At 50.3% G+C, this 140929-nt stretch overlaps 5 protein-coding genes and 1 long non-coding RNA gene across 14 annotated transcripts; 4 read left to right on the top strand and 2 right to left on the bottom strand.

Moving 5' to 3' along the window:
* Positions 1-16479: 16479 nt before the first annotated feature.
* LOC148002766 (uncharacterized) lies at positions 16480-21417 on the top strand. Its single transcript, XR_015631442.1, has 4 exons — positions 16480-16788; positions 17110-17205; positions 17849-18010; positions 21168-21417. It is a non-coding gene; the product is annotated as an uncharacterized LOC148002766 (long non-coding RNA).
* Positions 21418-22446: 1029 nt separating this feature from the next.
* Glis2 (GLIS family zinc finger 2) lies at positions 22447-51681 on the top strand. 6 transcript variants are annotated; one of them, XM_087571383.1, is made up of 7 exons: positions 22447-22661; positions 35848-36066; positions 37408-37580; positions 38249-38425; positions 38501-38634; positions 38718-38836; positions 49524-51681. In XM_087571383.1, the coding sequence occupies exons 2-7, from the start codon at positions 35895-35897 to the stop codon at positions 49613-49615; spliced, it is 867 nt and encodes a 288-aa protein (XP_087427509.1). In that variant the 5' UTR covers positions 22447-22661; positions 35848-35894; the 3' UTR covers positions 49616-51681.
* Pam16 (presequence translocase associated motor 16) lies at positions 43437-51192 on the bottom strand. 3 transcript variants are annotated; one of them, XM_087574227.1, is made up of 5 exons: positions 50940-51192; positions 44850-45041; positions 44073-44209; positions 43756-43821; positions 43437-43594 (listed from the first exon to the last, which is right to left on the bottom strand). In XM_087574227.1, the coding sequence occupies exons 1-5, from the start codon at positions 51190-51192 to the stop codon at positions 43508-43510; spliced, it is 735 nt and encodes a 244-aa protein (XP_087430353.1). In that variant the 3' UTR covers positions 43437-43507. The 3 variants fall into 3 exon arrangements, with proteins under 3 accessions (XP_087430353.1, XP_087430354.1, NP_001093606.2); XM_087574228.1 differs by having other exon boundaries at positions 44850-45078; positions 50940-51028; NM_001100136.2 differs by having other exon boundaries at positions 43438-43594; positions 44850-44934; positions 50940-51016.
* Positions 51682-53088: 1407 nt separating the features above from the next.
* On the bottom strand, positions 53089-108807 carry Coro7 (coronin 7). Its single transcript, NM_001191639.2, is given in 28 exon segments — positions 53089-53700; positions 53817-53903; positions 54382-54473; positions 54872-55007; positions 55258-55374; positions 56363-56452; positions 56543-56684; positions 57638-57723; positions 57980-58084; positions 58158-58300; positions 58379-58465; positions 58571-58679; positions 59159-59334; positions 59635-59758; positions 60221-60352; positions 60512-60604; positions 60681-60826; positions 60908-60965; positions 61305-61359; positions 80553-80635; positions 81093-81179; positions 87791-87841; positions 96121-96197; positions 97415-97598; positions 98062-98132; positions 105131-105205; positions 106274-106370; positions 108626-108807. Coding segments are annotated over 28 exon segments (2769 nt in total). The 5' UTR covers positions 108686-108807; the 3' UTR covers positions 53089-53694.
* Positions 65821-76344, top strand: Vasn (vasorin). Its single transcript, NM_001109382.1, is given in 2 exon segments — positions 65821-65966; positions 73752-76344. A coding segment is annotated over 1 exon segment (2022 nt). The 5' UTR covers positions 65821-65966; positions 73752-73760; the 3' UTR covers positions 75783-76344.
* A 5010-nt stretch (positions 108808-113817) lies between the features above and the next one.
* On the top strand, positions 113818-139192 carry Dnaja3 (DnaJ heat shock protein family (Hsp40) member A3). 2 transcript variants are annotated; one of them, NM_001038595.3, is given in 12 exon segments: positions 113818-114060; positions 116920-117053; positions 118640-118723; positions 123236-123436; positions 125175-125327; positions 127061-127208; positions 127643-127707; positions 130745-130873; positions 131915-132030; positions 133282-133379; positions 137294-137410; positions 138037-139192. In NM_001038595.3, coding segments are annotated over 11 exon segments (1443 nt in total). In that variant the 5' UTR covers positions 113818-113849; the 3' UTR covers positions 137398-137410; positions 138037-139192.
* The last annotated feature ends 1737 nt before the right edge of the window (positions 139193-140929 follow it).

The raw sequence follows: 140929 nt of genomic DNA, 5'->3' as shown, positions 1-140929 counted from the left end.
GCAAGTGACAACCCTGGCCTGTCTGGTTAATTCCTTTGGTGACTACAATAGAATGACCAGGAACTGGACAGGATGGAAAAGGGACAGGGGCTACTGTCATAGGCCAGCCCTGGACTTCAAAGTGGGAGAGGGAGCCATAGAACAAGGATGCGCTGTCCTGGGGAGGGGTGGGCTCAACACCCCTAGGCATCCTGGGAGGCATATGTGGAGGCTGCAGCGTTTGGGTGACCACCTCTGACCCCAGTACTCTGACCCCAGTACTGCTCTGGCCACTTTTCTTATTTCACCTTTGAGACAGTTCCCAAGTCTTCATACCAGATCCAAGCAACTTGCTGTGCACTGTTAGAGCTGATCAGTACCTGAGCCTAGGGTGCCTCACTCTCCTCTAGGACCCTAGAGGTGCTCTGAAGAACACCTTCTGCTCTGGCTTCTCAGCTCAAGAGTTCACCTGGTGCTGGTGGCCCAGCCATGGTCTGAGGCAGTAAGGTGGCAGAGGAGTATCCAGCTGGGTACAGTGAGGGATGTGGAAGGATGGGTGAGATTATAGATAAATGCAAGCCGCCGGGTGATGGCACCTGCCGATAATCCCAGCTCTCAGGCAGGCAGATCTCTAAGCCTGGTCTATAGAGTGAGTTCTAGGACAGCCAGAACTACACAAAGAAGCCCTGTGTAAATAAATAAATAATAAATAGCACACAATGGCATGTAATTTATGCTCCGTAATGCAAACCTCAATGTCTTGGAGTTTTGGCCAATAGGAAAGAAAGAGGCAAGATGAACCAGTGGGTAGAACGGGTCAGAGTGCAAAGGGAGACTCACATTAGAGTGGCTCTGTCCTCACTCTAGCCCTCCAGCCTTCGGGTCCCTGCTGCTCAGTCCTGGAGGCCCTGGCATTGCCACCAGCACATCAAGAGTTAACGCCAGCCTGCTGCAGAGGCCCAGCAGCAGCAGTAGCTCTGGGCTGCCAGTAACTCAGAAGCTGAAATGTGAGAAGTTGGACGCCAGGGGCAGGACTGGGAAAGGCTGGAGGAAGAGGGTTTCCCTGGCAGGAGCCAGAACCTGCTGCTTGAGCCTTGGTTCCTTGGTCCAGGCCCTACCACACAGCTGCCCCTCCTGCCTCAAGATAGTGTCTATGGCACCCACTCAGGGCAGTTCATGGTTCTGGCCAGTATCCAACCATGTTATCCATGGGGCGGCATTTCCATACTGCACATCTATAACGAGACAACAGAGCTATTTCCTGCAAGACTTAAGAGGACAGGGACATCTCCAGGGTTCTGACTTCAGACCCAGCCTTGAGGTTCCTGCATATTGTACAGAACAGAGACACAGAGACATGGGAAATCTTCCAGGCAACCAAGTCTCTTGCTACTCACAAGAAACGATGGGGATCCCAGGGTGCTGGCATACCTTTTTTTTTCTTTTTTAAATATTATTTATTTTACGTATGTGAGCACACCAGAAGAGGGCATCAGATCCCATTACAGATGGTTGTGAGCCACCATGTGGTTGCTGGGAATTGAACTCAGGACCTCTGGAAGAGCAGTCAGTGCTCTTAACCGCTGAGCCATCTCTCCAGCCCTGCTGTCATACCTTTACACAAGGATGCGGGACACGAGGTAAGAACCAGTTAGCTCAGTGGTTTTCAACCTTCCTAATGCTGTGACCCCTCAACGCAGTTCCTCGTGGGTAGCAACCCCCAACCATAAAATTATTTTTGTTGCTACTTCATAACTGTATTTTGATGCTGTTATGAATTGTAAATATTTTAGGAGATAGAGGTTTGCCAACAGGGATGGGACCTACAGGTTGAGAACTGCTGAACTAGCAGCTCAAGGTGCAAGGCATAGTAGAGCACTGGCCTTCACTCTCCCCGCTAACCCTGAAGCCACCTGTGAGCAGAGACTGTTATTATGACACCCCCCCCCCCAGTTTACAGATAGAGGTTCAGAAACTGAACACCACACAACCAGACAGCTGGCAAGGCTGATGTGAAATTGGGCTTGTTTGACAGGTAGAATCATGCCCACCATGCCACAGTACAGGAAAGAACTGGATGGGGATGCTGCTTGCTGTCCACTAGTTGAGTGGACAAAAGTAGGGAGACAGTGGGATGCCAAGTCTTCACCCCCCTCCCCCAATGCTGACGAAGAACCCACAGTTTTGCTCATATTAGGAAAGTGATATATCACTGAGAGACCCCCCCGGCCTGTGTTCCCTTCCTTCATCCATACATACACACACACACACACACATGCACACACACACGCACACGCACGCACACTCACAATTTATATGCTCAGTCCAAGAAGAAGAAGGTAAGGAGTGGAAGGCAGCAGCCCTGAAGAAGTGGCCAATGACAAACAGAAGGGCCTAGCATCCATCTATCCAGAAGGGCTGAGAACAGCATCTAGACTAGATTCTAAAGGAAGCTGGGGAAAGCCTGGGCCAAGAGACCTGGGGAGACCACTGTGCAGCAGGAGGGGATCTTTCCCCCCATCCCACATCTCTTGGGGCAACGGGTACTTTCTTTTAATTTTTATTCTTTTAGACAGGTTCTCATTGATCCTAGGTTAGCCTGAAAGTCAGTATGTAGCCAAGGATGACCTTGAGTTTCTCAAGGTCTTCTGTCTCTACTTGGCAAGGGTTTAGAGGTACAGAGCCTCACCCCTAGTTTGTGCCGTGCTGAGGATCAAACCCGATGTCCTGTGCGTGAGAAGCAACAACCCTACCAGCTGGCCCGCATCCCCAGCCCCGGGCATCACTTCTGGGCAGGCCGCACGTAGCCCCTGTAGAGATCACAGCTCTTTCTGAAGTCTGAGGTTACATGGGCCTGTTTGAAAAACTAGTGGCACTGCTGTGGGGCAGCGCTCAGCCAAACGGCGTTGAAAAGGACCAGAGATGCCTTCACAGGCATCCCGGCCATGGTGAACCAGACACTCTCAGCTTCCGTGCCTGGCCTTGGCGCACTCCTTCAAAGCAGCATCCCTTTCTTCCCTACAAGGCCGCTGTGAGCAAACTAGCTGTCTTGTTTTGTTTTTGACACAGGGTTTCTCTGTGTGGCCTTGGCTGTCTTGAACTCATTCTGTAGACCAGGCTGGCCTCAAACCCTCAAAGATCCACCTGCCTGTGCCTCCAGAGTGCTGGGACGAAAGGCGTGTGCCACCACCACCTGGCCTAGCTACCTTCTTTCCTTCCTTCCTTCCTTCTTTCCTTCCTTCCTTCCTTCCTTCCTTCTTTCTTTCTTATTTTAAGACAAGGTCTCAGACACATAGCCAAATTGGCCTGGAACTCACTACATAGCTAAAGAAGACTTTGAATTTTTTTTTTTTTTTTTAAGAATAGACTGCAGGTGAAGTGAGACTCGTGAGACTCTTTTTTTTAAAACATTTTTTTTATTCATTTATTATATATAAGTACACTGTAGCTGTCTTAAGATACACCAGAAGAGGGTGTCGGATCTCTTTTACAGATGGTTGTGAGCCACCATGTGGTTGCTGGGAATTGAACTCAGGACCTCTGGAAGAGTAGTCGGGTGCTCTTAACCGCTGAGCCATCTCTCCAGCCCAAGACTTTGAATTTTTGATCCTTCTGTCTCTCACTTCTGAGTGCTAAGCCTACAGGGGCTGGAGATGTCTCATTCAGGAGCACAGGCTGCTCTTCTGGAGGATTTTGGCTCAGTTCCCTCAGATGCATGGCAGCTCACTATGGTCTATGCCTTCAGTCCCAGGGGATCCAATACCACCTCCTGGCCTCCTTTGGCATTACATCATGTGGTGAACATACCCATCGCGTAAAAATAAATTTAAAAATTACAAAAAAAAAAACAAAAACAAAAACTAACAACAAGCAAACAAAAACTATTGTACGTGCCAACACACCAATTGTTATTCTTTTAAGATTTATTTACTTTTGTGTGCATTGGTGCTTCGCCTGCATGTATGTCTGTGCAAGGGTGCCAGGTTCTCTTGAACTAGAGTTAAAGACAGTTGTGAGCTGCCATGTGGGTGTTCGGAATTGAACCCCGGTCCTCTGGAAGAGCAGCCAGGGCCCTTAATGGCTCAGGCCCAATTTGTTTTATTTTTAAAGATAGATTTATTTATTTATTTATTTATTTATTTATTTATTTATTTATTTATTTCGGAGCTGGGGACCGCACCCAGGGCCTTGCACTTGCTAGGCAAGTGCTCTACCACTGAGCTAAATCCCCAACCCTTATTTATTTATTTATTTATTTATTTATTTATTTATTTATTTATTTATTTATTTATTTATTTATTTATACATACAGCATCCTGCCTGCTAGGCAAGTGCTCTACCACTGAGCTAAATCCCCAACCCTTATTTATTTATTTATTTATTTATTTATACATACAGCATCCTGCCTGCATGTATGCCTGTGGGCCAGCAGAGGGCACCAGCTCACATTATAGATGGTTATTAGTCACCATGTGATTGCTGGAAATTGAACTCAGGACCTCTGGAAGAGCAGTCAGTGCTCTTAACCACTGAGCCATCTCTCCAGCCCTGCCAACCGCTTTTTTTTAGTCAGGATCTTGCTAATGTATTCAGGTTAACTTTAACTTGATCGTGGTTCAGGAAAGCCTTGACTTGGCTCCTCCTTCCTCAACTAAGATCTACTTTTTTTTTTTTTTTTTTTTTAAGGCAGGGTTTCTCTATGTAGCCCTGAATGTTCTGAATTTTCTTTGTAGACCAGGCTGGCCTTGAACTAACAGAGATCTGCCTGCCTCCCAAGTGCTGGGATCAAAGGTATGCACCACCACACCAAGCTAACATTCTTTTTTTTTTTTTAAATCTGTGTGTGCAGCTTGTGTGGTCTATGCTCATGAATGTGTGGGTGCATGTGCAGGCCAGAGAAGAATACTGGGTATCTTTTTTCATTAACTTTTACCTTGCTGCATTAGGGTTCCCGAAAGGAACAATGAACCCATGAAGTGAATGTTAGATTGGCAGCATTGACAGTACAGTCTGGGTAGCTCAGAAATGGCTGTCTTCATACAGGAGAGGCTGAGGATCCCATAGGTGCTCAGCCCATGAGGCTGAATGCTTTAGTAGGTCTGACTTGGCTCTACAAGCCTAGAGGATCCCTGGACAGCCACTGGCTTTCAGTCCACACTGGAAGCTGAATTCTGATGCATTAATGGAATTCCGTGGTGTAGACAATGGGCCAGATGAACTCAGCTTCACCCACAAGGGCAATGAAGCCAAAGGGCAAAGCTTTTCCCTTACATCCTCCTGTCATCTGAAGACCCTGACCACATTCGGGGTACATCTTCCCACTTCAGATGACCCTACTGAAGTAGTGTCTCACAGTGTGCCTGTCAGTTTATCTCTTAGTTGACTCCATTAACAATTACACAGAGGAAGTGCTCTCATCCACCCAGCCGTCTTCCAAGCCCCCTTTCCTCCTTGTTTAAATTGTTTGCTTTTTGCTTTGCTGGGAATGGAACTAAGTACCAGGGAAGCACTCTGCCGCTGAGCTAAAATGCCAGCTTCCAGAATTGAAGGTTTGTTTTCATTTTATGTTTATGTGATTTGCATGTATGTATGTATGCATTGATGCATGCCTGCATGTGCATCATACTATGCCTGGTGCCCTTGAAAGTCAGAAGAGAGTACTGGGACCCTCTCTTTGGAATTACAAATGGTTGTGAATGTTGGGAACTAGACCTGGGTCCTTTGCAAGAGCAGCAAGTGCTCTTAACCACTGAGCCACCTCTCCAGCCCCAAGATCAGTATTATAAAAAATACATTAAAAGTTTAGAAAAATTGGCTGTGTAAACCTTTAATCCCAGCACTTGGGAGGCAGAGGAAAGTGGATCTCCTAGTTTAAGAGCAGCCTGGTCTACAGAGCAAGTTCCGGGACAGTCAGGACTACACAGAGAAATCCTGCCCACCCCACCCACCCCCCAAAAATAAAGAAAAAATAAGAAAGAAAGGAAGAGGGGTTGGGGATTTAGCTCAGTGGTAGAGGATTTGCCTAGCAAGCGCAAGGCCCTGGGTTCGGTCCCCAGCTCCGGAAAAAAAGAAAAAGAAAAGAAAGGAAGAAAGAAACAGTTTGGTTAGTATAATAATATCCTTCAACACCTCCAAGTCAGTTGTGTAATAGAGGATACCAGGTGAATACATTAAAAAATATTTGAGGAGCTGGAGAGATGGCTCAGTGGTTAAGAGCACTGACTACTCGTCTAGAGGTCCTGAGTTCAATTCCCAGCAACCACATGGTGGCTCACAATCATCTGTAATGGGATTTAGTGCCCTCTTCTGGTCTGCAGGTGAACACGCAGATAGAGCATGCATAGGCATAAAATAAATAAATCTTAAAAAAAAAAAAAATGATACCCAGAAAAGGAACAAAGAACAAAGATCTGGTAACCCCCAAAAGACGAATGGCTCATGTTCCATGCACTAGGGATGTGGGTCAGTGACCAGACGGCTGTCAGTCAAACCACGAGCTGCTGTGTTGACTGCTCCAGTGTCTCCAGTAAGGTGCAAACTGACAAACTGAACCACAGCCAGTGACAGAGATGATGTTACGAGTGCGAATGGTCCTGAGGAAAAGGAAGTAAGCACTCAGACTGGGAGGATGGACTTGATTGGGATGTGGGACAGGCTAGCCCTCACACACCTGGACATGTGGGATAGGCTAGCCCTCACACACCTGGGCAGCTTAGAGATGTGACAGGGAAAGAGGCTAGCAAGAATGAAAATCACTGGGGCTGGAGAGATGGCTCAGTGGTTAAGAGCACTGACTGCTCTTCCAGAGGTCCTGAGTTCAATTCCCAGCAACCACATGGTGGCTCACAACCATCTGTAAGGAGATCTGATGCCCTCTTCTGGTGTGTCTGAAGACAGCTACAGTGTACTTATATATAATAAATTAATAAATCTTAAAAAAAAAGAATGAAAATCACTGAGCCCAGATGGATGGGCTGATGACCAAGGGGTGGAGAGTGAGTGCTACTCTTGCAGAGGATTCCAGTTCAATTCCTTTTTTAAAAAAAGATTTACTTATTTATTATATATGAGTACACTGTAGCTGTCTTCAGACACCAGAAGAGGGCATCGGATCTCATTACAGATGGTTGTGAGCCCCCATGTGGTTGCTGGGGATTGAACTCAGGACCCCTTGAAGAGCAGCCAATGTTCTTAACTGCTGAGCCATCTCTCTAGACCCGACCTTTCAATGCACTGCACATGCATCTGATGTAGAAGCTTCTTAGAAGATCCCTGACTCCTCCCCCAACCTCGAGCATCACCTGGGGGGGGGGGGCAGAAAGCGATGTCCCAGTGGCAGGCCAAGCCTTCGGGCTCTGCAGCTGCTGCACTTGCTGGGCCTGATCCATTTTTCTCCCACCCACTTCTTCCATCAGCTTTCCCTGTGCAGCCCTCGGCCCTCTGCTGGGGAGTCAGACCTTAGAAAACTCTTGGGATTGCAAAAGGGAAGGTGAGCTGGGTGGGCCTGGTGGTGCATGCCATCTGCCACCCCAGCTGAAGCCTGAGGACCTCAAGTTCAAGGCCAGCCTGGGCAACTGACTGACCGAGGTCTTGCTTCAGAATAAAAAGTACCCAGAGGGGCTGGAGAGATAGCTCAGTGGTTAAGAGCACCTGACTGCTCTTCCAGAGGTCCTGAGTTCAATTCCCAGCAACCACATGGTGGCTCACAACCATCTGTAAAGAGATCCGATGCCCTCTTCTGGTGTGTCTGAAGACAGCTACAGTGTACTTATATATAATAAATGAATAAATCTTAAAAAAAAAAAAAGTAACAAGAGTCCTGGGTGGGGTGGAGAGGTGCAGCTCAGCTGGTGGAATGGTTATATAACAAACATGAAGCTCTGGGTCTGATCCCCAACACAACATGAACTGGGATGATAGCTCACACCTGTCATCCCAGGCAATCTTGAACTTCTAATCCTCCTGGCTTGATTCTCATGGCTGAATAACGAGTTTGAGGCCAGCCTGGGCTACATGAAACCATGTCTTAATTTAAAGGGATGGGGCGTTGCTGGGGATACAGCTCAGTGTTAGAGGGCCTGTCTGTTAGGCACAAGACCCTATTGAAAAAATTGTAGGGGCTAGAAAGATGGTTCAGTGGTTAGGAGAGGTGGTTGCCCTTGCAGAGGATCCTAGTTCAATACCCAGCACCCACATCAGGCAACTTACAACTGTTTGTAACTCCAGCTCCAGGAGACCTGATACTCTCCTCTGGCCTCTTTGGGCACATGCATTTACATGTGCACACACTCACACAATCCACCCCCCATACACATAACTTAAAAAGAATAAATAAAATCTTAGAAAAAAAAAAAGCATCGGGTGTAGAAAGCTGGCTCTGAAGTTAAAAGCACTGGTTCTTTTAGAGCTCTTTCAGAGGACCCCAGTTAAAGTCTCAGCACTCACATGGCTGCTAAAAACCCTTTATAACTCCAGTTCCGGGGGGTCCAATACCTGTCTTCCTAGGACAACAAGCACACACGAGGTGCAAAAACATATATGCAGACAGAACACCGTTCATGTTAGAAAAATTAGTAAAACAAGGGAAGGAGGGCTGCCACTTGGGAGTCCGTCTTTGAAGACTGTACACCACCACAGACAGTGTAAATCAGAAAAAGAGACGTGGTAGTTTTCACTGTGTGTCCTCTGGGCCAGGCAAGTGCCAAGAGATGTAGATGCACGATCCCACTCAGTCCTGAAGAGACTCCCAGGAAATGCTCCAACAGATGAAGACAGTGAGCTGCTTATAAAAGCTTTCGTGTTGGGGTTGGAGATTTTGCTCAGTGGTAGAGCGCTTGCCTAGGAAGCACAAGGCCCTGGGTTCGGTCCCCAGCTCCGAAAAAAAGAACCAAAAAAAAAAAAAAAAAAGCTTTTGTGTTTGTGTGCGCTTCTGAGTCCCCCACAGAAGTCCAATCACCTGCTTGGAGTCCCCTTCAGGGATGATTTAGGAGCTGACTCAAGCTAAAGAGTCCAGCCTGGGATCTTGCTAGAACCCATTGAAAGCTGCAGACCTGAGACTTCCCCTTTGGAAGTACTGGTTTGAGATCAAAGCAAATGAGGAAGCTATTCCTTCTTTGGCTCTCACAGTTGCAAAACGCCTAGGTAATGGCTCTTTTAACTCAGACTTAATTTGTCCTGGCCCCAGGCTGTCCCAGTAGAGACTCTAATAGTAGCTTAGGGGCTGGGACAAGGAGAACTGGGTCTTATCTTTCTCCCAGACGCCCTTGCATCCCTTGTAGAAATGCTTTCTCCTCCTGGAATTCGGTTTCCAGATGTCAGATCCAAGGCAGTGGCCAGTAGCAGAGGCACAAGTCTCCCTCCAGACTGAATCAGTCACGTTCCAAAGGTGCAAAGGCAGGGATGACGCCCAAGGCAGCCTGGGGCTTCAGTCTTCTTCTGCTTCCTGCAGCTTCATCCCCTTCCTTTTGCCTCCTCTTCTTTGCCAGACTAGGCATTGCGACTCCTTTCCAGAGACATTCCACTGTCACTGAAACACACTGAAGGACACTGGTGCTAGAGACTCCGTGAGCTTCTTAAATGACCCACCTCCAATGTCATCAATATACGCGAGCTTGAAGATTTGGTTCTTTTTCTCGGAGCTGGGGACCGAACCCAGGGCCTTGCGCTTCCTAGGCAAGCGCTCTACCACTGAGCTAAATCCCCAACCCCGAGCTTGAAGATTTTTTTAAAAAGATTTATTACTGTAGCTGTCTTCACACACATCAGAAGAGGACTGCGAAGGTTGTGAACCACCCTGTGGTTGCTGGGAATGGAACTCAGGACCTCTGAAAGAGCAGGCAGTGCTCTTAACCACTGAGCCATCTCTCCAGACCACTTGAAGATTTTTTTCTTTCCCATTAATTTATTTATTCACTTTATATACCAATCCCTGTGCCCTCCTCCAGAGTCCCTCCCCACTCCCCTTCTCCTCTGAAAGGCTGGAGCCCCCCCACCCCCTTATACTACCACCCTGGCACATTAGATTTATTCAGCTCCTACCTAATAATTGAGCACCTATTCTGTGGCAAACAAGGTAAAGATAAGCCTTTGACTTTATGGAGCTCAGTCAGAAAAAAAAAAATCAAGACCATAAAACAGAAAAGAATTCCAACAGTGGTAAGAGCTACAGAAGGAAGAAACTGACAGAGACAGATGAAAAGGTGGTGAAGGGAGGGGTGGAATTCTTCAGGAGTCAGCTACTAGCAGAGGCCTATCTTCCTCAGTCTGCTCACGCCTTCTCCTGAGAACCACTAGTCCTGAAGTCTTCTTGTTACCTTCTGAGCAGGAAGTCTGCATGGGTCCTTTTATTTTTATACATTTATTTATTGTGCAGTTGGCAGGATGGCTCTGTGAATGCAGGTGCTTGCTGTTTGACATGCAGGCCTGCCAACCTGAGCCTGATCCTCTGACCCCCAAAACTATGTGACTCCACAAAGTGGTCTTCTGACCTCGGTATTTCCCACAATAATAATAATAATAATAATAATAATAATAATAATAATAATAATTTTTAAGATTTATTTTATTTTAAGTAATGGTGTGTGTGTGTGGGTCTGGGTTTGTGCCCATGAGTACAGGTACCCATGGAGACCAGAAGTGTATCAGATCTCCCTGGAGCAAAGTTACAGTACAAGCATAATGTGGGTGCTGGGATTTGAACTCAGGTCTTCTGCAAGAACAATATGTGCTCTTAACCACTGAGCCGTCTCATCAGCCCATATGGACTTAATTTTAAGGTTTACTTATGTATTTTATGCATGAGTGTTCTGTCTGCATAAACTCTGTTCTGACGGGGCTGGGGATTTAGCTCAGTGGTAGAGCGCTTACCTAGGAAGCGCAAGGTCCTGGGTTCGGTCCCCAGCTCCGAAAAAAAGAACAAAAAAAAAAAAAACCAAAAAACTCTGTTCTGACATCAGATGAGGGCACTGGATCCCATTTTAGGTGGTTATGAGCCAGCATGTCGGTGCTGGGAAATTGAAATCGGGTCCTTCAGAAAAGCGGCCAGGGCTCTTACCCACTGACATTTCACCAAATCCCTGGACCATTTTCACAAGAGTTTCAGTGAGACAATTTCTCAGCCATTTGATGTACGCTTTATAACACTACAGAATGCGGTGGTTTTCGGCATACTTACGGTATTGTGTGCCCACAATCTACTTTGGAACACTTTTGTTGTTGCTTTTTTGTTTTTTGTTTTTTCCGAGATAGGGTTTCTCTATGGAGCTCTGGCTGTCCTGGAACTGATTTGTAGACCAGGCTGGCCTCAAGCTCAGAGGGGTTTGCCTCTGCCCTCTAAGTGCTGGGATTAAAGGCACACACCGCCACAGCCAGGCTGGAACATTTCCCCCCAAAAAGATACCCTAGACTACACCAGTAATCCTAGTGCTCAGAAGGCTGAGGGGGAATGAGCATTTTATGTTTAATGCCAGCAGTCTACATATAAGTTTCAGGCCAGCCTGGACGTTGGAGCAGAACCTTGTCTTTAAAAACAGACAGACAGACAGACAAACAAACAAACAAAATGGTGAGGTCTGCTGATGTAGATCAGTTGGTAGAGGGCCTGCCTAGAATTTATCAAGCCTTGGGTTTGAACTTCAGCATCACACATACCAGGCAAGGTGGCACATACCTGTTGTCTTAGCATTTGGGAGGTGGAGGCAGTCAAATTGCTAAGTTCAACATCATCTTAGATTACATGGCCAGTACACGCCACCCAACCTATGAAACAGGGGCTGGAGAAATGGCTCAGCGGTGAAGAGCACTGCCTGCTGTGTCTGTTCTATCTCTCATATTAATCACTCCGCTGATAATAATTGTTCTATCTATCATACAAATGAAATTGAGGCCAGCCTGCTCTACCGAGTGAATTCTAAGAGAGTCAGGGCTACACAGAGAAACCCTTTCTCAAAACAAAACAAACAAAAAGGAGAGTAGGCTCTGCTCTTTAAGAGGACCTGGGGTTCAATTCTCAGCACCTACATAACATGGCAGCTGACAGCTCTCTGTAACTCCAGTTCCAGGGAATCCTACGTCTCCTCAGGCACTGCCCTCGTGTGGTGGACAGACACGTGCAGCAAAGCGTCCATTTATCTAAGCAAACAAAACACAACTGAACCAAGCTTGGCCTGAGGGCTCACACTTTTAGTCTCAGCACTCGGGAGGCAGAGGCACGTGGGTCTCTGTGAGTTTGGGGCCAGCTTAGCGTACGTGAGATCCTACTTTTGTGTGTGTGTTTAAGATTTATTATTTTTATGTGTACGGATGTTTTTCCCAGCAGGTGTAGGACCTCTTGAGTTCCTGGTGCCAGAGAAGGCTGGAAGACGACATCTGATGGACACAGGCCAGTCCTCAAAGACTTGGTGACATAGGACATTTGGAACCAGGTATGGTAGCTAATGCAGGCAATTCCAGTATCCACAAGGTTGGAGCAGGAAAGTTTCATATTCAAGGACCTCCTGAGCTTCAGGATAGCCTCAGTGACCCTGCTTTTTAAAAAGGGAGAGTGAAGGGGAGGAAGAGGAGGAGAAGGAAGAGAAGAGAGGAAGAGGGAGAGGAGGAGGAAGAAAAAGAAAAGCTGGAGGATGAGGAGGAAGGAAGGACGGAAGGAAGAAGCAGCAGAGGAACAGGATTTCTGGTACAAGGCTTGATGTTATGGACTCAAGGCTGGAGCTGTAACTCAGATATGGTGAAAGAGAGACTGATAAGCAGTAGTGGGAAGATTGTCATCTCCCGAACTGCAAAGGAAAACCACAGAGGCTAGTGAGATGGCTCAGTCAATAAGGGTGCTTGCTGCTTTCCGTGCGTGCGTGCGTGCGTGCGTGCGTGCGTGCATGTGTACTTGTGTAGAGGCCAGAGGTCGACCTCAGGTGATTTTATACACTTATTTATCATGTTTATGGGGTGTGTGTGGATGCATGCCACGGCATAGGTGTGGGAGAACAGAGTATGGGACTCAGCTCTCTCCTTCCACCACTTAGGTTCCAAGTATTGAACTCAGGTCTTCCGGCTCAGCAGGGAGCACCTTCACCTTGCCATCCTGCTGGCCCCACCCTGTTTTCTGGGTCGATTAATGACGGAGCTTGCCAAGAAGACTAGACTGCCTAGACAGCAAGCCCTCAGGACCTGTCTGTCTTTACCTCCCCAGTGTAGACATCCCAAGTGCTACTGATCCAGGTTCCAACCCTCTCATCCCATCTTTCTCTCCAGGGAGTTCATGACTCTTCTGTGTAGCCTTGAACCTCTTAGGGGCTCAAAGGAGATCCCCACTTCCTCCATTCCTAGTATTATATTCTTTTAAAATTTTAATTTATTTACCTTTACTTGCTGTGTATGAGTGTTTTCCCTACATGCATGTGTACTGCAGGCATTCCTGGTGCACCGAGACTAGGAGGCATTAGATCCCCTGAAAGTGAAACTGCAGATGTGTTCAGCTAAGAAGGGGCTCCAGACCTAAGCCCTGACTGCATGACACTCCTACACCTGTGCCACCCTAGGAGACATTGACTGGCTCAGGCACAATGGCCTGGGGACAAGTAGCAGGAACCGAGAATAGAAAGTGTGGCGACTTTCTTTCTTCCCCTTGGCCACTGTGCCCAATCTATCATCTGATCTACCCCCTAGTGTGTTTTAGAGGAAGTAAATACCCTATTTATGATCTAGTGTCAAATTTGGATTCAAGTCCCATCCCCATGTCTTTTTTTTTTTTTCCCTTTTCTTTTTTTCGGAGCTGGGGACTGAACCCAGGGCCTTGCACTTACTAGGCAAGCTCTCTACCACTGAGCTAAATCCCCAACCCCCCATCCCCATGTCTTTAATAGTTGTGTGTCTTTAATTTTAATTTTTATTTACACAAGTACACTGTCGCTGTCTTCAGAGACATCAGAAGAGGGCATTGGATACCATTACAGATGATTGTGAGCCACCATGTAGTTGCTGGGAATTGAACTCAGGACCTCTGGAAGAGCAGTGAGTGCTATTAACCACTGAGCCATCTCTTCAGCCCCCTAAAGCTACTTTTACCTGACTGTATACCCTGGAGAGGTGACAAGCCTTTCCAGACAATAAAAGCATCTCCCAGAAGACCCTTGTTCTATATAGAGGGCTCCTTACTGTGACAGGTTCACAGAAGCAAAGGCCTGCTCATCCTTCATCGCTGGAGGTCGGCCAGTCTCTGCCCTCAACCTTGGCACTGAGGGTGGAAAGGGAGGACCAGAGGGTCTCTCTCTGGTTGAGGTCATCTAAGCCTGGTCTGCACACACCGTTCAAGCAGTGATGTCAGCCGTCAGTCTCAATCCCGGATGACATCTGCCTGCAAAGCTATGTGACCTCAGGCAACTAACGTAACGTTCCTGAGCCTGATTTCTTCCCAGATAACAGGAGAGAGCACCAACTTTCAGCTGTCTTGAAACACCAAAACAAACCGAAATCCATAAAACATTTAACATGTCACCTGCTCAAAACAATAAGCCATTATCATCATAAATCCATTCTTTTTCTGCACTCCCGCCACACCAGGCAGCATTTCTTTTTTCCCCCCCGGAGCTAAGGACCCAACCCAGGGCCTTGCACTTGCTAGGCAAGCGCCCTATCACTGAGCTAAATCCCCAACCACCAGGCAGCATTTTTAACCGAATGTATTCAGGTGGTCTGTTCCCTGCTTCCTTCGGTCTTTCTGGGTCAGGATTTCGGGACAGGATTTCATGTGGTTCAAGTTGCCCTCAAAATCGCTACACAGCCGAGACTGACCTTGAATCCTGATGCTCCTGCATCCACTTTCTAATGTGCCGGGATTACAGGTTCTCGTGGCCAACCCTGATTTTATGTGATGCAGGGCAGTACTTTACCATTGAACTACGTCTCTTAGTTCCTTTCTTCAGGTCCTAAGTCACATTCTCAGCTACTCTTCTGTTTTTTGTCTTGTACTCAACTGACAGCCTACTGTTTTCATTTTTGTTGGGCGGTGGTCCACTGGAACTGGAACCAAAGCCCCCAGGGCTGTTCTACTTCTTAAACTGGTGGGAATGAAGGAATCCCTGTGGCCTCTCCTGCAAGCCAGACTGCGGATTTGGGCGAGAGGGGCGGACGGGCACGAAATGGGGTAGGGCCAAGGGACAAAGCTTCGCCACACCTACGGACGGCCGCGAGCTCCTCCCCGCGACAGGCACTGGAGAACACACACGAGGTCACCTCCGGGGCGCTCCCGGCCGGAAGGAGGCCCCCTCACCGGCCGGAGGAGCGGGACGCTTGAGGCTGGCCACGCCCCCAGCTGCACATCCATCTCGGTGTGGGCGGAGCCAGCAGGGCTGGAAGACGCTTGCACTTCCGCGGCGAGTGGCCTCATTCATATTTATGAACCGGTGGGGGCGGGGCCGGCTCACCCTCAGCGCCCCGCCCCCGGCCTGGGATCCCGCCCCGGCGGAGGCTGAAGCCCCAGCGGGGCGCCCCCGGCTTCCGCTTTGGGGAGGGAGTTTCCACTTGGTCACGACTCAAAAATGTGTCGCGGCCGCTCCTCCCTGCCCCAGGGTGTGTCTGTGGGGTCTCCTCCATGCGAGGGAAGGAGCACAGAGGCCAAGGAAAGGATTGCTCCTCTCCCCTGGGAAAGGACGGAGAAAACGCAGGGTAGACCGGCTGCTAGCCCTGTTGGTGCCTGTAATTAGACTTTTCTCTCTCCTTTCTTGTCAGGTTCTGTACCCTCTATACGAACTACCTTTTAAACCTCTCAGCAAGAAGTCAACAATTAAATTTAAAAGCTTCTCCACTCTTTCACTAATATACAGTGTTATCACACAATAAACTCAAGGACAGTTGAGATTTGACGAAGAAGCAACACAGTGGGCCTTCCAGGTAGCTAGTGCTTGGTCTTCTCTACCACACCTTCATAACTGAGGCTTTCCCCAAGACCCTCTTGTCTTGCTATGTGCATCCAAGGGGCAAGTTATCTCAGGGTTCAAGTCCCAGGGAAGCCAAAGCACCAAGGCTTCTTAGGCAAGAGGGACAGACTTCTTAGGCAAAATAAAAAGGCGGGCACTGGGGACAGCCAGACATTCCAACCCGCTCTGTCACTTTGGTGCGCCAGCTCAATGTAACTGCACGAGCTGCATGTCCACGAAGCCAGACTGCTGACAGTTCCAGCCAGGAGATTTTCTAGGGTGGAGTAGCCACAGTGGATATCTCCACTTGCTGTTATTCTCCCCTTGGAGCAACCAGGACCTATTCCCAACTTCTGAAACAAACCCTTGAGGCTCTTTAGGACCGATCTTTCTCTGAGAGTGTGTTCTACCAGACTTAGCCAGATGTAAGGGGTATGTGTCCTGGACATTTTCTCCTTGGCCCTAGAGTCAGGCCCAGGGTGGGCCTTAATTCTTACTCTAGGCCCTGCTTTTTCTCCCAGATAATGGTATGAGGAACAACCAGGGCCACTTCCAGAATAAACACCCCACCCATAGGCAGCCCCAGCCCTGCAGACTCAGCAGAGGCCAGCAGCAACCAACAAATTGCTGGAGCTTTGCTCGCTGCTCACAGTGCCCCTTGCTGGAGGTTAATACGTCACTGCTCTTCTCCTCCGAGCCACCTTGTTACCTAGGCCTTGGCTAACATGAGTTGTAGCGGCAAGAACAACAAGAGATACCGTTTCCTTTTCTCTTCCAAGACGCACTGGTGGAAACCTTTCTAAGAGCTCTCCACGAAGCCCCTTGCAGCCCCATAAGGAATCCTGTAGACAGCGGTTCCACAGGCAGGGAGTGAGGCTTAGAGAGACAGCACTTTGCGCAGGTAGGAGTCAGTTTGAAACCTGTTTATTCGTCCTGAGTCCCAGCGTGTCTCCAGTTTCTTTCCATCTATCTATCTATCTATCTATCTATCTATCTATCTATCTATCTAATCTATTCATCCATCCCATCCATCCATCCATCCGTCTATCCTATCTTTTTCTCCACCACTGCCGGCTGTCTCTTGTTTTTTCAACCTAAGGTCTCAAGCTCAGAGACCTCCCTGCTTGTAAGTGTTACTATAAAAGGTCCGTGCCACTACACCTGGCTTTGTAACTTAAGCCTAAATGCTCATTCTTGTTTATGTTTATTGTTACTTACGCAGCCCATGTGTATTTGGAGTTATCTGCTTGTATCTATGTGCACCATGTGCATGTGTGGTACCCTGGAACTGGAGCTATGGATGACTGTGCTACATCAGGTGGGTGCTGGGAACGGCCTCAGAACTTCTATAAGGGCAGCAAGTGATCTTAACCACTGAGCCATCCCTCTACTGCCTCTTTCTTTCTGAGACATGGTTTCTCTGTGTCACAAGCCTGTCCTGGACTTGCTTTGTAGACCAGGTAGGCCTCAAACTCACAGAGATCCTCCTGCCTCTGCCTCCTGAGCACTGGGACTAAAGGCATACACCACCATGTCTGGCCTATTTTTTTTTAAGATTTATTTATTTTATGTATATGAGTACATTGTAGCTGTCTTCAGACACACCAGAAGAGGGTATCGACTCTCATTAAAGATGGTTGTGAGCCACCATGTAGTTGCTGGGACTTGAACTCAGGACCTCTGGAAGAGCAGTCAGTGCTCTTAACCGCTGAGCCACCTCTCCAGCCCCACCCCTATTTAATTTTTAAGACAGGATTTTACACTTGCCAGGCTGGCTCAAAATGACTGTGTAGCCCAGGATGACCTTGAACCTCTGACCAGCCTGCCTCTACACCAACCTTTCAATTCTTTTTGGTGGTGCTGGGCCTGGAACTGGGCCTTGCCAATGCTAGGAAAATGCATCACCTCTGAGCTCCATCCCTAGTACATGGTTCATTTATGTTACTTTGTATCTCTTACAGTGGGCTTCAGGTTCTGAGAAGACAGACTCTGCCCTATGCCTCTGATTCCTTTATGGACCTGACCCTGTGTGTGTTAGGGGAAGAACCAGTCACTAAACTCCTATGTTGTGGGTGACACTCTCCTGAGGTGCTGTGAGCAGCTATCCTTTGGGGATATGACAGGTAAGAGGTTCCTCTAGACTCAGTGATCTCCTTAAAGGCCTGGGTGGGGCTGCCGAGCCTAGCACATGCACTCAACCGCCAATAAACAGCAAACGGACACATTAATCAGAGCTTAATCATCTGCCAGCAACGGTGTCCGGTGTCCCAAGCCTCTGACCTCAGCACTTAGGAGGCCAAGGCAGACCTGTGGGTTCTTTTTTCTTTCTTTTTTTTTTTTTTTTTTTTTAGAGATTTATTTATTTGCCAAAAACAAAGGAAACAAGCCAGATGGTGGCAGTGCATGCCCTTAATCCAAGCACTCAGAGTTTGGGCCAGCCTGGCTACAGAGTGAGTTACAGCACACACAGTGAAGGACACACACAGAGAAATCCTGTCTCAAAAAAAAAAAAAATTGGTTCATTTTTAAATGCATGAGTGCTTTGCCTGCATGAATTTATACTGCATGAATGCCTGGTGCCTGTGGAAGTCAGAAGAGGACATTGGAAGCAGTTGCAGATGCTTGTGAGCCACCACGTGGGTGCTGGGAACTGAACCCAGGTCCTCTTCAAGAGCAAGAAGTGTTCTTAACCACCGAGCCATCTCTCCAGACCTCTCTGAATTCAAGACCAGCCTAGTCTACAAAAGGGATAGGGCCGCACCGTGAGACCCTGCTTCAAAAACTAACAAGCAAGTAAAATACACCACCAAAAGATCTTAATAAGCACTTTTCAATGGATGTGAACTCCATATACGTTCAATACGAGCCCTTTGCTGGGCTTTGTCCTAGGTGACACTAACAACCACTGTCCCACTGCAACACACCCCCAGTTCAGTACTTGTTTATTAGTAAAAGATTAGGGGCTGGAGAGATGGCTCAGTGGTTAAGAGCACCGACTGCTCTTCCAGAGGTCCTGAGTTCAAATCCCAGCAACCACATGGTGGCTCACAACCATCTGTGATGGAATCCGATGCCCTCTTCTGGTGTGTCTGAAGACAGCTACAGTGTACTCATATACAAAATAAAAAAAAAAAAAGATTAGGACACCAAATTCAGCCTTCAGATACATCAACTAGTCATATTCAGGAGGCATTTACTCCCCCACAGGAGAAAACACACTGAATCTTACTTGGGGGCTTACCATCTATCTACTAGGGAAAACTACTCTCCTTCCACATCCTTGGCACAAGAGGAAGGATGCCTCTTCAGAGATGGGCTCTGAGAGAGGAGAGGACCACCACCGAGATCAGCCAGGCTCTTTACCCATTGTTTACCATGAAGAACTCCAGGAAGACCAGCCTGATCCCTTTGATTCCCTACCTTTCCCGATGCCTGAGGTCCTAGGGAGGCAGTGGGAGACTGTGGAATCAAACCACTGAGATTGCAACCTGAACTATGCCTCCTACTGGCTTATAAACACCAGAGGTTTGGGTGGAGTGGGGGGTTTCGGGGTGGGAGGGTAACACACCTTTAATCCCAGCACTAGTGAGGCAGAGGCAGGCTGATCTTTGTGAGTTCAAGGCCAGCTACACAAAGAAACCCTTTGTTGAAAGACAAAACAAGCCACCACAACAAAACCATCAGCTACATCCATGTCCCTTTGCCTCAGTTTCCTCTTCTGCAAAATGGGAATGATGGAGCTTGCTCTTGAAGTTTTTGGAAATACAGTGAAAACGCACAGAGAAAATGGTACAGAGAAAGAAGTGGTCTCATTGAGGATGGGTGTTTCCAACAGAGATAGAATCCTGTATCCTCAGCCAGCCTTAAAATCCAAATACTCCTGGCTTAGTCTACTGAGGACCAGCTGCCAGGATCAGGGCCTGAGCCACTATGACACCTAGTTTAGCAGTCTTTCTCACTCTTTTTTATTTACTTATTTATTTAGTTTTTTTTTTTTTTTTTTTTTTTTTTTTTGGTGATTGGCTCACTCTATGTGGCTCTGATTGTCCTGGGATGTGCTTTATTTTTTAAATGCTGAACGTAAGATCTCGATTTGTATGATTTGTAGCCCAGGCTGCCCTGGCATTCACCATGTAATGCAGGCCTCCCTCCAATCTGTGCTAATCCTCCCAAGTGCTGGGATTTCTGGCTTCTGTCTTTAATCTTGCTGGTTTTGCAGAAAACACCCAAATGTCGTTTACTTTTTTCTCTCTCGGTGGTTATGAGGATACCAGTTAGGTCCTGGAACCGGACTGGGCTTGATATCTAAGTGACCACTCATCTACTCTACATTAAGGGTCCCTCCATGTTCCCAGATTTCAGAGAGGAGGGGTCATTATTATTTACCAGCCGGCCTCCAGGATCCGGAGTCTGAATTCTCCCCCGGAACAAAACAAAGAAAAACATTCTGGTTCTTTTTTTTTTTTTTTTCCGGAGCTGGGGACCGAACCCAGGGCCGTGCGCTTCCTAGGTAAGCGCTCTACCACTGAGCTAAATCCCCAGCCCCCAAAGAAAAACATTCTGAAGTGAAGTTTCTTAGGACCAAGTGTTTCTCAACTGGGGATGTTGGCCTTTTGTTTTTAAAATTACACAGCACCTGGTGTCCCACAAGCACTTGATACTTTTTTTCTGGTATCAGGGACTGAACCTAGGAACATATGGTGTACTATTAGAGTATTAGAGATATACCCCTAGCCCCTCAATCAGCTTTTTTTTTTTTTCCTAAATAGACTTACACCAGTCAGCGAGTTTCACACTACCGACTGCTTTCGGTATTTGCAGTCAGCTTAGGTGAGATACTGCACTAGGGCTAGGTTTACAGAACAACTAAATTGCAGATTCAAGATGCCGGGAGAGGGCGCTTTGCAGTCCTTCGCCTCCGACTGTAGTGATGTTCCGCTAGTAGGATCCAGAGAGTCGGCCCTTAACAGCCCCCTCCTGGAAGTTTTAGGTCCCGGAGCTGGTCTTCCCCGGGCCCATCTGCCAGCTAATGTTTAACCCGACAGCACTGTGACATTATCTACCCAGGAGAAATGGGGCGGGCGCGGGCATTATCCCCACCTTACTCCTACTGAACCGTCCTCCCTAAATCCCTTTTCGTGTATTAAAAGATCATAAAAACCTAGTATGTGGCTTCGTTCAAACCGAAGCACCCCTCATGACTACAGTTAAGAGCACTGACTATGTATCCATTTGATCACCACGTCAGGAGCACCACTTATGTGCCTACCTTTGCACCAGAACAGGAGCGTGTGCCAAGAACCTGGTGACCGGGATGCCCCTGTGATCAAGACTCAGGTCTTGGATGTGGCTCTGGCGCAGACCGAGGCACCAAATGCCAGAATAAAGACAGAATTCCAACCCGGAGTCGGCACTTCATCTACTGGGGATGCTGACTTTGAAGTGCCTTTTCGTTTCCTGTGTTCAAGTCCAGCTTCGGATCAGGAGGGCTGTCTTTTTGAACTGAGATTTGTCACCAGACAGCAGACAGGTAAAAAGATACTAGGCGTGGACTCAGGAATCGCCCAAAGAAAACACTAAAGAACGCCAAGTCTGAGCTTCCCAGGAAAAGGTGGGAGAACAGCTTGGCTGCGGTGTGCACGCGTTACTGACTTACATCCACTTTTCAGTGACCAACTCATTGAACTTACTGACCCCAAGTGCGATGACCCCAGCGGCGCTCAGATTGGGGGACCCAGGTTGTCCGGGCGGCTGTCACCAAGATAACGGAATCCTGGACTGGTTGTGGCCAGGCCTTGTGCTTATTTCACCAGGAGGGCAATTGAGGCTGAAGACAAGGCAAAGCTGGAGGAGTGAAGCGTGGCCTCGAACCTGTCGGGATCGAAAAGGCCTCTGCCTGCGGGTTCCTGGAACTGGACTGGGCGGGGAAAGGAGGGCCTTCAGAGAGGCATTTCTACCACCTCCGCGGCTGCCAAGAGCCGTGGGGCTCTGGCCAAGGTGACCCCGCAGGAGGAGGCAAGGGTCCCCGCCCCTTGCCCGCTGTGGCCGCCTCCATCTTCCCGGTCCTTGGGGCTTTTCCTCCCGGCCCGCGCGCCCGCCCCTCTCCCAGGCTTCCCCAGGGGCGGGATATCTCGCCCTCCCCTCCGCCCCCCAGGCCTTGTCCTAGCGCTGCCCTCGGGCTGGGGGCGGGACCGCGGCAGGCGGGGGTGGGGGGAGTCTAGGAGGACGCGCGCCTCAGCTACGGCGGGGCTCGCTCCTTCGCTCCCCCCTCTCTCCCTCCCGGTGCCCGCTCCTGCGGCCGTCCGCCCTTCCCCCCCTCCCCCGGCCCACCCCCCCAACCCCCGCGCACGCTCCGCCTGGCAGCTGGCGCCCGGGGCCTGGGGCCGCAGTAGTGAGAGGGGTTTGTAGGGAGGGCGGGAGCGAGCGAGCCGCGAGGGAGGGAGGGAGAGAGAGAGAGGGAGGCCGCCCCCCGCGCCCCTCCTCCTCGCCCTCCTCCACGGCGGCCAGTCCCTCCTCCCGCCCCCTCCCTCCTCTTCTCTCCTCCCTCCCTTGCAAAGACATCCCCGCACGGCCGGGCCGCGGCGGCCACCTTCCCTGCCCGGTGCTGCAGATGTGGCGGAGCGGCCGGGCGCCGGGCGGCCGCGCCAGGGGAGCTCGTGCCCCGTGAGCCTCGCGCTCCGGCCCCCGCCCGCCCCGGCCCTCCCCCTCGCCCGCTCTCCGCTGCCCCACGACCGCCGGAACCCGCAGCCGGAGCCACTCAGCCCGGCAGCCGAGGTAGGAAGCCCCCGGGCGTCGCGCCGGGAGGACGGGGATCGGGCCAGGGACTTGCCTGCTGCGCCGGGCCGCGGAACCCGAGGGTCGCCTCCCCCTCCCGCGTCCGCGCCTCGCTCCGGGCCATTGTGAGCCCTCGCTGAGGCCCCTGCGCTCGCTGGTTTTGCGCGCTCCCTTCCTCGCCGGCTCCCTGGCTGGGTCCTTCTATCTCACCGTCTTTTCTCCTTCCTTCCCTCCTTCTGTTTGGGGGCCGATCTGAACTGTGGCCGGGCCCCGGGCGGTCGCAAACTTCAGTGGGGGAAGTTGGGCGTCCTCAGTAGGGGTGTTCGGCGAGGTGAGAGGGGGACACCCAAAGCCTGGGCATGAAGTTGTATGGGGCATCTGGCAGCCGCCTTTGCTCACCGGTGAAGCCAGGTTGTTTGGAAGGTGCCCTCTCTTTCTGGGGAAAGTCCCCCTCTTGCTTGCTACCCTTAACAAGCCCTGGGAAAGGCAAGGAGGGGGACGTCCCTTGGTTCAGCACTAGGAGTTGGGAATACTGTTTAGCATTTGGTCCACTCCTGAAGGGTAGATGGAAGCAGGTGAGGGACCTGGCAGGATGGAGAGGAGAGGTGAGTGATTGCATCCTAAGGGTGGGTCTGTAAGAGAGGACGAGGCAGGTGCATCCCCCTCCTACCAGGAAGATGCTCGCACCTCCCCGCAGCCCCCCTGGGATGGGGCTGGAATCCAGGCTGGCACCTGGACGCCTTGGCACACTGCCCTACCCAGTGGGGTATTCAGGCCACAGCAGGGCAGCATGCTGCCTGTCTGCCTATCCAGGAGGGCCCGCCCAACCCACCAGAGGGTGGCGGGGAAGCACTGGTTGCAGGGAGTTACCCAGCCCTGCCCTGGGGCCTGGGAAGCTGGAAGGGATGCTGGGAGGAGTCCTGGGCCCCCAGCCATCACAGCCCAAGATCTTGGCTCTAGAGGGAATGCTTGACACCAAGGGGGCAGTCAGGCCAGCCAATGGCCCTACCAAGACCTGAACTCCCATGGGTCTTCGTCTGGCCAGGGCTGGGCCCTGCGTCTTGGTCCTCTGTGGCAGGCACCCTGCACAGCTGCCTCCCTGCTGTCCTGGCACCCAGGGAGGAAGGTGGGGCTGAGCCATGGCTAGGGAGACAGCTGCTATCTTAGCTAGCTTTCTGAATCCCCTCAGGGAATGTAAAACTGGCCCCTTCAGTGTGCCCACCTCTCCCCAGGCCCCACTCCGGTGGCACAGTACCACAGCTGTCCCAGCCGAACCCACACATCCCTCTCTAGTGACCTCAGAGCCCTCTCTCTCCTTTTTTTCTTTCCCTCTGAGCTCGGGCCGGGCCTCTCAGCTGGCCCTGGCTTGCACTGGGGGAGGGGTCTCCGAAGACACCCTGTGCTGAGCTGCAGTGTAGCCCATTTCAGGACCAGTTCCTTAATATGCCCCTGTCTGCCATCAGTCAAGCAGGAGACAGTGCCAGGCTTTGGTTTCGTGGGGTGGGGAACCCTTGGAAGCAGCCCTGTGTCTTCAGCTTTTTCCCCTCCCCCTTCTTTCCGGAGCTACCATTAGTGCTGACCCTCTGACCCCCTATGCCTGCCTGCCCTTCCCTGTCTGTGACCCCTGACCTTTGGTGTTAAATCCCTCCAGCTGGGTCTCTCCGGCCCCAGAGTGACCCTAGCCCAGGCCCCCTGGGGCAACTGCCGGCTCTTGGCTCTCTATGCGGGGACACCTGCCAGCCCTCCCTCCTGGATTGGGGGTGGGTGGGAAGCCAGACAATGAGTCACCCCACTTCCAGGCACTACTGCTTTTGGGGTCAGTGGCCTTTAAGGGACTTGCTGGATCCAGGACACAGTCTGTGTGTAGGACGAATGGGGAAAAGCTCTTGGCCAAGATACCCTTTTTTGTGTCTTGGGTTCAAATCTTGGCACAGCCGTCAGCTTTTGAGTGTTCGTTCCGTGGCCTGGCTTTTCCCCTGTCCAGACCTCAGTTTCCTCATCTGTAAAACCTAGGGTCAGGCAAGGTGAGATTTCTGAGTCCTAAGACCAGGCGGCCTATCGTTGGGGGCAGGGAGAAAGGATATGTCCAACAAAAGCCAACTCTCAATTATCCGTGGGTGGAGCTAGCATGAATAACTGGATGCCACAGACATCCCAAAACCTCATTTTAAACAATCGTGGAAACCTCGTTCCACAAAGCTTTTGTTTCTGAAAAACTCAGCTGCAAAAGGGTAGTTGTAGCCATTTCTTCTTTAGCCCTCTTTGCTTAGTGGGAGCGCAAGTGAGGGGCTCGAGGGCAGATTGGACACAGGACAAACAAAGGTCTGCCAGGGCCCCTTCTCAGGGCCCGGAGGGAAGGGCAATCTGGACCTCACCTCTGCCTCTCGGCCTCTCCAAGGCTGGCTCAGCCTTGGCCCTGTGTAGTGGGAGGGTCCGCTGGCCACCTAAATTGTTCCAGGTCTGTGTTGGCTTCAGTGTGGAGGGAAGAATGTGTTTTTCCTCACGACATTTTCCCATGCACATTTCCGTCTCCCCAGCTGGACTCTCCTGGAATCTGAATTTCCCACTTATGGGAGAGGGCGGTGCCAGCACTGGGCAGGGTTTGGGGCAATCCCAGGATGAGGGAGGAGAAGGGTAACAGCTGTGGCTGGGGGACCAGATGTTGAGGCTGGGGCCTGCAGTTCTGCTCTTGGGGAGGCATTTGGGGTGTGCAAGTGTGTGCATGTGCATGTGCTCCTGACTTGATTCTCCATCCTCGTGTGTCTCTCCAAGATCCACTGAAGGTTCCACATCTCAGGGCAGGCTGAATGGGAAGGGGGAGTGTTTGGGCCTTTTACCCAAATGGGGAATTTGGATTCCAGAGGAGAGACTCTGAATCGGGGAAGAGTGAGGGGGCTAAGCCTTTCCCAAGGCTGCCCCTGAATCCCTTCGCTGTTCACTTAAGGTTGTTATTGGAGGCCATCCTTACATCCTTACTGAGTGGGAGGGCCGTTTCTCTTTTCGAGAATGGTGGGAACCCTATGGCTGCTATAGGTGTGTGCTAAGCAATGAGGTACCCTCTCTTAGCCGACACAGAGCATTGGGGTTCTCCAGCCTCTGCCTAGAAGCCTCTTCCCTGGGAGCTTTGGAGAAGCCTCACCTGAGTTAGAATCCAAGCACGCAGATGAAAATTCACCTCTCCCGATACCAGAGGCAGCTGATGGGCCAGTGTTTCTTTTAAGTGGCTGCACGGGGCCCCACGCTGGTGAATTCTGACACAAGTGTGGCCAGGTTGGGGACTGGGGTATTTTCAACCAGTACCTCTACGGCTGTTCTCCGGAACAGGACGGAGCCTGCTTGTGCTAGTGGTAAGAAGTGTTTGCAGGGTAGAGCCCGACAGTCTGCCTGCCTCCACCCTCATCTTCCACCCTGGCAGGGCCATCCCTCCTACTCACTCTGGCTAATAAAAATGGCAGAAGTTCCCACAGTGGTTCGAGTTGGGACAGCAATGGAACGGTGTTGAGGGTCAGCACTAGTACCTTCCTGAGGGTCCCTGGGAAAACCCCAACTAACATACATGCCTTCCATGCCTGGCTAACTTGACAAAGGGTGTGTGCATCCTCACCTGAAATTGCCAAACCTGGGACAGAGACTCATTTATCCCAATTTGATAAGTTAGGAAACCGAGGCTAAGAACTGAGAAGGGGCAGTGGGCATGTGGACCTGTGGGAAGGGGCACGTCAGCCCATCTCTCAGTCTTGACATAGCTAGGGCCTTGTCCTCTGGCAGCTGGGCGCCCTGAGCCCCTTGCTTGCTTTTCTCTTACAGCTGCCTCACCCTGCCTCTCTATGGGAGATGGGAGATGAGGAGTTAGACCTGGCCGTTTGTCCTCCCCATTCCTGCCCTGGGGCTTGGAAGCCCTCCTAAGACGGCCTCTAGAAGCCTCACTTACAGCTGGTTGGCCCCCTGGGAGCCCGGAGATTGAATCTGGGTGACCCTTCTGGCACTGCAGCTGGGTCACCTTCCTCTAGGCGTCTCCAGGCTGGGCAGACAGTCAGACTGTGGCTGCTCATTCCCCATCCCCCAGATTGGAGGGGGAGGTCCTAGTTAGCTGGTGGCTGGGCTGGGAGGGGTGTGAGGGTGGGAATGAGTCTGCTTCAGGAGCAGGGGCTTCCCATCTGCTCCAGATGCCCTTGGTGGGGGATGGGCTAACGGGCTGAGACTCTTCCAGTGCCAGGACTGTCGGGGGTGAGTAACAAGGACTCCTCAAGTCCTTTGTCTTGGATGCCTGAGAGCCCAGGTAGAGCCCACCACAGAGGAGTCTGGGGCCTTCCATGAGTGAAATGTAGGTGCCTTAGCAGCTGTCTAGGAGAGGGGACTCACACCTAGCATTGGGTGCCTTCTCCTGTCCTGGCCAAGAGTGGATGGAAACACAGCAAAGCCCCTCGGGAGGAGACTGGTGAGCCTCCTGTCTCAGCATCTCAGCCTCAGCTTGGAGCCTGAGGGCAAACAGGCTCTGTCCAAACAGGATCTGTCAGACAAGGTCTCTGTGGGTTCACCATGCTCACCATCCCCTGGAGAGCTCAGTAGTAAAAAGGTTTTTGAAGGCTGGTGGGGAAACTGAGGCTCTGAGAGGTTTGGTGACTTGTCCTGTAGTCTCTGGATGGGAAGAGATAGAAGGGAGCTGGCTGGCATTTAGAACTGTCTGGTCCTGACCCATGAAATGCCACTTTAGCCTGGAACCTGACCTATTCCACTCTTTATTCCCAGCTCTACTGCGTGTCCACGAAGCCTCTGCCCTTTGCCTCCACTGTTCTGGGTCTGACTGGCACACCCCAACCTGCTCGAGCAGGTTCTCTCTCGAACCACACGTCTCAGAGCCCACACTGCCCGCTTATAGAAGCCTCAACCCCCAGCTGTGATGCCCCAACTCTGAGAAGGCTATTGGACCTTTCCTCATCCTTCCTCCTGAGTGCAGCTGGGATGACTTACACCGCTCAGTTCCACAGACCCTGGGCCCTCAGATCTAGGATCAGGTCGGGTCTGGTAGGGCCCCATCCGATGGACATTTCTCTATCATGAGGCCTCTGGATTTGCTTTGTAGCCCAGAGTGTCCCCACTAAGCCGAAAGGGTGATTGAGGAAAGAGGTGGGGTACAGGCCAGGGTAGGTGGGAGTCCCAGGAGATGAATCTGAGGAGTGAGTCCTTTTGGTCATCCCCACGGAGCAGTAATGGGAATATCCTCTCTCCTCTCTCCAAACCTTGTTCAAGTCTCTACCTGGTCCCAGTGTGTAGGCTCCAAGTGTGTGTCCCAGACAGGAGGGAGAGACCTTGGATGTCACTTTCCAGCTGTAGGGCACCTGCTACCTCATGTGGGTAATAAACACAGTTGAATTCACATATTCACTCACTCAACAAACCAGAGACCAAGACTAAGCGTTCGGGAGAAGTGAAGGTCGGATACAACAGAGCCCTGTGAGGAAACAGGTCTGGGTGTTGTACGGGTCCCCGTTCCCATCCCACTCTAGGGCAGCTCCGTCTTTTTACAGCCCAAAGTCTTGCCTCGTATCAACTCAAGACACATCTGGTTTTCCAAACCCATAGCTCAGGGTATTCAAATCTCTGCTCAGTTCAGTATGGGAAGAAGAATGAGTATTCTTTGGTCAGCAGGAGCGAAGGGTCTGCTAGTGTGATCTTCCCCTCACCCCTACCCGTGTGTGTGTGTGTGTGTGTGTGTGTGTGTGTGTGTGTGTGTGTGTGTGTGTCTTCATGCTTGTGGGTACATGTGTATGTTGTGTATGTAGAGGCCAGAAGTTAATCTTTAGTGTCATTCCTCAGAAGCTGTCCACCTTTTTTTTTTTTTTTTGAGATAGATCTCTGCCAGATTAGCCTGGGACTCAGCAGGTAGGCCTGGCTGGAGCCCAGTGTTGGCAGTATAAGCACGGGTCGTTTGGTTCTGAGGGTTGAGCCCAGGTCCTTATGCTTGCACGGCAAGCATCTTACCACCTGAGCCATCACTCTAGCTTTGGTCATCTTTTTTCTTCCTTACTGGGCTTGGAGCTGCCCAGGAGCCCTAGTCTCTGCCCACCTCAGGCTTTTCTTCTTGGAAGGAGGGTTCTTACGCCTGGAGAAGGCTTGAGGCTGAAGGTCAGGCGGCAGGACACAGCAAGGGCTGGGCACAGTGAGTGCTTGAGAGTTGGTGACACTGTGGTATTAGTGATGCATTAACCAGGATTTAGACCCAGGGCTGGTATGACGGGCTTCGCACCACTGCGACTGGGCGAGGTGAGTCTCCTGGCCTTGGGATACTGTTCAGGTGGTTCTTGAGCTGTGGCTGAGATGGTATCTCACAGAAGACATGCGAGACAGAGGAGGGGTTTCGGGGAGATGATCGCTGCAGGAGAACATGGGTAGCTGTGTACTTATAAGTAAGCCTCAGACTTTTAGGGAGGCAAGGATCTTATGTAAGGAGAGGAGGCTCTGCCCTGGAGAGGCAGTGGCATTCCTCTGTGTACAACACTGTGGCTCCCCAGTCCCTCAGAGAGGCTCTTCCTTTGCTGCCTTGTCCTTTACTGAATGGCAGGACTTACTGTAGGCTGTTTCGGGGCCACATCTTTGGTCCTGTGCTGCAACCTTGGGCTCAGGAAGACTGCTTTGGAGAGAGGAGTTGAATCCCCCCACCCCAGACATTGACAGTTGACTGTAACTCAGAGATGGGGAGGCTAGCACCTCATTCCCAGGCGCCAGGGTAAGATGGTCCTTCCAAGGGAGGGATATCGTCAGTTTGAGACAGGACCTTACTACATCACCCACAGTGGCCTTGGGGACTCATTCTATAGTCCAGAATTTGTAATCCCCCTGTCTCAGCCTCCCAAGTAGCTGGAAATATCAGCAGGTGACACTAGCTCCAGCCCCCAGGTTTGCTTTGCGTCCCCCGTGGCCTTATCAGATGCCCCTCCCAAGCCTTAGCAGAGCTGTGTGCCCCACTGCTTCTTAGCCTGTGTGACTGAGCGAGCCAGCGAGCGAGCGAGCGAGCGACCTTCAGGCCTGTTCTATCTGATTTATCCCGGACCCCAGCAGAGAGCCCGGTGCCGGGATGCATAAATGAAGTGGGAGGGAAGGGCCAAAGTCCAGAGCCTGCCTTCCTCCCCTCCTGTGGAGTTGGCAGGTGTGGTTGTTCTCAGTGGCCTGGTAGGAGGGGGTCACAGGTATGGGGCCTCCTGATGTGTTAATGGACAATGCAGGGCTTGGCTTGGGAAGTGTAGTTTCCTTGCTCTCGGGGACTGGTTGCCCATACTTTGCTCTGCATTGAAGCCAAGGGCTGGCCTCTGCTGTTGTGCACAAGGGTGAAGCACACTCTGCTTGCCCACACAACTGAAGCACTGGCCAGTGCCTGTGCTGGCCTCAGAGCACAGCGCCCCTCCCATCCCCCTCACAGCAGTATAGCAGCTTGATGGGTTGTTTGCCTTCCCGGTGTTGGTGTAGCCCTGGCTATCCTAGAACTCTGTAGACCAGGCTGGCCTGGAATTCATAGACATCAGCCTGCCTCTGCCTCCCAGTGCTGGGATTAAAGGTGTATGCCATCACCTCCTGGCTGGGTTTTTGTCTTTTTTGTGACAGACTCTCACGATGTTGCCCACGCTGACCATGAATTTCTGATCCTCCTGCCTCCACTTACCGAGGGTTGGGATTACAGGCCTTTGCCACCATACCTGGTTTATGCAGTGCCGAGGCTAGAACCTGGAGCCCTGTTTGCTAGGCAAGCTATGGAAAGAGCTGCTTATCCAAAATGGCGGTCCTGCCCCTAACTTCCCACCCCTCCCAGGGATTTCAGTGGCCTTGCCCAGCCCCGTGTCCTTCCCTTCCAGCCCAGCAGGCTGTGTGGGGGCTGCTTGGCCCGTTCGCCTCTGGCTGAGGCCCAGGTGCAGGCTTGCTCATGGCCCCATACACACCAACCCCCAAGCTGGGCAGACAGGAAAATACCAGACATAGTTGTGCAAAGGTGGCTGCAGGCAGGCAGGCAGGCAGCAGGAGGTGGGGGCCGGAGAAGGGGGCCCAGAGCCACCAGAACACTTGGAGGCCTCTGGGCCAGACAGACCTTGCAGCCGGAGGGCCACATGTTTACATGAGTGTTTGTGGGTCAAGGCTCTCAGGGTTCTTGTTAACCCATCCTCCTGGTCTGGGGACGAGGACAGTCCTATGGTGGGGCTGGTGAGGGGTGCAGGAGGAGTAAGCCTACTGGCCTTTAAGCTTCAGCTCTGGAAGACCTTGGTAGACTCACTGTGTAGGTCACCCCAGCCTAGGACAGCAATGAGGACCCTCAGAGCTACCAGTTACTAACATCTCCCATGTGGCAGCCACTAGGCCAAGGCTTGTCCTATAGGATGTCCTGAATGTCTAGGATCATATTGTGGTGCTTGAGTTCCCAATGAGGAAGCTGTCCTGTGGAGGCTAGGAGGGTGACAGGGACCTGTCTGAGACCACACAGCCCGGGCAGGTTACAGATGCTGACTTTGCTCTATGAACTTGCATTAGCCAAGTTCTCAGCAGGTTGTGTCCTTGGGTGTTGCTCAGTCAGTCTCCGGTGCTCTCTGGCAAAGAAGAGTTCACACCAAGACCGGATGTCCAGCGACATCTGACTTTCTACTGAGGTGATGTGGGCAGGCCAGGTGCCCCGCTTGGGGGCTGGGAGGAGCTACACACACAATCCTGGCTTTACAGGGAAAGAGAGCCAGCTCAAAGCCTTTCCAATGTAGTGACTCTGGCCCCTTTCCTAGGCCTGGGAGGCTTCTGGCCTCTACGCCCTCTTTCCAGGGCCTCTTTGTGCTGTCAGGCTCCTTCCAGAGGGTGCCCTCCCAACTCTGTGGCCACTCCACAGGACAGTCGGGGTCCAAGGCTCTCCAGGCGATACAGGCTAGCCAAAGTTCTGGTCTGGAGTGAGATCTTAATGTTTGTGGGTACACAGGGAGGGCCAGACCTCAGGACTGTTCTTAAAGGCTAGGGACTGTAGGAAGGGTGGGAGGATGAATTTTACCAAGTGCTTACTGTGTGTCTGTTCCGTGTGTTGAAAATTACATCCCAACTTAGAGAAAGGGAGAAGGGGGTCAGGGGACATGGCAGGAAGTAGCAGAGTGGGGTTGAGGCTCCATGTGGTTTGATCCCTGTTAGAACCCTGCCTGCTGTCTAATTGAGAAGGGGCCCTGAGAGGACCGATCCCCACCATTGCCCTCCAGTCTCCCTCACTGGGCCGCCAAGGAGGGTGGGGCTCTTGGCCAGGGTAGGGAGCACAGCCAGTTCCCAGGAATGTGGGGTTATGGGCTGTCTTCTTTGGCAGTGTTGCCGCCCTCAGCTCTCCCAGTCTTCTGGTGACCCCCAGTCTCCTCCTCGTCCCCTTTAGTGCCTACCCACTGCCTGCCCGGCTCCCATTCTTGGGTTCTGCACCTAGTTCTCCCTCCATAAACCCTCTGGGTCAGGAGGGGGTAACCAACCTAAGCCAAGCCCAGGGATACAGGAGGGGCTGATAAGTCCCTTGTCTGTTACAGACAAACTGCAACGAAGGACAGGTCATTCTCCTGAGCCTCAGTTTCTGCATCTATAAAGTGGGATGACATGTCACCTGTTGTGACATGTGACAGATGCACCATGGCTTTGGTCTTGCCACCTATGATTGTAGCCTGGGGCAGATACTCCCCCTAGCCTTCTAGCCTTCAGTTTCCCAGTCTCTAAGACCAGAGAGAGAAAGTGATGGTCCAGTTGGAGACACTCAGAGATCAGGGCCTGGCTACTGACAGGTAAAAGGAGACCAGGGGTTTGATTTTAACGTGTGTGTGTGTGTGTGTGTGTGTGTGTGTGTGTGTGTGTGTTGTGTGTGTGTATGCGTGTGTGCCTAGGCTGGTTTTGCTTATAGCTCACCAAATGTGCAGTTTCGAGACCCCTGGTGAAATGGGGGTGTTCAACATGTTAGTAATACATAAGGCTGTGGGGTAGGTGGGTAGTGCATCTTTGCTGAGGTCCTTGTACATGTAGCCCTTCCTCTGTACCCCTTCAGTCTCAAAGCCATCCCTCCTGGCACGGAAGAAAGGATCTCATGCTGCGCAGGATTTTGGTCCCCTTCTCTTAGCTTGGTGTCTTTGAAGCTTAGTTTCCCCAAGAGGGAGGGATAGTGGTCCGTACAGGTCTGTAGGGGGTCTGGTGCCCTGAAGGAACTGCAGCTGGGGACCGTCTGCACAGGGTCTGCAGCCGGTGCACAATAGCAGTCATTGTCCTGGCATGGCTGGCTGGAGGCGCCCAGCCCACCCTCAGGGTGACCCCCCGCCCCGGGTTGTGGGAGGGCTGTCCCCACCCCTGCCGCCCCGGTGGTCTCTGTGCCGCCCCCTCTTGCGCTTCCTCCCTCACTGCCGCTTCCTCCAGCTCCCTCAGCTCTAATTAGTTCCTTTTGCAGCTGTAAGAGCCTCAAGGGCTGGCCAGGCACCGGTTGCAGGCTCCCTTCACTAGCCTTTGCAGGTGGGTGTGTCTCAGGACGCATCTAGCTTACCCGGAGTGAGTGCTCCAAGGCGTGGCCTTTGGTCATGGACAGCCCAGGGTGTGAGGTTCTCAGCCATCCAACCAGTAGGAAAACAGGCACTGGTGGTTTCTCCAGCAAGGTTGTCGGGCTGGTGCCCTGTCTACTCCTTGGTATTGCACCTGTGAACACCTCATTGGGAGAGGTGGTGACCTGCCCTTGTGGACCACCATGTTCCAGAGACCCGCTGACTGCAGATCTCCTGAACTCTAAGGACAAGCTGCTGGGTTTGGGCAAAGGGGGCGGTCAGGGCCCAACATCATCCTTGTTCAGGCATTTATGTCTGGCTGGTGCTGACCCACCAGCTCTGGAGGGCTGAGCTATAAGGGCAGTTAGCAGAGCGGGGGACCTGCCTGTCTCCTGCCCCTTTCACCTAGCTCTAGAACAAAGAGCAAAGCTGAGGCCAGACAAGGCTGCTGCTGGCCAGGGATAGGAGTGGGAGAGGACTTTGAGGTTGGCCAAGGTCAGAGCATGAGTGGGGTCATAGGCCCTCTGCTCCCTGGGGGCTGAGGGTAGGAAAACTAGCAGGGCTCTCTGGGGCGTCTCCTTCTTCCTTTCCCAGGAGGGGTGCAGAGCCTGGGCTGGATTCTGGCTTCCAGGAATGAACCCAGGGACAGGAAGTGAAGGGTGTCCCTGGAGACTGGATCTGCTGATGGTGGGGGTGGGCCAGTCATCGGCATGGCATCCCCGTTCCTGCTCCGGGTGTTCCACCCAGGGAGGTGGACTCCTGCACCAGCCCTAGGTGAACACTGTGCTGTTCCCTGGAGGTCCTCAGATGACAGACCAGTGGCTCCTCCTAGGCTCCCTCTGGTGGGAGGACACGAGACAGGAGCAGGTGCCAAAGGATACTGCTTGGTTGGCACTGTGACTGAGAGCCAGTGCTTGACTTTCTAGCCCAGGCACCCTGCCAGTGGGCTTCTTTTCTCCATGGTGGGTGTTGGGGGCAGAGAGGCCTGTGGCTTTGGGCCAGAAGAGGGACCAGGCCACCAGCCCTTCCTGGCTCCTGAATTCTTAATCAGCATAAATATTTACTTCCTTCCTCCCCTTCCAGGCTCCCAGCATAGAGGAGCTTCAGGGAGGTTGGACTGGGCCTGTGTCTAAAAATAAACAGAGACAGACAGATAGACAGATCTAACGGCTACAGGTCAGGAAGAGGGCAGCCCTTGCCTAGATAGGAGTAGATGAGCAGGCCTAAGGGCACACATGGGTGTCACCTACCCACCTCCCTGGGTCTGGAACTTTTTTTTTTTTGGTTCTTTTTTTCGGAGCTGGGGACCGAACCCAGGGCCTTGCGCTTCCTAGGTAAGCGCTCTACCACTGAGCTAAATCCCCAGCCCCGGGTCTGGAACTTTTAAGAGGGCTGTGTTCTCTGCTCACCAGGGTGTCAGTGAGCACCTCTGGTGCAAGCATGGTCTGAGCTGTAACAAGTGCATCTGACAGCTTCAGTGGGGACAAGTTACAGACCCGATCTCGGTCAGGCTTCCTATGCTGAGGGCACAGCCTGTCTTGTGTGCCCAGAGTCCATGTAGCCACATGTAGTGGGAGCTGGAGAGGTCCTCACAAGCAGGATTGCAGGCCAAAGGAGGGACCATCCTGTGTGCCTGGGGCATGCCACTGAAGCTTGGAGCTTGTGGGAGGTAAATGGGAAGCAAGTAAGGACCAGGTGGGTGAAGCTGCCCTTAAAAAGAGTCTTGGCCTGGAGATAGAGAGGCAAATGAAGGCTGCTCTCTGTGTCATGCTTCATCCCATATAAGAGCACTAAGTCTCCCAAGCCCCTGAGGACACACTCAATTGCTGCAGGTATTTTCCAGGTAGTAGTTCTTCCTGCCACACCCACTTCATATTAAAAACAGTAGTAGAGCCTCATAATGTAGGTGTTCAGTATGAAGATTTTCACGGTGTGACAGTCTACGTGAACAAAGGCCAGAGAAACAAGTGGAAGGTTCCTCAAGGGTGGAAGGGTAGGTGTTTGGTGTGGAAGGGCTGGCCCTGTACTGTGAAGATCCCTCAGTTGCACAAGAGGAGAGCCGCGGTATGAATATATAAGCATGTCATCACTGGCCAGTCCCCAGCTGCCCCCTGGTGGCAGTCAAAGCTCACTGGCCCCTGGTGTTCGTCACAGACTCTTCTGCCTTACCTGGGAGGTTCGCCCACTCTCACTCTCAGCCTGCCTGGGACTACCCCTCAGGCTGCTTTCCTTGGAGGTGACATAATTACCTGCCCTGAACAGGCATATCTGGCACAATGGGTGCTTGATTGGTCATCGCTGAGGAATACTGTGCGTCTTGGAGGATGCTTGTTGCTCCTGACCTCCTGTTAGGTCTCTAGACTGGCTTCCTAAGCATAATTTCTCATTCCTTCAGAAGTGACAGTGGGGCTTAGCCCGCTAGTCCCTGGGAGATAAAGTCTGGTGCTCTGCCAGACCGAGTTCTGTGACTGGGGTGGTCTCCAACACTCCTATGATTAAATGGAAACCGTACACTTGGCGTGTCCCATAGGGAGTGGCAGTGGGGTCTGTACTGACTCTCCAGGATGCCTGTGAGCCAGGCCATCCAGGCTGTCGTCTCTCCTCCTCTGCTACAGAAGTTTCAACGGGCATGGCTGAAGGAGAAACCTAAGGTCACTGCACCACCTCTCCTTCCCCAGGTTCCTGCCTAGACCAGCAGGGTGCCGTCTTCACGCTCCCTCCCACCATGCACTCCTTGGACGAGCCGCTCGACCTAAAGCTGAGCATCACCAAGCTGCGGGCGGCAAGAGAGAAGCGAGAAAGGACACTGGGTGTACCCCGGCACCATGCTTTGCATCGGGAGCTGGGCCTGGTGGACGACAGCCCCACTCCTGGCTCCCCAGGCTCCCCACCACCAGGTACTTCACCAGTCGGCTGGGGCCTCAGATGAGACTGTTCCAAGGCGTGTCCAAAGGATGGAGCTTAGAGGTTCCAGCCGAGAGCACCGTCTCCATGCCTGTCCATCCATCCTTTAAGTGGATGAGAGCTGCACAGTTTACACAGCAGGCACATAGAACTAGATCTGACCAAAGCCTGTGGAAGGATCTGGAAAGAAGTGGGAGGGGAGCGGGCAAAGCGACAGCGAAAGTTCCAAGACAGTATTCTGGGCTCTGACGTAGTTATATGTATGGGTGGTTCAGCTGGGTGGTGACTGAGGACAGAGCCAGGTAAATGTGTCTTACAGATGCTAGGGTGGAATTCACCTCTGTCTTCCCTTCAGATGAACCTGAGGAACAGTTTTACCGTGTGCTTGAGGTAGAAGAGTCAGCTCATGCAGTATGAATATTTCAATAAATCTCGTGCAGGGCCCATTCCCGCCTTATACTATTTATGTTCCCAGATGAAAGACACACACACAGCCTGTATATTTTAACGCGCACAGTAGCAGGGCCCACCCTCCACGCTGTTAGAATCCACCTCCCACCCAGAACTCCGAGTTACTACTTACTAATTTCTGTGCTCCATCTTGGCTGTTCTTGACCCAACGGAGCTACCCTCTGGGCTACGTTCTCTCGGCCCCTTTACATGGCGCCTCTGCTTCTCCCTCCTTCCGTGGCCTCTCTCTCCTCTCCTGCACACCTCCTAAGGTGTGGCAGCTTCCTACCTCTTCTCTCTCCCCCTCATGGTCCCAAGTCCAGGAAACCTAAATCCCACCTTTCTCTCCTCCCCAGCTACTGGCTGCTGGCATCTTTATTATTAAAAAGAATTAACCATGGTTAGGTTCCTAGAAGTTATGTGCAGAGCCTCGCATGCAAACAGTTTTGGGGGACCCAAATTACCATTTGAATATAAGCAGTTACAAGATCATCCCGGTTTTCCCATTTTATAGAAGGGAACATGGAGGCAGAATATTGTAGGGAGTAGGGTAGTCTTGTGTTTCAGTTCCAGTTCTACTGTTCATCCCGTGTGCCAGGTAAGTCTGATCTGTAAGATGGGTATTTACAACTTTCCTTTGTTGTTACTGTTGAGGTGATCTGTGTAGTGTAGGCTGCCTCAGCCTCGAGTCCTGTAATTACAGGCATAAACCACCGTGGCATAAAATCAGTTTCCTGTTTGTGGCAGCCATATCTGTGACTGTGCTTGCTGTTCCTTGGATGTCTGGGGTCCCAGAGTACTTGAAGATGGCGATAGGGATGGCAGTGGTGGGACGTGGTCCACTGAGATGCTGGCTAGCTTCTCTGAAACATGGTCTTCTTCAGGTTTCCTGCTGAACCCCAAATTCCCTGAGAAGCTGGATGGACGCTTTTCTGCAGCCCCCTTGGTGGACCTCAGCTTGTCACCACCATCTGGACTGGACTCCCCCAATGGCAGCAGCTCCCTGTCCCCTGAGCGCCAAGGCAACGGGGACCTGCCTCCACTGCCTACAGCTGTGGTGAGGAGGGGAAGGATCTAGAGAGGGCTACTTGACCAGTGCTACCAGACTAGGTGGTTTAAAACAAGAGAAGGGAATTCTCAACTCTACAAGCGATGAAGTAAAGATGGCGAGAGGGCCAGGCTCCCTAGAAGATTCCAGGGGAAGTTCGTCTCTTGCTGTTGTAGATTCTGGAAGCCTGATCCTTAGCGTTCATTCCCAGGCTGGTAGCTGCACCCTTGTCTCTGTCTGCATCTTAAGCTAGCCCTCCCCCTGTGTGTGTCTGTGTCCAGACCTCGCTCCTCTGTCATAGAGATGTGAGAGGATCACCTTACTCCAGAAGGACCTCACCGTACCTGATCACCCAGGACAAACTGTTTCCAAACAAGCTTATATGTGGACACCATGAGTCAGGACTTCTGTTCATGTTGTGGGCTGATACCTTTTTTTTTTTTTTTTAAAGGCAGGGTCTCTACATAGCCTTGGAACTCATTCTGTAGACTAGGCTAGCCTTTCAAGCACTAGGATTTAAAGGCGTGTGATGTATTGATATAATAATTTAATACTCTATTGATAATAACTTAAGGCCATATTGATATAATTTAACACTGTCCACAGGAGGGCAAAAATGAGGGCGATGCAGGGGGTCTCCAGTAGAGTACACTCACCAGCTCTTACCCTTACTCTAGGATTTCCAGCCACTTCGCTATTTGGATGGCGTTCCCAGCTCCTTCCAGTTCTTCTTGCCCCTGGGTTCTGGTGGGGCCCTGCACCTACCTGCCTCCTCCTTCCTTACTCCCCCCAAGGACAAGTGCCTCTCACCAGAGCTGCCCCTGGCCAAGCAGCTGGTGTGTCGATGGGCCAAGGTGAGTCAGGGCTGGGAAACGTGGTCGGGGCTGGGCCAGCCCCTGCTTGGGCTCAGAACCCTGCCTGGCCCACAGTGTAACCAGCTCTTCGAGCTCCTCCAAGACCTGGTTGATCACGTCAATGACCATCATGTCAAGCCGGAACAGGACGCTCGGTACTGCTGCCACTGGGAGGGCTGTGCCCGCCATGGTCGTGGCTTCAATGCCAGGTGAGGGAGCAGGGTGAGGGCAGGAAGGGAGGGGCTGGGTACCCACTGAGCTGAGTGTGCCCCCCGGGCCCTTCCTGGAGCAGGTACAAGATGCTCATCCACATCCGGACTCATACCAACGAGAAGCCACACCGATGCCCCACCTGTAACAAGAGCTTCTCCCGCCTGGAAAACCTGAAGATCCACAACCGCTCCCACACAGGTAAGCCTCCCACACAGGTAAGCCTCCTCTCACAGAGGGGCAGGGGACTGCAGGGAGAGACTGGAAAGAGAAACAAATCTCACTGTTCACACCCTGCTCCCCTTGTTTGAGACAGGGTCTCTTGTAGGTCAGACTGGCTTCTAACTCTTCCTGCCTTCATTCTCAAGTTTTGTGATTACAGGTGTGGCTTTCACATCACCTTGATGTCACTTGCTAGGGGCCACAGCTTACAAGGACAGGATCATCTGACACCGATACCACCGTAGGGCAGGCGGACTGGGTCTGCTCCTCCTCATTGTGCCCTGAGCCCCACAGAACCACACGCATCACCCTAAGTTACTAAGTACTACATTAAAAGGAGGAAAGCCAGGTGTAGTGGCAGGTAGCACACACCTTTAATCTCAGTATTTGGGAGTCGGAGGCAGGAGGATCTCTGTGAGTTCAAGGCCTGCCTGGTCTAGATAGCAAGTTCAAGGCCAGCCAGAATTATATAGTGAGACTGTCTCAAACAAACAAACAAACAAACAAACAAACAAACAAACAAAAAAGTAGTATGAAATAGGTGAAATTAATTATAACTATGTGTTCTATGAAACCCAGTACATAAATATGCATGTGTATGTGTACATGTACACACACACACACACACATTTTAAGAATGCCAACAAACCTGGGCATGCTGATGAATGTCGGTGATGAATGTCTGTACTCCCAAATAATTGGGAACTTGAGGCAGGAGGATCACTTGAGCTCAGGAGTTCAAGGCCATCTTGGAGCACACAGTGACACCCCATCTCAAAAACAGAAAAGCAAACAATGACCAAGACAACACATCACAGCAGTGGAATGCCTCCTTTCACCCACGTCTTTGAAATCTAGTATACTTCAGCCTCACAGACCGGCTCCGTTTCAAAGGCTGAGTGGCTACAGGTGGCCCCTGTCCTGCCCTGCATAAGTGACACTGTGATCTACGCCATGCATGGTGGTGCACACTTTAATCCCAGCACTCAAGAGGCAGGCAGGCAGATTTCGAGTTTAAGGCTATTATGTTCTACAGATCTGGTTCTAGGATAGCCAGGTCTACACAGAAAACTGAGCCATTCTGAGTAAGCCCACAAGAAAGAGCATAGCAGCAGTTAGAACCTACCAGGGGCCAGGCCTGCATGGGCACACACTTCATGGACAGGCTCTGCCCAGCAACGTTCACAGGCTCTATGCAAAGGACCTGAAGGTGCCCAACAAGGCGGCCCAAGCACAGCTACAGCTTCCTCAGGTTGAGTTCTGCCTGCTGCCCTTAATTGGGTCGGCCTCATGCCAGGTGCTGTGATCATCTCCCAACTCAGTCAGATTGCTTCTGGAGCTCTGGGCCTGGGAGAAGCAAGGGGATAGGTGGAAGATCTGGCATTTGCACACACTCAATGCCACCCACCCTTACAGGTGAGAAGCCCTACGTCTGCCCCTATGAGGGCTGCAACAAGCGTTACTCCAACTCGAGTGACCGCTTCAAGCATACCCGTACCCACTACGTCGACAAACCCTACTACTGCAAGATGCCGGGCTGTCACAAGCGCTACACGGACCCCAGTTCACTGCGCAAACACATCAAAGCTCACGGCCACTTTGTGTCCCATGAACAGCAGGAGCTCCTGCAGCTGCGCCCACCCCCTAAACCACCACTGCCCACCCCTGACAGTGGCTCCTATGTCAGTGGGGCTCAGATCATCATCCCAAACCCTGCTGCCCTTTTTGGAGGCCCCAGTCTGCCTGGCCTGCCCTTACCTCTGGCCCCTGGCCCCCTTGACCTCAGTGCCCTGGCCTGTGGCAATGGTGGAGGCGGGGGTGGGGGTATGGGCCCTGGGCTGCCAGGATCTGTTCTGCCCCTCAATCTGGCCAAGAACCCACTGTTGCCCTCACCCTTTGGGGCTGGTGGACTAGGCCTGCCTGTGGTCTCTCTCCTGGGTGGCTCTGCTGGTAGCAAGGCTGAGGGGGAGAAGGGTCGTGGGTCAGTGCCTGCCAGGGTCCTGGGCCTGGAAGACCACAAGACATCCCTGGAAAGGACGGAGCGCAGCCGCTCCCGGCCAAGCCCTGATGGACTCCCTTTGCTACCAGGCACTGTGCTGGACCTGTCCACAGGCAACTCAGCAGCCAGCAGTCCAGAGGCGTTAACTCCTGGCTGGGTGGTCATCCCACCAGGGTCTGTGCTGCTCAAACCAGCTGTGGTAAACTGAAACTGGGCTACCCGTCTACCAGCTGTGGCAGTCCAGCCACCTACTGTGGGCTCATCCCTGACGAACAGAAACTCTTCTGCGAAATAGCAATAATATCCTACTGCCCCAGGGCCACGCTGCAGCCCCAGGGCCACACTGCAGCCCCAGACAAGCTGGGTGGCAAGGTGGCAAGGATGGTGCTAGAAGGTCTTTGCTGACCTCCTGGCTCCAGAGTGAGGACCTGGCTTGGACTCGCTGTCCAAGAAGAGCCATTCCTCTTGGGTGCTAAGGCCTCGCTCACTCCCACTTCCCTAGTCCATAGTCTGGGTGAGGCCTTCCTCTGCCTGTCCTCCCAGGACCTCCCAGTCCTGCCTCTTGCTCTGGTGCATTCCTCTCCATGACCAGCCTGACTGGGCAGGTTTCCATTCCTCCCTGCCTTACCTACTTGTCAACTAGGGAGCCCCCAGTGATCATAGATAGGCTCATGCTTGGGAATTCCTTAGACCCCTTTCCCTCTGGTCCACCTTCTAGAGGGAGAGCAAGACAGACACAGGCTGCCTTTTCCCACCTGCTGCTATGACAAGGTGCTTCCCTGCTTGCTTAGCAGAGAAGCCTGCTCTGCCAGCGCTTCTCTTTCCTGCCAGAATTAGCACTGCCAAAGGGTTGGCAACACTTTCCAAAGAGGAGGGTAGCTAGCTGACCACTCAACCTTCTTGGGAATGTGCAAGCAGGTTCAAAGGATCTCTGTACTGACCTGATCCAGCTTGGCTTGGGCAGTGTTACTCTGCAGCAGCTTGTAAGGCATCAGTCTATACCGGGTGGGCTATCAGGCTTGGGAAGCAGCTACAGGTTCGGGGGCTACAAGGAAGGAAGCCTCATTGGAAAGCAGCTTTCTGGAAAGCACTGACTGAAGCCCCTGGGTGTAAGGGAGGCTAGGCAGCCAAGCACAGCATTAGGAGAACCAGCTCTTTGCTGGGGAAAAGCTGACTGGAGAGAGGCCTAGACATGGAGCAGGGTTCTTTCCTGACTTTCCAGCTGAGCCTTTTCTTGGTGCTGCCTCTCTTGCCCGTGAACTCTGCCCAAGCCAGCTACCCCAGGGTGTGTGCTGTGCAGAATAGGGTCCAGCACTTGCTTGGGGCTAGAACAAGCCAAGGACATTGGAGGACTATGTGCTCTACAGCTCCAAAAGGTTAGCTGCCCCAGCTTGGGCCTCTTGCTGTCCCCTGTACTATACTTGCAGTGGCTAAGCCCCTCATCTCTCATCTATAGAACAATAGAGCTGCTGGGGTCATAGTGGGTTCCTTGGCTCTGTGGCTCCTCTGAGCAGCTCTGCCTAGTCTTTTTCTCAGACTGCCCTTCTGTTTTAGAAGGGTCACCCTGACCTGCCTGACTGCTGGTCTTAGGACCCCAGCCCTGACGGGGCTCGGCTGTGATGGCTCTACCCCTTGAAGGGGCTGTGAGCATGTGAAGGAGCTGGTCTCCTACCTTTGGGTCTGCCTAGGATCCAAGCGACCTCCTGGCTCTGTTAGGGCCCTAGGCCTTACGTCCCTGGCTGGGGGATTGGGTTTGAGACTCAAGCCCAAGAGCAGAGGAACAGAGCACTGGAACATTAGCTCAGCATGTGATTCAGTGATAGACCAGGCCTGGAAGGGCCAGCTGGTCTACCTATCAGTTCGTTGCACATTCCAGGATTCAGTATTTTAACAGGTTCTAAGTGCCTTTCTATTGTAGCTTATGGTTTTCCTCCTTTTGGCTCCATTGCTGTTAGCATAGAGTTTAAAAAAAAAAAAGAGAGATAAGCTAATGACTATAACAATATATTCCTCCATGTGAGAGGAAGTTTATACAAACAATAAAGTGAGTTGCAAAGATGGTTTTTGAATAGTACATGTGCCAGGAGCTGGGACATCTGTTCATGCCTGGTTGCTGGTGTCTTCACTTGAGCGCCTGAATGCCTGGCCTGGGGCTTTCACCTCAGCCTGCCACAGCTACCTTCATTGCGAAGCTGTGACCAGAAGGCCTCCCATCTGGGACTAGAAGGGTAGGTAGTAAAGGACGAGTGGATACAGGTTATTCTGAAGTACGCATTACAAGGTTCAGGCTTTCGTCTGTCACTGCCTGCTGGTTGACACCTTGGTCCAAAGCAAGAGGCTGGCCAAAACTTCCCAGCTACGTACAAATATTCAGACCAATCTACTGAACAATATCCAATCCCAGCTGGAGACCCTTTGGTTTCTTCAGGACTGTGGCAGGTCATAGAGGTGGGAACAAGTATGTGGCTGTTCACCAACATTCCACCCACAAGGCTGTCAAAGGCTGCTTACTCTTGACTCTGTCACAGCCCAAAGCAGGCAGTGTATGAGCAAATCTCAAACAGGAGCATACACAGTGGAGAAACACGAAAAGACATTTATTACTAGGCTATAAATTATGAGGCAATGGGTGGGTGTGGAGAGCCCAGCAGTCACGTTTTGGGCGTCTGCCCTTTCTCTCTGTCTTCCTGGGCTTGTATTCGGAGTTCCTCATCTAGGCGTTCCTTTGCACGGACAACCTGAGGAGGAGGGAGATCAGGCTCTGACAGTCTGCTTTTTGCCTGAGTGGAGGACTCCCCACTGGAGGACAGTGGACTCACATGATCAAAGCAGCTTTGGCAGCACCCCCGGGTAGGAAGGGAAGCATGGGGCACCCTTCCACAGACAGTTAAACACTCACCTTTGACTGCAGGTAGAAAGAGCCACCCACGGACTTATCATTCACCTTAAACAGGTGTTCATAATTCTGCAGGGAGATGAGACAGTGCATATTAGTCTCTGGGTGAGACATTAGGCTGACGACAAGAAAAGTTCATGACAAAGGATACGAGAGGGACAGGTAAGCATGCAGGGATGGCGCAGCTGCTACAGCTAGCTGCCATGGCTCTAGTTGTTCTGCCTAGGGCTTTTCAAGCTCCCACTGGCTGTGGGCAGCACTCCCACACTTGCCTTCTGCCTGCCAGCGGACCACCACCCCATCACAGACAGGGGCCTCACCTTCTGCACCTCCTCAGGGCTCAGCTTAGAGATGTTGAGAATCTGCTGGGCTTCCTGGAGGCTGAGGCCAGAGAGATTGGATGCAGCTGCAGACTGGTGCCCAGCACGGCCTCGAGCATCAGCGGCTGCCTGGCTTGCTGTAGATACACGGGTGACTGCTTAGCCCTTTTGGTGGCCCAGAGCTCCCCCAAGCCTTCTAAGTGACATGAAAGGAACAATTTGCTTAGGAGTGGCAAACACTCCACACTGGATGACAGGATAAGGCCAAACTGTGCTTTAGGCCCCAGTCTGTAGACTATAAGATGACTGCCCTCCTTTCTTCCCCTGCTCCTTTCCCAGAGGCCTAGCAGATGTGGGGCTTTAGGTGGGGCTGGAGTGAAGCCACAGGCAGGGAAGGAGCCATAGCCGGTGTGAAAAGCCTCCACAATGGTCGACTGCCCCTGGTGACAGGATAAAGTTGTAACTTTGCAGCCAGTTAGTCTGTGTTGGGATTACTCAGCTCTCCTTGAAGGCAGCCAGATGTGACTCTTATTTTATTTACCAAAATGGACTGCCAAAGGGCTGTTCACCTTGGACACTCTAGCCAGACCTAATGGAACTTCTCCTGTACACAGGGATCTCTCAAAGTCTGGCACTGCCTCCTACCATGGGAAAGTGCTCCAGGCCACCCAAGCCAGAGAACTCTACCCAAAGAGATCCCTTCATTCACCACTGACACAACACACGGGAAATCTAAACTGGATAAGGGTTCCCAAACATACACGGATAAAGGCTTACCTGCAAACTCCTGCCTCAGGGCCCTGGCAAAGGCTCTGCCCACCACCTGCACACCCATCACAATGATCTGGGCCAGGTACTTGGCCTGTGGGCAAAAGAAGCACCATGTAGCTGGCTCCTGAGCAGGGTCTGTGGACTCTGCTAAACTTCCTTTCCTTGGCTCCTCATCCTCACACTGGAGCTCCCAGAGGCCTTCAGGAGAAGGATGTAGGGGATGAAGACACTAATTCTGGAAAGAAACTTTGGCTGGAGAACCAGCATACAGAACAGTCCAGACTGCCACCAGTTTAGTCCGAGGTCACTGGTGGCTCTTCTGTACTTTTAAAATGGTCTGGCCCAGCTTTTACATCATTACCAGAGAAAACATCCATCCTAACTCTCCCAAGACGATTCAGGTCCTGACTTGGAATCTGTCCACAAATACACCAACAACGTTCACTAGCGGTCTGGGCATGGTGCTGCATGCCTATGACCCTACTCTCAGGGAGGCTGAGGCAGACTGAGTGACCATGAGCCTGATTTCACAGTCAAACCTTGTCCAACAAGGGCCAAGAAGATGACGGTTCCACAGTTAAACATGCTTGCTCATGCAGCCATTAAGGACCAGAGTTTAGATCCAGTATCTGCAAGAAGCCAGGTATGGTCTTGCCCTGTGTTACCCACACATTGAGTAGGGTGAAGGCAAGAGGACCATTGGCGTTTCCAGGCTAATACCTAGGCAAAAATGTTCCAGTTCAGAGAGAAATCCTGCCTCAAAGGAAAAAGGTAGACAGTAGTAAAAAGGACACCTGACACCACTGTGCATGCATGTATGCATATACACACTATACAAAGGGGTGGGGAGAGCTAAGGGTCTACTTAGAACACTGCTCAAAACAGAATAGTTTACACGGGAATTCAGATAACAGTAAGGTAGAAACCCAGCAACTGGCAGAACAGAGTCATTTATTAAGCTACTGGATTCACAGGCCTATTCAGTTACTTCAGCTTTAGACAAAGACGAATTTTCATGGGACTCTATTCCTGCTCTCAGAGCTGTACATCCACTGTCCAAGAATGGCAACTCTTGCAAGGCAAGGCTACCCAGGCCCCAATACTATGTAAATCAAAGTCACCCGAAGGCCCTGGGAAGTCTGAGACTTGATGAGCAGCAGCTAAGGGAACAATCAGGAATGGGGTGGAGGCTCTGGAGGAAGATGGCATTTCTCCTAGGCTGGGTCGGAAGGCGCAGGGGGAGCCACCCCGGAGGGCCAAAAGTGAAGCAGGTAGGTCTAGGATCGGACACCCTGGGAGCATCCTGGGCTGGAAAACCACAGCAGGGAGGATGGGTTAATGGAAGACCATTAAGATTTTATTGTGAAACAAATGATTTGTAGACGGCATTCGTAAAACTGGATCCCAAGGGGGTGGGGGTGGAGCTGGAGATGGCTCAGTGGTTAAGCGCCCTGACTGCTCTTCCAGAGGTCCTGAGTTCAATTCCCAGCAATCACGTGGTGGCTCACAACCATCTGTAATGGGATCCAGTACCCTCTTCTGGTGTGTGAAGACAGCTACAGTGTACTCACATAAATTTTTTTTTTTTAAAGTTACACATGGATGAAAAAACAGGACTGTGAAGTGATCTAAGGGGCATGCAGAGGACTCTTAGAAAATGCTCACTGCAAGCTAGCAGTGCTCACACAGTGCAGCTCAGAGACGGCACCTTCTGCCTAGTGCTTTCCTGTGGCTCATTTTCTCAGTCAACAACTATTGATTAAGCCTGTGTATCAGGTACTTTGTCAGACACATTCTAGTGCCTCTGCCATCCAATCCCAACAGTTTAAGAGATTTACTGGAACTAGGGGGAGGGGTGGGATAGTTGAAGGCCTATTAACCCATAGCACCTTACTCCAAAAGGATAACATGGTGGCCTAGCATCAGGAACTCAGACCCCAGAATTCACCTTTGTGGCTTCAAGGCCCTGTCCTTTAGCAAGCAGATATAATTATGGGTCATTAGGGAACCCTCACAGCAGGTTGGAATTTCATAAGCCCTACCTTCCATACGAGAAAGCATGGCCCAGAGAAGACCCTTCTGTGATCAAAGGCAGGCACGGGGTTAACCAGCCGTAGCATGAAACAGGAGCAAAAAGGTGCTTGCTGATTGGAGAGCTCACCTGACTAGTGCCTTGCTCACTTAGAGCCACTGCCAAGTAGGACAGGAAGCTCTGAGATGGAATTCAGCTTCTGACTGGCCCTAGAGGGCTCCCTTGACCTACAAAACCTCAGGAGATCTCACATCACACAGCGAGCCTGCCTTTTTTGTTGCCACACATCCATAACATGGCCTTGGAAGCAATGGTGTGCTTTTTTGCTAAGGTCCATGACCATTGTTAATGACATTAAGAACTGAGGCTGGCCAGCATCATAGCGCACGACTTTAATCCCAGCACTGTGGAACCAAAGGCAGGTGGGTCTCTCAGTCCAAGAACAGCCCCTGGTCTACATAGCAAGCTCTAGGGTGGCCAGAGCTATATAATAATTCAGAAAGGTCTCTATGTAGAGAAACAAAAACATCAAAACAGACTATGACTGAAGAGTCCCCACCCCACCCCCATACACATCAAGCCAAAGGCCTAGAAGCTATAAGGGAGACAAAATGCCTGCCATGGTTCACCCCACCTGGAATTTGCAGAGCTACCTGTGTTTCTGCAGAGGTGTTCTCTGGGCGGTTGACAGCATTTATGCAGCCCATCCTTGGGATTATCTCCTGTACCATCCCAGCCTTCCTACCCTGGGCAAATACTCAAACCCTAAGTACCTCAGTTTTCTGACAGCACATTGATGTTTAGCACAGAGCCTAAACAACACAGCAGGTGAGGAGCAGGTATTGCTTTTCATGTATTACTCTGTTTTCATAAGTTTCTCAGTGGCCAGGCAGGGCTAGCCTGGTGGTCCATGCCTTAATCCCAGTACTCAGGAGGCAGAGGTGGGAGGATAGTCACAAGGTCAAAGTCATAAATTCCAGGTTAGCAAGGGTTATATAGGGAGACTCCGTTTGTTTAAAAAAAGCAAGTGGACTACCAGGTAAGTAGAATCCTAGAGTCAGAGCTCAACAGCTTTACTCCCAAACCAGACCCTGCTAATGGTCTGGCAGTCATGACACTTTACTCACAGCTGAAGGTTTCCCAGGGTGTGGAGTTCTACCAGCTACTGCCCACTCCAAGGGTATTCAAACAGCCATGACTAAGACCCTTCCCTCTCGGAAGGCCTCCAAACAACTCACCAACCAGCCTGCCAGCTCACCTAGTGGGCAACTTCAGGCCAAGCAGTAGCTGAGGGTAGGTGACGTAGCCACAGGACGCCAACCCCGAAACCTGCCTTTAGCAACACTACTGGGGGGCAGTGGACCGTGCCATCAGACAGCACAGCTGGTAAGGTAGGAGCAAAGTTCTAAACCCTGATAAACTCATAAGTGAGAACAACGGCAGGAGTTCAAACTAGCTGCCAATCGGATTCCTGTCCTGGAGCACCTGACCAGGACACCCCACTGAGAGGACCATGACAACCAGTCCTGTAGAATAGAGTTCTCCTGCTAATGAGGTATCTAGGGCCCCAAGTGTTAGCAAATGAGCTTCTCTCCCTGGGCTTCCCTTCTTACACAGGGTACTTAGACTCTGGCTCACCCTGAGTAAATCGTATGCATCTTCACCCGCCATGAATAAAGCAGTTTGGACGAGTAGAAATCGTCCCCTTCGTCAAGGACCACGCTGGGGAGGGAAGCCTTCGTCATAGACAGTCTAAGTCTCTTGCAGAAGCTCCCTCAGCACTCCTGGCACTACTCTGAGCTAAACTGGATTCCCCACGCCCCAGGTCTCATCACAGGCCCTGTTCTCAACTCTTGGAGGTTCCCAGTGGTGTCTGGGTCACAGGAGTTTGAGAACCACAGCCATCATCCCAGCCCCTGCTGTTTATCACCCAGAGAAACATGGGCTGGGACTCCCATCTTAGACTGCATTTCACCTCCCCTGAGCGGTGTGGTGGTGTCCCGAGAGCCTGTCACCCCAGCGTCAAGCAGTAAAGCGAGATAGCAGCCCTGAGTTTCGCCTCCCCAAGCATCACTCTGATGCCCCAGTGGCAAGGTGGAAATGCAGAACAACATACTACCTTTCCCAACTGAGAAGCAATAAGGCACAAAAGACCTCAACAAGGTTGGTGGTCAGGGCCCCAGACTGATGCTTAAGTCATGGAAGTGCATTAGGAGGGTCCCAGCTTTCGGGTTTGTGTACAGTGTACCTCCAGTGCACAGTGGCAGGCCCTACAAATAGTTACTGGTGTCACAGCTACACAGGAGGAAGGTCAGGACTACACTGGCGTTTATGACAGTGTTTCTGGGTCCCTAACAGCAGGTACAGAATCCACATTTCAAAGAGCATGACTGTCCATGAACCAACACTTTAATCAAGTCGCTCTTAGCTCTGTTATGCCAAAGTTACAGTCTCATACAGTCCACTCCACAGGCAGGGTTTCTGTGTGTCTCCAATGCTGAGGAAAGGCTCTGGCGGTTCTCTGGCAGTTGCTCGGTGCTCCAGAGTTGACTACAAATTCAGCTCAGCTTCAGCTTGGCACTGATCCCTCCCACCTCTGACTCACTGCCCTGACTTCCTTCATCATGAATGTCCTCCTTCCTATCTAGGTACCTTCAAAGACTCAACACTGCCAAGGACTGGTGGTAGTGGCACGCACCTATATCCAGCACTCGGGAGGCTGACGCAGGAGGATATCTAGAGTTTGAGGCCAGCCTGAGTCACGAAGCACGACAGTGCCCCAAACCAAAACCTGCAACATTGATTAAGATTTGGCAAAATATGCTATAATCTGACTCCCAGGTTAAATCTCCCAGGCTCCTCCGCCTCACACCTTCCGACTGTACTTTCTTTTCCTCTTTTGGAGATAGTACTAGGGATGGAATCTAAGGCCTGATCTGTGGTGGGCAAGCATTGTAACACTGAGCTATACCCTCAGCCTTCTGTACTGAAGCGCACAGGCTGCCCAAGAACTCGCAAATTCCTGATCTTCCTGCCCCAGCCTTTCAAGTGCTGGGTTTACAAGTGTAAGCCACCATGAGCAACTGAGGTTTAAGTTGAAGGTTGAAAGTGGAGAATGCATGGTAAGGACCCAGCTCCACGAGGAATCAACAAAGCTCCTCACTGAACGGCAGTGACCTAATTACAAGGCAGGAATAATATGGTGGCAAATGTGTAGTCTCAAGAGCATGAACAAAGCTGGGGCCAAAACTGACTCTTGGGGAAAGATGAGTTAAATTCTCTGAGCTTCAGATCCCTTAAGTGAAAACGGGGACGTTTGAGGAGTAAATGACAATGTACATAAAGCCTCAGCTCCTGACATCACAACTGTAAGCAGTTAACTACTACCTACCTTCCCATGATTAAAAAAGATGCTCTCCTGACGGGTGGAGTGGCGCGCACCTTTAATGCCAGCGCTTGGGAGCCAGAGGCAGAGGCAAATGGACCTGAGTAAGTTTAAAGCCAGCCTGAGCTATTACATAGGGTGTTCCGGGCCAGCCACACTACATACATAGTGATTCGCTGTCTCAAACAGATAAACAGCCCCCCACCCCCTACCCCCCGACCGCCTTCCAATCACTTAGGGGCAACCCTCAAGGGCCTGCAGGCAAGCTTCAGGTGTCAACGTGCCACAAACGCTCAGCATTCCTGGTTTCAATTCTAGCTCAGGTCTCAGGTTCTACCACTTCCTTGGACGAGCCAATTGTCAAACGCGGTTAAAAGCCAAGCGACACCACTCAGGAGCCGGCCCAGTCAACAATCGTCTCTTCCCACTGCCCACAGCGGATCGTGCATGCCGAGGCAGGGAACGCACAGGCCGGACTTGGCCGAGAGCTGTCTGCCAACCGAGCCTCAGTTCTCGGGTCCGCGGTCATCACAACCCAGGCGACAACGACCGAGCCGGCGCCACGCTACAGACCCTGCTTCCTATGAGGGACGCGGGGGGCTCATGGCGTCAGAACCGGAGCCCGCCGCCGGACTCCCGACTAGACCTCCCTTCCCAAACACCCCATTCCAGGCCTCACCATGGCGGCCGCTCCACTTTACGGGGACGGGTGCCGCTTCCCGACCCAGTGGGACCAGCTCAAGGGTGGCTGGTGGGTCAGAGGTCAAGGAAGATGGGAGAGCGCGTGCGCAAGGACGCGACGCATTTCCAGAGGCGTGGCTTTCGCGGCACCGCGCATGTGGGCGGAGCCTGTGGGCGGAGCCTGCCCCGGGATAAGAGGATACTGACTTTGTGCCTTGGGACTGGTGTACCAAGTTGTTTCTTCCCTTCATTTCCCCAAAACATTTAGGAAGAAGCCATCATATGAAATAAGCCAGAGTATAATAGAGTTGGATGTCAAAATCTCTAGAATATTTAAGAAAACTGGGTATTTCAAAATAGGATTTATTCCAGATTCCTCCCATTTGTGAAGCTCTTTCCTAGACACCTGAGTTCATTGCTACCCACGTCCAGTCAACTCTGTAGTGTACTGCCATTTTCTCAGTGAGGCCCACTAAGTTCCCCTACTACACTGATGTGCTCACCACACTCTCCTGATTTTGAGGGGCTGAGATATTTTTTAAACAACAGATGCTTATTTTATTTTTTTCTGATTTTTTTTTTTTTGTTGTTGTTGTTAGTTTCTTTTCCATGACAGGGTTTCTCTGTGTAACCCTGGCTGTCCTGGACCTCGATCTGTAGACCAGATTGGCCTTGAATTTACAGCGCTCTGCCTGCCTCTGCCTTTTGAGTGCTGGGATTAAAGCCGTGCACCACCATTACCCAGCTGGTTCCAGAATCTTTATGTCCAAGATGATCGCCTTGCCAGGATTGGTTTCTATGTAAGCTGCTCTGCTTGGTTTGAAAGGGCTTCTCTTCAAGTCCTCACGAGACCTTCTCTGGTCTGTGTGTCGGTGTGTTGGTGATGGTTCTATCAAGACACCCATAATTACACACCAAACAGTTCCACCTTTTGGAGTGTGCATTTCAGGTCTGCTGTGACCGCCATCTAGTTCAGACCATTTCTTGCCCCACTGTCTTGTCCCTACTTTGAATTCTACTCATTTGTATCTGGGTTTCTTCTGGACATTCCATAGAATCAGAACAGTCGGTGGGCCTTGTGACTCAATTATCATTTCATGCTTCATTTGTTTGTTTTCCCTGAAGTTCTCAACCTGTGGATCTTGATTCCCTTGGGGTTTCTATCTCCAGAAATTTTTGATTCATAACGACCAAAGATACAGTTATGAAGTAGCAATGAAAATAACTTTATGGTTGGGGTTCACCACAGCATGAGGAACAGTATTAAAGGGTTGCGGAAATAGGGAGGTTGAGAATCACTGCTCTATGACATAATCCCTCTTTTTTTTTTTTTTTTTTTTGGTTCTTTTTTTTTCCAGAGCTGGGGACCGAACCCAGGGCCTTGCGCTTCCTAGGCAAGCGCTCTACCAACTGAGCTAAATCCCCAACCCCCCCCTTTTTTTTTAACCTTTATTATTCATTGCTGTGCCTTCCCACTAGAGTAGGAGCTCACAGTAGGCAGGACATTTATGCTCTTACTCTTAGCTATGAAGCTCCTGGAAGGCTGCCTGGCATGCAGTGGATATCTGTGTATGTTTGGTGAATGTCTCCAGACCAGTGGCTCTCAACTCTGCCAATGCTGGGACCCTTTAATACAACCATAAAATTATTTTCGTGGCTACTCTTATGGACCATATTGCAAATATCTGTGCTTTCCGATGGTCTTAGGCAACCTGTGAAAAGGTCACTTGACCCCCAAGAGGGTTCGTGACCCAGAGACTGAAAACCTGGGCTTTAGACCATTATCCAACCTACCTTCCTTCCCTCTAACTCTCCAAACCCTTCCTTCCCCAGGTCACTGTGCTGACCTTCCTTTTGCTTGCTGTTGGCCCCTTCAGACCTTAGTGTTCATCTCCTCCTCAGCCCTGACACCCTGCTGCCAGCTCCTAGCTCCGTTTGTTTCCCCTCATTCTGCTTTCCCATGCACCGTCTGGTTCCCGAGTGTAGCAAAGCCACAGCCAATGGAAGCTCCACCTTTCCTGTCTGGTATATGGCACCTGTAGCCAAGTGAAACCAGTACCAACAGCAGCAGAACCAAAGTCCTCTCACTCACACTCCTGTGTCCTCCTTTCTAGGCTCCCAGCGAGCAGAGCAGCACAGGAGGCAGGTAGCTTAGAAAAGTTTAATTGCTGGACACATCCAGAGTGTATAGGCTGTTTGTTGTGGGGTCCACACCACTGTAATGAGGCTGTTAGCTCCACGAGACCCTTTCTCCTGGTCTCAAGCCCCAAGAAGCAGGGCAAATGGTCCTAGGCCCGAGGAGAGAGCTGTCCCCAACAGCCTGTGGGGGACCAGCTCCCAGTGTCCTTGACTGGGGCTGGTGCGGTAGGCAAGATAGCTTGGCTTGTAGTGACGGCAGATGATGTTAGAGAAAACCAGAGAAAGACTAGGAGAGCCAGGGCATCCAGGGTTGGCCCAGAGACATGCTACTGACACCTACCTCCCACCCAGTGGTGTCTCATGCTGACAGGCCGCTGAGAATAAACAGCTGGCCCCAGACAGCAAAGGAGCAGACAGTCTCTGGAGCTGCGGCGAGGCCCAGCAGCTGTGGAAGTGCCTGAGGCCTGCATGAAGCCCAGGGCTTCTGGGCTGGATGTGTGTGCCAGGGCCAGCGCAGCACTGTTCAGTTTGCAGAGATATAAGGTGTGGAGGGGCCGCAGGCGGTTCAGGGAGGTGGCAGTGGCAGCTGTGGGTAGGCGTGCCTCACATGCAGGCTAGTCCTGGGGTGAGAAACCAGGAAGCAGAGGTTAGAGGGCCTGGGAAGTGAAGGTATGCCGCGAAGCGCTCCTAGGAGGACAGTGCTGTTGGCTGGGGAAATGGGCCAGGCCACACTCACCCACTCATCTTCATCCACCCCTTCAAAGGAGTCCTGGGGCAGTGGGTCTTCTCGGTTCCCCAGCTTTGCCACCATGGCATTCAGCAGCTGTGACGGTGGATAGGAGAGGCCCCGAAAGAAATGACTCCCTGACCTTAAGAGCTTAAAACCCCAGTTTTAACCCCAATAATGCTAAAACTCGCCCCTTCAGTTAGAACCCTGGCTAAGTTGGTGGGTTTTTGTTGTAAAACACAGCAAAGAGGGGCCCGAGACAAGAGACCTCAGCACACAGTACCTACCTCCATGCACTGCCTCAAAGGCTCAAATGTACACCAGGCTCACCATGGGCTCAGGACCCCAATCTAACGCTGGCTGGAACATGTGCCTCTCACTGCCCTCCCTGGCTTCCTGTGCCCTGGGGGCAGCAAACACCCCTGGGTGTGACCCCTCCCCAGAGTCTGGTGTGCAGATGAGGGTGACACGTGGTTCTCATGCCATCTGGGTTGGGGCTCCTGAGCTGGCAGATCACTAAGCACAGGGAGGACACTGTCTGCACCGTATATAGCAGCCCTGTCCTGAGGCCCACCTCTTCTTTCTTTTGCTGGTCAGACTTCTCTTCCAAGTACTGTGCTGAGGATGGGGTTCTTCGGGCAGGGACCTCCCGGGGGGCTTGGCTCACTGGGGTGAAGCAAGGACAGGCATGTAAGAATCAACCCTCAGAGGATTCTCTGGCACAGATAACTGAGTGGCATTAACAAGTCATCAAAGCCCCTGCTCAGCAGGCCTGCTCGCAGCGCCACGATATGTAAGTATATGTAAGAGTACTGCAAGTGTTAAGTATGGAATACATGCATGTGTGTGCATACACACACATGCATGCTAGGATGAAACACAAGCCACAGAACTTGCTCTCCAGGCCTTCTGAGACTGGTTCTGGAGACATGTCCAGCACCCTCAGGAAAGCCAGAGGTCTCTGTGGCAGCAGGAATGAAGGACTGTACTTGGGCCTTCTGCTCCTCCTTCCACCCCTGTAGATCCCTGCCCCTGCTGACTCCTCGTTTTATTCCTTACTCTACCTGGGGTCATGCCAGGGGGCTGTAAACTCAGTAGCCGGGGTTGTCCATTAGCACCCTTGAACCAGGCTTTGGCGTCGAGTGCGGACGCCCAGGTCACAGCTGTATCTGGGAACACATCATCTTGGAAGAATTCTTTCTGCAGAGGAAGAGGACGAAGGGGCTATCCTGAGACACTGACCGGTGGGCCCGGGATGCACCAGGCCGAGACCTGGCCCCACCCACACTGGCATTCACATGCTTTGCAGAACCTCAGTGGAATACAAAGGCAAATGTCCCCAAAGAGTAGACAGCTTGGAGGTTTGGGTGTGAGAACAGGTAAGAACTTAAGTTCCTTGGTCTCTGGCCATCCACAAAAAGAGGCGCTTGAGTCCTTGACCCAAACTCACTCTGACCCGGGGCAGCCGGAAAGCAACAGGCTCCAAGGAGGTCTGGCGTAGCCGCAGGCATCGGGCAAACTCCACATCCTGAATGTCACACTCAGTCTTGGGCAGAAGGATAAAGCCCTAGAGGGAGTGAAGAAGTAGAAGCTGCAGTCAAGAGCTCCTGGCTGGACACAGAGCATCCTGGAAGAGCAGAGTTACTCAGGCCAGGACATGGCCTGCCCTTGGGTGGCTGTGGAGGTTTGAGTGAGAATGTTCCCCATAAGTTCATGCATTTGATGACTGGCTCTGAGATCGTGGAACTGTTTGGGAAGGATAAAGAGGCGCTACCCTGTTGGAAGAGGTGTGCCACTGTGAATGGGCTTGCCTTTCCACAGTCACTTCTCCCTCTCTGCCTCTGCCACTCCCCGACCAGGACGGTCAAAACCTCTCCCTCTGACCCAGTAAGCGAGCCCACAGTCAAATGTGTTCTTTCATAAGCTGCCTTGGTCATCATTTCTCTCCACTGAAACAGAAAAGTAACTAAGACAGTACTGCTGTGCTGTCAGTGGGAACAACCAGTGCTTTTAAGGGAAAAAGACCAGACATGTAGCACTGGCCAATTTCTACAGAGGACAAAGTCCCACCATGTCCTACTTCAAGCGGTTGAAGAGGTGTAGGGAAGTATGCCATATGCCACTGTGGGACAGCCCCCTGCACGAGGTTAACACACATGCATACCACATCAAGATAAGAGAGCAACTGAAGAGAATGTGTCTCCCTGGATTTCTGTTTGATTGACTGAGACAAATTTCACCATAGCACCCAGGTGGGTCTCAGCTCATGATCCTCCTACCTTGGCCTCCAGAGGGTTGGTATGACAGGTATGTGCCACCATGTCTGGTTCATTTAACTTAACATTATATGGTTTAATTTTTAGTAGTGGCTGAATATAAAGCCAGCTCTCAAAACTCCTAGAATATTACAGTCAGCTGTATCTGCTGCCGGGCACAGAACCTTGACTCTCTTGACCCCCATTGGCTCCTGCACTTCCACACATGGCCACAAGGGGGCATGGGAACCTTGCAGTCCAGCTTGGGGACAGAAGGTTCAGTGGTGAGGGTGACATCACCTTGTGAGGGTCAGGTGATGTGAAGCTGTTGCACTCCAAGAAGAAGGGGGCCTCTGGGATCACCTCGTACAGGAACACGCGGGTATCTCCCTGGGGGACAGAGGGTAGGTACGGTATGAAAGTGAGGCATTTAGCTACGTCAGACCCTGCCCCACACCCAGCCAGTCCATTCCAGCTAACCTTGCCAGTGAGAAGCACCAGGCCTGTGTCAGGGTCATAGCTAGGAAGCAGGGTAGAGGGAGCTACATCGAGGCCCAGCAGTGCTGAAGGGCCTTCTGCCAGGGCATCAGCCATGTACAGCTGCAGCTGGCGCTCACTTCGGCTGCCGGAGTCAGGGGCAGAGCAGATCATTAGAGCTGAAGAGGCCTGAGGTAGGGCAAAGACTCCCACAGAGACCCTGTTGTTTTCTGAGCTGGTTAGCCTAAGAGCCAGTAGTCGGAGGAGAGATGAGTCTCGCCCTTAGAAGTGGTCTGGCTGGAGAAACAGTGTCCACCTCCCTGCTTGGCCTCCAGCTCTCCAGCTCTCCAGCTGTCTTGTCCTCTATACAACCCTGGCCCCAGTGTCTAGCCTGGTCTACTGCAGCCTCCTGTCTGACCTTCTCCTTTCACCCTCAGCTCCACAGGGCTGGACATCCTCCCTGCAGTCCAGTCTTTCTCCCCAGGCTTGGATGACTCAGATCACACGATACCTTTTTCGAGATGCCCCTCTCCCCCCCCCATCCATCATCCAAAGTGCCCGAGGCCGGCCCCCCTCAGGCCTCTCCTTCGAGCTTGGTTCTCTTCCCTGTGCTCTACCTGGTCTCCATCAGGCATGGGCTCCTGGGCCAGGCATGGCCTCACCTTCTGAATCCCGTTATGACAGATTTCCTCTCCAACGCTTTCTCCCAACACCTGCCTATCTATTCATCTGTCTAATCATTCACCAATTTATCCATTTACCCATCATCTTACATGTCCACTGATCCGTTGACCTGTATACCTGCCTACCCCTCATTCATCTACTCTTCCATTTAACCACCCATCATGGGTGGGAACGGTTTTGTTTGTTCACTGTTTTATTTTGGGACAGGGTCTCTCTATTCTGTAGTCCTGGCTGTCCCTGACTCCTTATGTAGTCCTCAAACTCACAGAAATCCACCTGCGCTGGGAACGTAAGGCATGCGCCACCACACCTGCCTGTGGGAAGTTTTTGCAAGCTGGACAGATGCTGTGACCTTGGGAAAAGGGAAACCTTGTAGCTGATGCAGCCAGGGGATGGTGGTCCCTAAATCCTCACCTGTCAAAACCAGATACCAGCAGACAACCACCATTACACACCCAGACGATGCGGGCTCCGCGGCCACCTTCAGGTCCTGGACCGTCCTGTTGAATTACATCACATGAAACTCAGTCAAAGCCCCCTCCACATCAGTAAAAGGGACCTTCTACTCTTAGCCCAAAGGCACTCACCTAAAGGGATGAGCTTCCTAGAGGTGTCTTTCTCCTAGTTCTAGAAAGCTACTCAGGGGCCATAAGACCTTGAAGTTCCCCCAACCCCAGCCCATGCACATGCCCCTCAGGGATGTTCAAAGCATTGTAGACCCTAAGCCTGTCTCTGTCCCAGACAGAGCTTGCTTACCTGCAGGGGTAAAGGGCTGCTCCGGGGATCATAGACCCGAACACGCCCATCCTTGCAGACAGTGGCCAGCTGCTTTCCATCTGGACTCCAAGCCAGGCTGAAAATCTGAGGGCAGACGAGGGCATAAGAGGGAGCCCTCCCTTTCATCCCTGGGCCCCTGCCTCTGCAGCTGTTCTACCTGGTCCTGATGGCCTTGCAGCCTTAGCTGCTCAGTTCTAGCCTGAAGGTCCCAGATACGAATGGTTAGGTCATAAGAACTGGAAGCCAGTACATCGGCAGCCAGGGGGTGGAAGCGCAGAGAGTAAATCTTTTCTGTGTGGCCTGCAGAGGACCAGGAAGTGACACTGAGTCCTGGGAAGCCACTGCCCCAACTGGCTCTCTGTATCAGGGCCCTCTCACCTGTAAGCACAGTCTCAGGTGTGGTGAGAATGTTCTTGAGGCCACCAGGGGGCACCCGCCACAGCCGGATCCGGGCGTCCTCCCCAGCTGTGGAAAGATGAGTGTATCCTCACAGCAGGGCCAGACACGCCTGACTTCCCTGCTTGCTCAGGGACTGGGACCTTCTCAGCCCTGGGTACCCAGGCCCCTTACCCACAGCAAGCCGGTGCGGATCAAAGGGATCCCAGACCAGATCCATTACAGCCGCCCCATTCTGAAGCGTAGGCAGTGCTGTGTCAGGCAGGCGGCCTGGCTTCTGCAGCTGTGGGAGAAACCCCCATCGCAGGCATATCAGAACCAAGCAAGAGGGCTGGTCCCAGGAAAAGAGGTGCCTGGGCCCCACCTCCTCAGACAGACAGCCCCGCTGCTGGGGGGCCCAAGCTCTCTGCTTTGGCCAACTTGTGCTGAGTGCCAAGTGCCAACTGTGAGGCCCCAGAAAGTGAGGGCATAGCAGCGTGGACTGGTGGACAAGCTCAGGCTTGGGGTTCAGGTTGCTTGGGTTTGAACCCTGCTCCACTTACGAAGCTGCATGACAAGGTCGGGTCACTACACCTCTCTGATCTTCTTCACTCTCATCTGAAAGACGGGGTAAGAGGGCGCCTACCACATGAGGCTGCAGGGATGGCTACAGGTTATGCTGGGCAGGTTCCTGATGCATGTGTGGTCTGTGCTCAGTGAGTCCTGTTCTTGCCCACTACAGGGACCTGAGTCAGGGTAATCCTGATGGGGCAGGGCCCTTACCTCAAGCACAGCTACCTGCCCACCACTGCTGAGCAGGGGAACCGCCACACGCAGTCGGTTAGCGCAGAAGCCATCGCTTTCGCCCGGTGTTGTGAGGTTGAGTCCTTTAAGGTTGGTGATATGGCTGTCTCGGTGGAGGATGGTCCCTTCAGCATGGCGGAATTTAGAACTGGGGCCTGGTGGACAGGAGGTGGGGACACAAGCGAGTATGAGGATGCTGCGCCCGTGCATCTTTTACCTAGTCCTGGCCATCTGCCCCCTCATCATTGGAAGGAGTCTGGTGTGGGCCCAGGTAGGCTACTGTGGGTTTGCCATGCACAGCTTGTCTAAGAAGCTCGCCCGTGGTCCCTCTACAGCCTGCAAGCCTAGTGGCACAGGCCTGGGTTAGTCTGGGTAAGGTCTTTCCTCAGGATTGGTGGAAAGAGGAAGGGGCTAGGGTTGGGGGAAGACAGGGTCTCCTGCCCTGAGCAGCTTACCCAGTAGACTCTGAAGTGACCTCTGACTGGGGCTGGTACCAATACCGCTGGTGCTGGAGAGTGAAAGCCCCAGACTGGATGGCGTGGAAGGTGAGACCAGTGAGCTGGGGGAAGAAAAGCCCTCCTGGAGAGAAGGATGCGGTCAGCCTGGTATGGTCCCTGGGTATACTGACCAAGCAGAGAGGGGACAGACAGCCAATTCCTGGGCAATGTCTCTGGGCTGCTCTGGGTTTTGGGGTAGGGGGTCTGGGTGTAAGCCTGCTGAAGCATGAGTCAGGTGGCAATTAAAGGAAGGAAATGGGCTTTAGGTCATGGGGACAAGAGGTGGCTGCTCCTGTCTCCCCGGTTGTTTTATTTTGTTTTTTGGAGGGTCTGGGGGGGCATTAGAGCTGCTGGCATTTCAAGAACAGCCCTGCTTCTTTATTACCTGCTCAACTTAAAACACAATGCTAAGTTCTTTCCTAAGCTGCAGACACTTGTTATGGCTGACAGCTAATGATCATGAAGGCTACTTGGCAGGCAAGCAGAACAGCCTCTGACCACTTCACTACCTGCTGTGGCGTCTCATTAGCTGTAGGGTACTTACACTCAGCTCTGTGTCAGCTCTGGGCAGCTCTGCAGGATGCTCCATGTTGGGGGATGGTTCCAAAGTGGGCAACAGGGAGGAAGTGAAGCGAGGGTGGGGCCGGTGGGCTGGGTTGAGGCTGACCTTCTGGACCTGTGGGTAGGCAGGTCACTGAGAGGGGTGCATGCTGCCAGGGATGAAGGGGACCTTTGGAGGGGTGGACATGAGGTTGAGAGAACCAAATGGGACCTCTCAGGAGTTGCTGGGACCAGGGGATGAGAGAGGAGCAGCATGAGGCAGGGTTGGCCTTACCTGCTGGTTGTCCCCAGCCCACCAAGTGTGGGCATCAGAAGCAGGCACAGAGCCAGCTGTGTCTGGAAACAGGTCCTCGTGGAACTCCACAGCCTGGTGAGGGAAAGGCAGTCAGTCAATGAGGCCCAAATCCTCTAGGTCCCCAATCCCTTGCCAGGGCCCCCCTCACTTTTCGGGGCACGCGGTGGCTGATGGGTATGATGGCTGTGTCACTCAGCTGCAGGACCTGGAGCACCTCACAATTCATGACAGCCAGTGCTTGCCGGGGGACAAGGGCTGCTCCCCGTAGTGCATTCTCCAGAATGCACTGGGTCACTGTCAAGGACACCATAGGGGACAGTCAGCAAGGGAAGAAAGCTGGTGGCTGGGCGGCAAGGAGAGCAGGGACTCACTCACCTGGGCTCAGTGCAGGTTGCTGTGGGGTCACCTCATAGCAGTACAGCTGATTCTCACCCTGAAACACACATGGCCCAACTCCCACCTGACCACGGGCTTTCCCTCAATTCCGCTGGGTGCTGCACCTTCCACAGGCTTTCCCTCACTTGCTCGTTACTTTATGTGGTGAGCACCAAGGATATACATCAGCATTTATGGCATGCCAATGGCATACCAACACTGCAGTCTCCTCTTCCTAAGGACGGCCTAAAGGTCATGTCATCTCTGCTGCCCAGGTGAAGCAGCACAGGATTGGGATGCACAATTCTCACTTACAGGAAACAGCACAAGGGCCTAAATTCTGAGTAGTGCGCCATGTGGAGGGCTGAGGGTGGGGGCGATCCAACGCTTTGCTCACCTTTCCTGCCAGGACCAACAGCCCAGAGTCTGGATCCAGCAGGGGTATCAGAGACCTGGGGAGAGAGGGCCAGTGGGCTGGATGACAGGCAAAGGACTGCAGGAAGCCTGCAAGCCTGTGACTTCCGGTCAGGGACCCGGAAGAAGGTTCCTCTAGCTGGATCTAGCTGGCGGCTTCTGGATCCTCACTTTCTCCTTCTGGTACTGCCCTTGCACTAAACACCCCACACTCATCCAGATGCTTCCCTTCCCTGCAGCACTCGCACTGGCCCTGGGCATTGGGAACGCAGACCTGATCCTACCCAGGCACTCATGAAAAATAACACATGTGGAACATCCCGTCTCAACCAGCCTGTGAGACCAGAACGAGCAAGGACGGTAAGGGGATAGGTCCTCCCTCCAACCTCCAGTGCAGCCTAGGCAGAGTAGAGCCCACTCTGGGCTCTCTAGGGAGAGGGTGGTACTGTCTTCTCCACCACTCTACCTCCTAGAAGTTCAGGTGACTCCATGCCCATTCCAACTGCCTGTGCCCAGGTGAGCCCAGCAGTGGGAGCCCTGGTAACTGCCATGCTCTCCTGGAACTCCCAGCTACAGCCCAGGCCATTCCTGAGGTAAGGACATGGGTGGAGGGAGAAGGTTAGGGTAGGCTGGGAGCCCAATACTATGACAATATGACAATCTCAGCCCAATGCCAACTTTTTCATTGGCCAAGAACTCCCACCTCCCCTCTCTTGGCCCCGAGACCCGTTGCATAAAAGTCCCGGGCCCAAGGCACCATCTTACAATGACCTCTCGTTGAGGGAAGGACATCCAGGAGAACTTGAGAACCTTCTGGTTATTTTTTGAGTCAGGGTATCTTTGTGTGGCCCTGGATTTCCTGGAACTTTCTACATAGATCTGGGCTAGCCTCAAACTCAGAGTTCCTCCTGCCTCTACCTCCCATGTGCTGGGATTAAGGGCTTGTGCTCCCACATCTGGCTGAGAGAATTTACCTCTTGCTCCTGGCCCCAAACAGGGTCCCATCCCTGTTGTGGTCTCCCAGTGGTGTCTGCTATCCAGTCTCCTTCTCCCCTGCCTACTAATGTTCTGCCAGGAGCTCCAGAGTGGATGGAGAGCTGGGTGGGGCCCCTGAGTGTATCCATAATTTCTTGGAGGGCCTGAAGCTGGTAACTTGTAACACCTCATTACCTCAGGATGGCAGGGCGAGCTGGCTTCAAAGCTGCCCTTCTCCACTCAGCCTGACCCCTGCTTGCCACAGGAGAAGACAAGTAAGAGATGGAAAGGGTGGTCAGTGGCTTAGGGTCACCCTACAAGACTGGAGTGACATCAGCACCCCTGCAGCTTCCACTTGGCTTTCCTCATTCATTCATTCATTCATTCATTCATAATCCTTTCTTCGTTCCCTCAACGACCTAACCTGTGCTCAGCCCTCAGCTCAGCCTGGTGATGTGAGTAGAGAGGAGAGTTGCAGACCCAGCACAGTGCTCAAGGCACTCAGCTGCCTGGTGCACAGCAGACACAGTCTCATAACCAGACAAAGGGCAGAAGGCTTCCTTACGGCTATGCAGTAGCAGGCAGGATGGTTTGGTCTTGGCTGGGCCACTGGGGAGCGAGTGGGAGTTTCTTTGATTCCAGTGTTTGGGAGAAGCCAAACATGACACGTCCCAGACAAGGAGAACATTACATGCCAAGGGCTTACAGCAGGTGCTGGATTAAAGCCTTTCGAGGGACAGGAGATGTGATGTGTTTGCCGGCCCAGGCAGGGAAGAGATGGCTGGCACTCAGGTGGGCAGGGCCGGATGAAACAGAGCGTGATGAGTCAGAAGCCCTGATTCCAGCCGGTGATAAGCAATCAGAAGGTAGTTATTTTTTGTTTGTTTTGTGAAACTGGGGAGTTCTGACAGGGCCATGCCAGGCAAATCACTCTACCAAACCAGTACGATTTAAACCAAGTAGGGAGGGAACAAGGTGACACTGAGACGAAACGGGGCTCAGACTACTAATGAAGGAAAGGTTGGGAAACTGGGAGCTGAAGGAGCACAGAAGTGGAGCAGAGGCGGGGACAGGATCTGGGGACACCTCTGTGGCCTTCTGCTATACTGCCCAGGAGGGAGTATGAGAAGAACCCCAAGAATTCCCTTGGAGCACTGACAGCTTACCAGCTCTCTGAAATACCTCCTAAAGAAGCCTATCTAGGCCTTCCTTCATCCTACCTCCCTCAGAGCCTGGCCACTGACTCAGGTGTTAGGTGGCAGGAGCAGGAAGTCACAGAGGACAGGGCTGGCTCCTCTGACAGGTCAGGCCAGTCCTCCTTGCCTCAGGTAGAGCTGTCTGGACATCTCTGCTAGGCAGGAGCATCCTGCTGCCCACTGCCCAGGATGGGCGGGGAAACGGGGTCACGGCATCTGGCACTAACAGCTGACAGCTGGTACAGGCCTGCCTCTAGGCCTTGTGAGGAAAGCCAAGCTGTATCTGGGTCAGGATGCAGAACACACTTTGACTTGACTAGATGGGAAGGGATGCAGTACCCACGTCTGTGCTGCTGCTGTGGTCTCTGGGCTTACCACCTTGAGGGGTTTTCACTCTGATGTCAGTCCAGAGTCTATCCCAAATCCAAAGCTGGAGAAAGGCAAAGGCCTGGAGCTATCCCTAACTGGTAGACTGAGGATGGTTAAGAAGTGACTCTGGTCTGATAATGTCATGGGCCTGCCAAGTGCCCTGTGATGATACTGTGAAAGGACAGCGGTGGGCTTGCCTGGGAAACAGCAGCTCTTGAACTTCTCCGGAATACCCTCCATCTACGCTTCTATGGATCTGTCACTGTCACCCAGGGTGGGCCAAAAGTAGCCCACGCCCTCTTCCTTTGTGGGGACCTTTGAAGGGGTGGTACCTGGAGAGCAACGAGAGGCTAGACAAGATGGGAGGGAGATAATGGAAGCTTTGAGTTCTAGGATGGGGCCTCAGAGGACTCGTGGTTTATGGGAAGCAGCTTGGGACAGTCCCTCATTTTGCTGGTCCTGGGTACTGATTCTAGGGCCTTATTTACCTCAAGTGCTCCTCTACTGAGATGGACCCTCAGACTTCTGTTTTGAGAGAGGTCTTACGGAGTTATTTGACCTGACCTGGAATTTGTGATCTTCTTGCCTCCATCTTCAGAGTAGCTGGGATGACAGACCTGACTCACAACACCCAGGGATTGAGGAGCCTGCCCTCTAGAGGATTTGGGCGTGGGGTAACTAGTAAGCCCCTGGCCAGAGGGGATAGCTGCTACTCAGCCTTCGAAGACTTCCTGTTTAAGACAGGCTAGGAAAACACATTTTCATGTGAACCCACCCGATTTTTCAATTCTAGAAATGACTTCAAAGTTTCAAACCTGCCATACAGACCAAATGAAACACCTGGAGTCAGTTCTGCCCAGGAATGTGGGGTGTGGATGCTCTGTTTACAGCACACTACATTCTGGGGAGGGGTCCTGCTTGGCTCCTGGTAACTAGTCCCAGACCACCTTCATTTCTGGTGATGGAGTCCAGCCGAGACCAGACAAACCCCCAGATAGTGTGACCCAGATGAGGCCTTTGCTACAGACCAGGCAGAAAGGGGATATAATGGTGGAATCCTGGAGCTGAGCTAGGTCCCCAAAGGCCCAGGCATGACTCTAACCACAAACCATGATGGGGGAGGGTAGAGGATGATCATTTTCCTGGAATCCTACAAGGCAGGGGATTTTCTGAACCAGCCCCTGGCACAGCACAGCACCCTCCAGCTTAATCAAGGACCACTGTTGACAAACACCTAGGTCCTTCCTCCTGTTGACCAAGTCCCCAGTCCTGCCTCCTATCCCAGGCATATTCTAGTCTTGAGGTTTCCAGTAACTGTAGGACTTGAGCAGACACTGCTTCTAGGACCCAGTCTCTCATCTAAAGCTGGGGAAGGTGACCGGGGATGCTGTCATAGCTACAAAGATCTCAAATCCAGCATTAAGAGATTTTATATAAGAGGCTCTTGGAAGTACTTTGTGTGGCCTTTGTAGCTTTTGAAAATGGAATTAGTTACCAACAAAACCGCATTGTGAGATTACTCCTAAAAAAATCTAGATTTGTAAGAAAAAAAAACCTGTTTTGGCAGACTGGGCTGCTCACGGGGCCTCAGCCCTCATCCTTGCTGGCTCCTACAAGCTACTTCTGCTTCTCCAGATCCTCACTGACCCTAATATCCACTTCTTGAATTTGTGTCACGGGATATTTTTCGGCTAAAAAGCAGGAACCTGCCCAAATGTTGCACAGCATAAGACTGACTTAAGTCAGTCTAATAAAATCTCTCCTCACTGGGATCTGAAGATATCTAGGTGCAGACTGGGCCTGCTTAGTGCAAGGACCCACTCGGAGGAGTGGGTGTGTGTAGGCTTGGCCAAACCCCGCCTCAGCCAATTGAGGGAAGCCCCGCCTTCAGTAGAGATGGTCCCACCCACCCCTACATCTTAAGCAAAGACCAGCCTCCTACGAGCCAACTTCGGAGCCGGAGCCCGGGGTTGGGAGACCCGGACGCAGTAGCCTCCGGATCCCGGGACCCCGGACCTTTCAGGACCGGCCGGAGGCGAAGGACTGAGGCCCCATTGAGGCCTTGGGCCGCACCGCCCCGCTCCCTCAGCCACAGTCGTCTCCCGGTGAGTGTCTAGGGGCGGGGGCGGGGGCGGGGGCGACAGGCAGAGCTGATCACACTCGCACAGAACATTAACTAGCACAGCACATTCTCCAGTGGGGCTCTGACTGCCGCATTGAGGGGCTTATCCTCACCTCGGGCGGTTACCTGGGCGGGCACGTCCAGTTGCACCCCCTCCCCCTTCCTGAGTGGATTCAGGGGCCTCTGTTGACCCTCGGGAGAGCCAGGGTGTGCGTTTGTACATGGCTCACCTACCCGTGAGGCTCTGAGTAGACAAAATAAACACCCCCTCCCTTGCTTCCTCCTCCCACGACTGGGCCCTCTGGCGTGACCAGTTTTATGAATCAACCCTCTTTTAGGGGATGGCTCAGCCGTGGTCTGGTTACTTTTCCTTCATGGGGTCAGACAGTCTGGTGCCCTTGTGCAGAATGGTTGCTTAGGGTCCTCTGGGCCTTGTCACACATGGCAGAACTGAGGCCCACAAATTCGCAGGAAGGTCTGGAGGGGAATGGGGATGGGGAAATTGATAGGTGTGCCCCCAGGTGAGGGATGAACTTTGGCTAACCAGAATCTTTAGTGTTCCAGTATCAGAGATCTCATCTCTACCAGTAAATGGGCTTTGCTTGGGCTGCAAACCCGATGGCCTATAGCCAGTCTAGTCCTTTGTGTTCCCGAGCTTGCAGCCCCGGGGCCAGAGGACTGCTTCGGTTCCTTTTGGTCACTAGCAGGCCAGCTGATTGGTGCCAACCACACTACCTCACCCCCCCCATTCGTTAACGATTACCACACCAGGGTCACTGACTGCTTCCAACCATTGGATTCCAGAAGCAGCCTCTGCAGAGTAGAAGGAACCCAAGAGTCAGGACTTCCCTTGCTTACTTTTTGCATTAACAGTAGGGGATGCTCCAGGGAAAGGCACCAAGAGAGCCCTCTTCCCTATCTGGGTCAAGAGTTCCTAGGGGAGAGGGTCTGGCTAAAAGGTAAAAGGCCCCGTCCCCTCCCCCCCCCCCAGGCTGGATTTCTGGTGATGAGAAGCAGAGATGTGGGTGGGCTGGAGCCTTTCGAGGGGCTACATTGGTATGGGCAAGGAAGGCCAGTATGGACCCAGCTGTTAGCTTAGCCCACCCCCCCACCTCCAGAGCTGGGGCAGGAGGTGGGGGATGGGAGGGTAGTCCCTCGAGTTTACTGTCCTCTCCCAGGGGAATCAGCCCCCGGGGAACTTCTGTAAACAGAGTGTCAGAGGCAGGAAGAGGGCTCTGGTAATGAGCAGCCCAGCTGGATTCCCTCCAGACCATTATCTAGCATCTCCCATCAGAGAGGAAAGGACCTAGGAGCACACGTGCCAGCCCAGGGAGGGGGGGCCCAGCACTGCTTGTCCCCAACTTCCCAAGCCTCAGAGTTGCATACCAGAACAGCCACCTGTGGGTAAAGAGGACAGTAGGTGGAGGGCTACTGTGGCAGTGTTTGGAGACCATCCTCTGGAAGTGGTGGGAGAAGAGTTGAGCACAAGGTCTCAGACACTGCAAGACTTATACTTTCATGGGCAAGTTCCCTCTGGCAGATAGCCCCTGGGGCCAGCCAGCCAGGCGCACGCTTGGGCGCGCGCGCGCACACACACACACACACACACACACACACACACACACACACACGTCATTTCAGATATCCCCAGCCCTGGATAAGTTAGGATATATACTAAGAGCCAGGATTTTTGTAGCTTGGTTCAGCTGGAGTCCAGGAAAGTGGGGCTCCAGTTGTCACCAGGAAGTGGTTCCCACCTCGACACCCCCAGCATAGTTCTCCTGGGTAAGTACCTAAAGTCATTCTTGACCACTGACAGGTCCTAATCTTATGTGAAGGATCAGTCACCTTTGCCAGAGCTCCCTTAGAGCCCCTCCCAGAGCTGTGGAACCCAAAGACCTTGTGTTGCCAAGAAAACCAGCTCCCCTCACTGCTATGGAATTTGTGTGTGCTTTTGGAGGAGGGAGAGGTGTGTGCGTGCAGGCACACAGCAGCAGAGGCACACAAGAGCACACACATACACAAACACACACGAACACTCTCAGGAGAGCATGCACACTCGGACACACACACACACACACACACTCTCTCTCTCTCTCTCTCTCTCTCTCTCTCTCTCTCTCTCTCTCTCTCTCTCTCGAGCACGCAGGAGTGTGGCCCAGAGGGTGTGTGTGTACACGTGACTGCAGCAGGCCAGTAGGGGTGCTCTGGCATCTGTGGGGAGGACTGGCCCTCCTTCCTTTTATCAGTTTCCACATTCCAGAGTCAGCCGGGCTGCTTTCCCCAACCCCTCAGCCTGCTGTCCAGGCAGCAGGCCTCCCCCGCTTTTCCTCATTCCAGCCTCCCTGGGTGTGAGGAGGCTTCTTAAGGCCACCTCAGCTTGGGGGGTGGCTGGGGGGGGGAGGCAAAAGGCCAGTTCTTTAAGGTTGGGTTACTCCCCCCCAAACTCCTCCTGGGGAATGCAATGAGACTCTGACATTCCTGGAGGCTGCCTAAGAGATTTCATTAAGGAGAGAGCTGGCTTGCACTGAGGGAACTGGGGCCCGTTGAGAACCTTGTTGGCCCTCAGCCCCAGCCACTGGTCAACAGTGACAACTGTGGGGGCAGAGTTGTGGTTCAATGACCAGTTCATAGACCCCAGAAGGGGCCTCTGTGTTATACAATGGCTGAGGGTTCACCTAAGATTGCTGAGTGACTTGTGGGACAGTGGTGTGGTGAATGTGAACAGGAAAAGGACCCCTTCTGAGGACATTCCCTTCTTAGACTCCTGTGCCTGGGAAGCCTGGGGTGGACGGCCTTCTGTAGTGACTAAGGTGTTGTGGAAGGTTCAGGGTTAATTGCAGGGTTGCTGCTCATTCAGTGGGTGCCAGGCACTGGGCAGGGACAGGACAGTAGGAGGCTGAGCCCCAGGAGCGTCACACCTGCCACGCGCTGACAGTGTCATTCTCCTAGCCCACATCTAGTTGGGCCACAGCCACCATATAGCTCCTGGGGCCACAGGTGTTCTTGCCCAACAGGTGGCACCTCTTCTAAGATGGCACAACGTGCCACCCCAAGGGTTCACTTAAGCCAGAGACTGATCTTAGTCACTGATCTATCTGCCTTGGCTGACAGGTCTGACAGCAGCCAGGTCACCCACAGAGCCACTGAAAACACCCACCTGGGTGGGGACAGGCCACCTGGCCACACCTACTCTAAGACCAGAATCCTTTCCTGGATAAATACAGCAGTTGAGCTGATGTCCCCGTGGTCCTTTTGGCAGTCCCTCTAGCTTTGCAGAAGAGCCAACAGAGGACTTCACTCAAAATATAGCTGCTTGGCTCTCCCAACAGGAATGACTTTAAAAACAATAGATGAAGCCTAGGGGATTGAGACAGCTTCGTAGGTGACCCACCCCTGCAGCTCAGATATGAAAGCCTCTGAGTTAGTTATAGGCAGATGGGAGCCAGCACAGGGCAGGGAGTTGGGGTGAGGTCACAAAGTAGAATGAACAGAACTGGCTTGGGATTCCCTGACTTAATTACCAGTCTGGGCTGTGCCTCCTTTCCCTGAATTTTGTTTGAAAACCTATAATAGAGACCCTCAACTCATCTTCTCTGTTGGGCCAAGGACTGCTGTGTTCTAGAGAGGCGAGATGGGATGGACCAAACCAGAGCCCAGAACTGCCTCGGACACGTCAGCGAAACTGGAGCCAGCCATTCTGGCCGCCGGCACAGTCCCGCCTGCAGGAGGGGGTGGGGGGTGTGCTGGCAGCCTTTTGGGGCTGGGCTGCCGCCAGGCCTGGCAAACAGAGTAAAGCCCATTCAGTCCAGCACCAGGAGACAGCGGCTCGGGGCACAGAGCAGAGAGTCAGACCTTGCAGACCCTATCTATCTATGCCTAGCATGAAGAAGTGTGCAAAGACAGGATGGCTCCCAATTGTCCTCTCACCTCGATGGGCACAAGGCCTGCCCCAGCCTCAGGGACATACACCAGCTCCAGGGCTGATGTGTTCACCGAATGCCTTAGTCCTACCCCACCCACTCTCCCGTCCCTGCCTGACCTCAGGCATGTGTATGGGTGGGTGCCCACAAGTGTGTCACACACTTGGGTGTGGAGGGCATCCTCGAGAACTGGATGACCAATACCCTTGGTTGTCCTTACTCACAGAGCCCCTCCTGGAGGTCATGTGCTTCAGGAGGTTGGGCCAAAGGACAGCTTACCCCCACATTCCTTTACAAAACTAGGACCACACCCCCATTTCCTATTGCCTTAAGAGTAGAGGGATGCCTAATCACGCAGGCCCAGGGGTCTCTAGTGAGCATGGGGGTGGCACAGTCTCCTGCTCGTGGGGAAGGCAGAGCTCCTGGCTTATAGGCAATGCCTTCAGGAGTGAATAACGTCTACTGACATTTGGCAAGTGCTTTGGGAAGCGGGTGCTGTGACTAGCTCCAGTGGATGCTGAGGTGGGCTTTGTGGTCTGGCTCTAGTAGACAGACCTAAATACCTCATCCTGGCTTCTGGGTACTGAGAGCCAGACCTTCCTGCTGTGGTAGAGTCAGGCCAAAAGGTGAGGAATCCAAGAAGAGGCAGCCTGACTGTTCAGTAGACGTTGCCCTCCTGACCCCTAAAGCCCAGGGCTCCTCCAGAACTCTCCCCACAACTTTTACAAAGGGAACGGTCACACTGTAGCCCCACAAGGATCAGATATCAAAGCAAAGGTGGTGATTCTGCCAGATCCACTGTAATCAGCCGAAAGCACAGGCGGGTAGGAGGGAAGCTACCCACCCCCGCCCGTCCATACAGCAGGCACAAGGACCCAGATCCCAGACAAGCTAAATGCCCTTCAGAACTTATTCAAAGAACTCCTTGTTTGAAGCTGGAAAGATGGCTCGGTGGTTAAGAGCACAGGCTGTTCTTCCAGAGGACCCAGATTTGATTCCCAGTACCCATAGGAGACTCACAACCACTGGCACGCACCTTTACTCCCAGTACATCAGAGGTGGAGGCAGGAGGATTCCTGTGAGTTGAAGACCAGCCTGGTCTATAGAGAAAGTTCCAGCACACTCAACCTGAAGTCAGGCCTGTCTTGTTCTGCTCTGTAATTGTCTCAGTCTTTGCCACCACGGTCATCTTCTGCTCTAACCAAATTCCCTCAGAGGACTGCCCACACTGTTCTGAGAACCACAGCAGAGTGCCCCAGCCAACAGACTGTGGCTTACAAACTGGAGTTTTTCAAAGCTCTAGAACCACCTTTTTCCTCAGTCTCCCATTGCTGGAAAGGGTGAAGCCAGGGGTCAGGCAAAAAAACTTGACATGATTCTTGGAGGAATGGAACTGGATTAGCTATTGCGTGTATGGTCTTCCTGGTCTAGAACCCTAGTCACCCCTAATCTAACTCAGCTCTCTCCTACCAAGTTGTACAGATATTCCATAGCTGACAGCCTTCAGCCAGGCGGCCATCGCATGGTCAGACACTCCTCCATATCCCCCTCCCTTTGTGCAGAGTAAGGAACATCTCCCTGGTACATCCATTCAGCCCCACAGCTCTAAGGTGTCGAGGATATTCAGAAGAGAGTCAAGTGCTAAGTTGACTCTCCCAGTTGAGGCCTCACAGCTTGGACAACTGACCGTAGGGCCGCCTGCCTGAAATGAGCTCTTACAAATCAGCAGTATGGCCAGGCTAGCAACATGTAGGATCCCCTCCTGTCTGACCTTGGCCTGGCCTCATTGAGAAGACTTACTTGGGGGAGGTCTCACACCCCCTGTATAGATGGCAAATTATGGAGGAGGTCATTTGAAGCACGTATCTGGAAGCTGGGCCACACGGGCTACCCTCTGAGCTAAGGATGATAGCAATGGTCCTGGCAGTAAGGGGCTTGGGGGTTGCCTAACAGTTTAAGTTATTGGCTGTAGAGCCCCACGGTGCTGGTAGAGGAAGGATACTTGAGACCTCAAGGTTCTGGTACAGCTGATTCTCAGTATGGGTCCCTACCTAAGTGCTCCCTCAGCAGAGAAACCAAGGAGCAAAGGTGGGCAGGACTTCTGCCTAAGGGAGCTGTTCGTAGAGCAGGCCAGGGGTGGGGAAAGCTCCAAGGAGCTCATCACTGAGGGCCGCTCTTGCAGCTCAGAGTAACAGAAGAGGAGGGGCATTTGGAGGTACCAAAGGGGAAGACCCCTTCCATGGCAAAGGGATACTGCAGGTAGTAGATGGGTGGACAAGCTTGTGGGCTTAACCTAGGCAACAAAGCCTTTTCTTTCACTTAGAGCTGGCTAAGACCCTAGGCATCTAACTCACCTGTCCTGGGACCCAGTCTGTCTGTCTACTTCTCTTTCACACCAGGGGCTCTTGTGCTTTGGAAAAGGAGAACCCACAGATGGGATAGTGGTAAAGGCGGACTGGGTGGGGGTCTTGTTACCTGTTGTGGCCACATGTGGGGGAAGGGAGGCCCCAGATCTAGCACAAAAGGCCCTTGTGTGAACAGCAGGTACCTGGAATGGGAGGGGATTGTCAGCCATTGGGCAGGACTGCCTGCCTGGGGGCAGGCTTATACACCAGGCAAGGCCCAGGCCTCTGGGGCACCGAGAGTGAGGACTGTGCCTGGGTGCGGCCCTCAGGCTCTCTCCTAAGAGCCTGAGTGAAATGAGCAAGCTGTTGACCTCTCGTCCCACATTTGATGTGTTTTGATGGGTCATGGGGCCCTAGAGGGCGTGGACCCTGTCCCAGAGGCAGACCCTCTCACACTGGTTATACTAAGTGCACTGGTACCTTCAAAAGCCCCTTCTCTGTTACTCTGGAGTGACACAGAAGGTCCATCTGAATTGGCTGCTGAGGGAACTGAGGCAGCAGCATGTTGAGCAAGCACTGGCATGTGGGAAGGATGGGTCATCGTCACTTCTCGGGGACAGTGCTGTTTATCGTTCTAGGGTCTAGCCCCAGAGCAGAACCTCCAAAAGCTATCTGAAGAGTTAGCCTGGTGTACTTGTCTAGCCGGCACTGTTGCAGGCCACCATTCATTCTCAGGACAATTCCGACACCCTAACTACAGGGCTCCTCGTCGTTAGTTCATGCTTTGATGATAGGGGGCTGAAAAGGAGAGTTTCCGTTCACCTAGCCAGCCCTCTCCCGAGACGGGCACCTGCCAGGCGAGGACGGCCAGCCAGCCTTTACCCCTCCTCTAAGAACCCCATCGCTGGCCACATCCTGGCAGTCCACAGCCCCCATCCTGGGCAGGTCTGACAGCACAAGTGGAAAAACACAGATCCCATAGTTTCCATGGGAAGTTTTCCTGCTGCGGTCTCTCCTCCCTCAGAGGAGGGAGGGACACAAGAGTGTGTTGCAGGGGCCAGCAGCCTCAACAGCCAGCTTCTCTGCTTACGCACCCGGGCCAACTGCCCATCCTGTCTCTCCAGATTCTACAGGGAGGGGCTTCAGGACCCACAGTTCTCCTTCCCTGACCATGCAGCCAGCTACGGGACTGGTCTTGGGCCTGGGATCAGGACAGGGAAACTGTTGCCACTGAGCTGTTGCCAGTGGCTGTTGGTCCTTAGGCTAGCTAGCCTCTATACGTATCAGCCTGCTATGAGCTCATTCATGACAACCAACACCATAGTGGTAGGATCACATAGAGAAGAGATGACAGAGATGGCCCAGAAACTGGCCAGGGGCACTAGGGACCTGACTCACAAGTTCTGGGCTCTGTTGCATCTGAGGGTGGGGAGTGGAGAATTCTTTGGCTCTCCTGATGTGGCTGCCCTCAGCCCTGACTCATAAGCTCTGTACTCTTAGGGACAGAAGATGCACTCCAGGAGCTGCCTGCCACCTCTTCTGTTGTTGCTCCTGGTGCTCCTGGGGTCTGGAGTACAGAGCTGCCCATCAGGCTGCCAGTGCAACCAACCACAGACAGTCTTCTGCACTGCCCGTCAGGGAACCACGGTGCCCCGAGACGTGCCGCCTGACACAGTGGGCCTGTACATCTTTGAGAACGGCATCACTACACTTGATGTAGGCTGTTTTGCTGGCTTCCCAGGCCTGCAGCTTCTGGACTTGTCACAGAACCAGATCACTAGCCTGCCCGGTGGCATCTTTCAGCCACTTGTGAACCTCAGTAACCTGGACCTGACTGCTAACAAACTGCACGAGATCTCCAACGAGACCTTCCGTGGCCTGCGGCGCCTCGAACGCCTCTACCTGGGCAAGAACCGCATTCGCCACATCCAGCCTGGTGCCTTCGATGCACTTGACCACCTCCTGGAGCTCAAGCTGCCAGACAATGAGCTTCGGGTGCTGCCCCCACTGCACTTGCCTCGCCTGCTGCTGCTTGACCTCAGCCACAACAGTATCCCAGCCCTGGAAGCCGGAATACTGGATACTGCCAATGTGGAGGCACTGCGGCTGGCTGGCCTCGGGCTGCGGCAGCTGGATGAGGGGCTTTTTGGCCGCCTTCGCAACCTCCATGACCTGGATGTTTCTGACAACCAGTTGGGGCACATGCCCTCCGTGATTCAAGGCCTGCGTGGCCTGACACGCCTGCGGCTGGCTGGCAACACCCGGATTGCCCAGATCCGGCCCGAGGACCTCGCTGGCCTGACTGCCCTACAGGAACTGGATGTGAGCAACCTGAGCCTGCAGGCCCTGCCCAGTGACCTCTCCAGTCTCTTTCCCCGCCTGCGCCTCCTAGCAGCTGCCCGAAACCCCTTTAACTGCTTATGCCCCTTGAGCTGGTTTGGTCCTTGGGTTCGTGAGAGCCATGTTGTGCTGGCCAGCCCTGAGGAGACACGTTGTCACTTCCCACCCAAGAACGCCGGCCGACTGCTCCTGGAGCTGGATTATGCAGATTTTGGCTGCCCAGTCACCACTACCACAGCCACAGTTCCTACTATAAGGCCTACTGTCAGGGAGCCCACACCTTCAACTTCCAGCCAAGCTCCCACCTGGCCCAGCCCCACAGAGCCAACTACCCAGGCCCCCATCGTACTGTCCACTGCCCCACCAACCATGAGGCCGGCTCCTCAGCCCCAGGACTGTCCAGCATCCATCTGCCTGAATGGTGGTAGCTGCCGTGTAGGGGCAAAACACCACCTGGAGTGCCTGTGCCCCGAGGGCTTCATTGGCCTGTACTGTGAGAGTCCCGTGGAACAAAGGACAAAGCCCAGCTCCATACCGGACACCCCACGGCCCCCACGGCTGCTGCCTCTGCGCATTGAGCCGGTGAGCCCCACCTCCCTGCGTGTGGAGCTGCAGCGCTACCTGCAGGGCAACACCGTGCAGCTGCGGAGCCTCCGGCTCACCTACCGCAACCTGTCTGGCCCTGACAAGCGGCTGGTGACGCTGCGGCTGCCTGCTTCACTTGCAGAGTACACAGTCACCCAGCTGCGGCCCAATGCCACCTATTCTATCTGTGTCACAGCCCTGGGAGCTGGGCGGACACCTGAAGGTGAGGAGGCCTGTGGGGAGGCCAACACTCCCCAGGCCGTCCGCTCCAACCATGCCCCAGTCACCCAGGCCCGGGAGGGCAACCTGCCACTCCTCATTGCACCCGCCCTGGCTGCTGTGCTTCTGGCTGTGTTGGCTGCCTCGGGGGCAGTCTACTGTGTGCGACGGGCGCGGGCAAGTTCCACAGCTCAGGACAAAGGGCAGGTGGGACCAGGGACCGGGCCCCTGGAACTAGAGGGGGTGAAAGTCCCCTTGGAGCCAGGCTCCAAGGCATCAGAGGGAGGCGGGGAGGCCCTATCAGGTGGTCCTGAATGTGAGGTGCCCCTCATGGGCTACCCAGGGCCCAGTCTTCAGGGGGTCCTCCCTGCTCAGCCCTACATTTAAGCACGTGAGAAGGAGCAGCCAGGAGGCTGGGCTTTCAGTCTCCACCCTCCTGCTGCTACAGAAGGAAGTTCTCAATGCGCACCACAGTGCACATGTGTGACCGGTGCTGTGGGACAGCAGCCAGTCCCCGACCCTCTCTGGGCTGGGTCATCTGAAAGCTGCTACAGCCCAAATGAACTCCCAGCACCAGCATCCAGTACAGAGCCTGCTGCCTTGCGCAGTCTGCAGTCCTGGGACGGGAACCCTGCCATGTGCTGGTAGCATGGCTAGGATGTTGGGCTTCCCGGGCCCTGGGGTCTGGTAACCAGTGAAGGAAGCCCCCAAAAATAGTGGGTAGGGAAGGCACTAGGGCCGTGGCCGTGGCCCCGAAAGTGCAGGAACACTTGAAACTGGAAAGGAAGGTGCTCTGGGCACACGTGGATTTGCTTCTATTGTTTTGTTTTTCTCCTAATGTATTTATAAAAGATCTTTTCCCGTTTATGCTGGGAAAAAGTGTTTTTCAAACTCAGTGACAAGGACTTTTGGTTTTTGTAAGACTATTGATGATATGAAGGCCTTTTGTAAGAAAATAAAAAATTAAATAAATTGCCTGTCTCCCTGGTTGGGCTTCGGGTGCCTGAGACTTAAGTTCTGTGGACAACTGCCCCGCCATTAGGATCTCCAGTCACGGGTCCCGAGCCATGGTAAGGCCTCTGCCTGGGTGGGACAGGAGAACGGGCTTGTCAGGGCAGCTTACCCTAGCTAGGCCTCGTCTTCTGCCAACAGGAGCCACAGGGCTTAATGTATAAGGTTGGAAGGGGCTCTTAGAAAACACAGGACACAGAGGGAGGTCACATCCTCCTTGGGTGTTCTGAAAGCAGTCTACTCCTGTCTTCAACTGGAGAAGAGAGCGTGCAGCTTCCTCATTCTAGAGCCCAATAACGGCTGATCCCAGGGCCGAGAGGCTTCCAGACTGAACCACAGAGCCTTAGACTGGCCAGGTATGTGTGGCCCTGGCTCCTTCCTGCTGTCTGTCAGCACTGCTCTGGCACAAGCCTCACAGTAAGGAAGGGCAGTGGTGGGGGAAATGTGGATGACCAAGGCGAGAACGCTGGTGGGCAGAAAGCGGGACAACATGAGCAGTAAGGACAGGGGTAAAGGACTGCCTGGCTTACAGACGGTGTCAAGCTTGGTGGCCCTGAGTACTCCTTTACGTCATGCTCTGGGGATGTGTCCAGCAATTCTAGAGCCCCAAAGGACGGTTTCGTAGGGAGGCTACAGGCTGTAGGGGCAGCAAGACTAGGTCCAAGGACAGCTGCAGCCTGGACTGGGTGCGGGCAGCTCTGAAAACCGATGGATACACATCCTCTTTGTCTGCTACCCTTAAGGCTGAGAGAGGAGTCGGGACCTGGCAGAGTGGAAGAGCCCAGCAAAAGCAGAAGCCAGTTGCTCACAGGCTGCCATGCCAATCAGCGTCTTCCTGCGGGTCATGGCCCTGGCACCAAGTCTCACCCCTGAAGGGAGGGAAGAGGCCCAGCCAGGCCTGGGGAACAGGCCCTGTGGTTTGGGGTGTTGATGTCAGCATCAAGTGAGGCTCAGCCACATGAGGCTCTGGATTCAATTAGTGGCTGCTGAGGGCTCTGGAGGAGGGAGGAGGTGGATGGTGGGTCATGTGTGGCGGTAGGTGGTAGCACTGGGCCAGGGTGGGGCCCCTTTCTACCGAGGCTGCGGTGGTGGCGGCAGCAGCCCAGGTGGATTTCCTGTAGGCCTGGGTTCTATTAGGACAGTAGGCGTGGCGAGGCCGCCCCTCTCGGCAGCCCCATCAAAGGGGCCTTTGTGGGCCTGTGGGGCACGGCTGAGGAGCGATGACTGCCGAGTAAATGTTTTTGCTGCAAAGCAAACCTGGCCCAGAGGGACGGCTGGGTGGGGTGGTGAGACTTAGTAAGGGGGGAGGAGCCCTCCAAGAAAGATAACCAGATCATGCCATCCCTAGTGGGAAGCAGGCTGGGGTACCAGCCTCCAGGGAAGGTCATTCTAGTGCAAGGCCGGAGGGACCTGGGGAGGAGTGTGGGCTCTTCTCACCAGGAGCACTGTTCCTTAGAGCTTTGGAAACTCACGTTCCAAGACTCTCAATCTCCTTTAGAGAAGAGGAGAAGCACATCCCATGCGAGTTAACAACAGCAGTTCATAGCGAGCGGCAAGATGGATGGGACCCTAGTCCCTGCTTCCTGGTCTAGAGCGAGGTGAGTGGCCTCAGGGGAGAGCTTTGACCCTGTTACTTCAAAGAGCTGGGCCTGCAGTTTACACACACTTCCATACCTTCTCCACAGTCACAGCACCTCAGCATACTCAGGAGCAGGGAACACAAGACAGGCATTTCTCCTCACCTCCTGGGCCAAAGCTGCTCTCGAGTGGGGACTCTGCAGAACCTCCTGCTATCCTCCCCTCTATGTTGAACCTGGGATGTGGTACCCGGGAATGCTGGGACGGCCTCTGAATGGCAGCCTGAGCCCTACACTGGGCATGAGGAAGCCTGGCAATGCTCTGCCGCTCTTTACATGGTACAGGCATCCTTATAGACTCCAGACATGACAAGGGAAGTGCAGAGATGGGAACCATGCAAAGGCCCTGGCCAAGGTTGGTGGGGAGAGCCACGTGCCTGACCCTTGGTCCTGTAGCTATTATGAGTACACACTGTTCTGCCTAAAGTAAGATGGAAACTCTGTAGCAGAGATCAAGGGTGGGAGGAGACACAGCTGCCAACCTCCCCCATGGCTGTGTCCAGAGCTGGCACTCTGTAAACTTTCCATCTTCACGCATGGGGGAGGGAGTCTGCTTTATGGCATGTCTGGGATAACCTGGGGACCTACCACCTCTCTGAACAGTCTGGATACTGGTGTGTGCCAATGTCCACCAGCTCCCAGTTCCCTTGCCAAGGGTGTCAGCTTGCCAGGGCATAGGCCAGCAAGGGGGACTGAGGGAAGGAATGCTGGCCTGGCGGCCCATCTGGGAGTAATTTGACAAATTCCAGTCCTTGTTGGTCCTTCGAGGCTATTCTTAACTGCTGTAATTACAGGGTCAGCCCTGGCCAGTGGCACCATGGGGTCTGGGCATGGTTAACTTTTCCAGGGGCCATCCTAGATGCCCTGCGGGGGAGGGGATACTCAGCATCGCTACCACTGAGAGTGGAGCCTGATTGGCTGGAAGTGGTAGGCCAGGCACCCTGGACTGAGGCCCCACAGCACCTCTGCTGGAGGCCTGTAGGACACAGGTCGTCTGGCAGAGAAGATGCTAGGGAGGACAGTGCCAGGCCTGGGGTGGACAGACAAGACGCACTCTGGATGTGCAGCACCAAGGCCTAGCGCTTCTGTCGCCTCCACAGTAGGGCCACCCTGATGATACCTTTCCTGAGACCCAGCCCCTGATCCTGAATATGCCTCAGCTTTGCCTTCACCATAGATAAGATATTGCCAAGCCAAACATGGTGGCACGCTCCTTTAATCCCAGCATTCGGAAGGCAGAGGCAGGCAGATATCTGAGTTTGAGGCCAGCCTGGTCTACAGAGCAAGCTCCAGGACAGCCAGGGCTACACAACAAACAAAACAAACATCCTGGCCTCTCCCTGTCCATTAGAGGGCAGGATGTAGAGTGTCTCATCTCCCTGGCCATACCTTGTTCTCTGAAGACATAAATAATCCTGCTTCCCCAGCGTTCCCTGACCCCTGATACGATGCTCTTGTTTCTGGGCCATTGAGAAGCCCCTCCCCTCTGCGACTCGGGTCCTTCAGTTCTGAAACATTCTAGAAAGGACAGGCTGGACGAGACAGCTAAGGGCCCGGAGCCTTTCCTGGATCTAGCGTTCCCTCCTCAATCTACCCAGCAGGGTTTCCGGACAGCTCTTCATTAGTCACAGCTACAGCTTCAGAGCTGGGACCCAGTCCCACCCTCTTTCCCCTGCAGCCTTGCCTGGCAAAGTCTCTGGTCCTCTTGGAGCCTCCATCTCCTCAGCTATTCTCAATGGCCACGCTGACTGAATAGAGTGTGCGTCCTAAGTGCCAGCTTGCTAGCAACTGGTTTATAAGCCATTACAGACCAAGACCACTTTCACAAAGCTGCCCGGCCTGGCCAGGGACCCCCCAGGCAGAATCATGAACTTTCTTCTCTGCTGTTCTGGGAGGCAGGGAGGGAGGGATGGAAGGATGAAGCACAGGTTACCCCCCCCCCCCCCCCGTGCTGTCTGGAAACGTTGGTGAGGCAGGTCTCAAGCAAGCTTCTTACAGAGATGTCAGTGGGCTCCAGGCCCACATGTAGCTGCCACACACATGGGCAAACAACCATCCACCCCAGCACCTCATATCTCATACCATTCGTGCTCAAGTATCCTTGGGCCCTCAGCTCCATGCAAACATCCACAGCAAAAGTCAAGCCCATTCCTGCCACCTATACCCCAGTGACACATTTCAAGGTCATAACCCCTACCTTAAATTTAAAAACACACTTAAACGAACCCCTAGACAGTGAGGTGTACCCCATGGTCAGGAGACTACTTTCCTGACAGGGGCCTAGGAGGACAGGACTGGCATTTACTGGCCCATCTAGGACTGCCTCAGCACCACCTGCTGGCAAAGCCGGGGATTCCGGAGGGCTGGGCCCAGGACCAGCCAAGGCTCAGCATCTGCCACACTCTCATTAAAGATCAGCCAGCCTCAATGGCAGGGGCCACCGCTAGTGGCCACTTGGGACACCTTCTAGACACTTGGCTCCCGGCTCCCAGACTGTCAAAATTCCTACCCAGGTGAGGTGTCCAGGGTGATGGAGGCCAGAGCACTGCTGAAGACACGGGTATCCCAGAGCTTCGCTTCTCGCTCACGCATCTGTGGGGGAAGCCAGAGAAAGGCTCAGGGGGGGTCTCCCTGCATCTGGAACACAATGCCCGAGGGTGCAGCCTGGCATGGCCAATGCCCCAGAGCAGAAGGAAGTCATGGCAAGGAGGGGGAGTTTGGGTTTCATATCCTGCCCTGCCCCTTTAAGAACTTTTAGGTGACAAGGGACAAGGGGCGTTTCCCTCCATGGACTCTGGTCCCTGTGGGGCCTGCCATGGCTCCCAGGGTCAAGCTTAGCTACTGCAAATGGAATCTGCCAGTTTTCTAAAGCCCTCAGTTCCCTGGGGCCCTGAGACCCAGCTACACAGTCAGGCCGTATATGGACAGCCTATAACTGGCTGTCTGCTTCCCACCTCCCAATGGCCTCACCCAACCTTCTTGAAGCAAGGGCCTAAGGAACTGACAAGTCCCTGGCTGGCAGTACCATGAGTGCCAGAGGAACCACTACCTGGTTGAATCCAGTGGACACAAGGTACTCTTGAATGCCTGTCCATGCCAGCCGGATGTCTCTGTTGTTCTCATGGGCCTGCGTGCTCTGCAAAAGACAAGAGACAGCACTGAACCACCAGGGCCCCCTGCTGGGGACAAGGATGGAATGTTCTGTGCCTTCTGGTCTGAGCACCCACAGAGAACAGGAAAGATCCCGCAGGCCATGAGAATCATAGGAAGAGCCTTGCCTCTGCCTTTGAGGGCATCTTGCGTGCAGGGGATGGCAGGCTCAGGTTCGTACTGCCTGGAGAGAGCTGCTGTGGTGGGGCCTTCTGGCCTCTGGCTGAGGTTCCCCATTCTGGAGCTGTATAAATTTGGGGACTGTGCACCCTCTGCAGAGCTCATTCTCACTTGTAAACGAGGCTTACAGTGCCTGTCCACCCACTGCCTCGAGGATCAACTGAGAGCGCACACAGGAGGACTGGGCCTTGAGGAAAGCCCCGTGCAAATCACAGGATTAGAAGGATTATTTCTGCCTCCTGTTACTGCCAGTAGGCCAGAGGGAGGGCCTGGGGCCAAGCTCTGGGAAACATCCTGGAAAGGGTAAAGCAGTGCCCCTGGTGGCCCTTCAGGGGTGTTGGAGCTTCTGACAGACAGGAAGGCTGGAGGCCCCAAGGAAGGAAGGAAAAGTTCATACAGCAGGCAGAGCAAGTGGCCCTGTCCCCCTTGGGTCCTGGCAGGAGGGAGTCCAGGGCCATAGGAAATGCAAACAGCTCTCTCCCAGTCACCCTGGCCCCTAGAGCCTGAGACAAGGACCCTGTTACCAAAAATAGCACACCCAAATGTGGCCACCTCCTCCAAACTTCCCACGATCTTGTCCTTGGGAATGAGTGAGGGAGGGAAGCATCTTGGAGAAGCTGGCCCTGGGCCCCCTCCCCAGCACGCGGAGGCTGACCCCAGCGTGGGAGACCACTGGAAAGGCTCCGCCTGTCTTTCAAGGGGCTTTTCCCACTGTTCCCACCCACCCGGTCACAGTGACACAGGAAGTTGGAGTTGGAGCCTGAGAACTAAGGCCCCACACTTCTCTCTCCATGTAAGAGGGGCTGTGGGGTCAGGACAAGGGTCGAGCCATTGGCCAGCCCCACCACTGACACACTATTATGGGTCAGAAGTGTTGTTTGAGCTCTTGTTCCTTCACTAGTGTGCAGAATCCCTTGTGAAGGCAGAAAACTGGATGGTTTGTATTTCACTCACTCACTCACTCACTCACTCACTCACTCACTCACTCACTCACTCACTCACTCACCCTAACAAACACGTGAAGCTTCCCATGGGTCAAGAGCTGTGCTAAGAGTTAACACTGGGGTGGGACAGGTTTCAAAGGCCAGCAGTGTGTATGTGCTGTGCTAGGAGCTGGAGACACAGGAGAACAAAGCAGGTCCGGTTCCTAAGTCCACAGAACATTGACACACCAAGAGGCCAAACAGTGAACGGGGTAACTCCACTGCCATGTCTCTTAAATGCCACAGAGGAGCAAAATGAAGGTTATAAGAGAAAGCTGACTCACTTTCTTCTCTGTGAAAGGCACAAAGACTTCTTCCCCGGACACCTACTGCAAGGGACTGAGTGTTAAAAAATCTGCTAAATGCTCAGCACTGTACCTGTATTTTGCTGTTTGAATTGGGGGTGGGGAGCACAGGTGTTTTTGAGACAGGGTCTTGCCATGTAGTCTGGGTTGGTCTTGAACACTTGATTTTCTGCTGCAGCCTCCTAAGTGCTGGATGTACATGTTTACAGCCGTGCCCCATCACACTCAGCTGCAAGTGTGTGTTTTACAAGGTGGTGGGGCACAGGATGTATCTGAGATATCTATAAATGATGTTTTATTTATGCTAGAATGAAGATTACATAGAGCCAGCACTGCAGAGGCTGGAAGGGAACTCCTCCGGGGTATGCGATTTCCTCAGCAACTACAACCACCAGCAGATACCTACGCGGTTCTCGGCTCCCTGTCCTCCCCCTCTGCAGCTCTATTTTTGAAATCGGGAATCACTACCACCAACACCCTCCTCTTCAGCCAGCCACCCTGACTTTAGGAGGGAGTTAGAAAGCACCTGTCCAAAAGACAAGTAAGAGGCCTTGCCCCGACCTCTCCTGCCCCTAATTAAGGTCTTGAGTCCCCACTACTGACACCCTTCATTGTTCAAACCTCAGGAGCCTGACGTCACTCAGAGGTTAAGAATACTGACTGCTTTTCCAGAGGACCCAAGTTTGGTTCCCAGAACCCACATGGCAGCTCACAGCCATCTTTAATCTAGTCCCACTTACATACAGGTATATGTATATATATATAGATAAATACTTTGCTGCTTCTCTGAATTAGCAATGACTTCAGGACCTTGCTTGCCCTTACCTAGGCTTTGGCCTAAGGGGCAGTAGAAAGAGTCTAGGGGGCACTCAGAGAGACTGCTGGGTCCTAGGCCACTGACAGCTGTTTAAGAGGCTAACACAGAAGTTCACTTGAGTCTGGGCAACTCAGTGAAACTCCTCATCTCAAAAATAAAAAAAAAAATAATAAATTAAAGGTAGGAAGATTACAAGTTCAAGGCTAGACCCAGCTATATAGAAAGCTCAAGACAAGCCTAGGCTACATGAGGCCCTGTCTCAAACAGCCTGGTGGTAGTGGTGGTGCATGCCTTTCTTTAATTCTAGTTCTTGGGAGGCAGAGGTAGGTGGAGCTCTGAGCTGAAGGCCAGCCTGGACACAGAGCCAGTTCCAGGACAGACAGAGCTAGACAGACAGTTATACAGAGCTGGCTTGAAAAAATTAAAACTAAGTAAGGGTATAAATACAGTGGGGAGCTACCCAAGGGTCACTCGCTCCAAGACAAGTTGAAGTTGACAGTGGAGAGAGTACAACTCTAGTGGTGTGTGCAGCCTCCAGTCTCCGGGGACAGTGGGGTTCAGATGAGGAGGCCCAGAAAAGGCACAGGTAGGATGCAGGGTAGTACACTGTACCCCACCCCCACCTTGACTCCTGTTAGACAGGAAGAGGGAACTTAGAGAGAAAGCACTTTCAGAAGGAGTCTCGCTGAGCTGGCCCCTCAGCTCACACCACCGTGGTTTTCCTAATAGAAGCCAGGTGTGGGCCAGATGCCCTGGGCGGAAGTTGGGGGGAGGCAGGGACGTTGGAGGGCAGCATTCCAGGCCTGCTGCTGCCCCCGCATTGCATAGAGCCTCAGAGCCAGGCACAGGCACCATTCTGGCGGCCAATGGAGCTGCCCACGCTCTTCCCAGATCTCCTGGCTAAAGCCCCTCCAGGGGGCTCCTCCAGCACCCCCCCATCCTTAATGCCTGCCTATATTCTTCAACAACTCGAGTCCCTTGGCTAGCAGCCACACCAGCTCCACCTCGGACTCACTCGCAGACCACCTCTGTGGGGTGTTAGGGAGGCGTAGGAGGGGAGGAAAAAAGGAGGGGAATGGGGAGAAGGAAGGCTGGAAAGAGGCCACTGCAGAGGGGAATGGAGAAAGAAAATACTAAAGGATTTGTCCCTGTGTGATGCCAGTAGGCATGAGTGCAGGTGCTTTGTGTTCCTGGGCAAGTCACCCTGAGAAGGGGTTTCTATCTCACCTTAAAACAGACTTGGGGACCTCTTTCTAGGTAAAAGCTTGGAGTTCAGACAAAGCCTACCAGGCAAGGCCTACATCAACCTGAGATTCAAATAACCCTGTGGGATTGAGTCAGCAGCCTCTCCAGGGACATGAGGCTAAGGTGTGGATAACTGCTCTCCGAATTCTATCAGATGGGGCCTCTTTTGGCAAAACGTACCATGTGAATAGATTTTTGAGTGTGAAGGGATGCCCCAGAATACCCTTAACTTCCTCTGGGGAACCAGAGCTCAGGACAGGAGGAAGACTATTGCGATAGGCCTAGGTCTTTACTAGGAAACAAGATTTATACCACACCTCCCTGTGGGGAAAAGCCTCATCACATTCTGGTTCTCTTTTTTTTTTTAAGATTTATTTATTATATATGAATACACTGTAGCTGTCTTCAGACACCAGAAGAGGGCATCAGATCTTATTACAGATGGTTGTGGTTGTGAGCCACCATGTGGTTGCTGGGATTTGAACTCAGGACCTTTGGAAGAGCAGTCAGTGCTCTTAACCACTGAGCCATCTCTCTAGCCCACATTCTGGTTCTTTTTTTTTTTTTTTTTTTTTTTTTTTGGTTCTTTTTTTTCGGAGCTGAGGACTGAACCCAGGGCCTTGCGCTTCCTAGGCAAGCGCTCTACCACTGAGCTAAATTCCCAACCCCCATTCTGGTTCTTTTAAGAAATACATATCCAGGGGTTTTATTTTAGCTCAGTGGTAGAGCGCTTGCCTAGCAAGTGCAAGGCCCTGGGTTCGGTCCTCAGCTCCGAAAAAAAAAAAAAGTGCTTCCTGCTTGGAAGAGATGGAGGAGCACACTTTAAAAGAAATACATATTCCTGGGGCTGGAGAGACGCTCAGTGGTTAAGAGCACTGGCTGCTCGTCTAGAGGACCCCACGGGAGTTTGATTCCCAGCACCTACATGGTGGCTCACAACTCTCTGTATTCAAATTCCAGAGCATCTTTCCAAAACCCTCTTTTGGCCTACAAGGGCACCAGGCATGCACATGGTGCCAGAGACATATATGCAAAATGCTCAGACCCATAAAATAAACCAAAAAACCCAAAACTATCCTTTTACAAAAAAGAAATCGAGATCCTACAGTTAGAGACGGTTCAGGAGTTAAACGTGCATAGTTCTCCTGCAGAGGACCCAAGTTTGGTTTGCAGTACCCATGTTAGACAGGTCACAACTGTCTGCAACTCCATCTTCAGGGGATCCAATGCCTGTGGCGTCTGCAGGCAACACTCACATAACAAATTCTTACCCAGACGCACATGCAGACACATAATTTAGAATAAAAGTTGGGGCTGGAGACATGACTCCGTGGTTAAGAGCAGCACTGCCTGCTCTTGTAGAGGACCAGGGTTTGATTCCTAGCACCCCACAATCATTTGTAACTTTAGTTCCAAGGGACTACAATGCCTACTGGTGGCCAATATGAGCACTGCATGCATGAGGTGCACACATACATGCAAGCAAAATAACTACACATATAAATGTAATATTGTACATACATATATTAAAAGGACAATAAAAATATTTTTTTAAAAAGAAAAGAAATATAGGGGTTGAGGATTTAGCTGAGTGGTAGAGCACTTGCCTAGGAAGCGCAAGGCTGGGTTTGGTCCCCAGCTCCGAAAAAAAAAAAAAAAAGAACAAAAAAAAAAAAAAAAAAGAAATATAAAACTACCAAGCATAGTAGTGCACACCTTTAATCCCAGCACTCAGAAGGCAGAAGCAGGTGGATTGCCTAAGTTCAAGGTGTACAGAGTGCCAGTTAGGACAACATAGTGAAGCTGTGTCTCAAGAGAGAAAGAGAGATGAGAGATGGGGAGACAGAAAAAAGAAGAGAAAGAAAAAGGGAGTCCAGAAAAGATGGCTCAGCAGTTAATAGTACTTATTGTTCTTCCAGAGGATCTGGACCGAGTTCCCAGTGTCTTCAGCAGGCACCAGCATTCCACCACTCCCCCCTGAACCCACCCCACAGTCACACACACACACACACACAGTCACACACACACACACAGTCACACACACACACACTCACACACACACACACTCACACACACACACTCACACACACACACTCACACACACACTCACACACACACACTCACACACACACACACACTCACACACACACACACACACACACACACACACACACACAAATAATAAATCTTAAAAGAGAGAGGAAATAGGAACAGAAATTCACTGGTCTCACTCTCTGTCTAGAACTCTCCAGTGGTTTCCCACAGCCCGGGACAGGCCTTTTGTATAGACAGCCTGCCTCTCCTCTGAACCTTTCAGATGATTTCTAGAACAAGCTCTTGTCATCCCTCAATATTCCTCAGATGACTTCTAGAGCACTCTTCCCACCTCAGTCCCTTTACTTATGGCCTCATGGAAAATTGAGTCCTAATCTGTAAGCCAGTTTCTCAGGACAAACACTAAGCCCTCCGGAACAGAAAAACCTTCAACATTCATCAGGCACAAGGCCATATGTGTGGCCTAACGGCTGCCTCAGGGTCCCAGTTAGAGAAATAAATGACCCTTCACAGGTCCTATGCCTGCTCCCTCATTTGGAAATCATGACATTGTGGACTCTAGGCACCCAGTACACAGAGAATAACAAAATACCTATGGTTCCCAGGCCTTGCAGGAATGGGACATCAGTCCATCCCATGGCTCCCTAAAAGACCTGGATATAGAAAGTGATGAATTGAGGATTCTTTCTGACTCCAAAATAGCTGGCCTCTGCTGGCCATCCTGAGAAAGGAAAGTTGGGTATCTAAGGAGGGGAGGAAGCTGAAATCTCAAATTACATTCCTGCAGTCAGGAAATGCTTCCTGTGGCACAGGAATGACCGTCTGTGGGCAGCCTGGCTGGGCCCCACCGTGTGATCAAAGCCGGGCTCTGCCAAGGACCCAGGCATCAGGCCTCTGCACCCACAACTTCCAGCAGCTGTTGCACCACCAGGTCCCTCCTCCGTGTGCTGGACTGTGTGGTCCTCATCCTGGGTAGGGGTGTTTACCCAGCAGCACTGTTCACATAACTCACCTGAGAAGCCTGGGCTCTTGCTCTGGGGTCAAAGATCCGAAGTTGCTTGTCCTAAATGAAGAAGAGAAAAGAAACAAATGATGCAGCTGGGGGGATGTTGGGGGCAGCCTGCCCTCACCACAGGCTCTCATCGGCTGGGCCTACATTGCACAGACAGCCTCCACAGACCAGAGGTTACTTCCTTCTTACCTGGAGGGCAGGTCCCTTCCTGCCCAGACTCCCAGAAGATTATACTGGGTGACAACACTCCACCTTCTTTTTTTTTTTTTTTCTTTTTTTCGGAGCTGGGGACTGAACCCAGGGCCTTGCGCTTCCTAGGCAAGTGCTCTACCACCGAGCTAAATCCCCAACCCCAACACTCCACCTTCTTAATCACTATTATCCGCTAGGCATGTCTGTCTGTCTTCCTCCATCCCTCCCTCTCCTTTTTTGAGACAGGTCTTATGTGATGGTGTTACTTCTGCACTTAACGAACTTCATATTGGGGTTGGAAAGATGATTCGATTGATACTGTCTGCCGAGCAAGCATGAGAACCTGAGTTTAGACCCCAGTGCCTACATAAAACCAGGTGTGCATCTGTAAGCCTAGCCATGGGGCATGCAGACGGGACAAGAGGACACTCAAATCTCACTGCTGGTCAGCCTACCCCAAACAAAGAGACCAAAGAGACCCACAGTACCTCACAAAATATAGGAGGTTGGGGGTAGAGACACGGCTCTATGGTTAAAAGCACTGGCTTCTTTACCAGAGGACCTGTGTTTAATTCCTAGCACCCACATAGTGGCTTACAACCATTTATAACCATGCAACTGGACCCCGAAGGCACTGCACTCGTAAGATATAGATATATACACACCCACGCTCATAGAAACTTAAAACGTAAGAAATCATACAGTGAGATCAAGTAGGATGGTGCAGTGAGGTAAAGGTGCTTGCCACCATGCCCACCAACCTATAGGGCGCAAAGGGACTCCCATACCTTGTCTTCTGGGTTCTACATGTGGCATGCATCCCCCACCCCATAAATAAATGAAATGGAGTGACTAAAGAGGACACTTAACACCAATCTTAGTATTCCCCACACACACGGACCACAGGAACAGGATAGCACACATACGTTCAGTAAGGTGGAGGTTGACCATGGAGGGCACCAGTATCAACCTCTGGCCGCCATGTGCACAGTCCCATACACACACACAGAACAAACACACATACAAAGAGCTTTCTGCTCAGTTTCAGTGGTCGCTGTCTCAGCCTGCTGAGTGATGTTCACTGTTGGTGAGGCGAGGTCTTGGTGTGTATTACCCATGCGGGCTTTGAATCTGCAGAGAGCCCATTGCCACCTCAGGTGACATGCTGGGATTACAGATGTGTATCGCCAAACCCAGATTAAAGATTAAAAAAAACATTTATTGATTTTATGTGAGCGCACTGTCACTGTCCTCAGACACACCAGAAGAGGGCATCAGATCCCATGACAGATGGTTGTGAGCCACCATGTGGTTGCTGGGAATTGAACTCAGGACCTCTGGAAGAGCAGTCAGTGCTCTTAACCACTGAGCCATCTCTCCAGTCCAGATTAAAGAAAATTTTAAACATAAAAAAGCTAGTCTTTCTTAATCGTCCTTCCAATGTACTAACTGATCAAGATTATCTGAGAGCTCAGACGGAAAAAGACAAAAATCTATAACAAATAAAACGCTCGTGCCCTATATACAGGTCCTATTTCTGCTAGATGATCTGGGTGTCTGCATGCTGTCTACATGCCCAAGCACAAAGGCATACAAATCTGAGATTTATGCCTGGCAGTGAAGCTCAGTGGTAAAGCTCAGACCTAGCATGCAGACATACAAAGGTCTCTGGGTGCAACCACTTAAAGAAAAAACAATTCAGTAGAGTTTGTACACACTGTTTATAAGTTTGGCCATAGTGAACTGTTAGGTGCAAAGAGGGAACTGAGGATAACACGCCTCAGTGTGAGTCTACTATGCTTACACTAATACCAATCTCCATCTGAGTGATCATGCCGTTATATACTTTTGGAGTTAAGCAAAGAGAAAAGACTGAGCTCAGACCGGTGTCAACCGATGCCAGGTGTGAGGGGTGAGGAAGTGGGGGCTGGCCAGCATTTCCATTTTATATTTTAATATAGCTCAACTTTGTTTCCATCAACACAGATGCCTGATTTCATATTTTGGAAATGATCCTCAGGCTTATAGATTTAAAATATTACCACTTGCACCAGCACCAAGGAAATGAAATGCTTAGTTATAAATCTTACAAGGTGAGTGTCTACAAAACACGAGGCAAGCTATGAAACACCAATGAAAGAAACCCAAGACATAAACTAACGGTCGGCATCCTGTGTTTATGCATATAAAATCAGTGTGGGTGGGTAAAGCTATTGCCGTCCAAGCTTGAGGACCCGAGTTTTGGTCATTGGTACCCCAGGGGAAACCAGGCACAGCAGTGCACATCTGTGATCCAAGCACCAGAAGGCAGAGGCACAAAGATCCAGGAGGCTGGTTGGCTAAGCAGGGTTCCCTGAGACAGGGATGGATGGGCTGGGCACACCCAGGAAAGAGAGGCAGGTGACCTTTGAGTGAAAGGCTAGTCTGGTCTACATAGAGAGCTCCAGACCAGCCAAGGTTAAACAGTGAGACCCCATCTAATTAAATACAATAGGGTAGAGGGGCTGGTGAGATGGTTCAGCAGATAGTGAATTCAAGTTGGGTTTTTAGTTAACCTAACACAAGCAAGAGTTATATGGGAAGAACTACCTCGTTTGAGAAGAGTCTCCCAGCAGATTTCCTGTAGGTAATACTCTCGACTAACGATTCTTGTGGAAGGGCCTAACTCACTGGGGGTGGTTCCACCTCTGGGTTGTGGTCCTGGAGGGTGTAGGAAGGCAAGCTGAACAAGTCAGGAAGCAGGCAGCACCCTCTAGGGCCTCTGATAATCCCTGCCCAGAGTCATGCTCCTGACTTCCCTCAGCAATGGGTGTGGCCTACAAGTGAGATGTAGTGAACCTCGACCTCCCAGATTGCTTCTGAAGGTCGTGTTTTACCATGACAATAATAGCCCTAACTGCATTACTGTGTAAGCCTGAAGGTCTGGGTTCAAATCCTGGAACCTACACAAAGGTAGAAAGAGAAAACTGACAGACTCCATGAAGTCATCCTCTGACCTACCCAAAGTGTATACTACGACACAGCACAAAATAACTTCTTTCTTTTCAGTTTTTTGAGACAGGGTCTTTCTACATTAGCTCTGGTTGTCCTGGAATTCACTATGTAGACCAGGCTAGCTTTCAACTTGGAGACATCTCCCTGCCTCTGCATCAGGATTGCTGGGATTAAAAGCACGCACCATGTCTGGGCTTTTTTTTTTTTTTTTTTTTTTTTTTAAAGTTTAACAAAAAAAGGGTTGGGGGAGTGAAATGCTGACTCAGTGGTTAAGACCTTACTGCTGTCAAAGAGAACTGAGTTCAAATCCCAACATTATTGACTCTGACTGCAGGGGTCTGTCACCCTCTTCTGACCTCCATGAGCACCAAGCATGCACTTGGTGCACATACAAATATGCAGGGAAAACATTTACACATAAAAGAAAATGAATACATATTGGGGGCGGGGAAAGGTAGAAAGTAATAGAAAAAGCCACCAACATCTGGACTGGATGAACTGCACATCCCTCTCCAACACGGGGACACACCAGCAAACAACTTTATGAAGACTGGACTTCAGTTTCTAATAACCTGTCAACGTTTACATCATTGTAACAATGCATCCTACTAATACAAAAGGTAACAAGGAGGAGAAGCATAAGCTATACTGGCAATGTCAGCGTTTGTGAGGCTGAGGCCGTAGAAGGTTTCCAAATTCAAGGTCAACCTGGGTTATACAGAAAGACTCTGAAAAATATAGTAGCAGGTCTGAGCATGGTGGCGCATGCCTTTAATCCCAGCACTAAGGAGGCAGAGGCAGGCAGCTCTCCGTGAGGTCAGCTGGTCTGGGCAGCCAGTTCCAGGTCACCCAGAGATACATGGTAAGACCCTGACTCAAAACAAATCATTTTAAACACAACAACAAGGTAATAAATAAAGGGAATGGATGTGGAGAGGAAATATATGAAGTTTCAGTATTATCTGCTATATTTTTTCCTATAAACAGTCTGTTAATAAAAATAAGGGGCTGGGGATTTAGCTCGGTGGTAGAGCGCTTGCCTAGAAAGCGCAAGGCCCTGGGTTCGGTCCCCAGCTCCGAAAAAAAGAAAGAAAAAAAATAAAATAAAATAAAACTATAACAAGAAGCATGACTCATGCCTGTAACCCCAGTGGTTAGAAATTGGAAGCAGAGGACAATTTTGAACTTGATGCCAACCTGAATTGTTTAAGTGAAGTTACAGGTCGGCTTAAGCTATAGACTGAGATCCTGTGTCAAAAGATATTTTGAGGGCGCTGGAGAGATGGCTCAGCAGTTAAGAGCACTGAATATTATTCCAGAGGACTCAAATTCAATTCCCAGCACCCGCACGTCAGATTACAACCATTTGTAACTCCAGTTCCAGGATCCAAGAGCACCAGGCACCTATAAGGTACGCAGACACACATATATAAAAACAAACAAAAACATCTTAAAACATATCAATGAACGAATAAACATATCAATGAATGAATAAAAAGTTAGACCGAATGTAAGGGAAGCAGAGTTAATGCTCGCTCTGTGCATAGCTGGGATAGCACTTGAGACAGAACAAGGAACAGCAAGTTCCAATGAGGACAAGGTTCACAGCTAAGGGCTGCAGTCTCCAGCTGGAGTACTCCCAGAAAAGCCTGGAGGCAGCTGGGTTGAAGCTCAAAAGACAAGCCCGAGACAAGGTGGAAATCCCATCAGGATGCTGAGATGGGCTTGCTGGGGCGTGATGTGAGGAGAAGACACACAATGAAGCTGACGGAGGAGACAGGAGCAACGGGCAAACCAGAGCTACAGGAGGCACACAGTGGCTAGACAGGGCTGGGAACCTGTCCGCCAGGGTGGTCAGGGAGGCCCAAGGTTCTTCTGGAGAAGCTGTTCCCACCCACACTCTGCTCTGCAGCAAACACAGTTCAGGGTGTGGGTCCTGGGCAGCAATGCCCACAACAGTCAGGGTTCCTGGGGCCATGTGACATGAGATCAGACACAGAGTAAGAGGAAGCACAACCAGACACAGAAACAGGACAGAAGGACAATGACAGCAAAGGGCAGAGAACACTGTAAGAGAACAGGGGAAACAGATGCAGGAGACATACAGGACCGGAGAGATGGACAGTTCCTAAATTGGAGAGCTAGAGAGAACACTTCTCACTCAGCAGGGCTGGAGATGCCGAGGAGACCTGGGTGTGTACATTCAAATGCTAACCCACCATGGACAAGCTTTGTGACCTGTGCAAACCGGAGACACTGAGCATGATTAGGTCCCAGCAGCTGTGAGGGCACTGGGGTTGAGCGTGCAACATTGTTTTTGGCATGCAACAAGCTCCACTGAGAACCACTAAGTGTAGCAGTTTAAGACTGGGTGCAAACCGGGTTCAGAGTAGGCCGGCCTTCAGCCAAGCCTGCCATCTGTGATGGTTGTGCGCCCTCTAGTGGCTTGTTTCTTCTCTCAGTCAGTGGTTAGGATCAGCTTCAGTGCTCTGAGGGGAAGCCAGCTGCCCTGCTCTAGCAGTGGTAAGACAGGACTAAGAAACCTGGCACTTCTGATGGTAAATGTCATGCCATTTTGGCCCAATCAGGTAGCACAAGCAGCAACAGCAAAAAGCTGTTGGACCAGAGAGACTGGTCTACAACTGCTGGCCAAGAGGGGCTCTGACTGTCTTTTTTTTTTTTTTTTTTATTCTTTTTTTCAGAGCTGGGGACCGAACCCAGGGCCTTGCGCTTGCTAGGCAAGTGCTCTACCACTGAGCTAAATCCCCAGCCCCGGCTCTGACTGTCTTATGGGGTGAGCTTACCTACCACTTCAGTACCACTCTGGGCAGCCTAGATAGGCCCATGGGCATCTTCACCTAGCCTGTGATCCTAAGGGGTAGCCTCCTGCTCCCAGTACTATATTAGTAAAGCCAGTAGTGCCTCCCAGGATCTCAAGACACCTTTCCAGGAAAGGAAAGCAGAAGTGGCGCATAATCGAGGTACCTTCTAGTCCTAGCATGTGCTGACAGGGGCCAGCTGGCAGAGACGGCACATCTCCACAGGCAGCTCAGCTAGGTCTGGGAAGGAGGGGGAGGAGCAGGGGAGACTTTATAAGCTCATAACTTTGTTAAGCCATTTGCTTGGGAAACAGATTGCTTGTCCTGGCAGCTTTGGGCTCTGGGTATAGAGACAAGTGTCTCTGTGTAGGGACCAAGTGTGAGTCCCCTGGGCTTGACTATCTCCATCTAACTTTGCTTTGCAAGATACAGCAGTCCAGACAGCGTCCACACTGTGAGAGTCAGCAACATTGCCATCACTAACCAGGCCATTCTTAGTCTTTCCTGTTCAGTTCTGGTGGCAAATGGGGCTCGGAGGAGAAGGAGCTGGACCATCATATCAGTGAGGTAGGGGCATAGAGGTTTCTCGAAGGAAGGAGAAGCCGGTCACTCCTGTGATGATGACACGTCACTTGGGTGATATATCATCAGGACCGGTTATGTGACTGGGATATTCACTTTGTCTGTAGCGGGGCCTCATCTTCTAGGATGAAGGTCAAGCTCATTTTCTGGGAACTGTCTCCCATCCTTCAGTATTGAGCCTGGATAAACTAACCAGTGTCTTGGTATTACTCTTCAACCTCCAGAGCTCAGGCCAGCACCTGGAACTGACTGAGTAATGAACAATACCAGAAAGGACACTCGATCAAAGACTGAGAAATATGCCTTCCAAAAAATGGCAGCGTGAAGCAAATAAAGGAAGAGAGGACCCTTCAGCTTATGGCCCCATGGGCCTGGAAGTACTCAGGGCTTAAGGCCTTCATTCCTGCACTCCCTACTCCCCGCTCTGGCTCCGTTCCTTTCATTATTCTCTGAGACAGGATCTTATATAGTCCAGACTGGACTCAGACTCACAAAATGCTCCAGGCTGGCCTTGAATTCCTGACCTCATGGCCTCTAGTGTTAGGACTACAACAAGTATACACTACCATTCCTGGCTGCCATTTTTCATGTCCCTTCGGGCCCTCATACTATTGAAAATGCAAAAAAGGGGGCTGGAGAGATGGCTCAACGGTCGAGAGCAATGGTCAAGAGCACTGGCTGTTCTTCCTGAGGTCCTGAGTCCAATTCCCAGCACCCAGATGGTAGCTCACAACCATTTGTAATGAGATCTGATGCCCTCTTCTGGTGCGTCTGATGACAGTGACAGTGTATTCATATACATAAAATAAATTTAAAAATTACTATCAAAAATGTCCCATGCCCCCCAAGGCCCTCAACTCCAGATTTCCTAAACTCTGGTATACCAGTACCTCGGCGAGCCCTCCAGCCTGGATCCCAAGCCCCACGGCTTTTGCCTCCTTGCGGGTTTATGATTCTTCCCTTCGGATAGCTCTGACCTGGGCACAAACTGTACCTCCCTTCCCAGCCTCTATTCAGATGTGGCTCAGGATTCTATCAGGTCCACAGACAAACTGGGATCTCTCCAGGCTCAATCCACCTACAGCCACCAGGGTAGCAGCACTGTCAAGAACATTCACAGTGTTCTCTCTCGAGACCTGCTTGCATGTCCAAACTCACAATCCCCACTCCTCACAGCCAATCCACCATCAAATTCTCCATTAGCTGCCATCTCTATCTCTCCTGAACAAGGGCACCCGACTGATGGCCGTGCCTCAACTGTGCTTTGTCCACAGCAGCCACAGTAGTATGTCAAATGCAAACTGTCAAATGGGCCACCGCCCACCCCTCGGGCTCTAACCTTCCTGCTGCCCACTGCCACCGCACCACCTCTGGCCAAGGCTATGTCCAATCTGATCAGCTCAAAGCACCCTGAACCTTTCAGAGGTAAAGTTACAGGTCACAACTGCCCACTTATCGGTACTATCCTTGAAGCAAGTTGGATGTTGTGGAAAGCATTTTGGAGAAGCTATTCAGGCAGCTGGTGTGGCTTTACTTATATACCAGACAAAGCCAAAACAAACAACAAAGGCCAGCCCGAGGCAGCATGGACTTTCCTCAAGCTCCCTCTAATAGGGCTTTAGATGGCACAGGGAGCTCAAAAATGCTAGTCCTGACTTGCCTCTTCAGCCCATATTGTTGTGCATACAAGATAGGAGCATTCAACCCCATGCTAAGTTTTAAAGTTGCTTGCCGCCTGCTTACCTTACATGCTGTCCCCACAGTGGCTCCATCCCGGCTCCAAACAGCACTCTGCACCAAGTCCTTGTGAGCCTCCAGCTCTGTAGGGAAACAGCCAAGGTTAAGCACCAGGTGATGAGAGCACCAGGGGAGTAGATGAGGGGAGGCTTGCCTTGGGGTAACCATTGCTGCAAAGTCAGCAGCAGCAGGTCTTTCAGCCTCCAAGGGTTAGGAACAGCAGCTCCATCTAGACATGCTGCAGATGCATCTACAGGCTTCCTTCTTTAAGCCTGCCCTCACCAGGATAAGCCTCTATTTGATAACCTTCTGAGGCTGCTGCACACCTTTAATCCCAGTACTGGGGGGTGGGGGGCAGAGGCAGCCAGATTTCTATGAGTTTGAGCCAGCCTGGTCTACAGAAAGAGTTCCAGGACAGCCAAGGCTACACAGAGAACCCTCTGTCTCAAAAAGACAAATAATCGGGGCCGGAGAGATGGCTCAGCCCTGCTCTGACTGCTCTTCCAAAGGTCCTGAGTTCAATTCCCAGCAACCACATGGTGGCTTGTAACCATCTGTAATAGGATCTGATGCCCTCTTCTGGTGTGTCTGAACAGCTACAGTGTACTTATATATAATAAATAAATAAATCTTTGAAAAAACATAAACCAAAAACCAAAGCAACCAAACACCCCACCCACCCGCAGAAAGCTTCCGAGCCTCCCTGTTCCTCAGCTTGTCTCTCACTTCCCAGGCCCACATTTGCCAGCTCTAACACATCCCCCACCATGCTCCTGCCTCCACCACTGCTTTTCCAGCTCCCTCCTGCTTCTGTAGTTTGGGGGTTTGGAGTACAGCAGATGCCTGCTAGAAGTGGATAGTGATACACTATTTATTACAAAGCTTTAGAACGTAGACTCCGTGCCTGCCATCCTTTTTTTTTTTTTTAAAGATATATTTATTTATTATATATAAGTCTTCAGACACACCAGAAGAGAGCATCAGATCCCATTACAGATGGCTGTGAGCCACCATGTGGTTGCTGGGATTTGAACTCAGGACCTCTGGAAAAGCAGTCCGTGCTTTTAACCACTGAGCCATCTCCCCAGCCCACCTGCCATCCTTTGATGCGTTCTCTTTTGTAGGTTGCTAGGGATGGAACCCAGGGCCTCAGAAATGCAAGGCAAGCGCTCACCACTGAGTCATACCCTGTCCTTGATAATTTTTTTTTTCCCACACTATCAAAAACACCAATAGAGAACAGAAGGGTTGTTTGCACAGGGGCTGCCAGAGAAGGGGAGCCCTTCCATTGTGGCCGTACCTGTCAGGTGCTGCTGCTTGGCTACATCCCAGACCTTCACAGTCCTGCCAGCTGTGCTCACCAAAACGCCATCTGCAGTGGGGTGGAACTGCAGTACGTCCACTGGCAGTTCCTCAGGACCCAGCACCACTCCAGGTACAGAGGGAAGAGCTTCTCCAGTGCTGGACAGACGCCAGAGCTTTATCTGAAAGAAAGATCACGTTTATGGTCCAGGTGCTAAGAGAGTCACTGCTACTGCCTGGCCTGTCCAAAGCTATCCTGGTCCTAGCAAGCAAGGTCCCATGCCGAAACAAGGCCCATTCACAGGGGACAAGGCGTCTCACCTGCCTTAGCTGTTGGAGGAAGGTAACCACATATCTTCCCATAGAGAAGAGAGAGGAAGCCCAACTCAGGGAGCAGGGGACATGATCAGAGAGACCAGCAAGGATGGCCTGTGAGTCGGTGCATGGCCTCTAAACTCTTCAGCCTCACACACCACCCTAGCCTGCCCCGCCCCACAGGGCAGTCCTGCACAGTAAGGGCTGATCACAACAGCAGCTCTGAGCAGGCACTTAGGGCCAGCAAGGGGATAAATAGAAGCCAGGGCTCCGAGACCCCAGGATGTAGTGGGTGGGTCACAGGCAGCTCTTCCAACCAGCCCTACTCACCGTCCTGTCAGCTGAACCTGAGGCCAGGAGGAAGTCATCAAAAGGCGAGAAGTCCAAGTCAGTGACCAGGTCTGTATGGGAGGAGCAATTGGATGTGCTGAATGTCCCTTCCGACCCGATGAGATCCTTACAGAGCTTCAGTAGTCACACTTTGGCCCACATTAAGAAGCCACATTCTACATACTAGGGGGACACACCCAGGTCTCTTCCTACAACACACATCCTGGTGAGTCCTCTGGCTGCTCTTTCTGTGATTGTATTAGAGCACAGCTCCACCACACACTGGCATGTGTGTGGTCTGTGTTGCTTCTAGCAACAAAGTACAGAGTTATGTAACTGGGGTGGGGGTGGGGCGTTGTTGTTGTTTGAGATAGGGTTTCACTGCATATCCCTGGCTGCCCTGGAAATTGCTCTGTAGACCAGGCTGGCCCCAAACTCAGAGAGGTCCATCTGCTCTGCCTCCTGGGTCCTGAGATAAGAGGTCAGCTTGTTCTCCTTGTTGTTTTTAAGTGCTGAGCATCAGACCCAGAAGGGCATTGTGGGTGCTAAGCACACCCTCCTGTACTTCCATCCGCCTGCTACCCAGGGTTGAGTACTTGGGGCAGCAGTCGTGGCATATGAACACACAAACTGCTTTGAACTTTATAGAGAACGTTTGATGGCCCTCTCTGTGCCTTAATGGAGACTCACACAGTACAGCATGGTACTTTCAGACTGGTTTGTTTGTTTCTTTCTTTCTTTCTTTTTAAATTAATTTTACTGGGACATTTTGCCTACATGTACGTCTGTACGTCACTCGCATGCCTGATGGCCACAGAGGACAAAAGATGTTAGGTTCCCTGGAACTAGAGTTCCAGACAGTTGTGAGCAGTCGTGTGGATGCTGGGAGCCGATCCTGGATCCTCTGCAAGAGCAGTAAATGCTCTCAACTGTTGAGCCATCTCTCCAGCCTTTCTTTCTTTCTTTCTTTCTTTCTTTCTTTCTTTCTTTTTCTTTTTTCTCTTTTTCTTCGTTTTTCATTTTTTCCGGAGCTGGGGACCGAACCCAGGGCCTTGCGCTTGCTAGGCAAGCGCTCTACCACTGAGCTAAAGCCCCAACCCCCCAGCCTTTCTTTCTTATGTTTTTGAGATCCATTGTGTTATTAACATGTAAAAAGAAGCTTTTTTTTTTCCTCTCTCTCTCATTATTTTTGATAGTCTCACACAGTCCAGGCTCACCTTGGACCTGATATATATATTGTTGGGAGTGACCTTGAACTCCTGATTCTTCTGTGTCTTTTTCTCAAATGCTGGGATTAAACTTATATGCCACCAGTCTGGCTTGTTTTCTCATATAATTTTAAACATTGTTGTGGTTATGTATATACATTTGTATTTTAATGCATTTATTTTAGTCAGTGCATGTGTATGTATATATGTGCAGGCATGTGCATGTCACGGCAGCATGTGAAGGTCAGAGGTCAACTCAATTGAGTAAGTTCACTACAGTCCCTTGGTGACACCCAAGGGTTAAACTCACACTATCAAGCCTGCACACAACTGCCTCTGCCTGGTCAGTCATCTCCCCCGATCAGCAGTAGGTTTAAAATAACCCACATTGGGCCTGTGAGATGCCTTTGCAGGTAAAAGCACTTACCATGCAAAGCCTGTTGACCTAACTTTGATCCCTAGAACCCATGATGGAGGAGATCCAATTCCTGAAAGTTGTTATCTGTACTCACATACTGTATTCTCCATACAAGCTGTGGCACATGTGCACCTCAACACTCTGTCTCTTGTATCTCTCTTTACACACACACACACCCATACACACACACACCACCACCACCACTACTACCACCATGACCGGCACTGGCACTTGGGAGGCAGAGGCAGGAAGATCTCTGTTGCAGTAAAAATAAAAAGGGGCAAATGGTTCCCGCACAAACTCTGGCAGTCACGCTGTCCCTGGTTCTGTCTCCAGTGGGCCATTGGAACTAGCACAAATTTATCTCATCAGCTCCACACTGCCCCCATCACTTTCTGACTGCTGTCCTGTCTGTGAGCCATCCAACGAGGCACCCTGTCGGGCTGCCCCGCCCTCAGTCACAGCTCTCTTGGCTGGTTTCCACCATAGCAGGCATACACATCCCAATTCAGTGGCAGGCCCAGTGCATCCTGCCGCCATACACTCTCTTGAACTCAATTAAGTCGCCACATGAAAGAACACATCACACGATATCCTCCGATCCAATTGATAAGATATAGTTTGCCCATCTAGACAACACAAAATCCTGTACACACCCATCCCTTAAGAATAGTCATAACAGGGGGGCTGGAGAGATGGCTCAGCGATTAAGAGCACCCGACTGCTCTTCCAGAGGTCGTGAGTTCAATTCCCAGCAACCACATGGTGGCTCACAGCCATCTGTAATGGTGTCTGATGCCCTCTTCTGGTGTATCTGAAGACAGCTACAGTGTACTTACATATAATAAATAAAATAAATCTTCAAATGGCATGGATGAAAATTTATTTAAAAAAAAAAGAATAGTCATAACAGGGTTGGGGATTTAGCTCAGTGGTAAAGCACTTGCCTAGCAAGCCCAAGGCCCTGGGTTCGGTCCCCAGCTCCGGAAAAAAAAAAAAGAAAAGAAAAAAGAATAGGCAAAACAACTTGTAACTACGCGCAGAGAAGAATCTTAACATCTGCCGCCATGTTCTCTCAGCTGCTTCCCCCTTTCCCAGTTGGGTCTGGCCTCCTCTGCCTCTCTAAAACTTTTCTCCCACCCATCCTTCCTTCTCAAACAATGACAGGCCTCGTTCTATTCTGTACCTGCCTTCACCTGCATAATGTCATCAACCTACACTTCACCCTTTCTGTCTAGTTAAAAAAAAAACTTTTCTCTCAAATATAAGCTGAGAACAACTATTATCATTTTGTAATTTAAAAGTATAAAATACACCTAATACCCAGTCCAACATTTTATCAGTTAAACAAAACATTTAGTTATCTATTCCAGCTTAAGAAAGGCTTAAAATCCATGTCATATCCTGGCTAGCTTGTGTACTGTCTAATAACTATCCAATTAAATCTGTATTCTCAGAGTTAAACAGCCTGGGTAGGCTGTGAGACTATAATCAGTCTCCAACCCCATCAGATATCTGAGAATGATCAATGTATCTGTAAATATAAGAAGCCTAACATGGCTTCTAGAACTAAGACAGGTTATAGAGAAGATTTCTACTTGCACAGTCCCTGTCTCAACACGTGAGAGCAAGTCTTCAGCCTTCTGGCCTAGGATCATCTGACAGACTTTTGAAATACAGAATTTTGAAGGGTTGATCACTCTGGCTTGGCAGAAATTATCAGTCAACTATTCTGTAACGTGCCCTTTTCTGGACAGTATTTAGTCTGTAGATGAATTGAGGCAGTTCTTGCCCAGTGGCTGTCTCGCCACCATACATCACCCCACCTGGAGGTGGAGATGTTCGATTTCTTCTGTGAATCCACCAGAGGGGAGCTGGTAGGAGCAGACATGTCTCAACAAAGATAAATAACATTAAATGTCAGGTTTTGCAGATTTCTGATGTTTTTGAAAACCATCTAACTCTAAGTAATCTGGACTGTTGTCTGTTAATTATCCTAATAAATTATCTTGAAAGCACTCCTAACAATAAACTTAGAGCCATGAATTTGCTATCTGGCCCTTAACTCATGTGTTTAATCATCTCAGATTAGTCTTTTAATAGCAGTAAAGGACTGGGGATAAGCCTTGTATACTTAAATGTGTGGTATAGGCAAAATGCCTATATATGAGAATAACGATATTACTTTTAAGTAGATAAGAAATTTATATCAAAGAAAACCTAAACATGTATCAAATAAATTCTGTACCAATGTAAAAGATCCTAACTTTAGCTTAGTAACAAATATAAGGATCTCTACCAAATGAGATTATGGCTGTACAATCAATTCTAGTTAAATTCCTCCCTGTTAAATTATGACCATTTCTAAATTCTCTAGAAAGACAACCTTAGAATACCCACTTTTCGCCACTACCACCACCACCACCACCACTAACAATAATAACAACCCATCCCAGCACTTGGGAGGCAGAGGCAGGTGGATCTCTGAATTTGAGATCAGCCTGGTCTACAGAGAGAGAATTCCAGGACAACCAGGGCTACACATAGAAAACCCAAAATACTAGCTAGCTAGATACAAAGATAGATAGATGATAGATAGATAGATAGATAGATAGATAGATAGATAGATAGATAGATAGATAGATAGGAAAACAACCCACATTTTGGGTTAAAAAACCTGAAGCTCAGAACTAGAATCAGTATCTACATGTGCCTGATCTCATGTTTGCTTCTTGATGCTTTTTACTTATGAGAGAACCACCCCAAGTTGTTAATGACTGGGGAGTAGTAGCCCCCTATTAGTAGAGAATTGGGGTGGTTGTGTGTGGACAAGTTGATACCTTTGGTGCAGTGGTGACTTCAGAGTTTTTCTTTGCAGGAGCCCTGTTAGCAGGCTGCTCTTTCACGTAACCACGCTCTAGCTCCTCTGACCCCTCCCTGAGCTGAGGCTGGTAGCATAGACCTTTTAAGTCTGTAATTCTAGCTATTTGGGAGATTGGAACAGAAAGAATAAAAGTTCAAAGCCTGTGTGGGCAACCTAGTGAGAGGCTGTCTCAAAAATAAGCAGTGGGGAAACTAAAAAAAGGTTAAGGCTGTAACTCAGTGAGATACAGGGGGCAATGTCTGCCCTAGAGATACTAAGTGGCATCTGGCCCACATAGGCAACAGTGATGGGAGACCCTGGGCACATTAGACCTGGCTACTCCCCTGCCTTTGGAAGTTCCCTGCCCTCAAGCCTTTTCACCTTGGGACACCACCTGCTTGGACCACCCAGCAGCCAGAGGAACGGAGCAATAGGGGCACCAACAGTTCCAACTGTAAGAAAGGCAGCACGATACCACACTGGCAAGCTCGGGTTCTGAAGCAAGGCTGGCTGCAAACAACCGTCAACCCACTCCTTTTCAGCTGTGAGCTTCTGAGAATGCGTCTTACCCTTTGGGTTTTGGTACCCTCATTTTTCTAGTTGGGATGTCACCGCAGCACTAACTGCTAGGTTGTCATGGGGATCCAGGGAGGTCTGTGTGTGCAAGGACTCGGGAAAGGTGTATCCGTGTGACTCAGTTTCATTTCTTTCTAGATGCCAGCTGCCTGTTCTACATACAGCCTCATCGCACTGACTAGAAATCCAGATGAGTTGCCCTAAGGGTCCCGGTCCACATCCATCCCACTTTCTTTGCCTCCTCTGACGGCCCAGGGACAGCAGTGGCCTCTCCTGCTGTGGTGATGCTGGCTTGTTGCTCTGTCCACAGCCCCATCTTCAACCCGATACCCTCCATGTTTCCTCCCCACTGCATTCCTCCAGCCCTGATATCCCTTTAGCTATGGTTCATCCTGTACCACCACAGTCTCCTCCCCAGTTTAAAAACAAAAAAAGAGTTCAACTCCAGCTGTGTAAGCCAAAAAGGGATTTGTGGGGTGAATCCCAGCAGCCTTCCACAATCGGAGGTACAGCAGGATGTGCTACCTTAGGAGGAACTGGGTTGGGTGGCTGTGGTCCAACTGTTTCCTGCCTGCTTTCCTGCCAACCCCAGATGGCTATGCCCATGAAAACCATGTGCAGATCTTTGCTTTGGAAGCAAAGAATTAAATGATTGCTGAGGTTCCTACTAAACATACGGGGCTCCAGTTAAACAGAAATGCTCAGAAATGGGGTGCTGGAACCCACAACTCTAACTTTAAACAACTGGCAGCTAACCGTCCTCTGTACCTCCAGTTCCAGAAGATCCAACACCATTTTCTGGCCTCTAAGGGCACTGCATGAATGTGGAACAAACATGCTGGCAAAACAACCATACACATAAACAAACCAACCTAAAACAATCAACTATCCGCTTAAACCAAGGTCTACCTATGCTATCCAAATGGTGGCTCAAAACTCCTTTTCAAAGTTTGGATTAGTGGGCTAGAGAGATGGTTCAGCAGTTGAGAGCACAGGCTGCTCTCTCAGAGGACCCAGTTTCAGTTCCCAATCCACATGGTGCTCACAGCCATCTGTAACACCAACCTCAACCCTCTGGCCTCCTTAGGCACCAGGCATGCATGTTACACGCAGACACACATGCACAAAAAGAAATTATACAAAATTTAGACTGGGCTAGGCATGTTGGTGCACACCTTTAATCCTAGCACTTGTGGGGGCGGGCAGAGGCAAGGGTACTTCTGAGTTGAAGGCCAGCCTGGTCTACAAAGCAAGTTCCAGGACAGCCAGGGCTTCACAGAGGAAACCCTATCTTGGAAAACAAGAAAAACAAACAAACAAATTTAGATTGGAAAACACTCAGAGTATTCTGCATGAATCTTGGCTTTTGTTATCAACCTAATCATCATCACTGTCAGAATCTGACAATGAGCAGAACCTACTTCCAGATCTCCTTCAACCCACCCTACCGAAGGAGTAAGGATGTACCCTCTTCCTTCACCCCAGATCCTCAGTAAGAGATCTAGCGCATAGCAACTGAAGCTATGGAGACTAAGCCAACTAGGCTAATGCCTAGGGGATAATGATAAATGTTCCCCAAAGTGGGCATTCTGCCATGCAGGCTGCGGGGACCCCCAGAAGCAGCTGCAGCAGTCAAAAGTTCTTTGTCAGGGTCCATCTCCACCCTGCAGTTCAGCATAGCCACTCAAGGAAGTGGCTGGGAAGGGGGCTTAGAAATGAGAGGTGCCACTGGACTCCAGAGAAAATGCAGGGCTAGGAGCCATATGGGGTGTGTGTCTGGTCCCCAGGACAGATATCCAGGAGCCCAGGACTGATACTGCACATCCTTCTGCCCCCGATGAACTGGAACATCCACCTTCCCTCCTCCAGGCCAGAATCCCAAACCAGGTGCAGCCTTCTGACCCCAAGGACTTTGCAGAACACACAGTGAGCACAAGAAGCCACAGGCAACAGGGCCAAGTATGAATCCCTGGCCATAGGCTTCCTGGATCAGGCATCACTTACCTGAATGGCAGCCAAGGTAGGTCACATGCCTCTTGTTCTCTTCACGGCCTTCCAGAGATATGATACCCAATACACCTGTTAAACAAACACAGAGGTTCTCACTTTGAACTTAGTGGTGGTCACTTATCTCCCTTCAAAGGACTCCAAGAGGAGACCAGACCCCAAACCATGTGATCTCTTGAAAGCCTCTACTAGTTGTCACTTTTTTTCCTGACACTGAAGGGACTTACGTCCTTCCCCAGCTTGAACCATCTGCACTGAATGTAGAGACCCCTGAAAAAGGAGGTGTTCTTTTCCACAGATCGTGGAAGAGGTCTGCTTGGGGCTGTCAGCTGGTACTCCTGCTATCCTCACCAGAGAAGAAAGCCAGCACCTCAAGACAGCAGGGTTGAGAGACTATAGGTTCACACCTATAGTCACAGCACCCATGAGATGGGGCTAGAGGAATCCTGCAAGTTGGAGGCCATCTTGGGCTATAAAGTGAGATGCTATCAAGAAGCAATAGGGTGGGGGTTGGGGGGTAGAGAGCGCAAATGGATAGAAGCTTGAGAAGCTTTGGGTTCAGCGCTGCCCAAAGTCCCTAAGTCAGCCGAAGAGGCATTTATCCTGTGCTAAAGTTGGTTTGTCTCCATTGTCACAAGCAGCCAAGGGCGCTCAACTAACACAGGGTTCATTTTAGGGCTTTTGTTTTATTTTGCTGTTTTTTTAAGTTTTTTGGTTTCTTCGAGACGGGGTCTAGGTAGCTCAGGCTGGCTTGCATCTCACGGTCTTCCAGATTCAACCCCCTGGAGTACAGAGATAACAGATGTGCTGCGTCACCCCTGGCACAAGGACTTTTCAAACCTTCCCTGTGATCAATCCCAGCCCCTCAAGGTCCAAGTACAAGGAGGGGGATGGTCTGTGGGGATGGCTAAAAACAGAAACACCATTTTCTTTACCACCTGGCTAGAACCACCACCATGGTTTACATACAAGCAAGCAAAATCTGACTGCTGTCTTGACCAGAGTGTAGGGGTCTAAGGCCTGTCCCTCCCCACAGCCCAGGCCACTCCAACTCTCCAGGGTGAATGGAGTTTTCTCCTCTTCCTCACCCTATCTATGTCAATAAGGTCTGAACCTTTTCTTCCATGTTGACCTCCCTACCTGGGCGGTCAGAGTTGAAAGCGATCAGGCTGCAGCTTGATTTGATGTGGTTCCCACATGTGGCGGTAGTCCCTGCACGAATATCACTGATCCATGCCTGCAGATGAGGAATAAGAAACATGGTTAGTGTCAGGTCTCTGCTCATGCCTATGGAGCCATAATTCAGAAAACTGTGTGTGTGTGTGTGTGTGTGTGTGTGTGTGTGTGTGTGTGTGTGTGTGAGAGAGAGAGAGAGAGAGAGAGAGAGAGAGAGACAGACAGACAGACAGACAGACAGACTGACACCAGGTCTTTCCTTGAATCTAGAACTCACAAATTCTGCGTGGGGTGATTATAAGCACATACCATCACTTAGGTTCTGGATATCAAACTTATGTCTTCACGTGCGCACAGCAAACATGGTTACTAATAAAGTCATTTCCTCAGCCCTTAAAGCTGCACCATTAGAAAAGTATTTTTTTTGATAGATATTTGGATTTTTTGGGGGTCTGTCCCACTCAGTCCCTTAAAAAAAATACCAAATGTTCTTGAAATAATCTAAGTAGCTCAGAGGGTGACTCTATTTAGCAAATCAGTTCCCTAATAAGGAGGAGGAGGCAGCTGTCAGAGGAACTGCCTGTGTCTCTGGGGGCAGTATTTCAGTTCAAAGAGTGGGAAGGTAACAAAGAAGTGACAATCTAACAGAAGCTGGGCGTGACTTCTGCGGCTACCCTGCTGAGGTCTCTCCCAGGGCCCAAGGACCCCTTGTGAACATTCACACTCAGCAGGGAGAAGAGAAAGATGTGGCTTCCTCAGAACATGCTCTTCCCCTGGATGAGTGAGTAAAAGGCAGAAATGCTAACAGCTCACGTGTGGGGAAGGAGAAGAGTGCTCACCCTGCATCTGAGATCACCAAGGTCCCCATTTCCTCTGTCGGTGTCAAAGCAGGGATCTGCAATCCTTCCTGCCTCCGTGACCAAGCGCTCCTGAGGCCCCTTATTCTGTGGGCCTGTCTGGTTAGTTTACTAGAAGGAGGTCCACACAGGATGAAGGCACAGAGCCCTGAAGGTCTCTCCAGACCCGGACGCTAGTCATTACTGCACTCTTAGTAATAGCCTTAATGCAAATCTAAGCACTGTACACTTCCTCTCAAGCTTTCAATGGCTCTATATTGTACTCATAACAAAACTCAACTTCTTCCCTGGAAGGACTGCCCCCTACTCCTAACCACGCTAATGGCCTCTGTCCACCCTGGGTTCATTTTCTTTTTCTTTCTTTCTTTCTTCTTCTTCTTCTTTTTTTTTTTTTACAGCCCGCCCACTCCCACTTTCTTTTTCTTTACTGGCTTTTTTCTTACTTCTCACCCTTCTGGCCTCAGCTGAACTCCACCTCCCCAGGTTCTGTCCTACACAGTGCTATTAAGTTAAACTCCACTTCTTTACATTATGGCCCACCACATACCCCTGTGTGTTCTTGTCCTTCAATACATCTATATTTACATTGTGCTTGCTGACCATCTTCCTTCAGAGGCTGTTAAGTGCCACAGGAAAGGGGAAATGCCACAACGTTCACTGTTCTAGAGAGGCTGGGCAGCACACAATAGGTACAGAAAGGGTAACCCTCCAGACAATGAAAACAGCATGGTTGTCATAACTTGCTTTGGGACACTAGAGGTCAGTTCCTAAATACAATTATTGGAATAACACAGGGGGAGAAAGACCAGTGCCTGATCAAGTGTACTGTCCTTCTGACGCTTCATCTGGGATCCACCTGCTCTAAGCTTCTCTAGGCCCCAACCACCAATAGTAGCATCACCCCAGTAAAGGAAGAAGAGCTTGCGCCAGCAGAGGAAGAAGAGTGGCGGAAACCCGAGGGAGGAAGCCTGCCTGGCCCTAGGGGCTCCCTCTCCAGATGACACCTTCCCTCTCACGGAGACCATAAGGAAGAGATGCATCTCTCCCACTGCCCGGTCGGGGCAGGGGTGATCTTAGACTGCAGGAAGGAGGAGACCGGCGTGTGCAGTTTTCCAGCCTGGCTCCCAGCAAGGCCGACCGGAAACAGAGGCCTGGTCGCGTCTGGGAGGGCTGCGAGGCCTCCTGGGGTAACAGGGGGCGACGAACCAGCCAGGCCAACCTCCGGGATCACCCAACGACCAGGGCGCGTCACTAGAGCTCCGGACTCTGTCCTCTGAGCAATGAAGGGGCGGCCTGGACTGTGGGGTTCATCTGAAGGGAGAAGTTCCGGGTAGACACATCGGGGCAGGGCAGAGTGAGGGTCTTTGCAACCCAGGGTGTGTTACTGCACAGGCAGGCACCGGGGAATGGCAGTCATCCGGGACCAGGAGCCAGGGAGTTAGGTCCGGGCCGGGCTCACCTCTCGGCGGGACGGCCGGGCCTCCATATGCCGAAACTTGGACGCCTTGAAGCGGTTCATGGCGGCTGGGACAGAGCTAGCGCAGGCTTGAGGACGAGGGGCGTCGGGTCTCAGGTAAATGTTGAGAAGCCGCCCTGGACTCTTGCAGCCTGCCGCCTCAGCAGCTTGCAGCTTGATGACACTCCCCTATGTGATGACAACCAATCAGAAGCGCCTGCGGCCCACTGAACACGCCCCGCGTCGCCCTTCTTCGGCGCGACCGGCTGAAGCCCCGCCTCCCAGCCAATAGCTGCCAAGACACTCTGAGAAATCACGCCCTGATGCCTGAGGAACTACAGCACTGGCCGGAGGTCATGTGAGTCTCAGCTGTCCTACTGAAGGAATCGCACTTCAATTGCTTCAGGATTAGACTTGCAATACTGGTCCCTGAGTTTTTCAATGACCTGGGTGCGCTCTATCCCACTATGTACTTCCTCAGGTAGCAGAAGAGAATTAACTAGACTAAAACTGAGGACAAGCCCCGGGACCCATAAGAGATAAGGACCACTAAGAAACTCCCTCTCTCTCTCTCTCCTTTTCCCCTCCCTCTCTCTCCCTCCCTCTGTTTTGAGTTTTGTTTTGTTTTTCTAGTCAGGGTTTCTCTTAGCTCTGGCTGTCCTGGAACTCACTCCGTAAACCAGGCTGCCAGGCTGGCCTCGAACTGGCAGATCCGCCGCCTTTGCCTCCTAGGCTCTGGGATTAAAGGTTTGTGCTACTGCTGCCCTGCTAGAAATGCACATTTTATAATGCAGTATTTTCCACACTAGAGTGTATGATGATGGTCAAGTGACATATAGCTTTGTTCCCATTATCTATGAGCATCATTTTTCCCCTTAAAAGTGATTTTAGCTGTGATTATAACTGAGTTGGTAGAGTGTTTGCCAGGCATGTACCAAGCCCTGGGTGCCTCCTCAGCACCACTCATGAGGAAGATCGGAAGTTCAAGGTCAGCTTGGTCTACATAGTTCTGGACTGCATAGTGAGACCCTATGTCCAAAAAAAAAAAAAAAAAAAAAAGAAAGAAAGAAAGAAAGAAAGAAAGAAAAAAGAAAAGAAAAAGAAAAAAGAGAAAAGAGGGAATAAGAGGTTGCTGGTGCTGCAAATAACATGGGAGGAAGGGCAGGGGGCTAGGAGAGATGGTTCAGCGGTTAAGAGTACTGGCTCTACTTCCAGAGGACTCTTGTTCCATTTCCAACACTCACATGGTGGCTCACAATTGCTGGTAACTCCAGTCCCAGGGGATCCAATAGTCTCTCTGATCTCCAAGGACACTGTACATATGCGTTGCAGATAGACACATAGACAAACACACATCCGTATAAAATAAAAACATTTTTAAAACTTTACAGTTATCCTAGCCATCTGTAAATCTAGCACCGGGGAGATACATGCAGAGGGTCAGGAGTTCAATGCTAGACTCTGATACTTAACAAGTTTGAGGCCAGGTGGGCTTAGTAGTGACTTGTAAGCCAGCCTCAGATACTAAGTGAGCCTCATCCCAAAAGAGCCAGTAAAAGAAAGAAAGAAGGCAGGGCTGGGAAGATGGCTAGTGGGTAATTGTGCTTGCTCTGAGTTAGAATTGTTGGATCCTCTGGCGTTGTGAAGAGTCTTGAGTTGCCACATGGGTCTGCCACATGGGTGCTGGATCAGACTTGGGTCTTCTTCCAGAACAAGGAGGAACAAGTGCTCTTGACTGCTGAGACATTCACTTTTGTTCACGTGTGTATTCCTGCCTTCTCATCTGTATGTGCACAATGTTGGGGTCCAGGAGTAGCCTCACAAACCACACAGACACCCATCTCAGTCAGACAGGATAGTTTATTGAGCATAGACCCCAGGACTGGTCCACTAGGACCATGGTTCAGATTCAGGAACTGAACCATGACCCCAAGTTAAGATCCTACAGGGTTTAAAAATCTATAAACATTTGTGCCAAGTTATTTCGCCAATCAGGATTCAGGGATAGGAGACTTCCTTAGGAACATGTCTTTGTTGTACATTTATCCTGTTTCCATGGGTTGGGGTGTTCAACTGTGGCAGGGACTTGCCTTGTCTAACATTCATGTCTTAATTTGTCAACCAGGATATCAGTTACCCACATACATGTCTCTTTCTGCTAAGTAGGCTGTCAGTTCCCAGGAAGGTCTTGGGACTTCTTATTCTCAAGAAATGGAATGGAAATCTTATTCCAAATAGTTTCTTATATTGGTGTGGGTGTCTCTCTTATGTTGGGGTCCATCCCAGGGGCAGCGTGGACCATAAAAGCTTATACACAGGTGCAGTAAGTGCTGCTGGGTAGCTGGTTCGGGGCCAAACTTACAAAACAGTTCTACCGACTTCTGTCATGATTGGTTTCCAGGGGCACAGAACAGAACAGAATATGTAGTCAATCTTGGCATCAGAAAGTTTCCTAGTAGCAGCAGAAACTTACGAGACAGTTTCGTTAGAACAGCAGACTATCAAAGGCAGGTTCTCCGGAAGCGCAGCAAGAACTCTTACCTGCAGATCCATCTCTCTAGCTCCAATAAAAATGATTCTTGCGGGGCTTGGGGATTTAGCTCAGTGGTAGAGCGCTTGCCTAGGAAGCGCAAGGCCCTGGGTTCTGTCCCCAGCTCCGAAAAAAAGAACCAAAAAAAAAAAAAAATGATTCTTGCAAGGCTCCGTGGTGCCCATCTGTAGTCTTAGCAGTTTTCGAGAGTGAGTGCGAGGCTGGCTTGAGCTCACAAGTTGGAGACTAGCTTGGGCCCTCTAAGGAAGGATGGAGTTTCTATAGTGCATACAGCAGAGACTAAGACTTGAGAGGAGGAGCTCCCACATTTTTTCCTGAGTTCTTGCTCTTAGTCACTGTGCTGGGGATATTTAGATGCATTTGCTGCCGAGTGCATGCTAGGAACTCTTGTTCCCTCTCAGCCCCTGCGCCTTCTTCCCTGTTTGACCGAGATGCTCCTCGTTCACATCAATGACTCAAGGCTATCACAGGAGCTCTCCATGCACTTTACAATAGCTCTGTAACTGCTTTCCGCTTGATTGGTAGTTCTTAAAGATTAATTCATTTTATTTATATCAGTACATTGTAGCTGTCTTCAGACACACCAGAAGAGGGCATCAGATCCCATTACAGATGGTTGTGAGCCACCATGTGGTTGCTGGGAATTGAACTCAGGACCTCTGGAAGAGCAGTTGGAGCTCTTAACCGCTGAGCCATCTCTCCAGCACCTGATTGGTAGTTTTTGACTCGAGTCTCAGAATCCACTGAGAATTTGGCTGGTGAAGGTTATGGATATCTACCTGGGATAACATACACACAAATTCTGGGTACAAAACTGGGAGTAGAAAGTGGCAGTGTGCTCTCTCTCATGCTCATGCACATTTGTGTGTGTGTGCACGCACGTGCATTGTGTGGTGTCTCCATTGATCATTCTAAACCCATTCATGAGCCCTCAGATTCCCTTCCTTTTATTTGGGACGGTGGTGAAAAATTTAACTTTCACAACTAACCAGGCCCAATTTAGCTTTCTAGCTTCGTTTTCAGTTACATACTAAAGGTAAGGTTTTAGCATACACTCCTACACCTTCAGACACCAGCTTTGATATATATATACACAAACTGATGGCATGACTGCTCCATAGTATGCTAGACCTGGTCATTAGAGGAGAGAGAGAGAGAGAGAGAGAGAGAGAGAGAGAGAGAGAGAGAGAGAGAGAGAGAGAAACACTGAAAACAGCAGGGTTATAAGGTGAATGAGTAGCTTGAGGAAGGGGAACCCGTGAGCTGGGGAGTTTGGAGTAGGGAGATGAGAAGAGCTGGGAATGTGTAACTGGTATTTATGGTACTAAGGGAACCTGAAGGCCTGATGTGCTTTGGTATGCTAATAGTCACCAGAAATAGTCACATGTCCCTTCTGCCAGGAATAAGGAGAATGACTCTTTTTGATACAGGGAACCAACTTTACAAGTTTGTTTGTTTGTTTGTTTGTTTGTTTTTTGTTTTTTTTTTCAGAGACAGGGTTTCTCCGTGTAGCCCTGGCTGACCAGGTAAGCCTCAACCTCGGCGAGATCCACTTATCTCTACCTCCCAAGTGTTGGGATTAAAGGTATGCGACACCATTGCTGGTTTTTATCCTACCACTAGAAATCTTCCTGTACTACAGGTTGAGTCCTTTTCTAGATATTTGGAGTTTGGGAAGTTGGAGTCTCCTTTGGACCCGAGATGAGGTCTCATGTAGCCCCGAGTATCTTGAACTTGCTATATAGTTGAAAATGATCTTGAACTCCTGATCCTCCTACCTCGATCTCATCTGGCAACTTCTGCTGCACTCATCACTTGGAAATCTACATCTGTACTCGATACTCTTTTCATCAAAGTCCAGTTATAGACATTACAACTCAGAAAGTTTAACAGTCCATAGACATTACAACACAGAAAGTTTAACAGTCCACCTCCCTCTCTTCCAGCCAAGTCTAACGAGTTTGAGTACACCGGCATGCTTGTAACTATGCACCTCTGATAGCGTAGCGCTTACCGTTGTTAACTTAATAAGAAGTCTGTCCCTATGAGGCGAGTTTGCTCCTCTAGTACGGGTTTGCTCTTACATTAAATTCTAGAACATGGATAACAAACAGCAGGTGCACAATACATAATAGGCATTCACAATGCTCATTGAATTCTCGCTGCAGGTTTGGAGAAGGCTAACATGCTTAAGACGGACCTGAGTGTTTCAAGTTCAGCTGCGAGGGAATCAGGCACGGAAAAACAGCAGCCAACAACCGGGGTGAGGGCTTTCTGAGAGAACATGAAATAAGAGGTAACGTTCAGGGTCAAGGGAGGGCATCCGCACGCGGCATACCGGAATCTGATACTGACGCTGCGCTGTCTGCTGGGATTTGTAGTCCCTCCCAGGGCAAGGCTCGCCGGATTACGGTTGCTACACTCAACCACAACATTCACAAGTAAAGTGCAGCATTCGTTCGTACATCACAAAAATTCCAATACAGGGAAAAATTACAAACTGACATCCTCATAGTTTAGCACTTGTACACGTTGACGTAGAGTTCTACCGTTCGGAGACGGAAGCGCGTGCGCAATGCTTACGCTCTGCGTGCAGCAGATGCTTCGCCTCCGGAAGTCGCGACCGGCGAGGCGGGCTAGGGGCGGTCTGCGCAGGCGCAGTGTCCCCGGGCCAAAATGGCTGCGCGGTGTTCCCCACGCTGGTTTAGGGTGGCGGTGGGGACCCCCCGGCTGCCGGCTGCAGCGGGGAGAGGGGTCCAGCAGCCCCAGGGGGGCGTAGTGGCAGCATCCCTGTGTCGCAAGCTGTGTGTCTCTGCCTTCGGGCTTTCCATGGGCGCTCACGGCCCCCGGGCGCTGCTGACATTGAGACCCGTTGTCCGCCTCACAGGTGAGGGAGGCTTCCAGTTCTGGAGTAGCAGCTCTTGGGGTTAGAAAGGGCAATTCGCCTCCATCTGACGACCAGGGTAGCGGGATGGAGGTGTCTTCCGGCCAGAGAGAGGAATTTCTGGGGACACAGGCAAGCAGGAGGCAGAGAGGCCAAGGTGCTGGCTACCCAGAAGCCGTCGAGGGGGAAGAGCTGCGTGGAGCTGGAGGTGTTGAAAGGCTCCGAATACCATGAAGACCTGTCAACAGTTCACCCCTCTGTCCAGGCTGCAACTCCCTTGTCATAACCCTCCCCGTTTTTCTTCACGTTCTAGCTTGTAGTGGAAGATGTAACTGCCATTTAGTGAGTGCTAGGCACCCAGAAATTTAGGGAGATACAGGTGCTTGTCCTCATTAAGGTGGGAAAGTGTGATGAATTGTCATTTCATAGCTTTCATCCTCAACATCACGGGGTGTAAATGGAAGGGCATCTATCAGTCTTTTAGAATCTTTAAGTCAGTGAGTGTAATAATGTAATCTAACATTTATTAAACACTGTGTAGGAAGTATGATTTCACTCCTGGAAAATATTTCAATGTGACAGGCATTGTTACCATTACATTTTATGGAGAAACAGGCTTGCATGTTAAAAAAAAAAAACAAAACTTGAGAAAGTCACAAAGCTAAAAAGCGGTAGTCTCTGCATGGCCCTTAACCTTCCTTACTGCTGGAGATGATACCAAATTAGTGTGCATTAAGCCTTGACATGTTTTAGCCATGCTCTCTTCTTTCTCTTTAAAAAATATTTTTTAATTATTTTGAGTTATGTATGTGTGTGTGTATGTGTGGGTATGTGCTCTTAAGTACAGGTGTCCAAAGAGGCTAGAGGCATCTTATCCCCCTGGAGTTATGGGCAGTTATGAGCTGCTATACTTAGGGTCTAGGAACTGAACTTGTGTCCTCTACAAGAGCAGTATGTGCTTTTTTTTTTTTCTTTTTTTTCTTTTTTTCGGAGCTGGGGACCGAAACCAGGGCCTTGTGCTTCCTAGGCAAGCGCTCTACCACTGAGCTAAATCCCCAACCCCCAGTATGTGCTTTTAATTGCTGAGCCATCTTTCCAGCTGCCACGATATTTTCTTTTCTTTTCTTTCCTTTTTTTTTTTTTTTTTTTTTTTTTTTTCCGGAGCTGGGGATTGAACCTAGGGCCTTGCGCTTGCTAGGCAAGTGCTCTACCGCTGAGCTAAATCCCCAACCCCGATATTTTCTTATACTATGTTATTCCACTTCATTTTCAGTGAGAATGAAGGAAGGAAGTCCTGAACTTTACTTTGGGTAGTTCTAAGGATCAAGAACAGAGGGTCTCATGCATGCCTTAAAGCGTTTTTTAAATTATGTATCCGTGTGTGAGAGAGACATAGAGGCATTAAGTATTACTTATATATGGAAGCATTACTGAAGAACCACCGTTGGCATTCCTCAAGTCAGCCCATAGGCTGCAGTGGGCATATTTTATCTCTCAAGTGACCATAGATGTGAAAGTGTCATCCTGTAGTGGTGTATCCTACCACATCTAAGTCATCAATTTGGCCCCAAACTTTAGCCTGTGATCATTCTTGAAGACTGATTTATAAAATCATATGGCATGAAAAATGTCCCAAGCAGGGCCTGGAGAGATGGCTCAGCTGTTGGGAACTCAAGACTGCTTTTCCCGAGGACCCAGGTTCAATTTCAATTCCCAGCACCCATATGGTAGCTTTCAGCTGACTGTGGCTCTGGGTCCAGGGGATCTGACACCCCTTCACAGACATACATTCAGTCAAAATACCAAAACATATGAAATAAACAAGTCATTAAGAAAGAAATCTCCCAACTAGAAAGAAATTAATAACTGGCTACTGGATTAGGCTTTCTTGGAATAATATGAAGACTGATCCTATTCTGGGTTCAAAAACAGCAAGATATTTACTGGACATATTCTGGAGAAAAAAAAAGATTCTTCCTAACAGTTGCTAATCATTGTCACCTTCAGAATTGGAAAAGGCATCCACCATGTAATAGTTGCCTGTGGTTATTTGTGCAGTTTCCTTGAGCTCTCTGATGGTGTTGTAGAAGCTGGTACAGCTGCCAAACTTTTGCCACTAATAGACTCAACTCCTGACAGTGGAAGGAGTGAGGAGAACAGGAATACAGCTAGGCATATATCGAGCAAAGAGGTGGAATATAGGATCACCAAGATCCAGGTCTCATGCTTTCTCCGGTGTGACTGAAGAAACAATAACAGCCCCCCCTTTAAATCATATTCTGATTATTTCTGATTATTCCTGCTCGTTTTTTATTATTACTCCTTTTTTCTACATGTGCTCAGCCTCTCTAGCTAATGTTTTTTGTTTGTTTTTGTTTGTAGTTTGGTGTCATATGTACCAGGCTGACCTGGAACTTTTGTGTAGCTATGAATGGACCTTGAACTTTTTTTTTTTTTTTCCCCCTCAGGGCTGGGGATTGAACCCAGGACCTTGCGCTTCCTAGGCAAGGCTCTACCACTGAGCCAAATCCCCAACCCCGACCTTGAACTTTTGATCCTCTGTTTCCCTCTCCCCATGTTAAGACTGTGGGCATGTGCTCATCGTCACTGTTGTGCTGGGTTTATTCAGTGCAGGGAATCAAACTCAGGGCCTGGTAAGCAGTGTACCTACTGAACTATGTCCCTAAGCTTTCCCCACATTTGAAGAACATTGAGTTTGGCCTCTAGAGTACTCGAAGGGAATAGGCCCTATAGCTGGGGCTCGTTTCCTCTTTCACAGGTGTTTCATAGCTGGTCACTTACTTATAATTTCTTCTTGTTGGATAAAGTCCCAGACCAACTTACTTTCTTGTTCATTTCCAGGAACAAAAAGTTTCCCTTTTGTTTGTACTGCTTCCTTCCACACAAGTGCTTCTTTGGCCAAAGATGATTATTACCAGATACTGGGAGTACCCCGAAATGCCAGCCAGAAGGATATCAAGAAAGCCTATTATCAGGTCTGTACTGGTCTCAGATTTACTGACAAGACTGTAGAAAGATTGCTGGTCACTGTGTGTGCATGTGCATGTGTATGTGTGTATGTGATGCAGATGTTCACAGAGGGCAGGGATCCCCTTGGGATTATAGTTACAGGCAGCGTGAACCATCTGCCACGGCTGAGAATTGAGTTCAGGTCTTTTGGAAAAGGGGTATGTGCTCTTAGCTACTGAGCTATCTCTTCAACCCAAATCGTTGTTGATTCTGTGTGGTTCTTATTGCCTTGGTATACAGCCTGCTGAGGCAGGTCACAAACAGCTGATCCTGTGGAATGACCTGTGAAAGATGGAGAGTTTTGGATGCCTTTGGTATGCAGTGAATGTGATATCAGTTAATGTTGCTTTAAGAAAGAAAAGGGGTGGGTAAGATGGCCCAGTGGATAAAGTCATTTGACACCAAGCCTAGTGACCTGAGTTTAATTCCTCCAAAACCATTTTAAACAGGAGAGAACTGACTCCACAAAGTTGTCCTCTGACCTCTACATGTATACCATGCTGACCACACAGTTATGACATAAATAAATGAAAATTATATAGGAAAACATCATCATTATTATTTTTTATAGCAGTAACTGCCATGAGTGCATTACATAATCCCTCAAAACCTTGCACAGCAGGCAGGCCAGGTATGGTTGTGCATGCCTTTTTATCCCAGTCCTGGGAGACAGAGGCAAGCAAAGTTCTGTGAGTTTAAGGCCAGTTTCTCTCAAAACAAACAAACAAAAAAACCAAAAAACCCACAAAAAACAAAGCCAGGCAGTGGTGGCGCATGCCTTTAATCCCAGCACTCAAGAGGCAGAGTCAGGGGGATCTCTGAGTTTAAGGCCAGCCTGGTGAACAGAGCTCATTCCAGGACAGCCGGGGCTTCATAAACCCTGACTTGTAAATCCAAACAACCAAAGTCGTACAGGTTATTTACTTCCTCTATTACATAAGTCAGTGTGCCAGGATGGCGTTTTACTCTCTGCTTTCACACAGGCGCCTGCATGCCGAAGAGCTAGTCACACAGTTACCAGCTACTTTCTAACATTTATTTATTTTTGGTTTATGTGCATGAGCGTTTGTCTCATGCATGTGTGCTGCATGCATTCTCCGTGCCTTCAGCGATCAGCAGAGGACGTCAGACTGGAGTTTTAGAGTTGTGAGCTACCACAGGAGCTGGCAACTCAGTCCAGGTCCTCTGCAAGGGTACTAAATGCTTTTTTTACTTTAAGTTTTTTTATTATGTAGAGTGTTCTAACTGCATGTGTATGGCTCACCAGAAGATGGCACCAGATCTTATTCTAGAAGGTTACTGAGAATTGAACTCAGGACCTCTGGGAGAGCAGCCAGTGCTTTTAACTGCTGAGTCATCGCTCCAGCCCCTTAATGAACTATTTTTGGAAGACATCCATGGAGGAATGATTTATTTTCAAATTTTAAATCTTGCTTTAAAGATACATTGCTGTCTCAAGAGAGACATGTTATAAAAAGGCATAATTGTGGCAAGTGTTTAGGTTCTGTTTTAGTAACTATATCTATAGTAATTTGCTTTCCCCCCCCCTTAGCTTGCCAAGAAATATCATCCAGACACAAATAAGGATGATCCCAAAGCCAAGGAGAAGTTTTCCCAGCTGGCAGAAGCTTATGAGGTAATGTGACGTGTGTGTGTGTGTGTGTGTGTGTGTGTGTGTGTGTGTGTGTGTGTGTGTTTTCACTGGCCAGTCAGCTCTCTGTGCATGTGTCAGAGTCTGTACTGCCCAGGACAACTTGGCATATCATATAGTCCAGTGTGGTGTGATGTCATTGCTAGTTCTGCTAACTTAGAATCTAAATGAAGAAAAAGGCTGACAAGATGAGTCAGTGGGTATGTCTATCTTCTGCCACATGGTAGACAGAGAGAAGCAGCTTCTACAGATTGTCCTCTGACCCCTACCTGAGTTCCACAGCATTTGAACACTCATATATATATGAGTGTATACGTGTATATATGTGTGTATATATACACACACATAAAATAAATAGGTGTAATTTTTTAAAAAGAAAAAAAGAGACACTAAGTAGTGACATATATGTAATTTAGCACTGCGGAGTCTGGGGGCAGAAGAATTTCTGTAAGTTTAAGGCCAGCCAGGGCTATACAATCTGCCTTACTACCAAAAAAAAAAAAAAAAGAACAAGATTCATCTAATCAATAAAGGTCTTCAGGTAATTCATATTGATAGCTGGTCTTGGGAAACCCCAGTTATAGTGATCAAATCGGCCCTTATTTGATGGCTTAAGTTAGCAATTGTAAAAGTGGACCATAAGCTCACAGGAAAAAGGAAATGTCTGTGAAAGAACCATTGCCCATTCACAGAATTATTGGAGAATGACCCTTTGTCTTAGCTAGGCTTTTTTTATTGTTGTTGCAGTTTTTTATTCATTTATTTTATGTTTAGAAGTACATCGTCACGCTCTTTAGACATACCAGACACCAGAAGAGGACATCAGGTCCCATTACAAATGGTTGTGAGCCACCATATGGTTGCTGGGAATTGAACTCTGGACCGCTGGAAGGGCAGTCAATGCTCTTAGCCAGTGAGCACTGCAGCCCCTTAGTTAGGGTTTTATTGCTGTGAAGAGAGACCATGGCCACAGTGAGTCTTTTTTTTTAATATATGAGTCTTTTATTGTCCCCAAAGAGCCCGATCCTACTTGTGATCAGGATCTTGTTTCTGAAGCTGGGAAACTGAGGTCTCACTCGCCAGCCTGCTGCACAGTTCCCTTCTCAGACACACGGATGCCATTCTAAAACTTCCTGATACTGTTTTTAACTGTTGTAGCTTGCTGAATCAGAGCCCCTGAATTTGAAACAAGTTCAATATCATTTCCTTCAAGCATTAGTTCATCCTTTTGGGCTTCAGAGACAGAACCTGTCCTCATCCGAAACCTGCTGATGTATTTCTCACCCAAAAAATTTCGGATTTCAACCACAGACCCATTCTCCCGAATAGTGACGTTGATGGGGAAGGGAGCATCCACAGACCTCATTTGATAGGGAAGGGAGTATCCACAGACCCGCTCTTCTGAATAACGATGTTGATGGGGAAGGGAGCATCCATAGACCTCATCTGATAGGGAAGGGAGCATCCACAGACCTGCTCTCCTGAATAACGATGTTGATGGGGAAGGGAGCATCCACAGACCTCACCTTGTATCAGATGCCCAGCATCACACCCTTGATCATGTTCTGAACATGACTGCAGATGGTTCTGACAGTGGCCCGTTCCTCTCTGTAACCCCATTTGTTGACCCAGAGCTGCTTCTTTTTCTTCCCAAGAAGACTCAGCTCTACACTGATGTGATTGAAGTCCCTCTGCAGCGTTCCCCTGGGGCCCTTCACAGTGGCTGTGCACCCCTTCAGAGTGACATCGACAGTCTGACTGCTGAGAATGGTCTTCATCCTCACAGTAGATGGGGCAAAGAGCCACAGCAAGTCTTATAAAGACAACATTTAATTGAGGCCGGCTTACAGGTTCAGAGGTTTAGTCCATTATCATCATGGTGGGAATCGTGGCAGCACACAGGCACACATGGTGCTGGAAGGGCAGCTGAGCTTTCTGCATCTGGATCAGCAGGCAGCAGGAAGAGAAAGCAGCACTGAGCCTGGCTTCTGAAACTCTAAAACTAACCCTCAGTGACACACTTCCTCCAGCAAGCCCATACCTCCTAAGAGAGTCACTTCCTATGGGTCCGTGGTGGCCATTTTCATTCAAATTACCATAGCATTCCTCATGACTTGGACTATCCCTAATGGGTTCTGCATCTGTAGGGTTTATGTGTTCAAGGGACTTGATAGCAACATGTAAAGAGTCACAATTCTGTAAGTATGAAGGTTTTATCACCTGTCAACTATAGCTACTCTGTACTGGCGCTTTCTAGAGAGTTAGAACTACCAGGATATAAGTAATCAGAAGAGATTTATTAAACTGGATCCTAAGATCAGCTGCAGGGGACTGGAGCGATGGCTCATTAATTACAAACATTCTGGAGGACCCAGGTTCAATTCCCAGCACCAACTTGGTAACTCACAACTATCTATAACTCCCATTTTCAAGGGATTCAGTCCCCTCTTCTGGCTTTTTTTTCCCCTCCCTGAGACAGAGTTTTTCTGTATATCTGTGATGTCCTGGAACTTGCTCTGTAGACCAGGTTGGCCTCAAATTCAGAGACCTGCCAGCCCTTGCCTCTCAGTGATGGGATTAAAAGCATGCACCACCTCACCTGGCCCTCTTCTGGCTTCTGAGAGCACTAGGTATACAAGTGGTATACAGATATAAATGCAAGCAAGATACCCCCATACACATACAATTTTTTTTTCTTTTCTTTTTTTTCGGAGCTGGGGACCGAACCCAGGGCCTTGCGCTTACTAGGCAAGCGCTCTACCACTGAGCTAAATCCCCAACCCCACACATACAATTATTATTGGTTTCTTTAAGGTAGGATGTCTGTTGTACCCCTGGATGACTGTAAATCATAGAGATTTGCTTGCCTCTGCCTCCCAAGTGCTAGGATTAAAAATATGGACCATCATGCCAGGCTCATAAAAATTATTTGTAAAAGAGATGTGCTGGGACTGGAGAGGTGGCTCAGTGGTTAAGAGCACTGACTGCTCTTCCAGAGGTCCCAAGTTTAATTCCCAGCAACCACATGGAGGCTCACAACTGTCTGTAGTGGGATCCTAAACCCTCTGGTATTCTGGTGTGTCTGAAGACAGCAACAGTACTCATATACATGAAAATAAATAAATCTTTAAGGGGAGGGGGGAGAGATGCTGTTGAAGAGCCCACAATGGCACCTATAGGCTGTAGCATCAGAAAAACTGGTAGCTGCTTAGTCTAAAGCTAGAAGCCTCTAAATGGGAGGCAGTGATAGTATCCCAGTGTGGGGCTGCAGGCTGTGGACCCCTGAGAGTGGCTGGTGCCAGTGTGCATTTGAAAGCTGAAGAAAGGGGCTGGAGAGACGACTCAGTGGCTCAGACCACTGGCTGTTCTTCCAGAGGTCCTGGATTCAGTTCCCAGCACCTCATGGTGGCTCACAACATCTGTAAGTCCAGTTTTAGAGGCTCCAATACCACACAGACAGACATGCAGGCAACACACCAAATAAAATAAATATTTCTTTTCCACATTTTTTTCCAGGACAGCCAGAGCTACATAGAGAAAGAAATCCTGTATCAAAACACCAAAATAAAATAAAATACTGTGCTTTACCAGTTTCCTTTTCTCTCTTCTCTTCTCTTCTCTTCTCTTCTCTTCTCTTCTCTTCTCTTCTCTTCTCTTTCTTTTCTTTTCTTTTTTCTTTGAGACATGGAGGGTTTCTCTGTGTAGCCCTGGCTGTCCTGGAACTCACTCTGTAGAACCCGATGGCCTTGAACTCAGAATTGTCTACCTCTGCCTCCCAGGTGCTAGGATTAAAGGCCTGTGCCACCACTGCACAGCACTTTACCATTTTCTAAGAATGCCTCAAACCAGTGAGGTTGACAGAATTACTATGAAAGGTGTGTTTAATGGCTAATTTTTATATTTTGTTTTTTCGAGACAAGGTTTCTCTGTGTAGCCCTGGCTGTCCTGGAACTTGCTCTATAGACCAAGCTGGCCTTGAACTCAGTGATCTGCTTGCTTCTGCCTCCCAAATTTTGGGGCTAAATGTGTGCATCACTACCACCTAGCTATTTTACATTTAAAATCTTTCCGTTTTTTGGGGTTGGGGATTTAGCTCAGTGGTAGAGCGCTTGCCTAGGAAGCGCAAGGCCCTGGGTTCGATCCCCAGCTCCGAAAAAAAGAACCAAAAAAAAAAAAAAAAAAAAAATCTTTCCGTTTTTATGGTGCTGAGAACTGAACCCAAGGCTGTACACATGCTTACCAAATGTTCTACCACTGAGCTGTAATGTGATTTTGGTGTTTTGTTGAAGCAGGGACTGTCTTCAAACTCATCCTCCTGCCTTAGCCTTCTAACTGGTGGGATAGATTACAGGCATTTCACCACCGTGCCCACTTTTGTAGAATGTTTTTGCACTTAGTAAATGTGACAGACTTACTTGTCATGAGCCTTACTTGTCTATGTCCCTGAGCCTCAGAAAACACAGAACTGTCTGACTGCTGTGTCATTTTTCATCAAAGGTGTTGAGTGACGAGGTGAAGAGGAAGCAGTATGATGCTTACGGCTCCGCTGGCTTTGACCCTGGAGCCAGCAGCTCTGGGCAGGGCTACTGGAGAGGAGGTCCTTCTGTTGACCCCGAGGAGCTATTCAGGAAGATCTTTGGAGAGTTCTCATCTTCTCCTTTTGGTGATTTCCAGAATGTGTTTGATCAGCCTCAGGAGGTAAGTCTCATTTATTTATTTCATATTTTTGAGAAAGGGTCTTACATTCTACCTAGCTTTGCTGTCTTGGAACTCACTATGCAGACCCGACTGGCCTTGAATTCACAGAAATCTACCTGCCTCTGCCTCCCAAGTGGTACGATTAAAGACACGTGCCATTATGCCTGATATTCTTTATTTTAAAGATCAACTTTTAAGTTTAAGTGCAACACAAGGTTTTTTAAAGTTTCTGTTTCTCAGGAAGGCAACAGAATGATTCAAAGGCAGCCATTTGACAGAAAGTTAGGAGCACTTGAAAAATCCTTTAGGTAGTAATGAACACAAACATTGTGATGTCATTATTAATAGCTCCTTAATCAGGTAGCCTTGAAGGCCTTAGAAACCCTAGTGGACTGATTCATGTAGAGCAGGGGTTCTCAACCTGTGGACCGTGACCTCTTTGGGGCTCAAATATGAGATATCCTGCATACCAGCTATTTACAGTATGATTTATAATAGTAGCAAAATTACAGCAATGAAGTAGCAACAAAATAATTTTATAGTTGAGGGTCACCGCAACATGCGGAACTGTATTACAGGGTCACAGCATTAGGAAGGGTGCGAACCACTGATCTAAAGCATGCCCTGTTATCTATAAGAGCTCAGACTAGCAGGAAGGTACTGCTGACTCTCTTCCATAGTTTTGTCTTAATGAGGCATGTCAGAGTTGAGAAAGAAAAGAAACGATTCCTGACCTAAGTTACAGTTACAGATCAGTAAAGCTCTTTATAAGTATTGTTCCAGTTTGCTGTCTTTTACTGTACGACATTATCTCAGATAACCTCAAAAGGGAACAGTGGGACTAGAGAGATGTCCAAGTGGTTAAGAGGACCCAAGTTCAGTTCCCAGCCCCCTCATGATGGTGAGCAACTCTCTGTCACTTTAGTTCCAGGGGATCTGACTCCTGCTTTTCTCCTCCTGGGGCACTAGGCACACATATGGTGCTTATCCGTGCAGGCAGAAGAGACCGTACAAATTCAGGGCAAAGGTTTCTTCTGGCTTATGATTTTAGAGTTTTGGGTTTTGTTTGTTTGTTTTTTAAGCATAAAATAGAGTTTATTTAGGGCATGGGAAGGGAGTAGAGACAAAGTGGGGCAGGGGTGTAGATGCTGGTCATGAACACGTGGAGAGAGAGCTGGGAAGGGAATGGAGAAGAGAAGAGACAGAGAGGAAGAAAATAGGAGACAAGTGTAGAGTTCTTAGTAAAGGGACTGTTGGTGCCACTGCTTCAGCCCATGACAGTGGGGAATGGGAAAGCAAAGCTGTTCATCTGATCCTAGCTGTGAGGGAAGGGAAGGCAGACTGGAAGCCCCAAGCTCTCTGAGGACACATCCCCAGTGCAAAACCTCTCACCAGACTCCACCTCTTCAAGGTCCACTGCACTTCAAGGTCCCATTAGCACTAAGTTGGGCCTTTGGCAGATATTGTAGATTTAGGCCAAAGCAAGTGCTACGTGAGACACTGTTCATGTCTTCAGTTGAAGAGTAAACTTTTACTTAAAACATTTTAGAGTCTGTATTTTACATATATAGATCAACTAAGTAAACATTACCCATTCTTCCCTGGAAAAGTATACATGTACACATGTTTGGTACGTCAGAAGTAACTACAGCTACTAGCCAGTGCCCTCCTGGCCTGAGGCAGCACCACTGTAGTGATTGTAAGGCTAAGCAACAGGCATGCCTCATTCTTCTTTCAGTACATCATGGAGTTGACATTCAATCAAGCCGCCAAGGGTGTCAACAAAGAGTTCACTGTGAACATCATGGACACCTGTGAGCGCTGCGATGGCAAGGGGAACGAGCCTGGAACCAAAGTGCAGCATTGTCACTACTGCAGCGGCTCAGGCATGGTAAGGACGGATGCTTTGGGGCCACCCTACTCCTCTTGGTGATGGTTCCCTGTTACCCACCTACCTTGCTGCTCCAACCCTTCCTTTTCTGTTCCAGGAGATACTTTATTTAGATAGTACTGGGGCTTGGGCTGGGTCCCGTATCACTGCACCAGGCTACTCTCAAACTAACTGGGTGGGTGAGGATAATTTTGTACATGTAATCCCCCTTCCTCTATTTTCCAAGCACTAGTATTCTGCCATGGATCTTCTAAGGAGTGGAGGTTACAGGCAGGACAAGGTCTCACTCTATTTCAGGCAGATCTTGAACTTATAGCAACTCTCTAGCCTCAGGCTCTTAAATGCTGGAATTATAAGCATTTGTCATCATGCCTGGTTATGATTCTTAAGTCTTTTTGTTATTACATCTATTTATTTACTGTATGCATATGTGTGCCCCGTGTGCCCACATGTGGCATTCAAAGGACAATTTGTGGGAGTCTGTTCTCTTTCATCGTATGAGACTCAGGGAATGGACTCAAGTCATTATGCTTGGTGGCAAGTGCCTTTACCTGCTGACCATCTTGCCATCCATTTTATACATTTATCTTTCATTTCATTCTTTAAGACAGGGTATCTGTGTGTACCCTGTTTGCTGTTTAGACCAGATTAGCTTCAAATTCAGAATTATTCTTCGGTGCCATGGGCAGGCAGCCATTCCATATTTAGAGTTCTTGTATAGGGCTGTTCCTAATTGGTGAACATGTTCTTAGCATGCTCAAAGCTCTGAATTCATAGTTTGTTTTGTTTGAAATAGGCTTTAACTCTAATCTAGGCTGGCTTGGAACTCAATATATACCTCAGGCTGCCTTTGAACAAGAGGCAGTCTTCATTTGTCAGTCTCATTGTGCTATCCAAACGAGTGTGAGCCATCACTCCTAGCTTTGAATTCAGTCCTCAGCGCGCGTGCGCGCGCGCACACACACACACACACACACTGGGGTGGGGATCAGAGAAAACCATTCACAATTCTTTCTATCATCTATCTATATCTACATATCTATCTATCTATCTATATCTATATCTTTCTGTTCATTTAAAATATTTGACCCAGTAGTGGCACACACCTTTGATCCCAGCATTTACAGAGGCAGGTGGATCTCTGGTCTATAAAGCAGGTTCTAGGACAGCCAGGGCTTGGTGGGAGTTGGGGGCAGGAAGGGGGCAGATTGACTTCTGTGCTGGGCATGGTTGTACTCCCAGCACTCGGTAGGTGGAGTCAGAAACATCAGAAAGTCAATTTTATTCTTCGCTACATAGCAAGTTTGAGTTCAGCTTTAGCAACATGAGATATCATTTTTCTTCTACCACCAAAATAAGAAGTTCAGATTAGCTGTATGAGGCCCTGTCCTTGTTTTCTGAGGCAGGGGGTTCTAGAGCAGCATAAAAATAAAGCCAATCCATCCATGCTCCCTCCCTTTCTTCATACCGTTGTCTCTCTCACTTATAATTTAAGATTTCTATTCTTTGAAATTTTTATAGATGTATATAATGTATTTAAATTGTTATCCACCCCCCTCATTGGGGGTAGGGCATGGGCAGAGTCTCATGTAACCCAGGCTAGCCTTGACTGAACTCTTGGTCTATCTCTACCCCCCATATTTTGGGATAATAAACCTGTGCTATAAACTCCTAATGAAACAGTTTTTGATAAAACAATGTACCTGCATTCTCAGCATTTTTCTCTTCTTCAGGAAACCATCAATACAGGGCCTTTTGTGATGCGTTCCACGTGTCGGAGATGTGGTGGACGGGGCTCCATCATCACAAACCCTTGTGTGGTCTGCAGAGGAGCAGGACAAGCCAAGCAGAAGAAGCGAGTGACAGTCCCTGTGCCTGCAGGTGATGGGCCAGCACTGTGTGCCTGTCATCTGCATGATTATACAGTCAGACATAGGCCCCGGCTGCCTGAGGGAAGGAAGACCCAGACGCTTAGAATCTCCCTTTACACCAGTCATCTGTACACGTGCCTGCTCTGTTCTCAGCTTGGGATGCTGCAGCTCCTGTTCCAACTTTCTGTCCTCTATCTCTTCTGTCTTCACATAGTGAGGATCACGAAGTGAGGACCAACATGAACAGGAAACAAGCTATTACATGGTGATACCTGTTAATCCCAGTACTCAGGAGGCTAAGGCAGGGTTTGCAGTCAGCCTGAGGTCCATAGTGAGGCCCTCATCTCCAAAATAAAAGAAGAAACCTGGACAAGTGGGTTTTCAGGTGTAGAAATTGCTTTGGGAGATCCCTACCATAACTGCTATTTGGAACTTTTGTTCTAGGAGTTGAAGATGGCCAGACTGTAAGGATGCCTGTGGGAAAACGAGAAATTTTTGTCACATTCAGGGTAGGTGTCTGCTTGTCAGCTTATGTTGGGCCCTGTTGTCTTGGAGTGGGTACAGCTGAGCTTGTGCACTATAGTAAGTACACAGTCCATGGGCGCAGGAGTTGCTTTTCCCAGTTAAAGAAAGACTGCCTGGGCATGATTATTAGTGTTTTCATGCCTGTGTGCAGAAAACAAAGCTTTCTCACAACACTGACAGGTTAGAAGCATAGCCAGGCAATGGTACACACTTCTTCAATCCTAACATTCCAGAGGCAGAGACTGGTGGGTCTCTGTGAGTATGAGGCCAGCCTGGTCTACACCAAGAGTTCCAGGACAGCCAAGGCTACACCAAGAAACTCCACCTTAAAAAAAAACAAACAGGGCTGGAAAGATGGCTCAGCGGTTAAGAGCACCCGACTGCTCTTCCAGAGGTCATGAGTTCAATTCCCAGCAACCACATGGTGGCTCACAACCATCTGTAAAGAGATCCGATGCCCTCTTCTGGTGTGTCTGAAGACAGCTACAGTGTACTTATATAAATAAATGAATAAATCTTTAAAAAAAAAACAAACAAACAAAAAAAACAAACAAAAAACGGGAAAAAAGAAAGAAACACAATCCCCAGAACATCTGATGTGGTGGTGGTGGTGTTTCTGTATAAATTGTTGATTAGAGAACAAATCTTTGTTAAATTTTTTGGTATTTTGAAACCTGGTTTCTCTGTGTAGCTTTGACTGTCCTGGAACTGACAGCCTGTAGACCAGACTGGCCTTGAACTCAGTGATCTATCTACTTCTGCCTCCTAAGTGCTGGGATTAAAGACATGTACCACCATATCCAATCAGAGAGAGCAAAATGGTATAGTTTTATTTGTTTATTTAGCAATGCCAGAAATTGAACTCATGACTTCCTGCATGCTAGCAAACTACTCCCGTCTTTAGCCCCCAAATGGTTTCCTCTGGTAATGGAAAGACACACTTAAGTATATATCTAGAAAAACCCATGTAAACGTAACATGTGTTGGGTCAAGGGGTGTATGTAACAGTCCCGTTTACAATAGACACTGGTGACAAACCTTGTTTTGTCAAAAAGAATGGTCATCATCTGCATGGAGCAGAATATTTCAATCTATCCAAAGGAAAGAACCACAGGTGAGTGTGAGACCCTTTATCACTAGCCTCAGGGAGAGGAAAGTAGAGGGTTACAGGCTACAGAGTACAGCGGACTGTCTGCATAGAGGTGTCAAGGAGTGAGATCGATGATGTGTTGTTTAGTGATATAGAAAGGCACAACAAAAGTAAAGGCATGCTTGTAGGGTGGGTAAATGCCAAATTCAGGATCATAATTAACTGAGAAGCATAAAAGTTAGATTTGTAACTTTTCCCCTCTTTTGAGCCAGGATCTTCCCGTGTTGTTCAGGTTGGCCTGGAACTCGTAATTGTCCTGCCTTAGCCTCCAGAATATTTGTATTACAGATGGGTACCACCTGGTCCAGTATGTTTGTAATGTTTAGTTCTGTGAGCTTGTGGGTGTTGTTTGCTGTATTTACTTTGCCTTTTCTGTATGTGAGATGTTTTATTATTGGAATCAAGTACTAGGGATAGTAGGTGGCACATGCCTACAATCCTAGCATATGGGACATGGAGGCAAGAGGATCCTGAGTTTAGAGCCAGCCTGGGTTTCACAATAAAACCCTGTCTTTAAAAACAAGAACTAGGACTCAGGATGTAGGTAGAGTTCCTTGAGTGACTGGCCACGGTGAAGTGCATTTGGGAGGTAGAGGCTGGGGGATCAGACATTCAGGCTCATCCTCAGCCCCACAGAGAGTCTGAAGCCAGCCCCCAGAGGTAGCAGAAAGCCGCTATTATAGTGGCACTGCCCGTGCATGCAGAGCTGAGGCAGCAGGTTTACATACATCTGCCTGGACAGTGTAATAAGGCCTTCTCTGAGCCAAATACAGCACCGTGCATAAAATGCTGTGAGGGCTGGATCTTCTAGCTGGAGAATTCAAGGTGAAGGGTGTGCTGGCTGTAGCTTAGTGGTGGTGAGCCTGAGAAGTGCAAAGCTCTATGTTCTGTCCCCAGTACTGCAAAATAAATAAATACAATTTAAAAAGCACATAAACGCAGAAACCTGGCAGTTTTAAGAATTTGGTAGAGGATTCAGATGTTCTTTCTATCTGATAATCGAGGGAAGAAAGAAGTCAAGGGCAGAGGACATCTTTTTTTTTTTTTTTTTTTTTTTTTGGTTCTTTTTTTCAGAGCTGGGGACCGAACCCAGGGCCTTGCGCTTCCTAGGCAAGTGCTCTACCACTGAGCTAAATCCCCAGCCCCATAGTACATCTTTGAGATATGAAAAACAGTATTTGTAAGTCAAGTAAGTTCCTGTCCTGAAGGCAGCTTGTATTAAGTGAGCATCTGAAAGCATCTGTGAGTGTGTGTCTGTGCGTGTAGAGGACAGAGGGTGCTGCTCCTTTCTCATCCTCTTCCTCTTACTTTTTGAGATAGTTTCTTGCTGAACCTGGAGCTCACTCATCTAAGGATTCTGGGCAGTGAGCTCAGAGATTCACCTGCAAACACACACACGCACTCATGCACGCACGCGCACACACACACTTCCCAGCAGTGTACTACCCTGCCCAGTGTTTACATGAGTGTTGTGGATCCTCCTCCTTGTGTGGCAGGCACTTCCACATCTCCTATAAATTACTTTTATCTTTGTAGGTGTATTGCTCTGTGTTTAGTAATCTTCCTAATTAGGTAAGATTTGGGGAAAATATTTAAAAGCCAAATTGCATTTTTACTTTCTTTTGTAATTGAAAGTATTGGTGGGGGCAGAAGTCCAGACGTTGCTCTGCTGTGCAGTGTGTGTGTAGGCTGTGTCCTCCAGAGCCTTGGGGAGCTGTCCCCAATTGACTGATGTGAGGTGTAGGTCTTGCTGTGCTGTTTAAATGCAAAGGGGTTAATGTGTCAGGTCCCAGGCTCAGGTCTGACAGGATGCATGCCTCGGGCAGCATTTCTCTGTGCTGTGCTTACATTGGTCTTCTCTCTGGCATTAGGTGCAGAAGAGCCCTGTGTTCCGGAGGGACGGCGCAGACATCCACTCCGACCTCTTTATTTCAATAGCTCAAGCTATTCTTGGGGGTACAGCCAAAGCGCAGGGCCTGTATGAGACAATCAATGTGACGGTAAGAGGGTATGGGGGACCGCTGTCTGCTGCCCTGGTGGCTGGTTAACACCCCCACCCCCAATCTCTTCCTTTTGAGACTGATGGTTATTATGTACTTCAGTTGATCTTGAACTTATAACCCAGTTGCCTCAGCCTTCCCTGTGTTAGAATTACATGCATGTGCCACAGTGCCCAGTTAATTTTTATTAAATGGGAAATAGATTAAGTGGTCTAGAGTGTCCAGCCTGTCAGGAACTCTCGAGAGGCATTGGAGCCTGTGACACTAGGAGCTTCAGGCTATTCCTTGAGGAGTAATGACAACTCCAGGACTTCTGCTCACTGTCTGTGCTGCCTCTTCTGCTGGTCAGGGTCCCAGGGTGCTTTGTTTGTGTTCCACCCACAGTGTCTGGGAGAGCAGGTGCTCTGGGGGCTATGTCTTACTCTGTTGACCACCTCTAGTTCAGGGTTTGTGTTTGTTTGCTTTTTTGGGTTTTGTTGCTTCTGAGACAGGGTTTTTTCTGTGAGACCAGGCTGGCCTGGAACTCAAGATTGGTCTGCCTCTGCTTCCCAAATGCTGGGATTAAAAATGTGTGCTACCACCTTCTGGCAACCATCTCTAGTGTTAATTGCAGCTGTAGTGGACACTTCCTGTACCTGTTCTTACACCACTGTATTTGACTCATGGCCTTCTCCAGCCTCTGGGTATGGAGACTTTGGGCACACATTCGGCCATGGCACTGGTCACTGGGGGTGTATGCTCCCACCTCCACCTGGAGACCACCTGGACTCTCTGTTTCTCCAGGGTCCTTGCTGTCCAGCCCTTGAGAGCAGTGGAGCAAGCTTAGTCTCACCTGCTCTCAATGTTTTGCTCCTAAATCCTTTGCTTCACCTCTCACATCTGTTTCCAGGGTCAGCTGTCCGACGGTTGTGTGGCTAGTTCATTCTGCACACCTGGTAGAAGTTCTATTGTGAAGACACTCTCAGGATTATCTCTGTATAGTGAGATGTTTTATTTTTGGATAATGGACCAGGGAGCATTAGCGAATATTTTTCTCAACAGATCCCTGCTGGGATTCAGACAGACCAGAAGATTCGCTTGACTGGGAAAGGCATCCCCCGTATTAATAGCTATGGCTATGGTGACCACTACATTCACATTAAGATCAGAGTTCCAAAGTAAGTATTCACTAAGACTGTGGCCACAACTGTTCCGGCAAACATGTGTCCTTTGAGCCTTTTAGCTCCCAGGCCCAGCTCCCAGCAGTTTAGCTGCCCTTTGAGCTCTTGGCTTGGGCACATGTTTTCTTCCTTGGAATCAGTTTTGTCTGACCTGATTCCCATCTGAGCATTGGCTGTAGTGGGTTGGCCTCATTGTGTTGTGGAGGTATGAAATGAACGACACTGGAGATCCTTGTGCTCTGGGCAGAGTGCTGTGGCATCCAGCTTGTGCTGTGCCCTGCTCCTCCTCTCAGAAGCCTGTTTCAGCCCTTGTCCCTTTTGTGAGATTAGTTTCTCACCTGTTGCCTCATGAACACACATAACATGTACACCCCAACCCTGTGAGTATCTGGCCAGCAGTAATGACAGTTTAAACAACTCAGGGTTTCAGAGAGAAGCCAAAAGGGCCAGTATCAACACACAGCACCTCAAGACCAGGCTCTTAGCGCAAAGGACATTTATTTGCCCCAGAGAGATGGGGCAGGGAATAAAAGGTAAAGATAGGAGATGAGGACTAGAGAGAGGGTGAAGGGAACAAGGGTGAAGTATGGATAGAGGCAGACATGGCATAGGCAAATGGCAGTCTATAGATGTAAAAGGAAAACTCCCTATTAAGATGAGATGTCCAATTTTAACTGAGCATGTTATTTAGGGAGGTAAAAGGGGAGTTTTGATTGCTGGACTTTAATACTTTGATAGCTGGACCTTGTTGGTCAGCATCAGGAGGAGGAAGTGGCCAAATAAGGGAATAGACCTTGGTGGCTAGCTTCAGGGATGTGATTTAATGGTTAGCAAGGCAGAGGGAATGGGGGAAGGGCAAGGCCTGCCAGAGGCACATTTGCCATGCTGGGCTGGCCAGAGTCCCTTCTGAAACTTTGACTTGGCCCTCGGTTCCTCATTACTGCCTCAGTGTGTGCCTCTCTCAGTGTGTGCTTCTCTCTCTCTCTCTCTCTCTCTCTCTCTCTCTCTCTCTCTCTCTCTCTGTGTGTGTGTGTGTGTGTGTGTGTGTGTGTGTGTGTGCCTGCCTGCCTGCCTGCCTGCCTGCCTGTCTCTCTCGGTGTGGGCCTCTCTCACTCTGGGCCTCTCTCGGTGTGTGCCTGCCTCTTGGTGTGTGCCTCTCATGAGTCAGACACTTATGTGCACTATTTGCTTCTAGAGCTGCCTGGAGGAAGGGCTTGGTCCTAACCACTAGCTGTTGTTGGTCCACAGGAGGCTAAGCAGTAGGCAGCAGAACCTGATCCTGAGCTATGCTGAGGATGAGACCGATGTGGAGGGGACAGTGAATGGAGTCACCCACACAAGCACTGGTAAGGGGCTGGGAGAGACGTGATGGAATGAGGGACCTCTGAGTCTCTGGAGGTTGACAGTCATTTCAGAACTTGAGTTTTCATAGGCCCCCAAATGTCATCAGAAGAGGGGACACATGGTATACAGCCTGTCCCATGGATGTGTCTCCCTTTCACTGCATGCTTGTCCTTAAGAAAGCTAAGGACCACTGCTGCCCAGCAGCTCTGTGTCTCAGCTGCTTCCTGACTTCTAGCCTTGGCTCTGCCACTTGCCCTGTGACTTTGGGCAATTCCCTCCAAGAATGCTTTGTCACAATTTAAGAGGGAGATGGATTGAACAGATCTTAGCCTTCCTGACTCCAGACACTCTACTAGGACTCTGAAGTACACGATGGTAACAGCAGTGTAAGAGTACTATCTCCCACTTGAGTGAACAAATCTGTTACCTAGGCTCAGCTGCCATGCTCTGTGAACTTGGGCACAAGTGGCTGATATCTGGACTGGAGCTTTCCCGTGCCCCTGTATCTCAGGTGAGGCTTCTGTTGGTTGGGACAGGTCAGGACAGGTCAGGACAGGACAGAACAGGCTGTGCCCAGCTGCCCATGTTTCTGCCTCATTGCATCATTTTGTTTTTGTGGGAACCCGGATGGTGTTCTCAGCTCTGGGGTGGCCTTAGATTAGTGTGTGTTGATTCATAGCCAGTGTTCAGAGATAGGGCAGCTTTTCCAGCAGGGTGGAGGGAGGAAGAGAATCATGGAAGTGGAAATCCCAGCAGCTTTTCCTGGAAGTAAGAACAAGAGCCCTGTCTTTTTTCTTTTCTTTTTTTTTTTTTTTTTTTTCTTTCTTTTTTTTTTTTTCGGAGCTGGGGACCGAACTCAGGGCCTTGCGCTTGCTAGGCAAGCGCTCTACCACTGAGCTAAATCCCCAACCCCAAGAGCCCTGTCAATAGCATGATCAAACACCAAATGGCATTTATTCCAGTGTTTGGGTGCGCGATACCTAAGCTTTCCCCTTCGGTTTTCACTCATGCTGGTTGGTTTGAGATGCGTGGTAACCTGAGATCCTACTGCTGAGGCTTCTGAGAGCTGCAATGAAGGCTTGTTCCACCAGACCGGTTCTTTTGTTCTTCCATAGAACTCTCATTGTGTGCCTATAACTTCTTCATGGCAAGTCCCCAAGGGTCTCATAATGGATGAGATTTACTCTGTACACAACTGTTTTCCCCTCCTGCCAGGGAGCTCCTGTTCTTCGGGGCAGGGCTCAGGTGGAGACAGGAGCATTTCGCCATGTTAGAATGTCTGTGCTATTTCCCTCCTATAACTCTATTGTCATTGTTTTCAACATTGCATTTCTTTGGTAATTTGACTCCCAGATTTGATTTTGTAAAACAGCTCAGTTGATAAAGTGCTATCCTAGAATCCCTGAGGTCTCAAAAACAAAAACAAAAACCAACGGGCCTTTTGACAAAGATGGGTTGGTGAGAGGGTCGTGAGGCTCTCTCCCCTTCCCTCCCTTCAGCACCTTCTGCTAGCTGTATGTAATTCTACTCCATAGCATGTGTTCCCTGGAAGGTTAACTGAAAGGGGACTTCACAGTGCAGTCTCCATTAGGTTGTCATCCATGTGTAGCACTTCTTCAATGAGAATCTTTGGATGCCATCAGTGTTCCTGTAAGTAACCCCTCATCCATGTCTGCAAGTAAACCCAATAAACACATTGGCTCCCTCAAGCTAGATGTAGTCGGAATTGCTTCCTCTGTTGTTGGTTCCCTGTTTGGGATGAGTAGACATTGTTCACTTCCATCTCCCTGGGAAAGTTCACAGAGCGTGTGGATGCAGGATAAACAGCAGGGCCACAGCTCACTCTGAGTAGCATGCACATAGAGCTGGGTGTGCCCTTAGAAAAGGAATGGTTTCTAAGCAAATGCTGAACACGATCGGTGCTATCAGGAGCTGCAAAGGTGGCTCAGAGGTGGGGGTCGGGGTGAGATTGAGATTGCTGCTATTGCAGTGGACCTGGACTTGGTTTCCACTTGGAGGCTTAGAACCCTTTCTAACTCCAGTTCCAGGGAATTCAATGACATTATGATCTCTGCATGGGCACCAGGAAGCACATGGTGCACATATATCATGCAGACAAAATAGTATACACGTAAAAAAGAATCTTTAAGAAAAAAGAAAAATGTAGCTGGGCAATGATCGTGCACACCTTTAATCCCAGCATTTAGGAGGTAGAGGCAGGCCAGCCTGGTCTACAAAGCTTCCAGGATAGCCAAAGCTACACACACACACACACACACACACACACACACACACACACACACACACACACAAACTTTTTTTTTAAACATTTATTTATTATGTATACATCATACAGCTTTCTGCCTGCATGTATGCAACTACAGGCCAGAAGAGGGCACCAGACCTGATTTTAGGTGGTTGTGAGCCACTATGTGGTTGCTGGGAATTGAACTCAGGACCTCTGGAAGAGCAGACAGTGCTCTTAACCTCTGAGCCATCTCTCCAGCCTCCAAACTTGTTTTCAAAAACAAAACAAATGGGGAATAAAATATGCTTTAAATCTGGGTGATCAACAAAGCTACTGGGACACATCCTTGCTCTAGGGTTCACACAGAATCTAGAACTCGGCCCTGCACAACACTCTGCTTTGAAGTCCAGAGGCCTCAATTGCTTTTAATTCTCAGCATTTCCTTTTGTAATGTGTAAACGTTTGAGTAACATAAAGGACTCTTTTTTTTAAAGATTTATATATTTATTCATTCATTAATTTATTTTTTGTATACGAATACTGTAGCTGTCTTTGACACACCAGAAGAGGGCATCAGATCCCATTACAGATGGTTATGAGCCACCATGTGGTTGCTGGGATTTGAACTCAGGACCTCTGGAAGAGCAGTCAGTGCTCTTAACCATTGAGCCATCATCTCCCCAGCCCACATAAAGGACTCTTAACACATCTATAAACCATGGGCTCCCTATCCTTCTTGACAAGTCTTATAAGGTAAAATACATTTCATTTTTTTAGTAAATGATAGCAAATGTAATGTGTTGACACTGTAAATCACCACTGGTGGCTATTAACCCATGCTTGGCACCGTGCCACTGGCCTTACCACTTGGTCTCACCGAGTGCATAGAGGTCCTATGTATTTTGTTTTTTTGAGACAGGACCTGCCTGGAACTCACTATGTAGTGGAAGATAACCTTGAAATCTTGATTCTCCTGCTTCTCTCTCAAGACACCCATGTACATACAGTACACCTCACTGGCATTGTGAGAGACAAGATGAGGCACACAGCAGAGGATCCTGTGTGAGAGGATCACTCATAGGTTATCTTGGACGTATTAATGTATACAATGTAGGCAGTATGAAATGTGGCAGTGGGTTTAGAAATGGGATCTTTTCTTGAGGTTCGTTACTTCTGTTGTAGCCAAGAGTCTGTTGGTTAAGAGCTGGGGCTGGGGTTGAGCTAGGTTTTACCTCTTTCTAGTGGCCTCTGGGACTCTAGGTGGACCTGACAGCGTTGCTTCTGTGTAGATGAAGCTGTGACATGAACACTAAGATGAGCTATGGCCTAGGCCTGTGTCTTGATCCTGAGGCCTACGGCCTTAGTGTTGCTGTTGTTACTGTTGTTCAGATTACATACAGTCCCCCCTCCCTCCCTTTTTTCTTGTTTGCCTTCTATGGGTTTGTGACTCCAAGAAGAGTTGTGATGTCCTGAGTGTCCCATTTGCTTCAGTGTAACACCCAAGGCACCCCTTGCCAGCCTGAGAGTGCCCCTTATGTCCCTGGAGTGGCCTTTGGCTGCTCCCTGAGTGCTAGCCCGTGGGCAGCTAGGTGGGTAGGTGGGGCTGGCATTTGCTGCATGGAGGTGTGTGTGTTCTTGACCTCGGTTTTCTCTGCTGTTTGTGCCCAGGTGGCAGAACCATGGATAGCTCCACAGGAAGCAAGGATAGGCGAGAGGCTGGGGAGGACAATGAGGGATTCCTTTCCAAACTTAAGAAAATATTTACTTCCTGATACCCCTGCTGAGGTAGGAAACCTGTGAGTTTTCTTCCTTGTTAACCTCTGGACTAATCTCTCTTCTGGTCACTTTAACCAACATCAGATCTCACCTCACCCTACCCTACCCCAGAAGCTGGGAGATGCCAACCAAAGATGTAGTAAATATGGCATTCTTTCCGTCCTCGGGCACAGCATGTGTATGTACTTAGCCAGCACAGGGTTGAGTAGGCTACAGTGGCCAGCTGCTTCATTGGAATTCAATTTAGATTCCTTCCTAAAGAGATTAGATTTAGGGCTGCCTCACAGCCCTCATTGTCATTTCCCAAGAGCTCTGTCCCTCTGTGATAGGGGCGACTTGCCCACAGTCCAGAGGGCAAAATTGTGGCGGAGCCAGGACTAGAACTCAGATCTCCTCCATCTCCCACCTGCTCTTCAGCAGACTGTTCTGCCCAGGAAACATGGTGCTGTGCACGTTTGGGCTATCAAGGAGTGATGTGTGTTTTCTGTGCCTGGAGACACACTGTTGTTATGCTCACCCCAGGTCCTGGGGCTCTTGACTCTCAAAGCACAGCTATTCTCCAGGGATTAGCAGAGCCTCTCCCACAGAGATGTGTTCTGAGATGTGGAATGTAACCGTTTGTCTCCTTGGCTCAGGAAAACGGTCAACTGGAAACTAGATGGAGCAGCAGCCCCTCTCCGTGACCAGGGCATGAGACACGGGAGGATCCCAGAACAGCAGCACTGAGCCCCTGCTTACAGATCCCTCTGAACAGCCCAGCAACAGCAAGCCTATGTGACGACTTCTCTGCATAAAAGGTTACGGTGTCCTAGGCAGTGACGCACGGCCCTCAGGCTGGACACCGAGACAGGTGGGAAGTGCCTGTCCACTGGTAGGTGACTGCTGCTTCTGGTTCAGGCAGGAAAACACTTGGACTCTTCTTGCAGCACTAAGATAATCTGGAATCGCATGTCGTAGAGAGCTGAAAGAATTAAAGACCCGTGCTTACAGCTTAAAATGAAGCTTTAAGCTGCACAGTGTTGTGAAGTGATTAATTTCCCTCTCAGCAAACCTCATGGAAGTTCTGAAATATGTCCGTCCTGACAGGGGTCTTCTCTAGGACTAGGGCAGCACATCCTAACAGCGCCATCTCCCTGTACAGAGTGTAGAGTGTGGTGTCTGTCACTCCCCTTGAAGCTTTTTTTTTTTTTTTTTTTTTTTTTTGACGGTAGCAAGCAGCTAGAAAGTGGGATCTAGGGCCCTAGGAGGCACACTTGTGGGACACCTCGCAGCAGCAAGTTCCACTCCACCTCAGATGGCAGCTTGCCTGGTAGTGTACTTAGTGTTCTAGTCTGGTGTGTGTGGATGTTTCCTGCCCTGTTGGACCAAAGTTACCATGGTCATGTGGGACAGCCTTCAGCCTCTGGGGACCCAGAACTTTCCAGCCAGGGCTTGGTTCTCCATTTCCACTGCTGACATTTGATTTCCAGTGTATTTCAATTACTCAGTGGTAAGGTTCATTGTCTTTTCCTGTGTAAGTGTTAAACGACAGCATCATTGGCGAAGGCCCTCCACAGTGCAGAGCAGCTTCGTTTCCAGCCTCTGCTGGTGGCACGTCAGAGTTTCTGTGCGCTAACGGTCCTCGGAGCTAGTGTAAGACAGGCTAATGAAGAACACTTTCTCTGTAGTTTCTTTCTTTCATTTATAATTTACAAAAGTAAAGCATTTATTAGTGTCTGATTTAAGAATGTAAAGTGATTCTGTATCAATGTAAATAAGATGATCTACTACAAAAGATATTTAAAATCAAAATTGTGGTCATTTCTTCTTTGAGAGTTCAAATTAGCTTCTGTAGGCTGCCCAGTAGGGGCAACAGGAGACTCAGCCTGTGGTGTCTGCCAGTGCAGACCCTCCTCTCATTTCCAGAGCAGGCCCTTTCCCTGAGATAAATAGTGTTCCTGTGTGAACTTGACTGGGCTGGTTGGCGAGCCCTGCTAAGACATGTGCACATGCTCCCCTTTGTTGCTCCTTCTGTTTTCTCATTAATTTTCAGTCTCTGTTTTGCTATGTAGCCCAGGCTGGAACTCCTGACTCCTCTCCCTTAACCCACCCCACCCCAAGTACTAGGAACGCACTCATAAGAGTAAAAATATTCTTCGTAAGTGTTGGTAAAAGTAGTAGCTGGAAATGAACCCAAGACCTCAGGCATGCTAGGCACTGTTCCCTCGGCTGCAGTTGCCTATGTTACATTTAAAAGACAACCAAAACGTACGGGTGTTTTACCTACACACATTTGTGCGCCTTTTGCATGTAGTACCCATAGAGACCAGAGGTGTTGTCGGGAACTGAGCTTACAAAGGTTTGTTAGCTACCACGTGGGTGCCAGCAACCAAGCCAAGTCCTCGACAAGAGCAGCAAAATGTTCGTAACTGCTGAGCCCTCTCACCAGTCCCCATAGTAACAGTTTTGAGCTGGGTGGTGGTGGTGCACACCATTAATCCCAGCACTTGGGAGGCAGAGACAGGCAGATCTCTGTGAGTTCACGGCCAGCCTGTTATAAAGTAAGTCCTGGACAGCCAGGGATACACAGAGCAACCCTGTCTTGAAAAACAAAACAAAGAATCAGGCCCAAAATTGGACCTGGCAGAATGGCTCAGTAGGGAGCAGTGCTTTCGATCAAGAAGATCTAGGACCCAAATGTGGAGGAGCGACCCAATTCCTGCAGGTTTTTTTTGCTTACTGTTAGCTGGGCATGGTGGTGTGTGCGTGTGACCCCAGCACTTGAAGGCAGAATTGGGCAGACTGAGCTTGAGGATACCAGGTCTACATGGCGAATTTCAGACTGGCCAGGGCTGTATACCAAACTCCACCTTAAAAAGTACATATGGTTTTCTTATTGTACTTTTAACTAGCCCAGGCTCTCAGCAGAGCCTTAATGACTTTTGAGATGAGCCCAGAGAGGTATGGCATGATTCAGTGGGCTGGGTGGGGAAGACATTGGGGGATGAGTAAAAAAGACTCAGGAGTCACATTCTGTTACTTCGAATACTTACCAACATTTCTTTCAACCAGATGCCTATTGTTGTCTGCTGTCTGCAGAATGGACCAAGTAGTACCCTAGACACTAGGATGCGGCAGCAGTGGGGTTACACTCGTCTCAGGAAAGCATAGGAGATGTCTCAGAGGCTGGGAGGACTTGGGAAAGGAAGGTAGGTCATTGGCTAGGACATAGTTATTTCCATGCTGTGGCCTCCTCAGTCAGGTGTATGGGGGTGGCCAGGTGGCATCTAGAGAAAGAAGGCTCATCTCCAGGCCTAATTTGCTTTCATTTCTACACATAGCTCCTGAGTGAGCTATTTGTTTCCAGACTTCTTTGTGGCATCTGAGCTGGAATTGGGGTGCACGGTACTTGAAAATGATGGAGCCGCCTGGGTGGTGGTTCAGGCTTTAATCCCAGCCCTTGAACAGCAGAGGCAGGTGGGTCTCTGACTTCAAGGACAACCAGGGCCACACAGAGAACCCACCTGCTGGTGAGGAGCTGGTAGGTGG

Source organism: Rattus norvegicus, chromosome 10 (assembly GCF_021556685.1).
Source record: "Rattus norvegicus strain SHRSP/BbbUtx chromosome 10, alternate assembly SHRSP_T2T, whole genome shotgun sequence".
Taxonomy (NCBI): Eukaryota; Metazoa; Chordata; class Mammalia; order Rodentia; family Muridae; genus Rattus; species Rattus norvegicus.
This window is presented reverse-complemented; position numbering and strand designations above follow the sequence as displayed.

What these genes read in the sequence shown, in the direction of transcription:
- Pam16 (XM_087574227.1), bottom strand. Translation starts at nt 51,192, where the DNA reads ATGAAGGGAAGAAACAACTTGGTACACCAGTCCCAAGGCACAAAGTCA. An exon ending in AAAGTGGAGCGGCCGCCATG is followed by an intron (nt 45,042 to 50,939) that starts GTGAGGCCTGGA and finishes CTTCTCCTGAAG; the next exon opens with GCCTCTGGGAGCTCCAGTGT. An exon ending in GCCCTGAGGAGGTGCAGAAG is followed by an intron (nt 43,822 to 44,072) that starts GTGAGGCCCCTG and finishes ATCTCCCTGCAG; the next exon opens with AATTATGAACACCTGTTTAA.
- Glis2 (XM_087571379.1), top strand. Translation starts at nt 35,895, where the DNA reads ATGCACTCCTTGGACGAGCCGCTCGACCTAAAGCTGAGCATCACCAAG. An exon ending in TGGTGTGTCGATGGGCCAAG is followed by an intron (nt 38,426 to 38,500) that starts GTGAGTCAGGGC and finishes CCTGGCCCACAG; the next exon opens with TGTAACCAGCTCTTCGAGCT. An exon ending in GGTCGTGGCTTCAATGCCAG is followed by an intron (nt 38,635 to 38,714) that starts GTGAGGGAGCAG and finishes CCCTTCCTGGAG; the next exon opens with CAGGTACAAGATGCTCATCC.